The sequence below is a fragment of the Lepidothrix coronata genome, unplaced genomic scaffold (genome assembly GCF_001604755.1).
Source record: "Lepidothrix coronata isolate B3197 unplaced genomic scaffold, Lepidothrix_coronata-1.0 Scaffold75, whole genome shotgun sequence".
Lineage (NCBI taxonomy): Eukaryota > Metazoa > Chordata > Aves > Passeriformes > Pipridae > Lepidothrix > Lepidothrix coronata.
In genome coordinates, this window is record NW_016690255.1 from 7,915,126 (window position 1) to 8,059,304 (window position 144,179).

Genomic DNA, 144,179 nt, shown 5'->3' on the forward strand with positions numbered 1-144,179 from the left:
CAATATGTAAGGTGCACAAAAGCAATTTCAGTATGAATTTAGAATGTTAATCTCCAATAAATTAACAATTATTATTTCTTAATTTATAGAGATATTAACTGACATTAGTAGTACATGCTAGGCTCTTAGGTAAGACACATGATGGAAGTGTTAATTACTTCATAAAAACAGGTAAAGCTTAGTCAGGGGCAGGCAGATGAGGTGCTTCCCTTTGCCCTGCTGAGGATCCTCAAGGGCGGTGTAACATCTTTATTGTAGTGTGATGGCCCCACTTCTTTGTGCCAAACAGAACAAGGACTACTTTCAGTGAAATTGAGATTAATTTTATTTAATGTATTTTACCTCAGGTAGTACCAAGTAGAGGACCAATAAGAATGAGAAATTAAGCCATTCTTTGTCCATAACATTTTAGGAGGAAACAGAGCCTTGTGTATTCCCAACTGCCTATCTTGAGGAGTATCAGCATTCAAATAGTTTAGATTCATGAACCTAATGATTCAACTTTGAAATCAACAATTGTGACTGCAACAGGAAAAGCTCTGGGAAACTTGTCTCTTTTTCTTTCTGCTGTATGTCATGCTTGATCCCATAAAAGGACATAAATGAATTTATACAGTTAGTTGTGCACACAAATATTGTGAGGGCAGAGAAACATCTATCCATCAAGACTTAATCACAACTTTTGCATGTTCTGTCTCTTCCATAAGGGGAATGGTTTGCTTCTGTGTTATTAACCTGACTGAGCTTATGATGAAACCTATGATGGAAGGCCATGTTCTGCTAGGATTCTACTTCGCCTGATGTTAGGAGTCCATTCTCCTAACTGCTACAAAGTCAACGGCATTTGGAAAAAAAAATGTTTGGTTTAAAATCCTGACATTTAAAATCCTGACGTTCTTCAGGTACAAGCTCATTCTTGTACTACTATGTTACTTTTCTGTAAATTGCATGCCACGATGAATTTGCTATGTGAGTGTGAAAACTAAGAGGATGTGTCATTAGGCCTTGTGGAGAGCCTTGTACTGGAGATAACAGAGCCACGGGAACAGCCTAATATCAGCTGTCAGGCCCGAGGGTCATAGTCACATCCTCTTATCATCCACAATTTGCATGTCTTCCTAGCCTTTTCATCTTCTGAAGAGAGAACTGACAACATCTGGCAATTGCTGGGGAACACGGATTTTGTCACATCAGATAAGACGGTTTATCTGTTTGTGACCAGCCAGTCTCTCTGCAGCACATATGTCAGCTCTTGAACTGCATCCCAGACCTCATGCATCAGGGGTTGGAAGGCTCCTATAAGGCCTCTGTGGGATCTGATGAAATTGTGAGATCTTTACTGGCACTGCTGAGCAGTGACTGACTTGCACAAATCATCCCAGTGATTTCAGCTGTTGAATAGCTGCCCACTGTTTTCAGAAAAGGCTTTCCACTTTCACATTTTTTTGCTGGTTGCTGCTTGTTAAATCTTCCAGGTGAGTTTGGTATAGCGGTAGTGTTACAACAGCTCTCCATGGAAGAAGACAGAAAGGAGAAAATGAACAATCCTGAGGTGTATGAGTATTTTTAGATTTTTTGATAAAGGGCTTACAGTGGCGGTTCCTTTTAGTACTGCCAAGTCACTCAAAAGATGGGAATGGTAAACTGAATGAGAGGTTATTTAGTCACAGTCTGCATCTGCAGAAGATGCTTTTAGGATGACTGCTCTTTTCAATGAGTAGGTGTGATGCTAGAGCCTGAAGGTACAGCAAGAATTTAAAACCACAACAATGAGTCCAAGAGGAGAAAAAAATCAAATTGGAAGAATAAGGCAGGAGGTTTCATTTCTGCCATGCCAAGGGCTTTCTTCTACACAGAGTGGGAAGCTAGAATGAGGCAAAGGATTGTCTAGTTTCAGTACCTCTGTGTGGAGTGTCCCTACCTCTAGTTTTTTCCATACTTCTGTTCAGTGAAACAGTTTGATGAATTAATGAGGCAGCATTTACCTTTTGGTCCTCTTTTCATTCTGTCAGCAAAGTAGGAATGAATGTGAGGCCAGCTGAGACAAAAGCTAAGATGAAAGTGAGACCTGGCTAAGAGAAGGATGCAGGGAAGTAAGGACATTTTATCAGCTCTTTTTCATTAAATAAACTTGCTCATTGTCTTTTGCAGTTTAGAAATTTTGCTAAAATGTCTGTCCTTAGTGAATACTTGATGAAATGCAGCCTTAGATGGAGCTGTTCCTGAAGACTGTGAATGTAGTTCTGCAACCTGCTAACCTACCAGAGAGAACTAAAAAAGGAGGAGCTATATGCTTTTATATGGAATTGGAGAGGAGTAACCCAGGAGAACTCTGGCATAACCTATCTTTGCTTGTCACCATCTGATTTCCAGTTGATAGTTTTTAGGTATAATGATCTATTAATTATTTCTCCTTCTAGCTGACCCAGAGAACATTCTCTCCTTCCATAATTCCACCAAAGTACTTGGAGTGCTTCATCATTCTAATGCAAGGCACATATTTCTTTTCAAAGTTTCCTATGTTCTTATCTTCAACTAAATTTGGTACTCACCAGTCATGCCAATTACTTCTGTCATTTCCAAGGAAATTGGTTTAAAGAGCAAAGTAGGTCAATTTGAGAGTAGTTTGCAAAACAGAGTTTTTAACAATAGCTTGAGAATATGATAGTCTCTTAAATTGCACATGTGCCCTTCAGCAAGAAACTAGATTTTTGAAGCACTGAAAGTAGACAAATCTGAAAACTTGAAAGCACCCAAGATGTGTACAGCTACAGTCTGATGTCTTATTATTAACAAATAATTAATCATAGAATCAAATCAAGTAACTTTTTTTGCTAAAGAAATTTTTCTTTTCAGTATATTTATATTGAAGATAAATTATCCATAAATTCTAGCTAGACGAAACAGAAATGGGATCTTTCAAATTAATAACTCTCAAACTGGAAATACATACTATATTTGTTCAGTTCAATTGCTCCTATATTATTGTGGCTATCTCTTCACTACGTAAATACTATGCATCCATGAATCTTGGATTAAACATAGTTTAGAATTCATAATTATAATTAATTTCTGTTAATGGCTACCATTTTAATTCCAGAGAGTAACTAGACACTGTTCAAGTATTTGTGTCAAGACTTACAAGATATCAAGACTCTTGTACAAGAGGAGACACTCAAAAAGTTAAGTAAAAAAAAATTGTATAGCTTTTCCCCTCCCACTTCTTTATCTCGATATACTAAAAAAAAAATATAAATATATATATATTCTGAATTTGAAAAAGATATATTTGAGAATCATAGAATCATTTAGGTAGGAAAAAACCTTCAAGATCATCAACTGTTAACCCAGCACTGCCAAGTCTATGGGACTAAAGCATGTCCCCAAGTGCCACATCTACATGTCTTTTAAATACCTCCAGGATGGTGACTCCACCACTTCCTGGGCAGCCTGTTCCACTGCTTGATAAGTCTTTTGGTGAAGAAATTTTTCTAATGTCCAATATAAACCTCCACTGGAAGAAGAGCCTAAAATAAATGTGAAATTGGATTGGAACTACCCCTAAGAATTTCTCTTGGAAATAAATCTTTACAGGACAGTTAAATCTTCAAAGAAAGTTTGCTTGTCCCTCTGATCCCAACCACTTTTGCCCAAGAGATCATGAGAGTGAATGAAGGTAATCTTAGGCAAAAGTACCCATCAGTTTAGTATAGCTTCTTTCTAAATAGTTAATGGGGAAGGCCAAGCTCTTCTGCAGCCCAGTCCAGAGCATGGTAAACACATCACCTGAAAAGAAAGGAGAAGAAATAGCACAGCTTAGCCTGAGTCATCCAGGCTGCAAACCACATAGGGTAAAAGGGAAAGATCCTCCCTTGTTTCTCACAGGGGAGAAGTGCACTGAGAAATCAGTGATGATTAATAAACATTATTCAGACATGAGGTAGGAAGACAAGCAGCTTTCCAAGTAACTCCCTTTACTGCAGTAGCCAAGTGGAAAGCAAGCCAAGTCCTTTAATTAGGACATGATATCTTTCTTGCTTGTTACCTCATCATCCAGCTGCAACTTATCACAACCTAGTTTATGAGGTCCCAAGGATGGAGAGCATATTTTACAGAAGGCTGATGCAGTACTTACTGCCCCAGAACCTGCTCTATAACTGACATTGAAACACTATTACTGCCACTAAACCCAACAGAATAGTATGGGTTGGGGTCAATATTACCCCCAGGAAAACATGGATACAAAAAGCTAACAAATTAGCCTGGTTATATATGAACTTAATAATAAATCCTAATAAAGACAGGATCAGAAAGAAAATTTCTTTTAATTTGTGTATTAGATGTGAGAATTGTCCTACAATGTATGAAAAAGCCCCCAGGCTCATGCAAGGTCATGCTCACCCACAGAGTTAATGTTTAGAAAAAACTATTCAAACAAAAATAAAAATGACTTCTGGAATAGAAATGTTGTGTACATTGCAGATTGCACTTCCCTAATCTTTGAGACACATTATGTATTATTTATTGTCCATGAATAATTTGCTAGAGCATTCCCTACGCACCTTCTGTTACATAGGCAGCACTGCTGCCACAAACATTTCACCACATAATGTTCACCTCCTGGGATATTTCTAGAAATGAGCAGGTCCCCAATCTGTTAGAGAGCTGGCGATTTTTTTCTTCCTCTTTCAACAAAGTAAAATCGAAGGAACTCAAAATTGTGTTTAATTGAAAATAAATATAACCTGTGCACAAATTTGCTAGTCTTTTGAGGTGATCTCTTCGGTATGTGTGTCAAGTCTACAATTCTTGCCTCATCTTCCCTTCTCCCTGTTCCAGAGATTTTACTTTCAAGCTTGCATGAGAGGACCTTGACATATTGAATCATTTGGGCATTCGTGATCACTCATAAAGACCACCTGTCTTCATTCTGCAGGAAATAAGTAGATCAAGTAAACATTTTTTTAGCTCTTGACAACTCATCAAGGTACCTCTTTCTAGGGCTGAATCCATCCTTCCTCCGTTTCTTTCCTTCTCAAATTTTTCAAGTCAGGGACTTGAAATTCCCAGGGCTTCTGCATCATTCAGTTACCCATGCTTTTCTCAGATGAGTGCTATCTGGGTCACTGGTGTGGTGGCTACAAGCTCTCCTAACCCCATTTTGAACAATTAATAATTTCTTATCCTCCTTGCAGATCCAGGAAATCAGAGCTTTCTAACCTGTATCCAAAACAGAAACAGCTTCATGAACTGTTTCCATGGGTAGAAAATGAATGGCTTACCCATATGAGCATGGATTTTATCACTGCAACTATTACGGAGTGATTTGCACCACACAGGCTTTGAGACATTTTGCAGGATCCGTTTGTTTTTCAATAATGTCAGATATTCAGTGCTGTTTTGACAAACAGCTAATAATGCAGATGGTAAACTGAGATTATTTCCAAAAGACCAATTTGTCCTTTGTGGCTGTCACCAGATCTCAACATCTCTGCAAGTACCATTTAATTTGACTGATTTAACATATTTTAGAGGCTCAACAGTGCCCCAAAACCACTCAGGAAAAAAGTGACCCAATATAGCACCTTTTGGAAACAAAACTCTGCTTAACATACAGGCTAAGGCTTGAAAAAAGCATGCCTGGAAGTACATGAAGTTCTCAGCAACACATACACAAAAAATTTAAGATGACCAGTAAGCACTTACTATATCAGAATCTTCGATAATTGCACCATAGGGAATCAATTGCACCACAGAGAATGCTGCATCTAAATCGTTGTAGTGAATCTTGAGAAGACAATCAGAAGGGAGAGACTTGAAGTGAAAATCAGCCAGTGGCAGGTTTCCCTGTGCAGGTTCCTGGACCTGAAGAGAGCATGGCAGAGGGAGCACAATAAACGTTTTTAGAAGTAGGACTTACAAGCATACTATGTATTTTTTTCTACGTATATACGACATGCTTATCTTTTCTGGAAGTAGAGCATAATTTTATTTAGTTCTAGCTGCCTGTCTGTTGGAAAGACGACCTTAGGAAGGCCCTACTAAACTCCATTAAAAACACCATCTTCTGTTCCAGCTGTAAAGAGGAAGTTATTAAAAAATATTCTGGGGATGACTGTGCATGAAAATCTTGGTGGATTGTGCAGGCATAATAAGTCATTAAAAAAAAAAAAAGTGCTCTGAGTAACTCTGAAATCCTGAACTGCAAGGCAAAGGTCCAGACATTGTTAATTAACAGCTGCATAGCGTTGACATCTGCCTGGTGAGCTGGGCCGTCTTTGCCTCTTATGCTTAAAAAGCCTTGAACTGAGTAACTTGAAATGGATGTAGGCCATATGAATATTGCTATTTCCGCTTCAGCTCTTTGCTTTCAGGTCTTTGGTAAGTTAGGAATTCCCTGTATGGTATGGACACCAATGAAGATGTCTCATGTCGGCACTATTAAGACGTGCTTTTCCTAGAAAATGGTAGAAACAGTGCTAGATTTAAGTTGTCCCAAGGCAAATCATCTCATCTCTACCGGAAGTGTTACTCTTCAATCAGAGTTGTTTGGGGGTTTTGTGGTTTGTTTATTTGTTTATTTTTGAGTGGAGTTTTTTGTTTGTTTTTTGGTTGTTTTTTTTTGCAACTGTTACGAAGATGTAAGTTCCAGGGGTCTACTTTCTTAGGAGGTTACTGAATAAAACATATTAGTCCAACAACTTACCACAAGCTAATATGTGGATCCCATACATTTAAAGCGAGATCAACTATAAACATGTTGTTTTGTCAGAGAAAGAACAAAATTATATTTAAGGTGGATACTGTAACAACATTTATACTTCAACCAAACACAAAAAGAAGTTTGTGATTCCTTATGAGAGTCGGGAGAAGGAACATAAGCTGTGCGGCCTCAGGCCGCTTGGAGTTTCTATGGAAAACACATTATGAGAAGGAGGAAGAGTGCCCTGGTGGAGTTGTGTACTTCATCGTGGGTATCTAAAAATGCAGTACGGGAAAGAACAAACACGAATTTGTTATGCTCTGAAACTCATGAGTTCTGCTAAAGAAAGCAGCAGAAATATAGGCAAGCATTTGCTTCTTGAGATAATGTTCCCAAGAAGCCATCATTTTTAGTGAACCTGGTGTTGTTTTTCTGGGAACTTCCTCAGTGATGTTGTAAACACGAGAAGAAAAATATCAACAAACAGATTGCAGAGTGAGCAATCACACAAGAAGGCAAAATGTCTCTAAGGGATAAAAAAACCTCCTTTATTTGAAAAATATTTTTCCTTCACTTCTGAACCCTTATTGATCTTGGAGGAGAAACACATCCCAAGAGCAGTCATGAAGTCACGCAATACACGAAGTTCAGCATCACAACAGCAAAAATTGCCAAGCTAAAGGTACAACATATTGATACCAGGTGTTCAATCTGAGAAGTAAACTTGGGTGAGAGATTGGTTACAAGTCCCGCAAACAAAAGATTCTCCTCAAAGTATGGACACATCCCTGCACTGAACTCATGCAGAGGGACTTGTGAGGTCTTGTCTTTGTTAATCATACTTAAGGCAGGAGGAGGTAGGGAAATTTCTTGCCCCCACCTATGGCTCTTGCTCATGCTTTACGTAAGCTGTGTCTTAAACCTTGCAGGAAGCCCTCCTTAGGGTCCAGTGAGGGCTATCTTCAGAGAGTACCAGCCCTCTTTGCACTAAGACAGCTTGGAGATGGTAGATGTCATACCCAGTAGTTTGGCATCTAACAGACAAATTTGCTTTTCATTTCCACCAGACCCAATATTATGGATTCAGTGCCTTTGGATTCCATCTTTATAGATTCCTTTTAGAAGTGCTTCAGGAGGGAAAGCTTTGCCATTCTGGGATTTTACACATAGCTGGAAGGTATCTCTACCAGCTGTCACTTGCAAGAATGATTGGGGTCCTTGCTTGTTCACATGAATACCTCTTACCTGGCAGTCCAAACCCCCATTATTCTTTTCTGTCCAGGCTCTATCATCTTTGTCCATGTTCTGGGATGCCCATTCCTCATTTCTGCCTGGGTGTACTGCAGCACTAGGGTGGCTGCCTCAGGAAAACACTGAGTTTCTTTCTCATTCATCTCTCCCCTCATACCACACTTTCTGTGCAAATCAAAACTTCATTTAACAGGACCTGGAGAACAGGTTACAAGTGAAATTGGTGTTAGATGTCATCCAGACCTACTCACAGCAGAAATTCTTCCTGGCTTCTTTGATGTTTCTCACTCGGAGGCCCTAAGGCATCTTTTAGCATTGTATAGTCAAAATGTCAAGGTCATTACAGTTGTTTTCTTGTATTGCTACACAGGCCAGCTGGAGCTACCAAGACATTCCTATTATTTTTTAGATAACCGTTGAACATATATTCTGTACAGCTTTAATTCTCAGTTGGTTTTGCCAGCTTTCTACAGACCACAGAAGATGCTATTAACTAGAGAATGGGTTGTGCTACTTTTCTGTGTTACAAGTTTATTAATGATGACTGAGATGAGGTCTCTTCTGGGGTGGTACTTACCTTTTCCACAATAGTTGAGACAGCACACAAATAGTTTTAGGATCAAAAGAGATAAGCTGAAACTGTTGAGGGACTGGAGCATGACTGTAATTACATAAAGCAGAGCAATCCACATGTAAACAAACATTCAGGCTGTCAAGCCTCTCTTTCTAAAAATTTGGAATAAACTCATTTATTGTCTCGTATATGACTCAAACATTTACAGATTTCATGTTGTATACTAAGGATTTGAAGCAAAGCCTAAAGAAAGCAGCTACACAATAAACAATTCATTTTATAGATGGGGCTGGCACTTACTTTCGTGAGAGCATATGGTGAATATTTAGAAGACAAATCTGTGCAATTCAATTTCACCTCCAATATGCATATTTTCCAGTGACTGGCTTAAGGCCAAACAGGATAATACCCCTTGTGGGATCTCCCACACCACTCTCAATTGATTCAAGACAACAAATTTAGTGCTGGCTGCCAGTCATTTGTAGATTCTATAAGTTGAATGCTTTCCCAGGCATTAACCTATGTGGGACTAAGCACTCTCCTCTCTCCGGTACGCCGGGGAAAGTTCCTAGGATAGCTAGATATATTATTTTTGATATAATGATAATTTATGGGTTTCATATTCTCAGCTTGTGGACCCTCTGCGACATCTTAATATTTAAAAAAATCCCTTCTTTTGCATCAGGAAACTGATAACATATTGACTTTTAGCAAGTGTTAACAAAAATCAAACCATTTTTATTTATAATGGCATTTCCCCCCGTAATTCTGCCTATTTCTCTTGATTTGAATCCACAATGCTGTAACAGGATCAGTATGAGTGGGTGCCCATGAAAACCTTAACTTGGAAAAGCTGATTGCAAAACCAGGATTGATATTTACTGTGGCTTAAGAGGTTTAGAATCGATACTGCTCTTCAAAGCATTTTCTCAATTTTCCTTGATGGCAAGCACAGTTTGAACCATTTTTTTTCCAGTGGAAGTTAAAATTCATCACTCTTTTAACATAAAGAAAAGGAAAATCAGGTGCCTTACAGAACACCTTCCACTCCCAAGGTAGCAAATATTTATTGGGCTCATAGCCCAACCATACAAAAAGTGTTGCTGTCACAGTGTATTCTTGTGTATCCTTTTCATTATTTTTATTGTTAACTTTGGTATAATGTGGCTGAAATAATGCAAGGCTGCTAGGCACGGAGCAGCGTAGGAGACAGAAACAAAAATCTTTACAAGTCAGAAAAGTTAATTCTGACTCTAAAATACCTCTCACCAAAATATAACATTTTAAATATGATGAAAATCAGGAGAAGAATTGTATCTCTGCGTACATTTTGAAATGGAGTGGAAGGAAAGAGGTCCTTAGACAACCTCTGCTCTCTGTAAGACGGCTCCTGCAGATGTGGCTGGCAGTGCTCTGGTCTCTGCACCTTCCTTTCCCCGTGTGCATGGAGCACAGAAGTGGTATGGAATCAAAGAATCTGGGCTGGACTCTGTGTCTGAGTCACTTTGTTGATTCTCAGTGCAACTAGTAGAGTAATTTATGCAAAGAAATTAATCTATAGGCTTTTTACATAGATGTGAATGGCTTCAGAAGTTGCCAGGAGGATCAAACCCTGCGATATATTATTTTGCCAAAATTTTAAAATCAGTAAAAATGTCTGCCCTGAGCCAGGGGCTTAGGCTGGATCTGAAACATTTGTGCTATGGTAAAGAACAAACTACAGCAACAACGGAAACTTGGACTGGAAAAAAGAAACTGTTTGGGCCGAAAGTCGTGGATCTTTTGTCAGAATGCAAGAGATGTCCATGATGGATAGAAGATGGCATCTGGGAGGAAGAATGGGTGCAGGTGAAGGTAACTGCTGAGTTCTTAGCTTCATCAGCTGTCTGCACTGCCTGTGAAAGCAGAGGTAATCCTCCACCACTCTAATACCTGTGAAGCTCATCTTTATCATTAATGTCAGTTAAGCTACAGGCTTCAGATGCACCCACACATAGGACAGTTCGGTTTCTGTTTTATCTGGACACTCAGTCGAGCTTATAAAGTCTTCCTTATTTTCAAATGTAATGCAAAACAGAGTGTGACACCTTTGATGAGTAGTTTGGATGTAAGTCTCAAAGGCATCGTGAAGGGCCATCCTTCAGGACCAAGCAGCTTTGTGTCCTGCCCTTGCACTGCAGCTCGACAGGAGCAGGGAGTGGGTTCTGTTTCTGGGCTCTGGCACAGAGATCAATTTTGCTGCGAGAAGCTGGAGATCTGCCATAAATGCTGCCAGCTGGGGCCCAGCAGGAGCAAGTTTCTTTATACTTTGCAAACTGCCAGGGCCTGATCCCATATTCCCTTCCTTGTTAAATCCCTTGGGTGCTTTATGTACGTGAGGAATGGAGAATCAGGGCCCAAGACCAAGGAAGAAAGGGAAGCCAAATTCTGTGAAGAAATTACAGAATTACCAGTACTTTTAGGGCCCAAGCAGAGTAACTGGCCAAAGTTACTGAATCACATGAGGAGAGAAAAAGACAATCTTATAATACTCCATGTGTGCCTTTGTTTGTATCTATAATTTGAATGTTTAAAGTTTCAGTGAAAAACTGTAAAGAAACAGGAGGGTGACATTTGATAGGACCAAGGAAAAATCAATTATTAATAAACTAAGCAAAATTATAATGATAAACAGTGCTCTAAAACCAGGATCTTTCTGTCCTCTTCAACTTTCAAGGCAGAAAATAGGCTCCTTTTGCTGAGGCTAAAGGTTGCAATGGCATAGTTTTTCAGTCATAAATATATAAGGATTATTTAGAAAGCTTTGTCTTTTAGGTTTAAAGTTGTGCCCTGACTTTGAAATCTGACCTTATCGAGAATCTGTGAAGGAATCATTTGATACTTTGATACTGCTACAGCAAACTTTCCTCATTTCCAAGAACAGCACTGGATTTCCAAGAATGGTTTTGCCACATTATCCCTGGAGGAATCCAGTGCCCAGACAGTCGATGCTGGAGCGGTTTCACAGTGTTCAGCAAACAAGAGGCACTACACAAATCCTCCATTTGTATGCCAGGCTCTAGTGTATTGAGTAAGGATGAGGTTGAGAACAAGAAGGGCACTGAAGGTGTTGAGGTCTCTTTCAGCAGCACAATAAAAGCCTGTCCCAGCTGCTTTGCTATACTGGTTCTCATCACAAAAGAATATACCCAAAGCTTCTGGGCATAGACAGGCAGGCACAGACAGAAACTTGGTGCCATCCACAGAGCTAAATGTGACACTGAACAAAACTGACATTTTATTTTGTTTCTCCTTTTTGTTTTAAACTCAGACCTAGTCCCACCCACAGTGAAGAAAGCATAAGGAAATGGCTTAAGGTGGTACTTGATTTCATTTTCCCAATCTGCAGCACCATATTTGCTGTACAAACAGCTCCACACAATGTCCCCTCTACTTGCCAAGTTGGCCTTTAGAAGTGCTGGGTGGTGGAAGGAGGCCAGCACCACCTTTGAGACTGATGTCATTGCCAGTCTGTGACATGCCTGCAAGCAACATATTTTCATAAGGATCCATGCTCCTCATTCACCACTGAGACCAGTTCTTATTTGTGTTTAAATCCCTATATATGGCAGAGTGCCACTTGCAACTCCCAGGAAATCCTCAAAGATGCCGGCTTGAACTGAAAGGTATTTTCCATGGTAGCAGTTAAGGTACATGAGCATTTCACACTCCCAGTGCTTGGAAATCAGCTAAAATTTGGGTTTTATGATGCTATTGTTTTCTGCTGTCCTTCTTAAAAAAATCAGGAAATATAAATGGAGGCAGATCTGTGAGCACACGTATTCCAGCTGCCCTGCTCATCCCGCTCCACTCTCCCTTGTGTGCTGACTATGCAGTGCAGCAGCCTGGTGGAAAGCAGGTTCTCTCCTCTGGATTCTGGGGAGCTATGAGTGAGGTAGCAGTAGAAAGCCTATGGCCAGGATCCTTGCAGACTGAGCTGCTCTCTTCATGGAAGGTGCCCAGCAACACCCAAAGCTGGTCTCTGGAAAGTTTTGCCTTGACCAGGATAGTGCAGCCCAGAAGAATCCAGTCCAGGTCTACAGTGGCTGGAGGTCATGCCCATGGCTGTAATACCTTGTCTGCTGTCACTAGTGAAGCTTTAGGCAGCATAAGATGTGGCTCAGTAACTTCCGTAAGGAACTTATCAGCCTAAATGTTTGGCAATGCTAAGAAACCAGCTCCATATCACCAGAGGAATGCTCTCCTCCTGCAGGCTCACCTTCTCTAGCCTGATGGTACTTCTTTCTTTCATGGAAAAATGCACAGGATTTGGAAGCTTTTATTAAACCTTGCCATTGATCCACTGTAAGTGCGAATGCAGGCTAGTGTACGCAATGCAGACAAGTAAGGAGCGGGATGTTTTCCAAGCCCTGCTGCACCTCATTACATTAATTATTTAACTTTGAAACACCTCAGTTTCCCAGCTGGCAAAACAGCAACTGTCACAGGAGAGAAAGAAGATTTCCACATTTTCCCAAGAAGCAACTGTCTGCGTAAGCATTATCTGGGCTCATATAGGATTCAAGCAGGGAAACCAGTGTCAAAATTCAGATGGGTACTTAGAAAAGAGGCTGACAGTCAGACGCAGTCTTGCCGGGTCCCTCATCTTGGCCCCCGGAAATTGGATGAGTAGTTGTGGTTTCTTATGTTAGCTGCCACTTATTTTTGCTGTGAAGCTGCCTGACCCCTCCTGCTCAAACTTCCTGAACTCTCTGGATTAGTAACTTTTCCACTGCTGGATTTCCCATGCAGGTTAAAAAAATACAAACTCATCTTCACAGAGAGCACACACGGCTAGAAAAATGGACAAGAGCACTCCTGTCTTCAATCATGTGACACAGTCAACTAAAGGGCATCCAGCCTGCATTATGAAAACAACTAGAAGCTGATCATTTCTTGCATAGCACTGCTACTGCCTTAATGTATTTCCTGAATGGCTATGGATTTTCCCTATTCAAAGATGTGAAGTTCCAAAAAACTCCCTGTAAATATGTTTCTCTCACTGCCAAACCCAGAGAGACAAAGAAATTCCTACCTCCTGCCTCTACTTGCTCAAATTTAATTAGTACCACAATTTCTTCCTGTACTAAGGAAATAGCTTCTTCTGCAGATCACCCCAGCACAACAGACACTAATATAAAAACAAGTTCTGGGTAAAATGCTGTAATATAGAGAAAACTCTTCAAATCTCTCTGAAGAAATCCTAGTATATCATTACTGGTCAAGTTCTTTGGCCCCACATTACCATTATGCAGCAGCTACATCTAAAACTGATGTAAGACTCCAAATTTTCTGTAACCACTCTGTCACTGGTCACCAGGAGTGTCCAGTCATTTGTGCTGCTAAAGACGATGAACCCCTTCCCAACACAGCCATGCTGTATCCAGGAGAAGGATGAGGTGGGTCTGGGCAGCACCTTTTGAGGGCTCATCTAAGCCCTGCCCTCCTCCTTCTTTGCAGAGCAAACCTCAGCACTCCCTGCCCTAGGTATGAGGCACCTTTGCTTTCATTCTGCCCTCTCTGACTGACTCACATGAACATGTGTGTGCTTGTGTAATGAGGTATTTTTTGGTGTTTATACATAATAAGAACAGTCTGCACTGCACACAGGTCTTTCCCGAGAGAGAGGACGAGCATATAAATTATGAGACAGATGTTAGTCATGCTGCTTATTAAACCAAGAGATGGTAGCATTCAAATACTGAAGAGGTAAGTGTGGCAGGATGGAATAGAAGAGGAAAAAATATTTTTAGGTGTCTGTTTCTTCTAACCGCATTTTCAGAGGGGGTGAGCACAAACAGCCTGTTTGATTTCATTTGAGATATAATGTTCCATTTCCATTTCTCATTCGGAAAATACTGGATTAACTGAGGGCAGATCTACCTCAAGTGATGCCTCCCTGTACAATGCAGTTGCCCTTGAACTTCCCAAAACTTCTCAATGAATACTAGTGCCTTTTTAATATTACTTTTATCTTGCTGCTAAAACCAATTGCCAGCAAATCCGTCAATGACCTAAACTCCAGTTAACTTTCTAATCCGGTGTAGGGCAGTGGGAGGACTAATTGCTGTTTCTTACAGCTTTTGAATATAGAGCTGAAGGTATAGGTGCACCAGAGAAGGTTTTAGCAAACATATATTCTGTTAATGTAGTGCCTGGTTGTTTTTAACAGCCATCGTGCTGTAGCTCTTCAAAATTTGTTAGATGTTTTACATTTTTACAATCCAGTGGCACACTATAAACCAGGTCTTTGGTGGGGAAATATTTGCATGCTGTTTGATGTGTGTGCCAGCTCGTGGCCTGCTGCTCCCTAGAGCAAAGGCTCATTTGCATAAAACATGCATCAAAAGGAGGTTTACTTGTGTGGTAGCACACTCAGATGCCTGCTGGATAAAGGAAACGCGCCGTGACGGAGGTTGAAAGCCTATGTGTGCATCTTTTGATAGTGTCTGTGTGCTTCATCTGATGACACCCATACAGAAAAGAAGTCAAAATTTATCAGAGTAAATGATTTAGAGAGAAAAGAGACAACAACAAAACTGGCCATGGCTTATATGCTATTCCCTAGACATTTCTTCAGTCACCATCTTGCCTAGTCCTTCATTAGCACAGGAAAATGTGAGACTTTAATCACAAAGGCTTCTTAAGTATATTAAGGACCAATTTTCACTGTCCATTTAACTTATCTTTAAAGGTCTGTATTGCATTTCTCTTCTTATTCTGAGTTGAGCTTTTACACAAAAATACTGTTTAAAAACAGCAGACAAAATAACTATGCAGTGACTCAGCACCTCTATTTCCAAAGGCCAGCTTTGCTGCAGTCTGAGATTAAAAGCTGTGTGATGCTGATAGGGGATAGAAAACAATATTAAGAGATGTGGAAAAGTCCATCTGGTCTGAAGGACAACTCCATCCTGTTATGGAAAAGGTCATTTTATAGACCAAGGTGTCTTATTAAGGTTCTGGTTTTACCCCTGTATATATACATATGCATAGCTAGATATAAAAAGATAAAATAGTCTTTCTGTTTTAAAGATGGAAAAACAGATATATATATAGAGAGAGATAGACAGACGGATAGATGCTTCTTTATCCATCTTTCTTTAGGAGACAGTTTTCAATATATACATTTAATTTTGTTGTCTTCTGTGACTACATTAGCTGTTTATAAGTGGTTGCGCTTTAGCTGATGTATTTTAGAAAGATTTAATGCCTAATGTGCTGCCTGATGTGTTTTATTTCTATATAGTAGCTATGGAGGTGCTGCCTCTAGGCAGCTGGCAATGAACTTCCTGCATGCAATACACTATTTTCTGTTTAAATGATTGTTTCTAGGCTGTAATTACTATGTCTGCACTGCAGTATGCACCAAGCCTAATCAGTTCATCTGTCAGCATTGTCTGCTATCCTGACAAGAGACTAAAACCTTTGCAGGCCTGACCTAATAGATGTCAAGGTTAAAAATGTCTCACTGCTTCTTCAGGCTGGCCGTTCTCTGCTGTAAGACCGTGGAGACTTCAGAAAAGTGTGTGTGGATTTTTAAACTAGATTTTACTGAGTGACCTGACTTCCGCAGAGAGAAGCTTTTCCACATATCCAAAGCTTTCTGGTATGTAGGTCACAGTAAATTTAGTTAACTTGCTAAGTAGCTCAAATCATAATTTAATTTTGGTGTAGGGTGATGTGTTTTTTTTTTTTTTCCATTCAGGTCAGGAGTGGCCTCAGGTAACAGTGGGCTAGTTCTTTACTCCATTCTCCATCCTGGCTCCATTTGAGTTTCAGAGGTGCTTCTGCCTAACCTGAAGAACCAGCACGAGAGGGATCTTCTGTTCTGGCGTTGGTATGATTTCAGGGTAACTAACTCCAGCGGGAGAAACTAGAAAGCCTTGTAGTGGGACTGGCTAAGTAAACCAGTTCTGGTTTGGAAGCCAGCAGTGGCTAAGCAGTGCTCATGGGACAGGGTCCACAGTGAGTGGAGGTTCCCTCAGTTCTTCAGGAAGGATTAATGTAGATCAGGAGTGCTGCTGGTCACCTAACCCAGACCTACTGGCCAGGAGTACAGGTAGACTCTTCTAAGTGTGGCCATGTTTCTATTGAACTATTTAGCTCTGTGCTAGGAAGATGCAATAATTATTTTCTGAGTAAAAGTAATGCACATACATGAGGAGGTGTTATCCCACAGCAGCTTCTGAATAAATAATTTTGCGTCTGTTCTTAACGTGAAAAAGGTTGTGTAATTCAGGGAATAGCGTCCCACCATGTCTCCTCCACTCTGTGTCACAGTATTCTTCAGTACTCATGGTTTGGCAAGTCAGTATTTCCTGCTGAAGACTCAAAGGCTTGTTGGAAAAATGCAGCACAAAACAGCTCCAACAGCTCGGGCTTTCTCTGTCAGTCAAACATGGATTGATTTTGAGAGACGCTCTCAGAGTTACAGACAGGCAAGATCTGTCATTTCATGTGGCCTCCCATCCAATGGCACAACTCAGGGTTTACTACAACCAAGCCACAGATCCAGGGCTTCTCTCCTTGAAATCAAAATGAGACTTGTTGTTTACCAAACACAGCTCAGAGTGCTGGTTTCCAGGGGCTCTGTCTTTCCTGTCTTCTCATTGCTGTTTTCTTCCCAATTATTTCATGATCCTATCCTTTATTAAAAAAAAATTAAAATTTATTATGTTTTTACTTAATATGGTTACACGTTAGTTCCTACTTGTAAAACATTTAGGATGCCTATACAACACATTTAACTTCCATTTTTATGTGTATGTAGTGAAGTGATGGTGTCACAAGCATCACAGACTGAGGGGAACACAGATAATTTGTGAAGCCAGGGCTTTGATTTTTGTCTGAGATGTGATTTCCATGACAAACCACAGTGACATTTTAGTAAGAAAACACCCTCTCAAAAGTCTTTGGTTTTGTCATGGAAATAGCTGCGACAAAATCACGGCCTTTATTGTTCTTCCTCTCATTCATATATGCAAAGTGGATTTTTTTTTCTGTCCTGCCAATGCAGTGTGCAGAAAATCAAGCAAGGAACAACACATGTTCTCTTTTAGACAACATCAGCAGTCAAGGCCATATTTTAAAGACAAACATGCTAAAGCTGTAGTCAGAGATTTGTGATAAAAGTTCCCAAAATGTCCTAGTTACTTAAATTTCCTCTCTGGGTAGAAAATCAATGAGATTTCTCTTCTTAACTGCTAAGCACTTATTGCAATTCTTAATAGATAAAAGGTATGGACTGCTTCTCTCCTATGTAAAGTGGGAACTTTTTCCAGAAAAGTTTTTCCCCAAATTGTGTCTCACTGCATGTTACTGCAGAGCTTAGTATTTTGGAGCCAAGTTGGTTCCGACCAACTGAGGGAGAAAGAGGTGCCTGCTGAGCAATGTCTATGGGATGAGCCTGTTCATTTGCACTCTCTCCTCTGCAGCCTAATCCAGAGGGATCACAGCGGGGAAGAGAGGCAGGAGGAGGATGGGTAAAGCACCTGGGTCCATGACATTTTTGTGTGTAAACCTGTTATAAAGTCTTACTGTAGGAATTAAAAAATGCAATTAAGGTATATAAAAAACCTCTAAAACCCAAACAGCCCAGGGATTTAAAAGGACAAAACAAAACTTGCTACTGTTGGCATTTAATAGGATTCATATTGCATAGCCTACCAGCACCCTTCCCTTTTAGTACAGTGTCTGCTTACATTGCGCAGCCAGGCTTGTTGCCATCAAAAGACATAAAAATTCAATATCCAAACCACCTTTTTTCTTCTCCTCATTCAGATATCCTGCAGCTGCCAAGTACACTGATTTTTAACTTTTTTTTCTATGACCTTCTCTGCTCAGATCTCAGTCCATCACTCTGAGCAAGACTAACCCAGGCACATGGATGTCCTGTCCCCAACAGGGGAGTGTTTCTGCCACCCATCTTTTGATCTTCTGCAGCTCTAACCTACAACTGATGGCTGCCAAACCAGGGACTTCTGAGAAGCTGCTTTGGGCCTGTGTAGCACCACTCCCACTTTTGCCTTCAAAGAGTTGCTCCATAGGAAGCATCACTTTTTTTCAGGCCAGCTTCAGGATGAGAGGCTGCATTGGCCTTGCTGAAAAGCCCATTGACCCCTCCTTCACTGGCAAGATGCTGCTGAGATCACCAAGTGCTCCCAGGATTTCTCAATTTTTTTTTTTTTTCAGAGAATGCCAAGAGTGGCACCCAAAAATTGTTGGTACACCAAGAAAAAACTCAACAATGAAAGAAGTCCTAAATCTGCCCTGAGAGCAAAAAAAGAAAAAGGTGTTTTTTCAGAAACAAATGCTAGTTTTTTATTCTAGAGACGTGTCTCACCCAAACCTGAGGGCAGAATGTCTTATATCCTGCAAGGTGGATAAGAAGATGATATGAAAGGAAGGGAAGCAGACTTTGCTTAAAGCCATTAAACCTCTCTGCAAAGCAGGCTGGGCTCTGTGGGGACTGAAAACATTACCTGTCATTTGTATGAAAATTATATGTACTCAGCAGCCTAATAATACTCTAGCATGTTGCAATGATTTACATAAAGAGAAGTCAAAACAGGGGAAGAGGGAGTGAGCAAGAAATGGGGCACCTCCAAAGAGAGCGTAGGGGAGCTTGATGGTTCAGGTACTCAGGAAAGGAAGGGACTGGGAGAAGATGCATGTCTTGGGATAGCCTATGTTTACAGAGAATTCCTCTGTGCAGAGAGGAACATGAGGGGAACATATGGGAAAAGGTGGGGAAGGATGGTCCAAGCCTGGTCCTTGTCCAGGCACTGAAACACAACACGGACATAGTGTTGCCATGTTGTCCTGTTTTGGGTATTCCCTTGTGGGCTTGGGTATTCCATTGTGGGCTTAACTCTTGGTGAGTTAAGAGGCTGTATACCATTACCAGTGGTATGTATCCATGTCCCCCTGTTGTGTAAAGGAGAGGACAGCATGTTGGGGTCAGATGACTGTGGAGAGACATGAAGTAAAGTCAGAGAAAGGGCTGAAATGGGAAAAAGAGGTGACTTTTCCTCCTCATAGTGCCCTCATGTGCACAGCAGTGTTGTGGCAAGAGGGGCACCCCAATACCCTGGGATGCTCCCTAAAAGCTATCTGGAGCGGGATGGATGCCACAGGTCACAGTTCTGCTCCTGATCCCCTCTGTGTTGCAGGAGCAGGTAATATCCCAAGGCTGTTGTCTCCAGCACCACAAACCTCCAGGTGAAATCCAGCTATCTATTTCAGTCTTATCAGATGAGGCTGTGACAGATGTATTCACATGCCCTTACACTAACTTGTGTGGTAATCTGTGAGGCTTCCCCTGCCCTGGTTATTCACGAGGCAATAATTCAGATACCCCACAGACACTGAGTGAGCTGCAGATCTTCTAAAAAGGCTTTTCATTTTCTCTCAGAAGCTTTTAAAAGAACCTTAGATAGACCAGAGACTAGTAATTTATTTTATAATTTAGATAAGTAATTACGGAGCACGATGGAATAACGCGAGCGTCGGTAGGATTCTCCCAACCCCAACAGAAGCTATACCAGAAAGGAAAAGCCCTGTTGTTTCCAAGGAGCCAGCGATATTTCTTATGTCACTATATTTACTAATTAGACTAGAAAGGAGATTATGTTTAATTAATGTGATTCTTTTTAAGATCATCCACAGAATTTCTATTTGTGCTTAACCTTCTTCTTGCTATTGCTAGCTCTCTTGCTTTTATTTCAGTGATTCTTGCTGTTTCAGAAGCACTTTACCTGTCAAGTCGCACACAGCTGCTTATCCTCACAGAGCTTCATATTTCAGGATGACCAGCAGCTAATTCTGCAAACTGACGTGTCCTTGACTTGAAAGGCAAATACCATTTCCTGGTATCAAAGCAACAGATTAGTCCCCTGAATTTTCTTCTGCATCATTAAAAAAAAAATTATAGCTGCCACAAGAAAGAGAATATAATTTTTACTTGCCTGTCTTCAATATTTCTCATTCCTTTGCGACTTTAACTTGTTTTATCTAGGAGAAAGAGCTTTTAAGGAAGCAGCAACCTCCTCCTATCCCTGCAAAGCTACTACTGGTAATTTTTGAAAACAAACAAGGATTTTTCAGTTGTGGCCTAGTCTTTCTCAATAACCATTGAGACTCTTGTTTAACCTTCAAAATGCTTCTTGCATGTGCTACTCCTTCCACTCCCAAAATGAGATTAGTGCAACAATTCAGCAAAGTGTTGCAGAAACAAGGTTTTCAGGTGTGCAGGGTGGGCACCATAGACAATTTTAAGCGTTCAGACTTTGGGATTATACTTAACTCTCATGTAAAACGCTATCAGTGAGGCTTTGAGGCAGCTGGGAAAGCAGTTATCACTAATATGACTGTTGCTGGTCAGGACTGGCACTGAACAGCCCTTGTTTTGGCTGAGGCACCAGAGAGCCATTACAGTGCTTTTCAGTCACTGCCTGTCTTGGTAAGTGGTCATTTTTGTAATGATGACCCACAGGTAGACATTTTGACACCAGGTCATAAACCACAGCCCTCACTGATATGGTAGAAATCAGATCTCAATTGGCTGCTATTTGGGAGCTAGGGAGTTTGTTCTTATCCAACAGTGGAATTACACTTCCTAGAAAGCCAGCCTGATGCAGCAGGATGGGAAATGAGGGGCTTATCCCTTGACAGAACTAACCAGGAAGGCTTCTAGGTATCCCAGACGGTGCTCTTCAACCAGTGAGCCTCAGAAAGCTTCAGTAAAGGAAATGGAACAGGAATGAGCCAGCTCAGCGATGGGATAACATGTCAGAGCAGTTCTGGGGCTCCAGAGAAAGCATGTGGCCAAACAGATGGTCCCAAGCAAAATAGCTTGAGAAGTTTCCACCTCTTGGAAGCATAAATTTATGGCTGCATTTGCTTCTCAGTGTTAGCCACTGGTTTTACAGAAGTCCTGGTTTTATTGGTCTCTGTGTGTAATGCAGATGATCCATAAGCTTGGATTAATACTGGACATGCAATATTTTTGGTATTATGTTTAGCCAGCTGGTTTTCACTCCCATAAGCGACTGAAAGCAACAAGCCATACGGCCTCAGAGAAACTCAGGAGATGGGTCCCACTATTTGCGTGAGCAGATATTTTGTGGAGTTCAGTGAGGGAATTTAGAAAACTTCTCATGGTCTTATCCAGTGTTCACAGGTGTATGTAGAGCACAGCGTAATATTTGGCTTTGCCATGACTTATTTCATACAAGGAAGCATTCTGCTTCCCTTACGAGTAAAGGAGGAGTTTGAGGGCTTTTTTTCCTCCCAGTTAAATGAACCTGGGAAGTACCATCATAAAAAAACATCACAAAGCACTCGAGCAGCTTGTAAATACTGAGGGTTTTATTTTCACTTCACATGGTCTCCAGCAGACGCTTAAATAAGACCAGTTACAATTTAGTATGCCCATGGTTTTCCCAAAACAAAGGAAGTTCTCAGTAAACACTGTACATAGCCAGTTGAACTGCTAACAATAATTTAAAAACTCTTTTTGTATAGTCAATGCAAGAATACCAACAATAAAAGTACAGTACAGGTAAATTCACAACAATATTACAGTGAAACAGATTGACTCACATTTATGTGATGGTACAGTAGCAGTATGTACATGCACTAAAGTGCGAGGACCCAGAGGCATGCAAGTCAAGTATTGTAGGTGTATTTTACAGCTAACTCCGTAAGACTTTCTGAGGCATTCTTTTTGTTTTTTTTAACACATTTTTTTGTGTTTACCTGTATTCCGCTCCGTCTCAATTGATCACAAGTCTAGTGAACGAGCTTAATGGCTTTCTTCACTACTTAAAAGGTATCGCTTCAGACACTTGAAGCATCTTAAAGACCCTTACCTTTAAAAACTGATAACACTGACATTAAAATATAATAAAATTAACTTAAGACCCTAGTTTTACACGAAATTAAAAAAACCCCAACCCAAAAAAAAACCCCCAAACCAAAACTGAAAATATAACAGTGCAAATGTAACCAAAAGGCAGTCAGTATTTGGAGAGAGCGCGAGCATGTATTCAAATTCCCTTAAAACTTATTTTACATTTTATTTTAAATCTTACTTTATATCATTTTAACCTTTTTTTTTTGTTTTTGTTAATATACTGTATGTAGAAAAGATGGAGACAAAAATAGTTTTCTCAGCTATGAAAAAATTAAGTTATTACAGGCACATTAACTGTTTCATTCTAGAAACACCTCTGTTTCCCAGGTCGGACATTCAGCAGCTGTTTCTGAGAACATTCTTTGACCTTTCCAAGCGGATCTCCCTCCTTCGTGGCAGAGACGGCTGGCGGGTGACCTGGCGGAGGCGAGTTGCGGCCCCCCGTTCCCATGCGGAGTTAGGCCGGTTCGCCTCCCTGGCTGGGGGTCTCTGCCAGAAGCTCCTTGCTTCCGCACTCCTCTGAGGAAGTCAGGTCTCCGGTGGACTGCGACTGTGAGGCAGTAGGGGAATGTGAAGCCCATCGTGATGGTGGGCGCCGGTTCGCTGGTCTTTCTGGCCGGGAGAAGCAGGGTTGGAGGGACGGGGCTAGTGCAGAACAAGGTAGTTCCTTGGCAGCCAAGAGAGCAAAATAGCGGTTAGTGACTTGCATTAGAGGCTGTCTGGACGCGCAAAGAATTAAGGAACAAAAACTTCAAACTAAAGCTAAGCATCTGTCATGTGGCGGGACAAAAGCAAGCAGCAAACATCTGGCTGTGTGTGGGCTCCAGGAATCTGCATGTGTGTCCGTGATTTATGGAACAGGTAAGGGAAAGAATGAAAGAGGTCTGAGATGAGCTGAAGCAGCTGACAAACTTCCATTTGCTAATTCTCCTTGTGCTAGAAAGAGAAGAGCTGAAAAGTACATTTGCATGATAATTCAGGAAAATCCACTATTCATTCATTTTACTCTAAGTGCTGACCTGGCATAAAAGGGCTGGGTTTGGCATTTGCAAGAGGGGTGAAAATCAATGGCTGACTCCTTTTGTCTGCTTCAGAGTTCAGAGTGACATGCAGGAGACTTCTTAGCAGTGGAATAATGACTATAGGAGTAGTTATGATCTCCAGCTGGGTTAAAGATGAGGCTTACCTACAGATTTTGTCTTCTGGAACATCACTTCTTACTGCCAGCTGCTGAAGCCTGAATTACAGGATTCAGAGGTACTGAGTGTTGAAGAGGACATTCACAGAAATGGAAGAAAATGGAAATTTTATTACTCCACCAACTTTCTAATGTTCAGGCTTGGTTAACTTGCATTTGCGATTAGAAACTATCTACAGTCGTGATTTTTCACCCTAGCACTAAGTTGGTAATGCTTCTAATATTTATGGACTTTGCTCATAGCGCAGCTGGGCTTCCTGTCTCACTCTGAATGCTCCTTACACCAAGGTGAGTGACTGTGGGAGCAAGTCTGTCTCATAGTGCCAAAGCCAAACTTCTGAATTTCACTGCATACTTTGTGATTTATAAAAGCAAATCAGAGGAGTTTGTCAACCTATAGCAATGTGTACACTAAGAAGCAGTCACTGGAAAGGACAGAAGAGTTCAATAAAAAGAAGTCTCAAAGTCAGAATGCAAACTGGCAATAAATGAAGAGAGAGACCAAAAACAATACACTGCAAAGGAAAAGCTCTGGTACAGTAAGGCACAGGGAAACCAAGGCAGCAGTAGAACAATGCAGTGGAGATACAAGGATTCAGCACACTGTTTCACATGGAGAAAGAGAAACACGACTAGGGATGGAGAATATTGGAGTAGGTAACATGATGTGATTGGCAGTGAACAAACAAGGTGATATGCCATTGAACCTCTCCACTGGAGTGGGAAGACCAAACACGAAGACAAAAACATGACAGAAAGATCAATTTTGAAGACACAGAGCTGAGGTATGAGAAATGGAGCTGGTGAGACGTTGTGGGGAAAGAGTGCATTTTCAGACTTGAGGAAGCCTCAGTGAAGGGTCAACCTTGGTGCCTTTGGGGCAATGCGCAGCCAACAGGGAACTGTGCACCAGTGCTTGAGCCAGACCTATGCCCACCTGCTCTCAGCACTCACAGAGAGCGAGGCCAGTGAACCATTGCAGGAGATGGTCAGGGGGCTATGAGTCCTCAGCCTTAACCACTTCCTATCTCTCTGTGTCCTCACCCCCCACTCCATCCCTGTGCCATAAACTTCACGACCCTTGCTAAAACAAGAGTAAGGCTGAAATATAAATCGGTGCTAACAAAAAGATTGACTGTGTGTCCTTACTTCACCTTATCCCACTGCGCCTGGGGCAACATATGGTCTGTGAAAGCTACCAATAGACTCAGATTTGTTAAGAAATCTATCTGCACAGCAACACTCATGGGCAGCAGAACATGGAGAATTGAGGCTATGAGATTTGCCTGGTTTTGTCTTAGCCTCTTTCTAAACAGAGGCTTAAAATGATATCTTTACAGCATTGCTTGCTTCTGGCTGCTTTATCCTAGTTTCAGAGCAGTAAATCAGAGTTAGCATGGCGATAATGAAATTTATTTCCACTGCTGCCTCCCAGTTCAAAAGCCTCTCTCCAGCACACCCACAGATGTTGGTCAGCTTTTACCGAACAGCAGGGTTAAGCTCATCTTATCTGTGATGTACACATGCCCAGCACCACACAAGGCTGTGCTGGTGGTGGCTCCAGGGCCAAAAGTGACTGGGAGCGTAATCTTATAATGTGCTGGCTGCTGAGTCAGTCACCCCCACCTGCTGTGTGGAAATCCAGCCATGACAAGGAAACTGCAGAATGGTTTGTGAAAACCCTTCCTCACCTTCCAAACGTAGCTGCCATAGCTAGAAATGTTTTTAAAAAAATTATCCTGTGGGTAATTTAGTTTGGTTGTTGCTTGGAGGTGTGGGTGGACAGGCAGCACTTCTTAGTCTGAACACTGAAAATGGGAAAGATTATTTCAGCTTCAGTTTCCAGCTATTTCCTAAGCCAAGCTGTCAGCCACCGTGGCTATGCCTATACTAATAAAAAAACCCAAACAACAGTTTTCTCTTTTCTCTGAGGCAGAGTGAATGGTCACAGCTCATGTCTGCACAGCATCATCCCTTCACTGCGGCAACTGCAGCCACTGGCCAAAACAAGGCCTGGAACAGCTTAATGAGCAAAAGTGACTACTAGCCACAGGGTGCTGGAGCACCCTTCCCAGCCCTCTCCACCTGCTGCTGTAGCCAGGGCTGGAAGGGAGGCAGAAGCCCTGTGCAGTGCTGTGTATTTGTCAAAAAAAAAAAAAAAAAAAAAAGTTTGATATAATTCTGAATCCCTTCCCAACACCTTTGCATACCCTTGTATTGGTTTTAAATTTTGCCTGAAGTGTGACCTCTTCATAGCCCATGCTGCTGCAGGACACGGCAGATGAGCTCCTATCCTGAGCGCTTCCTGACTGTGACATACAAAGGACTCCACAGGGATATTGGGTGGGCACTGATACCTCTGGAGCTGTGATCATTTATTTCCCTTTGTTAACCCACATGTTCAAAGATGACCGCTTTTGGAAAGCTCTGGAAACAAGGTAGAAAGGACTTACAGCAGTGAGGCAGGCAGGGTTAGAGTCCCCAGGGGGCAGTTAATAAGACAGTTTGGTTCTGGACAGAACAGACAGAAAAGAAAAAGAAAGCAAGTAGTTGGAAAGAACTGTTTTAATCGATTATTTTTTTTAAGTGAAGATTTCATGTCAGCAAGAAAGAAGTCTCCAGATGTTACTACTCATTCAGATCATGTTACCACTGTTATCACAGGGAAACTAATAATCAAAAATAAAAGATAAGCCACTAGCAGAAAAAGATTCAGAAAGGAAGGAAGCAAACAAACCAATCTTTTACAATCCCAGCACAGTCTCAGAAGAGGAATAGCAATAAACAAAACAAACATTTCTACTCAGCAGAAAGTTATCCTTTGCCAACCTTGATTAAGGTAAGGGAAAACCACATTACTATGAAAGAGGAATAAAGCTGTATTTTTTCCCTTTGTTTAATTTCAAGAGAGAATTTCTGTTTATGAAATCTTTAACAATAGAAAAAGTGTCCAATATTTTGTGTTGCTCATGCTTGTGTTGCTCAGGTTTCATGACAGCCCATTGCCTAACTATTTTCCCTTGTTTCTCTTTAACAGTGATGCTGGATGGAAGACTCAAACTAAAGCAAAAGCCCTTTAATTCTGACAACACCTTCCATAATTTTTCACATTCCTCCTTCCATGCTGAGCAGTTCAGTGGTAAACATGCAGCAACTTGGCAAGCAGAGGATGCAGCACCTGCCCTCTCCTCTGTGGGTTTGTGTGGATGGTCCTTTCACAGTGCTGTCTCCAGAAATGAGTCTGACCCTCAGTCCAGGACTGTTGCTAGTCATGGAAGTAAAATGTTCATACAGCTCTTACGTTGTTACTTAGGCAATGCTAATCTGCATTTTTAATAATATAAATCCTATAATATGCAAGTAAGATAGTGGTTTAGTGAATTAGCAGGATAAGACACTAATAGGCCACACTAGGTGGAATAAATTTACTTGTAGGTAGCTCTGGGCGAGTTAGAAAATACAAAGTTATTGCTACTCTGTATGCATATACACTCACATGCTCACATACTTATGTACGTAAATACATGAATATATATATGAACTAGATTTCATATTTGCAGCAGGAATATAAAAGGATATTATGTAACTAAACAACTCAGAAGCTCAAATTAAAGAAAAGTCACCAAGAGGTGCTGCATGCAAGTTTAAAAGTCATTTAATATACTGTGCCACGACTGCAGAAACCAGAAGGCCAGAAGGTGGTAAGAAGGTCACTTATCTTGGCCAGAAATCAACAGGTGAGGGGGAAACAGAGCAGGGATCTACAGGAAGGTGGCAGCGTCTTGTCAATGCTTCCTCAAGAACAAACCTGCCTCCTTCATGATCATCATTCGCTGAACTGCTTTGTACAAAATGTACCAAATGGAATTTGTACAAAGTGTAATTTATGTGGTAGGTGTAATCCACAAATAATCCAAGGCATCTGCAGAGTAAAAACTTATTTGTGGTTTTGTTTTCAGCAGCAAACCCATGCTCCATTGAGTATATCTTTCACAGCACCTAGGAAAAGCTAAGCTTATCCTGTGAGCACCCACCACCTTCCTTTTCAATGCACAGTCCTGAGAAATGACAGGATCACCCAAAGAACATAACCTGTGCATCTAGACGGCAGTCATAACAGCCAAGTAGGAGCTGCAAGGCAAAACAAGTCTTAGCTCTGAAGATCAGAACTCAAAAAAATCAGCAGAAGATACTGAGAATTCACAAAAAGGAGCAATTTTCTGCCAATTTGATAGTCAATGAGTTTTTGCTAAATAGCATTGACCCAAATCTCTCTGTGCATCAAACTCAGGTACTGACGCTAGTTGCATTTTGCCAACAACAATTTGTAATTATGCAGGATGACATCCGTTGATATATTCGAAATCTGCTGAGACATTTNGAGGGAATCAAGAGTTTCCAGGGATGCCTTGAAGGCAAAGCTGAGTTGAACCTGCTAGAGTTCAACACACTTTCTAAAAAGGACCAGTAATGTATTCTCAATATTTCAAACTAAGGAAAAAATACAGAGATAACTAGAAAAAGTCAAATAAATGAGGCTACTTTCCACTTTTATTCACTCTGACATATGTGCAAAAAGACCAGTTTCACTCACTAATATTTATAATGTGCATGTGGTTTCTTTTTTTTTTTAATATAAAAACTTCCCTACTTATATCTGTTTAAACTGCATGTAGGGAATATACCCTCAGCTTTGGATCCTCTGTTAAGCAAAAAAGATCACACCCTCAGAGCAGTACCTACAAAAGAGGAACTGACTGCATATTGACACTAGCACAAGGCAAACTGCAGACCAAAGGTTCCACCACTGAGGTCCCCACAAATCCTTCAAGCCAAATGTTGAGTTAGGAAACAGGCTTTGAACCTTCCCTTCTGTGGCTATCTGAGACAGGAGGGCTAGGAGTCTGCCCAGTGAAGGCAAGGTGGGATGTCCAGGGTGTACAGGGATCAAGAAGGAGCTGCTGCCCTGCAGCCAGGGCTCACCAAAATCATCAGGATGTCAAAGGGGCAGCACAGGGCAGAGAGGATGACAAGTGCCTGTCCCTGCTCTGGGCAATATAACCAACCAGCAGGGCACATGCCATTTCAGCGCTGCACCAGAAAGGCAACATATAGTGGTAAGAGCTGGGCATAATTCAGCTTTTCCAGGCCTTCTCAGTTACACTCTCAAGGGCATGTGGGTTCACTAGAAACAGGATGTTTATACACTCGTAACTGAAAGCTTTCATCCATCATGACACACTCGTTTTTGTTGATTGCTCTAGCACATAACTGTACCTGAGACTGACCCCTAACATCTGGGTACACTTGCCGAGACAGATGATGACTGTTACACTATTGATGACAAAATATCAATAAGGAGTTCTTAAACACTAGGTAGGTATGTGCTTAGACTAGTTGATTATATGTATATATATTTTTCTTTTTCTTATTTTTGTAAGGCAGCAACAGTTAGTAGCAAATTTCATGCCATTTAATCACATTCACAGACCTGAGCCAAACTTAATCAGATACATTCAGAAAACGTATGCTGAAGGCCCTGAAGCTTTGGTTCAGGGTATCGTAGAGGCTGTTATTCACGCAAACTTGTTAACACCTGTTCTTGTGTAGGAGAAAGAAGCTACCTTTCCATCCAGCATAAAAGAGAAATTTACTCCAACCTGAAGTCCCTAGAGCATCTGTACCATGTGGCGTGTTTTGTGACAAAAAATCCTTACCCCAGCCATTCAGAGAAGAACCATTTTTATCCTAGAAAGATAAAACTCTTCTGATGCTTTCAAGCCACATAAGCTGCCAGGATAGAAACTCAATTCTTTAGTGAGTTCTTCAGTGACTAATCCAATAGTTTCATGACTGGAACTCACTGGTGGTACCATGACAGAACTAAGATATTTATTGTAAATACTCACTAGGACTGCAAGAGATCTCACAATGCATTTGTTCAAAGAAGAGTGCACTTAGCTATAGGAGGAAAAACAAGCAAACTCATTACCTCTATGGACCCTGGATCTACTTTGACAATTTCTCCTGTGCTGTTGTCATTGCTAAGATTTGGTGGGCTGTGTGAAGGTAGCCTTCTGTCTTCCTTTAAGGCATGCTCCAAAAGTTTCTTATTCAAGATCCTGGCAGCATTTTCTGCAAGCGTATACCCTGGAGGAGCAGACAAGTCCTGCCTGATACTTGTCACCTCAGTCCCTTCTTCCTTTTGCATCTCTGTCCCCAACCGGAGAGGACTAGGTGATCTGCCACGGGCATTTGTACATGGCTCCTGCAATGGGCCCAGTTCTGGTCTGGGTTCTGCAGACCTGGACCGGCTGCTGGATCTGGGGCATTTTTGGAAGGTCTCATGAAATATGGGGCTGTGGTCAATAATGTTGAACAAACTGGAGAGTCCATCATTGATAGTGGTGTGGACAGGACTCTCCCGTGTAGTAGTTGATCTTGCCCAGGCGGACTCACTGAATCCTTTCTGAGGTGTGCCAGGTGTAGTCCGGTTATTTGGCTGGTCTGATTTAGGAAGGATTTTCCTTTGCAGCTTTGGAGAGCCATATTTGGGGGAACAGCACGTGCGTTCAAACTTAGCCTGGACCTTTTCAATGACGGGGGTCACTTGCCTGCTTCTTAGGCTCCTGGATGGTGAAGAAACAGGTGTGGACCCCCCCTTTGGTGTCAGACACTTGTGTGGGCTGCTGGTGATATTGCGCAGGGTTTCTGTTTGCAAGCCAACGCTGATGGTCTGGGTGGTCTGTGTCCCTGTCGTTCTCATACCATTGGTTTGACACGCAGTGTCCTTAAATTGAGGCTCTGTGGAGTTGGAGCGTATTGCGTTTCGGACAGAGAAAGCAACCTCCTTCATATCATCACTCATGTTTTTTGACATTTCCAAGCTATGCAAGGGTGAGGCAAAGCCCACAGTAGTGCAAATAGGACGTTCAATGGGATGAAGGCCATTCTCCAGAAAATCTTTATGATGTTTGGCCAGGTCACAAGACCATCTTCCAAACATATCTGAGGAAGCACCTTTTGTCTCAGTGACGTTCCCCATAGCTTTGGTCACAGAAAACAGGAAGTCTGGCTCAACCTGGTTTTTCCCTTCGCTGCCAGCTATCACTGAGTTATCAAACCTACGGACAACCGGTGGGCTGTGAAACACCCGAACTCCCATTTTTTCGGTTACTCCATGATTCCTAGTTGGCTGCTTTTGGCAGTGCTCTGGGCTGGTCATGGTGTTAGTTGTCATAGTGACACTGGTGGTGAGGTACCATGATGATGCCTGGAATGGATCTGAAGCAGGATCATTCCCAGCTTTCCCAATTTCTGTCCTTTCTGCCCAGCCTTCTGTAGGCTTCTCAGTGGCCCCACCATGGTTCCTAGTGCTATTGTAATCCCAGTTTTTGTTGAACTCCTCGATGTATTTCAGATCATCGGGAGACAGGGGAGGGGTTATATCATCTTTGCTGCTGGATGAAGGCAGGTTTTTTTCTGGTAGAAATGGAGAAATATCCATCAGGCGCTGAAATTCTGACATGGAAGAAACGGACATCGCCCTGGAGAGGGGAACACAAGAGAGTCACTCATAGGCTTGGAAATTGTCACAGACTGACTTATTTTCACCAGCAAATTAACTCTGGAAACCCAACTTGCACTGTCTGCTCACGTATAAAACCAGTTCAATCATAGAATCATAGACTAACCTGACTTGGAAGGGACCCACAAGGAACATCAAAGTCCAACTCCTGTCCTTGCACAGGATAACCTCAAAAATCATACCATGCATATAAGAACATTGACCAAACGCTTCTTGAAATCTAGAAGGCTTGGTACTATGACCACTTCCCTGGGGAGCCAGCTCCAGTGCCCAATCACCCCCCAGGTGAAAAAGCTTTTCCTAATTTTCCTTCCTTTGCCCTTTCTTTTATTAAAGTCCCCTTTTATTATCTTTAAAATAGCTGTGAATGCAAACATTGCTGATGTGTCAGTAAAGGTACCAAATGGTTTGTTAATGGTTCTTAATTTACTGCTTTCTCATGGATTACTGCTTGGCAAATGTCTGAAATATGGAACAGTAGGATGCATTTAAGAATTATACCATTCATAGAAAATGAGTGTTAGTGACAATGCAAGGCAGACTTTTCAAACAAGTGTGGAGTATTTCTGACTTGCTGGGAAATCAGTAAATCCACTCCCACTCCTGAGACTGCCCAGGCTGCACAGCTGGTGCGTAGTGATGTGGGACCTCCAGCTGAGATGCTGTTACATTGAACTGGCTTGGTGAGTTGAGCTCATGCTGAAATTCAACCCAAGGGAATCTCCAAGTGATAATGCTGAATTCTTGGCTTTCCCGCATTTCACTCACTCATACAAATCACAGGCATTCAGCTGAGTTGCCCTACTGCTTTGTTTAAAAAAAAAAAATCACACAAAAAACCCCCTATCTGAACAGGACTACATAAAAATGCAAGTAAGTGTAGTTATCAGAATCATCTCAGTGAGGTAACTCAAGCTATGTGAGAGCTCAGCAAGTAGTAGTTTTCATGTATTAGTGATCTGGAGGACAGAGTAAAGTCACACTGTGAGTTTTTAATCAAGAGCTCCAGCTGCAGTTGGGGTGTTTCTGTTAGGCAGTCAGGTGAATACAGTTTTTAAGTGGATCTCCAAGTCAGAACCTCTGGTTTGCATCAGTGGCAATCTCAGAGAGCATGGGTTGGGTTTCAGTATCTACAGTTTTGCACTACTCACTAAGGTAGGTGTAGCCTTCCCTGTAAGCTGCAGCTTCATGTACTTTCCTACAGTGTGATCTTTGTGCACTACAGCTAAATATGGCCCAAGTTATTCAGAGTAGAACAGAAGCATATTGAGATAAATTAATCCCTGGGTAAATCCATTAATCTGGATAGCAGGCCACTTAGGAGGCGGCACAGCTATGCCTCAGGTCTGCGGTTTGGGTGCAGAGAGCTATAGTTCTGGCACCCGAATATTTGCTGGGTTTTTCCCTGCAAGTTTTACTCACCTTTGAAGATTTCCTTTGTGTGTTTCTTCCTCCTGATTAAAACCAGAAACAAAATAGAATAAGTTATTTCTGAACCATTAACTTATTCGCTTCCCATTAGTTGCACCAGGTATGTTTGTCTCTAAAAAGTATCTGATTTTCCCTCTCGTAAATAATCTTAAATTGCCAGTGAAAATATTCTTCACTTTATACATAGGCAGTAGAACGGGTAATCCCATTGGGATAACACATTGCACAGGTAAAGCCCGTGTGGCAAATCTACAACAGCCTCGAACTTTTATATGCCCATGCAATCATAAATGCAGGTAGCCTCCAAATGGCTTTTTTCCACGATGTAGTGTTTTGGACCATATATTTGTGAGTGAAAGTGTTCTGTGGAGGTAATCTATATTATATCAGAGACCTAGCTGTGCTGCAGTAAGAGATAAACCGAGGTGCTTTGACATAATATTTCATTTTATGTTTCTCTAGGAATCAACAAGTGGCACCAGTCGATACTCATTAAACTCTTCAAATCAAATGCTTAGGAAGACTGTTGCTTCTTTCACAGGGGGAATACCTGCAGCTTGCTAATGGCATTAAGATGTTTTTATGGCAGTTATTTCCCTGTGACAATTCCCATAATGAGTTGAGGTTTTAAATAGATGCTTCTGAAGCAACTGCTTTGCAGTGATTTTAACTGTTTGCTTATATTTCTAATAAACTATAGGGATTAAAAAGTACGATCAGGATAAAAAGAGTATTAATACCTCTTACTTTTATTTGATCTCATGAAAGCAAGAATATTACCAGCACAGAAGTGCATTTCAAATTGGGACTATTCAGAAACAGCACTGCTTAACTCAGCAAATACCTTCTGGTATTTATCCAGAGTCAGGAAAAAAAATAGTAGTAAACTGATCCTCCTCGCATTCACTGTGGTATAAGTCTGGAATAACACTGGTGTCTTCAGTGGAATTACTGCAGAGTAAATCTGATCTAAGTGAATGCATGATCAGGGTGAAGGCTGGATTGACTTCTGCAGTTAGTACCAAAGAGAAAATATAGTGGAGAGGTAGAGTCAGCAGGCTGCAGTTGTCTCTGTGCATCCTCAGTTAAGCTATTCATTAAACTCCAATCAGTCTCACTTGAACAAACGCTCTGAGGGAAAATTACTTTGCCCAGGTTCCCCTAAAACATGCTTTGAAGGAAAGAAGTTATGCAAATATCACTAAAGACCAAATTTTGCTGCCCACATTTTTGTTAATGACAGTAATGTCTGAAAAACAGAAAAGGGAAGAGAGAGCTCCCTTGTCTAAATATCAGACTTAATCTGAAAGAGAGGAAACAGCAATGAAAATTAAACACAAAACTTAGTTCCCTGACACTAGTATTGACATTCTTCACTGAGCACTTGGACATGCATGAAATAAAAACTAAGAAATAAATATGGGATTCCACACTGCCAGCCATACATTTATGGCACTGAGGGAAGAAAATTTGGAATACACAGGTACCTACAGCTACTTAAAATGTAAGAAGGGCAGTCACATTTCTTGCCTCTCTTAGTATTTTTTGCTTTGCTTCCTCTCAAAAAACCTGATTTTGCAATCCTTTAGCTTTGTACAGCATATGGGAATGGGAAACCTGGGTTTCATTCAGCAGCAATATAAACAGAGGACCTGGAAGTGGTGAAAATAAGCCTCCTGTGGTGCAGATTTTTGCAGGACACAGACTACATTCCCTATGTACCAATGGCATCTTTTAGTGCTGTGTTATACATGTTTATAGCTTTCTGGTATGATTTCAGGGTAGATATTCTTCTGATGAATAACTTTATTTTTTTAACATCTCATCTCACTTACTTATGCTAATCTGGTTAAAAGGCAACCACAGAAGAACAACCATAAAGTGCCTCTCTACGGCACTTACTGCTTTACTAACAAAATAAAAGCCTGTGTTTCTTTATAAATACATACCTACTTACAACTGGAAGTGATTTAATGTTGTGTCAAATATAGTTATCATACATAATATGATGATGAAGTAATCTGGGGACATTTAGGCTGGCTCCCACTTTCTTAGGTGATTGACATTGGTGTAATGGGCTCATAACAAGGAATGAAAACTTGTTCCCACTAAATCCACTACTGGGTAACTGTAAGCAGTGCCTGTGACACAATATCTCATTTCCTACAGCAGGGATGCTGTACCAATTTTGACACGAGAGATAACACGCCAGCATGATAAAATGTAGATGAGCACATACTTCCATTAATCCAGTCAAGAATTTCTCCCGCTCCAGCTGCCGAGGCCGATGCTCATCAGATTCGTCGGGGGAATCAAGAGACAGAGATTCCAGAAAGAGGTTTTCTGTGCCACTGCACCGATCGCTCTCCTTCAGCTTCGACAGCGACCGATCGTCAAACTGAATGGTGTCTGAATCAGAGTAGGATCTGGATCCCATTGGACGAGGCACGTGAAGGTTCCCCTGGGTCGTAAACAGACGACGGCTACTCTCGTTCTGCTCACACAGCAAACCACCTCCTCTTCGTGGGCTCGCTTCTTTCTGAAGCTGGAGACAAGGCAAGTTAAAAGGAGCAGCAATTACTTCTGTAGTGTATGGCGTTTGGCAGAACTCATCCTTCCGCAGGAACAAGGCACCCACACCCTGGGGAGGCACCTGGAGATTGCTGCCTGGTTCCAGGAGTGCACCCCTGAGGGACACAGGCCTTGCTTTACTGGTCCTTCCACAAAGGGAGATGTCTCTAAAACTTTGATGCTATTACTCATGGGATTTTGAGTGACTAGATGTGTGTATGTATAGTTTTGGTTGTTTACATGTATATGTATACATATATACACACTGTATATATACACAAAATAATGCATCTGTCTGTAATTTGATTTTAAAGGAAACAAATCAACACAGACTGTTATTTAAAAGCAATCCTGATAGCAATACAAGTAGAGGCTCAAGGAAGGGTGAGTGATTTGAGTCTCATCAAAACAAACACTTTTTTTTTCCTGGTCAGCAGTACAAAGGTTGGGCTTTGTACTGCTCTTGGGAAACATCATTCGTTTCCACAGGTGGATATTATGCTTAACAAAAACCAAAAATTTTGTTTTATAAATGGTCTAGCCTTAATGCATGGCTAGAGAGTTGACTATTTGTACAGAACAGCATCGTCAAAGGGATTAATTGTGCATGGAAAACATCTTCGAAGAAAATGTGTATTTGTAGAAGGACCATCAAGGCTATTAACTCTACGCTTTGCAAAAGCTCGGTGAAGAGAGGATGATCCATCAGTGAAACTCCCAATGTTAAAATTAGATTATCAACTTCTGATTTTTCTAAACTAGATGTTCAATTTTGCCTTTAATTGTAAATACAACAGGATGGCTAAAATAAGTGATATTTTCAATCATGATGAATGACAACAGGAATCTGATAAGAACTCTGATGTTTTGCTAGAGCAGCATGCTAAGATTAGTGACAATAACCTAAAAATACAAGTCATTCTCTAGAACTCTGGAGATTGATAACCTACAAAACATATTAATCTTGTTACACAGGTTTGGAAAAATAAACAGACATTATGCTGCCTAATTTACATCAAACCATTTGAGGTCCCAAACAATTAAATTTGCACTTGAGCTAAAAACAGTGAGATTTTTTTATTGATTCAGGTCTACAAAAACACAAATGCATCTTCAGTGTTTTGCTCATGATATACAAAATCTGAAACAGTTTTATTAAAAGGAACTAAATTAGGGTGTCCTATAAAGGCAGGGTCGGGAAGGTATATCTCAAGAGATCCTCGAGTCCATTCTCCAGTATATGGGCAAGATCCAAAACAAGGAGAAATGGTAATTACATGCTTTCTCTATAGATAACTCCTATTGCGAGCCCTTCAGATTTTCAGAGATCCTGTAAGAATAATGATCTAGAAACCTTTGTGAGAAAACAGTACGGATGCTGGCTCACTCTCTGAATAATAGACAGCTGACAGAAGAATTAAAGAGAGAAATACTGCCCTAACTTTTCAAGAGAGACTAATGATTTTGAGTCCCCATGTGTTTATACATTTAAACACACTTTTCATGCAGGTAATCTTGTGGGTTTAAGTATTTGTCAATGTGCTCTGTGTGCAATTAACTTTAGGAGCACAGGGGAGAGATATTCTCTAAGGGAAAACAAAGTGACAGAGTACTTAAAAGGAAAAAACAACAACTCTGAGCTCTGAAAAAAGTAGGTCATCATGGTTTTTATATGTGAGCAGTATTCCCATAACAATTCAGAGTAAAGCATTTTATACATTGGAGTGAGCTTTCCCCTTATCATACATGTATTATTCAGGAGCTGTGTGAAAGCGGACAGGCATAGAGCATTAGTATGACATTTGACAAGCACACTTCTGCTATCTCTTAGACTCTGTTTTTCAAACATACACACTGGGGTAGTCTCCTCATCCTCTACATATTGCCATACATGGAATACACACAGAAAACCCCTGGGGAGAAGGACTTCAAAGATATACTAATTGTTTCCATATAAAGCAGGGCATGACTGCAATCTGAGAGGATATTCAACTAAACGCCTGCAAATATTTGGAAGCTTCCTGTCACAGAGGGAAATGTTTGATTATAAGCAAAGATGCAGTTATGAAGTTTTGTAGGCAGGTAGCCAAGATTTCAAATGTTATTTCTGATCATATAGTCCTCTGAAATTAGCTTGATATAATATTTTTTATTTCCCTTATTCATTGCTAATTCTGTGTACAACTCAGTTGCACAATAAATATATAGTTAAAGCCTAGGGGTTTCAGAATAGTAACAAAGAAATCAGTTCCAGAACTAGTTAAGAGCTATTTTGTAGGCTATCCCAAGATGACACTGAGAGGTTATGTCAGGTTTTAAGAGAATTAAAGGCTAGGTAACATTAACGGGGATTTCTCTGTGAGTCTTTAACCAGGTTAAGTCCCTCAAACTACTGAGGATGCATCAAAGAGATAATATTGAAAAAATACAATTTATAAGGATGGGAACATAAACCAAAGAGGTACCAGTGACTGTCCAATGAAAAGTTTCTGTCTACATCCCTAGTATATTGGAAAATTTTCTGAGGGTTACTTAATTCCCATTGTGCAAGAAGAATCTATAGCCATAGCTCAAAACCAAGGTTTAGTCTTGCACATATAATATCTGTGGCTTGTTTTCTTTAACTTCTTTTTGCAGCCCCAACACGGGAACATAAGACACAGACAAAGAACCCTTTTCAAAAACTGATTATGAAGCTACACAGGGCTTTCATCAATTTAACCTGTGAAGCTACTCTCAAGTGTAGTGCTTCCCTCAAGTGTAATGCTCCCCAGACCGCGTGCAGGCATCTGGTGCGGTTCCATTTCTGATGTCCTACGGACAGGAAGTATTCAGTTAATTGAGGACCCACAATTTCAGTTGTTTTTATTACTTTTCCTGGAATGCGTGACTCAGAGATGAACAATGTTCAGTCAAAAACTGTGTATTAACTCTCCCTCATTAAACTCTTTATTTTTTGTGTGGCTTTCAGACAGGTAATAAATTAAGTATAATTTGTCTCTACTACTAAGTAGACGAAAGTATGGATAAGCATGAAAAACAAGGGGATAGGTATGCACTTCTCAGATCTGCAAATGACAGCAGAGTGTGCACAAAATTCATGTGACCGATACTCTTCTGAATATTTAGTATTGATAACTGTGCTATCAGTTAGGGCTCTTCATGTTAATTCCTGTGTTCTTTTGCTAGAGAAAAAAAATTCTGTTGAGACTGAATAGTTGCAGCAGCTGCATCTTTGGTGGCTAATTCACAGATGAACAGGCTCTTTGGCAGGAAGCTGTATACCAAATCTTGAACAACCCTGCATGTAGGCTGAGTGTTTTAGCACAAAGAGATGCGCAAAAGCTTTCAAACAGAATGTGACCATGACTGTTCAGGTTAATTGAAATGAGGCAGGAAATGGCCTTTAACCTGGAGTTGATTTCTCATAAGTGGTCTTTTATAGGGATTATGAGCATTTTCCTTTTACTCCCTTGTGTATGTAAATAGATTTGTAGCATGAGAAACACTGATGTAGCCAAGGAACTCTAACTGTTCCTGTGCTGCTTTTTAATGCAGCCTCTTGACCTTGGCCAGAGTGCAATAATGGTGCAATGTCTCATGCTTTCAAACAGCCACTGCTCACCAAAGTTGACTCCTTACCTGCTCTATCCGCCTGAGCAGCTCCTTCTTTTGACGCTCCCATTCTCGCCGGTCTCTATCAAGCCTGTCCAAGAGCTCCACCTTTTCCCGATTCCAGTTCTTCTCACTGTGCTGGATTTGCCAGCGAAGGTCCATCACCACACTGTGACTGTCAGCCAAAAGCTTCTTGTGCTCCTCTCTTTCCCTTTTAAAAGCTCCCTTTGGATCAGAAGCGAGGCCTTTTTCTCCAGAGGTGTTCTCGCTCTTCCCTTCCAGCTGGCATTAAAGTCAAATGTTAGTAGGATGTTAAATTTTCTGATGGTAAAAGCCTGTGTCTGACAATGGATTTGAGTTAAAGACCTAACTCCACAAAGGAAATGGCAGAATTATGTCAATTCTTGGATCTTATGATCTCAGTAAATGATCAGATATGTTCAATGTGAGAAAAGTTTTAAAACCAAGACAGTGAAAACTACAGGGAATAATTTCCCAAGCTCTAAGAGTTCATGTTATTGAGGCATCATTTGTGGTCTTTCTGATGGGAATAGGGGTACCACTGAAGAGACTTTTCCCAGAACAACCCTCAGCAATGGTCTTATTGTACAGCTCCTCCCACCTTCCAACAAAAGAGGGTGTTAGCAGCAGAAGGAGATGTATGAAGATCATCCCCCCATCTCTGCAGGTTATGGTGCCTGAACTGATTTCAAGGGCCACCTGATGCCACCTTTCCCTCCCTTCTTCAACTTCATGCTCAAGGGTCAGTTCAATCAAAACAGAAGAGCTGGCCAAAGGTAATAGATCCATAGGAAAACATAGGCTCGATCGGGTGTCAGAAGGTCTCTAGTCCAACCCTCTGCTTCCAGCAGGGTAAGTTCTGAGGTCAGACCAGGTTGTACAGGACTTTATTCAGTTGGATCCTGACAAACCTCCAAGGACAGAGATTGTACAACCTCTCAGGTCAACCTGGGCCAGTGCTGGACTGTTGTTTGGGGGGAAAAAGTGCTCAATGGTTTTGTGTAAGTTCAAGTAAGTGAAGAATTTATCTCTGGAGCCAGACCTCTTGTTGACAACTCAGTAGATATGTGAGTGACTCAGAATGGGATGCATCTCCATCCCCTGGCTCTGCAAGTGAACTGGAGTGAAAAGAAGCGAAAATTCATTTCCTCCTCTGGAGTTAAAGTTGTCCTCAAAAAGGTGAGGCAGTAGGTTTGCTGGGAAACATATTCCTTTAGCAAGAGAGAAGGACAACACCTTCACCTTGCCCTATGTGAAAATTAAGCTCAAACTTTCTGAGCAAAGGGAAGTTCAGATTGGATTCAGGAGTGGTACTTACTAGTCTCTGGAACAGCCTCCCCAAATAAATGACCAAGAGGTCATTGCTTGAGTCATTTAAAATTGTATTGAGCTCCAGAGAACATACTGTTATAGCCACTTGCAGTGATAGGGAAATCTTAAAACAGCTGCATCCTCTACCATTAATATCCAAAGCCCAGTTGTTTTCAAATAACCGACCAAAAAAAAAAATCAGTTCTAAAGGAGCAGCACCCTATTTTAACAAAATCAACATGACACTACTTTTCTCACACTTTCCTATTTCTTCAGTGCAAATCTGTGGCACCCACAGCGGTGTGTGACAGCTGTCCTGCACACAACTTCTTGGCTTGATGGCAGACCGGAGGTGCTATGGGGCAAAAACACAGAACATTCCAGGAGAGGCAGCTCTGTGCTGAAGATCCATGATGGGAGACACCATCCTGGGAATTGTAGCTCCTCAGGAAGCTAGAAAGCTTTGCTGCCTTTCTACACACTGCTCACATGTTAGTTCAGCAATATGTAAAAATATCACTGCTAGTTTCCAAACTCACCGCTATCTTGAGGTAATGGCCTCTTGCCCCTTGCTACATCTTTCCTCTGCCTATTCACAAGTTCTCAACTCCATTTTATGGGGCTGCAGGAGCCAAAGTTGGCACTGGAGCCAGGGTCAGCAACGTTGCCACCCACCCTTTTGTGTGCTTGTTTTAATTTTACTGTTCTGTGTGGCTCACCCCCTGTTGCTCTTGCAAGTGCCTGCTGGGTTTACTAAGTAACTGTGACAGTAAATAATCATGAATTTCAGGAGTGTCACTGCAGAGCTGAGATCAGCCAAAATAATAAGGGACTAATGAAGTAAACTCTCTACTAGAGTTTTCTTACACCTAAGCCTGACAGAGGGCTGTTTAGGACTTGTTCTTTGTGCTACATGTAAGTCTTCTTTCAAGGACCTTTAATGCCCTTGCAGACTTCTCATCTTGCAATAGGAGCTCTTAAGGGAGGTTGCTGGAGTGTCTGGGGTAAATCCAAGTAGCCTGGAGTGCAGACTCAACCTTACCACTCTGCTACCCCCTGGAGAATGCTGACACGTGCAGTAGTAGCTCTGGCTAGCGTGCTAAGTAGTGAAGACACACCAATGCCTGCGATAAATTCTTTAGCTGGTATGAAACATGAAAATGCTAAAAGCAACCTATAAGGCAAACAAATGCTCAGTTGCAATAAATACAGTGTGTATGATTATTCTATAAAGCAAATTCCTTCCATTTTTTTGAATCTCAAAAAAATAGCAAAATGTTTGACCTCAACAAGACTCATTCTCTCTCTCCCCTTATATCACTGAGCTCTTCACTACCACTGGGCAAATTCTTAGCCTTTCAGTCAGCAAACAAAACCAGTGGTGGTGCTGCAAAAGGCAGGAAAACTGAGAGATGCAGTGGGAAGCAAGAACAGAATAGTGATATCCGAAGAATGTATGGCTGCCCTTCAAGGGCCATGCCCAAGCTGCCAAAATACGCTAAGTCATCCTGTGCTGGACCACAGGCTCACCCACACCAGAGTGCTGGACTGTGCCCCATTTAAGAAGTCTGTAAGTATAAAGATGATTTCAAAACCAAGGCAAGTATACAGTGATACACCTTCAGAGTAATTTCCTGGTGTTCAGTGATTTGGGACCTAAAACCCTTTCCGGTCAGAGGTGGTGTCCTTATACTCAGGAGACAGTTCCTGGTGTCTATGAAAAGAAGAACCACGCTTCTGGCAAGTAGAGAGTGCTTCTGCCTGTTTTGACAAAACAGTTCAAATCATGGAGGAAAGGTCATTTGATGGTTCCTTAGCATGAAAGTTTAGATGTGACTTTCTTAAACCTGATAATGGTGACCAGATGCCTCTCCATGTGTACCCCAGACATCCTGAAGCTGGACAAGTCTCCAAACTTTTCTCAGCTTCCAATTCCCAGGATATGGGGATTTTTCACTTGTCCAGCTGGAGGCTGAGGATTACTGTGATTCTTTATTGCCTCAGCATTATCACAATTCCATATTTTGGGAGAAATCTAATTATTTCTTATCTTAAAAACAATGTCTATGGATCCTTCTGCCAAATAAGATGTATATACATTTCTGACAGACAAGATTTTATTTTTAATGATCTTTGCAGTGCTAAAACACCAAAGCAGCAGGCAACAGTACACTGTCACCTCTGATATGCAGTGCTTTTATATCAAAAGAGTTTTCTTTCCTTTTTTTCCCTTTTTTTCCTATACAGAGAGAGTTGAGGCATCAAAATGCAAAACAATAGCCAGTGACTATTAACAAGGAGTTGACTCTCTTGAAGAAAAGGCTCTTATTAATTGACCTACTGCTTCATATAAGAGGTGGAAAGCAGCAGCAGTGAAGACAACAGTGGAGACTAGACACACCTTGATCCTCTGTAGGCTTGTCAGGATGTTGGCAGCTCTACGCGAAACCTGTGGCAGGAGGTGGGTTCATCACCACCAATCAACACAACAAAATGGCATCATGAGAAGTCCTCCTACACACACAAACCTGACAGACTTGACTATTATTTGGTTAAAGGTGTGCTATCTTTTTGCTACTGCATTAGAGACCTGCTTTTACTGTGAAATAGAAATTGTGGGGAATTGGCTAAGGAAGACAGTTTCAGGTCTGAAATATTGACCAGTTTCATTCTTTTCATTTGCTTGGAAAAATGTAAAGAGCAACACCCATAGCTCAGTAATTACCATATGTTATATATTATTACTAGTGGAGCAGCAGAGGTAGCAAAGAGCCTGGTAAAATCCCCAGAAAGAAGGGTTCAAATCTTCCTTCTCCCTGAACTGTCCTGGTGCCAAACACCAGCCAAAGCAGCAGCCTGGAAATTTATTGCCCATACAAAGGCAAAGCACACTAGCTCTAAATCAGCAGTTCATGGTCAGACTTTCCCTAAGTTTTGTTCTTTGTTGCCATCTCGAGCTTAAGGTAAATCTATCATCAAGATATTTTGAAAGGAGTGAAAATGGGAACTGATTTTGTTTCCTTTCTCAAGTGATGCGTTGTTTGGAAATGTGTGTGCATTGAGAAGCAGCAGAACTGAGCATCTGAATCTGTTGAGAGGAGACTGCTAAAAATGAAAGCTTCTTCCTTCATTCCGGGAAAGCAGCCCACAGTACCTGAGCAGGAAAAGCAGCACTCACATCTCAATCCTGTGCGTCATAGTGAACCTCTAACGTTCAGTAAATCCTTCTAAATGTACCACCCTCCCAACAGTGAATATTTTTATTATATTTTTCCTTCTGCTGAGAAGCTCTACAATTTTTCTCAAGATCTGAATGTACTAATTCTCCCACCCCTCCACTCTTCAATGTGGAAAATAAGAGCTTTTATGTCATCAGCTTTGGAAATTAATTCTTGTGGGTTTTTTGCTGATTTGCTTTCATGCTGCTTCAGAAACAGTACATCTTCTGTGAACTGCTGTACGTGACATTGAAGCACCTGGTACCAGGTTTTATAGAAACACTTCTAACAGTATCCCAATGGCAAGTAGCTAGAGTTCTCTCTTTAGTGGGGTACCATCCATCTCTAACCAGGAGCTTTGAATAGCTAGTTTAATATTAATATATCGATCTATCACTTCAATATTATTAAATCACTCTGTTCTTTCCTATGCGTTACATATCACAGCTGTTATGTGCCAAGGCACAGTGACAAGCTAATTGTTAGCATGCCAACATCAAGACATTTTTCTCTTCAATAGATACAGGCCTCTCTGCATGTCTCATTACCACAGCTGATACATTACCAGCCAACTCTTCTGAGAAAATACAGCAAGAGATTCAGTTCCTTTGTCCTCAGTGACATTACACAGTACCTACTACATGGGCACTTGTACTGGGACAACTGGAAATCCAAGAGGCAACTCAAGAGGCAAAGGTTTGCTCAGGATTTGGGAGCAGGGAGCTTTCAGGCACCAGGTAAAATGCAAAAATATAGTCTCTTTCCTTTCTGTCACAGATTTCCTTATTCATTAGGCACTTCAGGCATTCTTTACAGGTGTGGGGCATAGGGGGTGTTACCTGTTCGAGGCGACACTTCAGTTCGGTCATTTCCACCTCCCAGGCTGCCTTGTGCAGGGCATACTGCTGCTGGAGCCCCTGGCGCTCGCGCTCCTCATCCCGCAACTCCGAGCGGAAGTCATCCAGCAAACCTTTCAGAGCATTCAGGAGCTTCCGATTTTCGCTTGCCTGCCACAACAAAGCAAACAAAATGCTGTCATTGCATGGCTTTAATCTCTAGTTTCATTTTTAGGAGGAAAAATGAGTGTGTGTCCACTGCATAGAAGAGAAAGTGCCTGGGCTAATTTTGCATGAGAAAACTAAGAATAGCAATGTCTTCTCTGTCTACAAGCAGCTCAGGGAAGTGGTTGAGTCACCATCCCTGGAGGTGTTTAAAAGATGTGTGGCTGTGACACTCTGGGACATGGTTTGGTGAGCAGTGTTGGGTTTAGGGTTGGACTCCATGATCTTAAGAGTCTTTTCCAACCTAAATGATTCTATGATTCTGCGATTCTGTGATTCTAGTTCTTGTTAGTCCTAGTCCTGATGCTTCATGAAAGTCAAAGATACTTAAGTCACCCTGAAAAAAGCACTAAGCATCTTTCTAGACCGAGGACATCTGTAATAATTTCTTTTTTAATACTGTAAATGCAAGCTAGAGTGTCATTCTTGAGGGTTTTTGGATAGCTAAATGTCCCATACATGCGGTCATTGCTCAGTATCAAATCCCAAATATTTGTAAACCACATATAAAGAAAAGGCATTAATTTTCAGTGCTTTTGCATTATAAGATAAAATCTTTTGGGAAATGAAGTGAGGTTTTGAGTATCTCTGCTAAGGTGTTTCATTAGTCTGTACTTCATACTTCTGCTCCACCCCAGGCAGTTGCACCCAGGTTAGCTTTGCAGCAGCACCCTTCTTGGTACCAAAGGCACAAATGCCAGGCAGGTCACTTTTCCTCTTGTAGATGGGATCAAAGAACAAACCCCTATCCATGTCTTGTTGAGAGTTTCATGGTCATACTGAAAATGTTGTCTGTGCTCTTGTGCTAGCCAGAAGCCAAGAATGGAGTTAAATTAGAAGTCTAGCCCAGAGGTGGCATCATGTATACTTATTCAAATCTCTAATTTCTTTTCTTAGTTTTGGCATCTACTTTCTGCACATTCTCTGAAGACTTGCAAAACCTGCCATTTTTATGTTAAACATCAAAAAATGTTTTCTGCATCTTCATTCTAGACAAGTAAAAGAAAAGGTTTCCCATCATTTTTTGCAGTCATTGAATCAGGAAACAGAAACATATAACATGATTTATTTATCCAAAATTTAAATCAAATCTTCCCAAAGAGCCTCTCAAAGACTAGAGGAGTAGCCAGAGATTGTATTTGACAAGTTATTCTGAATAGAAAATACTTTTAAGAAAATTATATTTGATTAGCAGACACAGCATGAGCAGAAAAGTGGGAAAGCTTACTCAATAAATTCAGCATTTAATCACCTGATTCTCACAAATGTGTTAACTTCCCTGGGAAGGCCTAACTCAAATTAGCTGTCTTGATTCTTGGATGATAGTCTAATTGATTTTATTTTTTATTTGTTTTCCCAAGTAAGGGCTTCCTGCAATTCCTCTTATCTGGTGTTTCACAAAGTAACTACACAGGGAACTTCTTGGAAGACAAGTCAAGTAAGCAGATGTATGCAAAGATCTAATAATTTTCTTGTGCTTTTTCCAATGACAATAATTACAAAATTTTATGTAGGCAACTAAGATGATTTCATATGTTCATCAGATTTTTGGCATCACTGAGCCCACCTCACCCACTTTTTGTAATTACTAATCATACATACCACGGTGCCTTTTTTCTCTAAAAAATAAAAAAATGTGGTCTACTTTTTCCAAGCTATTTGATACATCAGCAAAAATATGCTAGATGGAGGGAAATAACTGCAGGTGCTCACTGACTGACGTGTAATCTGTTTGGGCTAATGAAATGTGATGGCGTACAACATAGGGTTTTGTAAGAAACGCACCCACAGAAGCAGAATTAATTCCATTAACATTTAATGCCAATTAGCAGCTTCCTACTATACAGCAGCAGTATCCATCATGCATATAAGATCACCTACTATTCAATATGCAATGAGATTTTATGTTTCCATCATGAATTTTCATTCTAATACCTAATTAAAGCTAAATTCTCCAAACATCTCAAGCCCCTTGTGTAATAATCAGAATAAGAACTCCTTTGAAGATTTACCCTTAGTGTCACAACAGGAGCTGCTGGGTATTGAACACATCAAAATCTGGTCTCATCCTCTTTGAAAACCCCGACCCCAAATATCTGTGAAGTACTTTCATTCAAGAGCCATGTTCTCGGTTTTCTGGTGTGCTGCATAAACCTTTCTCTGGCAAAACAGTCTAAAGGCTCTACGAGGGAAATGAGGCAGAAGAAAAATAAAACCAAATGACACTAAAGCAAGCTACATCTCTCATTCCTTTGCACACATTTGATAATTTTAGAGTCCTATAAAATTTGTTTTGCAAAGAAAGGAGTTCTGGGCTAGTACATAAAGGAACCAAATGAGCCTCATTGCAGGTTTGTAGCCTACTGGGATGAGGGCATGTCTTATTTCTAGAGGCATTACATCAATGTCACTGTTATGAGACAAGTACACCAGGTGCTCCCAGGCTTGCTGGGATTTTAAGCACCTTGCCAATATAAATCCAATTTTGGTTACATNACAACTTTGTATTTACAGTCTGAAGTCGGAGAGGCCTGTGAGATTATTTTTTTCTGTTTTACCAAACTGGAGGGGTTTTGGAGAATAGACAAAGTACTTTTAAGAGAATATGCTCTGAAATACAAGATTAACATCTAGACATGCTTTAGATTTCTGTTGGTAAAATGGCCAAACAGCTTCTGCATAAGAATAAGTCCTGTAAATACACAACAAATATTGTTATAATCTTTCCCTTCCTTTCAGGCATGTTGTACAGCAGAAGAAATTTGGCATGTCTGTGCTTCCCTGGACAGTCTCCCATGCAAGGAGATGGCTCTTTAGTACCTTAATAGTTTCCAAAATTTAAAGCTTGGAGAAATATGACTGATTCACAACTGATCTAAGACAAGAGAATTACAAAAGCTTCTCAAAGGTTTCAAGTCTTGTTGTATCCACAGCTCTGCAGCTGACAACAAGCCAAAACTTTGTGTAATAAATCGCAATTAAATTCCAGGACTTTGGAGCATTTACTAAGTTGAGTTAATCACAGAAATGGGAGTCTCCAGCTCTAGAAAAGTTTTGGACCAGAGTAATTGCTTGCAGCTTGGTTATGCTTTTAATCACAATTGTTTTTTCTCTGAGAATTTCACTTGAGTATTTCACTTAAGAATTTAGCCACAGTATTACAAGCAGTTTAATAGAGCAGTCAATTAAAAACACAAGGTCAGGAGCCTAAACAGCAAATGATAACTGTGTATTTTCTCTGTCCAATCACAAATCTGGGCAAAAGGGAAGCTGGATCTTGGTGCAACTCATTGTAGTATATTTAGGGTTTAATGACTATTCCTTTGGGCTTTTCTCTTAGCTAAGCTTTGAAAACAAACATTGTATGATCACAAAGAGGTCTAATTGGGGGTTTTCTTGACAGTCCTCCCAGCAACAACACTACTGTATTGGTTTTTAATGCTTTTTCCACTGGACAACAGATGTGTAAACTCTTTTATTCTTACTGCCCTGATCTTACACCATGCAACAGGCATTTCATCCTTTCTACTCAACTGAACCAAAGCTCGTTCTTTTTCCACAGGCTGTTCTCCCTGATCTCTTACTGTACACATAGGAGTACTGACTTAACAGCAAGCCCTTCTCTGCTGTGCCACCAGCCCAACTTACCTGTTTATCTCCTGCCCATGACCAGACTTCCAGCTTGGCTCTTAACCTTACTAGTTCCTTGCCTGACCCTTTCTGCCATGTGCTCCAGCTACCAGCCAAGGGACAACGTCATGCAGAGAAAGATGAATTGACCCCTCTCAGAGACCCCATCTACTCTGCCTCTCATCAGCTAATCTTTTTTCTCACCTTTCCACTTTGCCATGACTTCATCCCTCCACACACTGGCCACATAAAAATCCCAGACAAGTCAGATGTGTAATTTCCATCCAGTTGAGTATTTCAAATCATAATAATATAAAATTAAAGGTTGCTTGTTGAAATTAAGGCCTCTAGGCTTATAATTTTTCTCATAACAATTCCACTTTCCAGTCAGTGTAAGAAAGTCAGCAGCAAGAGTGCTGGCTGAAAATACAAAGCATTAAATATTAAAAGTAAATGTTAAAAATAAATGTGGGTAACCTCAAGTTACCATAAGCCCTTTCTTTTTTCTGACCTAGTTATCCCAGCCACTCCTAGACTATCTCAAAATTTCATTCGTGGTGTGAAACAAGTGCTGATGTATTTCATCTTGGCGCTTATAAGACAGAACCAGTAACTTTGGGTTCTCCTGGGCAGGTGCAAACCTTGGAGACTTTCAGCTGCACCACTCACTCCAAATTCCCAGTATAAGTGGTTTTTTCCAGCTGTGGGCTTAAGGAACCTGCAGAAGATCCCCAAAACTCTGGGTGTTTTTCAGCACATTAGTGCTTGTTAGAAGATGTACTTGCGTGAGCAGGCAAAACAAAAAATAGTGCTTAAAATGAGAAATATTCAGCAAACTCACTCATTCTTGCAGTGTTGAAATAACACTTTTTCCTGGTTGGAAAGCAAGACACGTATTTTACCTTCACAAGTTCATTTGTATATCATGCACTATTCACTATGATGAGGTGTACTAAGATGTGGTCTGTTCCTATGGATCATTTCTTTAAGCAAGATTAGCTGGAACTGCTACAATGTATATCAAAATGAATTATAAGCAATCTATTGCCCATTTCTGCTACCTTAATTGAGATTAATGCCTAAGCACTGATTAATTCAAAGAGGACATAATTTATCTGAATATTCTTGGTCATTTTAAGAGATCTATATGGAAAGTAAGTACATGACAGAGTTTGTAAAGAGATAGCATTTTGGTTTATACTTATTTTACTAATTCTAGATTAAATCAGTCTACAGATGGAATGCAAATAAATGATACGTTTCAAGAGCATCTCTTCTATGGCCTTCTACAGCCTTTACAGAAGAAGAGCTTCCTGAGAGGAAGACAGTGATGGGGTCTGTGTGACCAGCAAGATAGAACCTTTCCAAACACCAAACTGATCAAATGAATACTAACTTGGTAGCACACTTCACAGATAATAATAGCTAGAAAATGGAGTTGTCAGTTAGCACAATGAAAAAGGAAAGCAAAAATGTATATATATTTAAAATAGAATATGAAGCAGTATAAAGACCACAGGTCTCTACCGTTTTTATTCAAACAAAATTGTAACTGAAGCTACATCTTAAACTATAGAGGTGGGTTGCAAAACAGCCTGTGCATCTCCCAGCCTAACCTTATTATAGGATAGAGACTGTTGCCTGTTACAACATACAGAAAATAAACAAATAGATTGTACATAATCATGAGAGTCTGCGGAATTCAAGGTTAAGCACTGAAATGCAAAGACACACACAGTCCCCAGGTCCTGCAGCAACTCCAGCAAAGTACTGGGGTCATGGAGAGTACATATTTGGCTGAGACCTGTCACTGTGGATCAGGCTCCCAAGCCAATGGCCCAAATAGAGATGGGACACAAGGCATAAAGATTCAAGACTTTTTTTCATTGAATTTGTGTTTTACATAGAATTCTCACTCCATTCTATTTATTGTTGCAAATAATTCCATGTAACAGAATGATTTCATATGAACAGTTTCCATTTCAAAAATATAAGAGGTCTTTCTCTGAATATTTGCTATTACTATTGGTAGGACTGCTAGTATATTAAATACACAAAGGGAAAAGCTAGGATATATGGCAGTGCTCTGACACACAGTCAGGGCACAGGAGATGCCAGGGAAAAGTTAACGTGATTTTCTTTCAAGCTTTTAAAACCAAGCCCAGTGAGAGGAAGCACTGGGAAACATTAAATGCATGTGCTAGTTTCTTAAATTATTTAAAGGAAATAAAACACATCTTCTTGCTAAAAGCTTGACAGTAGAATACAATAGATATGTTCAGACAAGATGAGCATGTAAATTCTGCAAACCATCACATACTGATAGATGTTTCTGGGCAAACAGCCACAAGAGGAAATAGGATTTTTCACTGATAGCATCTGCCAACAGAACAGTAACCACGTGGCTTTTGATTAAATTTAAATATCAATATAATGGATGAAATCCACTGTAATTGCTGTGTAGCTAGAAGTATTTTTACAAGTATGATTTTAGGTGGTTTAACACAGGAGCACAGAAAAATGATCTCCCTTGGAAAATCTACAATATCCATTCCCAGGGCAAGATATATAAATGGTGTATTACCTGCTTCTGCTGCTGCAGTAATTCTGCAGTCTGCAGCTGTGGTCCACGATCAGTGCTCTCCATGGTGGGACGCTGGGAGAAATCTGTCAGTGGAAACACAACATCTTCTTCCTCCTCCTCTCGCTCTGCATCATTCACCTTCTGCTCAGACTGAATGCCAAAGTCTGGAAGGGCCTCAGGGTGCTCAATCTAAAATGCAAGAGAGGGGACACGTGAACATTCTTTTGCCATTTACCTTTGGGGACATAAATCTACTGAAGGACTAAGGGAAGGGACTCTCTTCCCGTGCATCTCCATGGTGGGATATATTGACTTCAACTCTATAAGCTACAGAATTAATCTTTGGGTGATATGATCAAAGAAATGATGTTTGGGTGATATATGACATGTTGCATATGTGAACACAACGCTATGCAGGCCTGCTAAATAGGAGATCTATGCAGCTGAGAAGATGGGTCTTATGTAGCATGATGGATATAATCCATCACACATTAATGAAAAGCTATACAAGACGTTGGTGTATTTTCTGATGAAGATATGGAGATCAGGGGGTATCCAAATCTATCACTTTATTTTCTGTAGTAGTGTTAGCAAAACACAACTCCAATAATGACTAGAGTTGGACTGATTATAAATTTACCAGTCAAAAAATCCAAACAGCCAAAAAAGGAAAGCTCTTTTTGTATTAGAAGATGAGCTAGTTTACATAGAAACAAATTAGTACTGCAGAAGTAAAGTAGAAGCAAATTATTTCTAAATAGCTACTCATCTCTTGTTTCTGACTCATATTAACAGCAGACAAATGCAAAGATGTTCATCTACCCTTACCTAAGAATACAAAATATTGAGTATTCAACTTAAGCATACTCCTACCAGACCTGAAAGGTTACTTGTACTGCCAAATGCAGCAAACACTGAAAACCAGTAGATACAAAAGGATCAGAGATACTGAGTAAAACTACTTAGTTGCTTAGCAAATGGTTTCAGAATTGTATGAACCTGCAAAACAGATCTATTGTTCTCAAGAATTTGTATAAAATGTCAGAATGGGCAAACACTTCTAACATACTTTTTTTTCTTTGGGTAAGATTTCCAAATCAAATGGTAATTCTGGGTGTGCAACTTAACACATTTGAGCAGCACCTTTCTTCACAGTGCAGGTTGGTGGGCAATCACACCCCTGCTAAGGTATGTCAGCCTGGGGATTCCAGGTTGTTAAGTACTTCTGAAATTCCTGATCTTGATTTAGTCTCTACTTGGAAAATTATCATGATGGCGACTGGTGTACTGCTGCTGACAGTGATAGACGTGTATGAAGAAGAGGAACAAATAAGAATGATTCATTCTAAGTTCCCACAAGAAGCTGCATAATTCTCCTGCCAACATGAAAACAGAGCTTCCCTCCATCTGTATTGCTGAATGCTTTGTAAGGAACACACTGTGCACATGATGAGAGAAACAACAGCACTCAACCCATCTAAACAGATTTGACTCCCTCAGCTTGCTAACATGTTTTTTTCTTTCAAAAAATTATTCAGGAGTCATATCTTTGAGATCCAATTGAATTTTCATTTACTATGAGAGAGTTTCAGGGTCACATGTTTGTACTAGTTAAGGGTTTCAATTTAAAGATGGGTGATCTGTAACATCTCATGCAGGATACACTTTAGCACAAGCCAGCTTAAGAAAAGCTTTGTGTTTAACTTGAATCCCCTTTCAATCTATGTGCAATTATGAAGTTGCTGATGCCACTTCGTATTTAAAGTCTACACTTAAAGAAGGGTCATCCCAGTACTCCACTGGTTGTAACTCATTTGGGTTATTCAGGTGGGACAGTTACCTCCAATGTGTCCTCCCCTTCCTCCTCCATCCGCTTGCCTCGCCGCCAGTGTTTCAGCAGCCACTTCAGTTTGACATACAAGAGAAAGGTGTCCTGCTTGAAATGCCTGAGTTCTTGCTGCAGTAGACTTTTCTCCTGACTCCAGGTCTTCTCTTCCAGTTTGTTCTGCAAAGTTAAGCTCTGCACTTCCAAGTCTTTCCTCTGCAGGGTCTGCATGTGCTCCTCCTCCAGCTTTAATGGAATGACAGACACCACGTCAATGGGGTGGTGTCCCAGGGCAGTCTCCAGGACTTGTACTTCATTGGGTGAGACTGAAATCTCGAATTTTTATCAGTAGTGAGTAGCTATTGAGTTTGGCTCAATAAGTTCCTCAGCAGTTAGGACTGCTGAGGAAATTAGAGGATAACAGATGATAAAACTTTGCTTAGACAACTGTATGCAAATAACCTGCTGTGGAATTGGATATTTACTTTAAAGATGCACAATATCTCTGATGCTGGTTAAAAAGTTTTTACCACTCGTATTTTCCTCCCTCTCTTGACTGTATCTCTGTAGTAGGTTCCCAGCATAGCCACCACCCCACATTGCTGCACGTACCACACCTACTAAATGCATTTGCAGACATTCATTGGAGGTGGGACCACAGTTGCCCTTCAGACAACCTGAAATATTAGTTTGCCTCTTCCCTCTCAGCCACAGACTGGTCCTCTCCTCTGTGGCTACATGTCCCTCTCCTTCTAGAAGAGCAAAACTTCTGAAGGAATCATATCCAGTATCTCTCATACAACTATTGGCTCCTAACTCCTCACAATTCATGCTTGAAGGCATCTGAATGATACTATAGTAAACAGTTTCTCATTCTGATATTACTGTATCTTGGACACACACAGAACTGAAGAGACAGGAATAGGTTGCAGCTCAGCATTCAACATGTCTCAGTTTCAGTACTAGAAACACCAAGAAAAGCTCTTTAGAGGACACATATAACTACACCTGTTCCAATGCAAGGTCACCTGAAACATTATTCTTTAAACGTGACTTCTCCGTCAATATTTCAAAATCAAACCATGGCATGACCTGCACCCAACAACACTTGTACAAGTTAGTTGTACAACATCTCATGTTCTGCATGGATGAGATAGTGTTTCCACTTCAATCAAGCTGTGGTTCACATTAATAAAGAAAAGGCAGATGGAAAATGAGTACAGAGTCACTGCTTACAGATGCCAGTTTCCACTATTTTCCATGCTGTACAACAACAGACTCTCCCTTTCCTGACCAGCTCCATAGATGAAATCTATGAAAGCCACAGTACACTAATGACCACAACAATTCAAACCATTGGAACACAGCCTTGCAACAAACAACGTTCGCATAGTAACAAAGAATACTTCAGGAACAAGGACTCCCTAGCAATAAATACTGCTAGGAAATACATGTTTGATTTCCATAGCAATATTCAGATGCTTCTGACACAGGCTACTAGTCCATACTAGATGGTTTACTGTGGACTTGCCTGCCATCTAAATGATGTGCTCCGGCATAATGCAAATTTTTAGCATCTACGCTACTATGTCTTAAAAAGTTCCTGATTAAATTAAAATTATTTACAGTAGTTGCTGACTTAACCGTGTTTTAAATGAAGCTTAAAAGTAGCCTGGAACAAGATTAGCTATAATGGCCCGAAAAACATACATGCAACTCCTAATAACACTTGGAGACTGTACACTGCTAGCACACATTAATTTGATGTCATTAAACATTCCTAAAAATGAAATAGTAAAAAAGGAGCTGATTTTAAATTTAATTTTTACAGGAAGAAACAAATAGATTTGATGCTGATGCATGTTCTTCCTCCAAATGAAGTTATGGTTAAACACAGCAAAGATCTGATTCATTTCCACCAGAAATCCTGGTAGGTGATAAAAAACAAACACTATCAACCGGATGGGCATAGTCTGGAAAAAAAATGAAGAATCCAGAGGACATTTTTATTCTTCTGTTTCTACTGGCTGTCAACATAAACAGCTAGCTTTGATTTTGCTGCATTTTTCATTGTTTTTTACAAGCTGTTAGGATCTAAGTCCCTGTGGTCACAAATTCTTGCAAAGACTCTAGTGGAGGCAAATTCATAGAGTATTATGCTTTTTCAAAGGATATCAATTGCAAAAAAAAAAAAAAAAAAGAACTTTAGGAGGCAGGCATAGCTTCCAAAAAGCTTTCATGGCCAAGGCAACTAGGAAGAAAATCAATTAACTGGTTGCCTTCAAACTGGTTGCTCCAGTGGACATCAACTGGAAATTAAAGCTAGTTATGAAAAAACAGAGAGATACCACTTGGGCCTAAAGAGATTAGTTGGCACAAGGAAGAATGTTTTACACTATGCAACAATTTTGCTGAGTTTAGTCTATGAAGTAAATTTAAAAAGAAAACTTCAGTTAAGAGCCAAACAGCCTGCAAAAGTTAGCAACAGATTTTTTTCACTCTAGGAGCTAGAGACCACAAAACGATTGACTAATCTGTTCCAGCCTTCAAAAGAGCAGGGGGAGCCCATGTAAAAAATATGATTTATTCACCAGATATTAACAAGAAGGTTGGAAGAATGGGGTACAAGAAATACAAAAAAGTCCTGATCTGTATCTCAGTTACGTGTGTGTAATGACTCCCCTGACTTTGGAGAAGTGTTCGATCTTCTTTGGGCTAGGAGGAGTCAGAATAGGGCATAGTGCCAAACTGCACACCTAGAGATCAAAAGCACCCTTCTCCCCAGCTCACGGAGAGCTGAAGGGGCTGATATAATTCTTCATGCGGTATTTCATGTCTCTACCACGACTTCCTCCACAGAGGGAAGAAAGCAGAGAAGCCAGATTCACAGTGGCAAAATAGGCTTGAGTTTGCATTTCCTCAAATTCCAGATTCTTCATTTACTGAGATGAGGTCAAACAGGCACAGCCATCAGGACACACATTCCCAAGTCCTGACAAACAAGGTCCACGTCACGCGCCATGGTCATGCGTCTCTCCCAGCAGGTGGGTTTTGTATTTACCTGGATGATCCTTTCAGTAAACTTTTCTTGCTCCTCTCGGTGAAGTCTTGTCTCCTGCTCAAGCTGAGCCTGAAGCTCCTGTATCGATACATTCTGTACAGGTAAAACAGGGGAATCCCTGAGCTGATCAGCAGGACAAAGGAATAGGTTTACCAGAAAATGTGTCTCCGTGGTTTAAGAAAAAGGAAAAAAGAAAAGAACTGCAGGACAGACATCTGCACAACTCACGGTTATCAACAGTTAAAACCAAAGCACAGTGTGCAAATAAATAGCAATGCCCTAAATATGCGTGGGAATTTCCTGTGTGGCTTCTTCTGAAAGCTAAGCTGGGATGCTGGTGTTACATATTGGATATTCCCTTCAGGCCTCTGCTCTGGGTTTACACTTGAATAGCTGAGAGAGTGCACTATCAATGACGTTTGCCAGATGAACTCCTATTTACAGGATTACCTATATTTGGTGGTGCATTTCTTTATGATAATTAAAAGCTGTAAAATTTTAACACCTCTGCAAAAGATTAATCTAATGCACATAATTGAATCGAATTATTCATTTGCAACACTTCTGATTGGGCAGTTTGTGGGATAGCATTTATTAAACCAACTAAGCATAGAAGGTCCCTTTCTTCAGATATAAGACAGCTCTCTGCACAAGTTGACTTCATTCTGTGATTTCTGCTCAAAATAATTATTATGAAAATCTCACTGTGATAAGCTCTGTGAGTCTGAGGTCTGGTCAAGTATCCCCACTTTCAGGTCCAATACTGTTTTAATCTTAATACTTTCTATGTTATGTTCTCATTAAGTTTGACATCCCATCCGCTCTACTCCTGAAAGTTACTTAACTCAAAAATAAAGACCAAGAAGGCAGAGTCAAACGTCATTATTTATACTAGGTTAGTTAACCCCATGGCACTTTTATTTCTGATCAGAACTTTCTATGCCCTTCACTTTGTGTCTCTGACATTGGAGCTAAAACTGATTTATCTATATGAAAGTGGTGCTTAGCTAGATGCCATCTTCTTCATGTGTGTGACCACAGAAAACACTACAGCACCAAATACCTAATTCCTAGAGTAAAGGCATATTTAAAGAGGGGATTGCTTCAGGCGTCAAAGTGTAATCCCAAATTCAGCTGGACGATGTCCAACGCACTTCAACCTCAGCAGCTGCAAGGACATAATAAGGTCGTGAGACTGCTCTCAGTTGTGTTGCCATTTCCCCTCCAGCATCAGCCCTGGCACCCATCTTCTCCCCAGGCACTCCTTCCACTTTCCAATAGCAAAGCCAGCAGCTGCTGCTGTTCAGGCCACAGCAGCTCTTGTTGGGACTCTTTTGGTTATTCAAAATATATTTATCACTGGAACAGACACTCCTCTCTTCTCCTCTAGGGAAAAAGGAAATAGGGCAAATGGAAGGATCTCACTAACCACCTTCAGGGTCGTACTTTGCTGAAAACCAAAAGTGGACCTACATACGCTTTTTGGGCACTATCAGTTCCTTCTTTACTTGAGTTACTTATTGACTTGTGCACATCTGTTTTGTACCTGAAGAAAAGACACTTCTAGCCCTCTGAAAGGTACACATAAAGTGACCAAGAGAACATTATCAGCCTTATGAATTTCATCTTACACCATAATGTGTCTGCAGACATTTTGTATTACATCAGGTCAAAATTTGGTCTCACAATTAATTTGAAAAAAAATAATTGTGATGGGATTTGAAAGTTTTGCACAATCATTTGTAAATCATCAGTTTAATTCTCTCATCCAACAAAGGAAAAATTACTTTAATTAAAAATTTCTACAATTTTTTTATTCTGATCAGGCTTCTTTAGGAATATGGCAAATAAGAACTGATGTACCAGTTAGTTCAGGTGTAATTTGAAAAAAAAGACTATTCCTTCTTTTCATTAATTCAAAATCAGCCAAAATCATGAAAAGAGGATCTGGTGAAAACAGATACAATATGGAAACATTTTTCTGTTTGCAATAATCACTGATCTTAATATGCTTCTCCTTACAGTCATACAATTACAGATTTAGATAATTAGAAATGTTGTTGGTCTTGGGATTCCTGAAGCTGGAAGCTGAATCAGAGCAGCAAAAGTTACCCAGAAGGTTAGATTTAAATTTTTCACTATTTGCTTCACGCTTGTGTTTTCCAGTGAAGAATGATTTGCTAAAATGTAATTTGTTCTGCTTCAAATTAGTATAAATTTGAGTCACATAGTTATGTATATACTGCCAACACTTTATGTCGGCAAAATTAGGGCAAGATTCAGGAAACTTGGGAGCTAGGATTATGTGACAACTGTTGGAATTACAAGATTAAATTTACCATAAAGAGATCGACTATTACATGCACACTAAGTGCAAATAATTTCACAACTGCTTTGCCTCTTTAAGGACAATACATTTTTGTACGTGCTACAGCAAACGGTGAAAAGTCATTATGAACGCAGAGCTGCACACTTCGTTCCTTCTAGGGCAACCTGAGGACTCTTCATAGTCTATAATTATATATAATGTCATTTCTACCGGAAGCATTGGGATTTGCACTGCTCATATGAGAGATAAGGTTACTTAAGTGCCTAATACATTGCTGCTAAACATCTGGATTGTGAATGAAGAATATATAGAAATGTATCATATGATATTTGTGTATGCAGTACAAAGTGTACCTGATGCTGCACTGATGGATGTTTGTATGTTTGTACGTGGAAATCATCCCCTATCATACAATCTGTAGGGTAGCACAACTGTGGTTTTGTTTTATTTTGGAAAGTAACACTGCTACAAAATGGACACAAAAGTTGATAACCCGTTAACTTCCATTCTTTGTTTCCTTTGTTCTAATTTAGGAATGTACTACACGATGAACGGAAAACACCCCGAATGCCACGGCCACCACACGAAGTACTGACATCACAGACACAAACTCACTACAACGAGACATACAAACACAGTATAATGTGAACTACAAGCTACTCTACCACAGGACCACAGAGACAGTTGCACTTCATCCAGAGCTCAACACCAACTAACATTTTCCCATGTATCTCAGTTATGGCATTACCAGATACACTTCCACTCCTGGCCTCTTGGACAGGCACCACCAAATCCTTCTGCTCAGTACTTTTATCTCAGTTGTTATCACTCCAGAACAAGCTGGAGTGTCAAAGTCTTTACCTCACGAGGATATGCAGAGAAAAACCATCCACACTTGGGGAACTTCACCACTGCTCTCTCACTGCACTGACCCCTTTCTGCCCCTCTCAGAATGCCGACAGCTTTTCAGATTACTTACCAGCTCACACAATCCCATATTTCTGCCATGACTTGTTTTTACATGATTCCCATCCACCAGGTATGACTGGGTTTTACTTGACTGTTTTCTCTATTGTACCATAGCTAATTACAATCTCAATTTGCCTGCAAACTTAATCAATTTATACGCAACAACTGTGAACATCAAATTTCATGGAATCTTTCTTTTTAATATTTCTCTTTTGTTGTTTTGGTATTTTTTTTCAGGAGTGATCAAACAAAATAGGCCAGAGGAGGAAGGGTAAAATGATAGTCTCCAGCATTTGTGTGCAATTCCAAGGAAGTAAAAAGATTAATATTTTATGTTGCTCCTCTAATGCTATGTTATAATGCTTTGATATTTGGACCCTACATTTGACCACACAGTTTAGAAACTGATACTTTTTCTGATAATTGCACGCACCAACCAATCAGGTCAGAAAAAAACTTTCAGAGCCCTTTGTAATACTTTTTACATGCAATATACATCTAACTGAATTCTCAGAGGCTGCTTCTGAAGATGTACTCTCCTCCTCGACCCTGGAAAATAGATGACACATATTCCATTTGCTAGTGTACAATAGGCAGCTGTGCGGTTATTTCTCTGTTGCTTATATGGAAAGTCTCTGAGATTGGGAAAACACAGAACACTTTGCTCCAAGTCTTTAAAAATCCATCTCATTGTATGGATAGTATACAAAGTCTCACTGAGTTCAGTTAGGACTCAAATATCCAGATTTACATCATAAAGGGTCTTCTAAGCCATTATATTGTCAACCTTTACAGAATCTTACATAGCAAGAAAGAATACAATACATCAAAGTAAGTTATTCTTGCTGCTCCTAATCTTGGTGGGAACAGCATCAGTTTGTCTTCCTTCTTCCCACAATTTTGCGCTGTGAGAATAGTGGATATAAGACACACTACTTTCTATGTAGTCCTCACTGGTTGTTGTTGGATTGTTGGGGGTTTTTTCCCAGAAGAAAGAAAAGTCACAATATGTAAAACATTCACTGTTTCCTTTCTGGGAAAACAAAATCTTCAACCAGAGAAATGGATGTGCAAATTTTCTGCACGTGGCTAGAAGCTGCTGCAAAAGCCACCCAGCTGAAAAGCATGAAATTATGAAAATCGAACAGAAGCACCAGTTAAAAAATAGAACATTCAAAATGTGGATCAAAATTCTCCAACTATGTCCAAAATGGATCCATACAGAAGTTTTGATTCAAAGCAGGTGGTAAAGTGAGTTGGGTTGGTGCACACAACTCAGGTATTAACTTAGAGTAATGGAGATGTTTTACATTTCTTATTGGCATAATAAGAAAGGAAAATTGATAAATAGGTAAAAAATGGCCTAGAAAAAACTATTCTTCAGTGTGAGCTATTCCTATTTTATTACTAGACCTTATGGAAAACTTGTTTTTTAAGATGTGCTCTCACTTTCTCTAGCTTATCTACTTTTAATTTCGTTCTCTTCTGGTGACATGTCATTCCTTTTAAGTAAATTCACTTCGGTGGGTTTTTTGCCATAACCTGGGAGTGTCAAAGATTTTGTGGCATTTTTCTACAGAAAAATAAATGTGTAAGTCTTTAAAAGCCAGGTATGAAAATAATACAAATCCGAAATGCAAAGATGAGTGCTTTTGCCTTTGGTGCTACACACTTACTAACACGAAGGCAGAATTGATATCTTTTGAAGGAATGGAGCTAGGAGATACAGCTCCAATTTAGAGCATCAGGGACCAAATACTGTAACAAACCATATTTGGTCATTTGAAAGAGTGAAGTTTTTCTTCTTCAGAATGTCTTTTTGTTTGTGAATAAATAGGAGCAGACTACTTAAGGAAGCTGCTTTTCGTTTATGGATATTCCTTGGTAAAATTCACCAGAATTGGATATTCCATTGGTAAAATTCACCAGAATTATCTACCATTTTCCCCAGTGGTTTCATAGTGTGTTTGCTCCATGAAACATTACCTTTTTTTAGTTCTTCTGTTTGCTTTAGTCAAGGCAATTCTTATTAGTTCACCTGCTTTTTCTTTGGATGGTAAAGAATTATTTCCCCTTCCCACCATAATGCAGCTCTGCTAAAATCATGAATAATGGATTGAATATCCACCCCAATGGGCTTGAGCCTCCCACAACAGCAGCTGAATGGCTTGTTTCAGCAAGAAAACAAAGCCCTGCTCTTAAGGCAATTTCAAGATATAATTTCCCTTGGTCAGGGACTCTAACCAATCTCCTTAACATGCAAATACATTCTAATAATGCTGTTGCATTAACAACTGCAGTGCAAAGCCCAGACAAAGGCAGATGTTTACAGTTAGGCTACAGGGTAGTTTCAAGCACGTCTGTCTGCATTTATTGTATTTAATCAAACAATTAGGCTCCCACAATGCTCATTTTTAAAAATAGAAGAAATGGCTAAATGGAAACTGCCCAGCATTGCTTGTGAAAAGTTTAGTTTAAAATTTGAACTTCGAAAAAACTAAATTTAAGAAAATGGGTTTGCTTGAATAAAGAGAAAACACTTGCCTCAGTGAAACGAAATGTGTTGTTTTCATGCTGAAAGTCCATACACATTTAGAAGATCATCAATCAGTGTTATCCATTGGCCAGTGTATATATTTTCACTTCATAAGTTAAAGCAGATAAAGACTCATGCGTAACCATACCTGCTGTGGGCATATATAAGGTTTGAGTCTCCATTTGAAATTTCTGTGGTAATTAAAAAAAACCCTTTGGTATTTGAATAGTATTTTATTCCTGCTCATTCATCTGGCACAAAAAATTAGTAGCTTTTGCTAGTGCAGTGTATTAAAAAAAATTTAAAAAATTACATTAAATCATGAAATTAAATTGAATAATGAAATTAAAAATGATACATTATAAAATTGTTTTGAGAATTTTTCTGCTTCACTTGGGTTTGACTACTACGGATTTTAAGATTTCAACAGGCTGACTATCCACTGAAAAGTTTCAGCATAAAGCACTGTAATATTCTTTGTTGCTCAAGTAATAGTGACTGAAAAACACCTTAGTCCTCAACATTGTCTCAAGTTAGGCCATTTCAGGCCTAGCCTTACCCATATTTTGAGCACATCTGGTCTTAAACTGACTATTCTCTACCTTTGATTATAATTACTGACTTGTTCCTTGTCAGGCTATGGTGTAAAAACGGTCCATCCTCTATTCAAGCACAGTTTGCTGTACATAGTTTGCACATCATCCCATCCTGGGAGAGGAAAAAAAAGATGTGCCGAAGTTAGCCAAATCCCTAATCTTAATAGAGGGCTTACATATATAGGCTTTAATGTAATAAGGCTGTTCTAGGATAAGGGGGAGCCAATAAATGACAGACTTTAAACAGAAATACTGTAAACATTTGCTGGGGTCAGAAAATCTGCCATAACTGTCCACCAATATCGATTTCTTATTGCAAAAGGATCCATGCTGAATCTACCCATTTCACCACTGAGGAAGAATGACTTTACCTTTCACTGAGAGACTGGGTTTATCAAATATCCTTCCTGAGGTCATTATTACCGTGAAAAGTGAAAATTTAGAAGAGAAGCTGCTGAACAAATTCATGATACTAATACTACCAAAACTCTGGGCTGTCAGGATACTTTAGACCAAACCAAACAAAACCAGCAAAGAATTACCTGTGTTAAGATGAAGGGTCACTCTCCATTTGATATTCAATACAGCATTGTTCTGCTTGGCTACCAGCTGCCCTGGTAGCTACCCCTTCTAGTTCTTGCTTTTGCTTACTCACATAACCCAGCTATCCCAGGCAGCAGTCCCCTTTTCCCAGACTCATTTAGGAGTTTCAGATATATTAAGTCTTCTGCACATGTCTCTAGAATTAAAAATATATTAAAACTCATCCTTCAGTAGAAGCTACTCTAACCATCACAGTTTCAAGGTGGTTTTGGCTTCCCAGTGGCCAGCAGAAAAGTTTTTCAATGCTCAAAGCCTGGCTTTACGGAGATAGATTAGAACTTGTTTTCTTCATGACCAATTGCAGTGTCTGGACAACCTATGTTCATGAGAAAGCAGCTAAGGAGATGTTTACTGAGGCACACATGGCCTCTGCATGATGAAGATTCAAATAAAAACTGACAGATGTTTTTGACAAATGGAAAAGAACTCAACAACCCAAACAATGGAGAATATGCTTTAAATAAGCTTTTTTGGAAGCTGTAGGGTGCTGTGTTCCCTGTTGAGAATCACCATGCACACCAGCATCAAACCCTCTCTTGTGCAGACTACTGCCAGGCAAAATGCAAAGTAGTCTCTATCTGTAGACTTTCCAGATTTAAAATATTCACCAAGGTGAAACCTGGAAGCATGATCTAACATCAGGGATTACAACTTCTGGAGATCTTTCATTTCTATACTCAATTGGAGCTGGTCCTTGAGCTGTACTTTTACCCTTAGCAAAGCTACTGGGAACAGGGTGATGAATTCAAAGTCAGGACCAATTTGCTTCTCTGCAACTGCAAGGGGCAAACAAGATCAACCACAAATTTCACAACAGGGGTGCTGAGTTTGGTCCAATTTACTCCCCCAACCCCTGGCTTCTGTTACTCATCTCCTGGCTAAGGCAGCAGGAGGCAGTGAGTAAGAAGGGCTGCTTTGCTGACCTCTAGACTGAAACAGCCCTTGTCTCCTGGCCTGTAGAGTTTAATGTCTCCATCAGCTCTGCGGTGTGGGTCGGTGGTGGCTCGCTGGTGGTGAATCTCTTGCTCCTCTCCACGATCTTGTTTGAGCTGCCACTCCATCTGATCCCTCAGTTTGGACTGTTAGGTGCATGGGCGGTTTATAACAAAAAAACAAAAGGACAGGAGGGAATAAAGAAAACAAAAATGGGTAAGGTAGACGACTGGAAAACTACAAGACAAAGAAAAGCGTGAACAGAAAAAACAACTTAAATACAGTGGCATAAGAAAGTGAAGAGAACAAAACCAAAATGAGGATGAGCAAAATGATGGGCTGAAACATCTGAAAAGCAAAAAAGAGAAAGAGAGGAAAAAAGAATGCAAACACTGGTTATGAGGCGCATGCAATGAGGATGCATGAGTCAAACCAACAGCAAGCATACAAGTCATGAAGGATATGGGACACAAGGCTCTTCCTTCCTTACTTGTGCTGTGCAGAAAAGCCATATCCAGTGTGGCAGTTGTGGCAGTTTAGACATGCGCCCATGGGCAACGCTTTAGGCAAGGCAGTCCTTCGCTGGCTACAGAGCTTCTCACCCGCTGCTCGGTTAGGGGAGTGAGCTGTAAGCAGGCTTTTTAAAACACATCACTTAGAAAACTGCATTTGGATGGGTTCTTTCGGCAAGGCTTTTGAGAACATGCCTGAACCTTTTACAAGAAAGCATAATAAAGACCTCCTCACATTTCTTAGCAAGGCTTCTAATTTACATTCTTCAGAATTTTTTTTTTTAATTAATCTCCTCTTTCATGGGGGCAACACTGTTGTTACAGACAAAAACAAGACATCTCTCTAACACCAGTGGATTAGCTTTTTTGCCATGAGGAACCGCCTCTGAATCAAAGGAGTTGTGCAAATAAATAAAAGAAAAAAAAACCTATAAAGTGTTTGTTTAACATTACACACTTCAATACATTGCGGATCTGAAATCATAACAAAGCAGCTGTGAGGAAAATTAGCTCTGAGGTAGCAATGCCAGAAAGAAAGAGAACGATAAAACGAAAGAAGGCAAATAAGAGGCTGACCTACCTGGAAGTCAGTGATTAATTCCTTCCCCAGGTTACCAATGGGAGAGTCTCGGGACATGGATGTCATTGTAGATAGAAAACTGGAAGACTCTGTGAGATGGGGAAGAGGGGAGAGGTCCTCCATCTGCTCCTTAAGGCCCTCTCCAATGTGATCAACCTTCTCCAGGAAGGTCTGCAGCTCCTTCCGGAAAGCTTTCATCCTGGTGTTGACGGTGTCTAGAAGCTCTGGCTCATGCTTATCTTCTCCCCTTTCCTCACCACTTCTGAAATCCTGCTCGGTGGATGGGCTGCTGGTTATGTGCACTTTTGCATCATAAATCAAGCTGTCTGTGTCAGTGATAAGGCGGTCCACCGTTCTTTCAAGCCGCTCAGCCTCACGTTTGATGTTAATTAAAGACTCGGTGTCCTCTTTCACTCTCATGAGCTCAGTGGAGCACAGGTCACTGATTTCTGATGGCTTCCCACTCCCAAAACCTGATGTCTTCTCATAAACTTCTTCAGAGTCACTCTCACCCCCAATGGGCCCCTCTCTCTTTGGCTGCGGTGGACGACCATCTTCGCTGTCACTCTCTTTTTTCCCAGCATCGCTGTCAGCATCACTATCCCTGGGGCTGGAAGTGCGCAGGCCCAGGTGAGAGGCAAGATCATAGCGCTGGACATTGGACATCAGGACCCTGTTCTCATACTGGAGCTTCATCACTTTCCCACTCAGCTCATTGATTTGTGACCTGGCTGACTTCAGCTCCTCTTGCAAGGTCCCACCGCACTTGGATGTTGCGTCATCCAACCAGCCTGGCTCCTGGCCTGGCTCAAACTTGAATTTATTCAGCTCATTCGTTAGCTGCTTGTTGTGATCCTCGATTTCGGAGATCGACCGCCTCAGCAGCTCTGCTTCCTCTTCCACAAACTGCAGGTGCCTGCGCAGCTCCGTGGCAGACTCCACGGAGTCGCCGTAGGGCGAGGTAGGAATGCTTGAAATGTGGTCCCTGCTGAGACACTCTTTTTCATATTGGCACCTCATATCCTCCATCTCAGCTTTAATCCCCCTGTTCTCCACCTCCAGTTCCACTATTTTTCTGCCCAGTATGTTGGCTTCCTCCTCCACCAGCTTCAGACGAAGTTTCAGCTCAGCCTCCCTGGTGCTGGGTGGGCCCCCTGCCTCCCCGGTAGGCAGGGGACTGTCCACATCTCCATAGATGGACTTGTACTTCTGGAGCTCCTGCTCCAGTTCGTCCTTCTCCCTCCCCAGTCTAGCCATCTTCTTACGCATCAGTGCAGCCTCCTCTTTGGCAAACTGGAGCTGGCACTTCAAATCAGCACTGTCCTCCTGCCAAGAATAATCACCCCCCACCCCAAGATTATATTATAATAGAAGCAAAATCAGCAGCTTATTTTCCATAATCTCCACCTCTCCATCCTCTGCACTGTATCTGTTACGTATGCAAACAATACACAGACAGAGCTGAGCACACCACACAGTGGACACATTTCATGGCTTCGTCTTGGTTAAATTGGCAAAGCAACTTGACCAGAGTTAAAGAGGGGGAAAAAAAAAGTGTGCCTGTGCAGGTGTTCAGTGATGCAAGAGTGCCAGTGCAATGTTTTTTCTCAAATACTGATCACATTTTGTGGAAAATAATGACTCAAATGAAAAGGTTCCATGATTTGTTGGCACTTCTTGTTACATCTATGCTTCATGGCACACTCATTCCCCTTTAGCATCATGAAACAAAGACTACACAGATGAATTTGCTCATCATAATCCAAAATTTTGGATTCCTTCAGACAGAAAGCACAAAAAAAGGGTGTGCTAAACTGCATGGCTGCCTTGTAAAGTGAAGACTTTAATTACTATGATCTCATAATGCTGTGAAATAGATGGAGTTCCTAACTAATTTTCCAAATAGGAAGCAACTGTTGTCTCTGCTGCTGTTATTATTAGGATGGAGAAGATTGTGATCTCTGTTTCTGGTATGGACAACTGTTCACAAGGGAGATCGGTGAAAACATGTGAGAAAGGAAAGATAAATTCATTAAACTGTGTTTACATCCAAATACATCCCATGTGAAACCTGCATTTTTCAGGAAGTACCAGGGTATAAAAAGGTTTTGTTTTATTTTGTGTGTGCTGGGCATTTTAAAGCACTGCATCTCAACTCAAATGAAAACTCTGGTGTGTATTGTGCTGAAATAAGAGACAAGGTTAAGTAATTTCTAAGCCGATGAACAATTTCTTTGCATGAATCACTTTCATGAATTGTCATGGAGATACAGGCACTTGGCCTCGAAAGAGACACATTTATCAGCATTAGCAGTATAATGGAAGGCAGGCCTTGAAAGATGATCTCTTGAGACGGCAGATTTTATCATTGTTGGTAGGCCATGTGGACATACGTGCAATTTTCTATGGAAACTTCATTTCAATCCCTGGAGCACTGTTATCTTTCACAAGCACCATTTTGTTATAATTCCTATTAATGGAAACCAAATCCAGAAGAAAACATCACTGACTTTAATTGTTCACCCAGATCAGGCTAATGAAAAAAACTAAAGATTACAAAACTAATTACGGCTCAGCAATCTGAAGAAATTATTTAATTTCGATAGCACACATCCTAGCACATTGGTGACAGTGTTTTCTATGTTACCTAGATCAATTTCATCCCTTTCTATTTAGATATATACCAATTATGTCTTAATTTCAGCTATTAATAACTAATAAGAAAAGTAATTGGTTGTATACTTCTGAACTCAGTCAGCTTTCTTATTGATGCTGCTTGCTGCAGGTTGGGACTTAAAAAAACCTGAATAGTAAAAAAGTAACTTACATGTTAATAACATATTAGAGGTAAAAAATAATCAAAGTTTCTGTTAACACTTGGTTTTCAGTGATAACCAAGAATCAAACATAACTGCAATCAGCTTAAGGGTTGACTAACTAAAATTCTGGTTATCATGTTTCTGGCACCAGAAATAAGAGTTTTTTATGAATTCAATCAAGGTGTATATGATCGGTTAGAAGCAGAGCCTCTAAAAGATGGGCTTTCTATCTTCTCTATTGTCTCCTTGCATACACATTCCTCTTTTTCACACATATATTTGCAAATTGCTTTTCTCTTTATAACTCAAAAGTGCAAATTAAGTATCAGATTAAAACCTGGCAAAATTCCATGCAGCCTCCGCTGGAGTAACTCTGAATTTTGGTTGCTCTGGCTGAATAAGGCTGTATGATTAAAGCACCATCTTTGGTCAGGGCTGTACAACACATTACCTCTGTCTCCTCTACCATGGAGAATTAGTTTTTCCACACAGCTGTAGGTTTTGCTTTTAGGGAAATACAAAGATCACAAGGAAAGTTACAGCCAGACCAGTGCTGCACATCAGAGCTCACAGATGGGGTGATTACTCCTGGTTATTTATTTATGCTTATAGCTAATTGGACATTTTTCTTATTCTGTCTTTGTAATCCAGCATTCTTTCCCCCCCGCTTCTGCTTCTTGTCTGCCTTTGGGTTCAATGCCCAGCCTTGAGTGGCACTATCTGGTGCCTTGCACCTCCCCAGCTGCAGGCAGCTGAAGCAATGTCTGAGGGAAAGGCAGCCTGCTCGCACCCCTCTGCCCTGCCCGGGAACACCAGGGGCCAGCTCCTACCCAGGGGTCAGAGGGAGCTCCAGCCAGACACCCACTGCCTTTCAAACAGTATAAATAACAGTCACTGTGTCACACTTGTGACAACACACTCAGCATTTTGAAGCTTTTGAAGAAAAGGAAAAGGCTTCAATGAGTTTAGGGTCAGGGCCCCAATGTTTTTGCTCAGCATCACTGCATGACTCAATGCATTTGTGGAGTTAGCATGTTATTATAGCAGGACAAAGCTACTGTTAACTTCTTTAACGGCATTACTTTATTGCAAGGTTTTGTCTTAGCAAATTCTTTTTCTTGGGGGGGGGGGGAATAAAAGGATCAAATTTGTAAGTTTTGTTTTTTGCAAGTGCTGAAAGAAACAAGTTTTTTCTTTAAGCAAATACAAGCCTCACACAAAACAACAGAGCTGATGGATGTTAATCTTGCCTACTAAATATGGATCCCATCTGGAAAGGTGAGAAAGCTCTAGATCTTCCCCGCTTCCCTCCCAGGGAACATGACTATTGAAAATCCCATTCCCCGGACAGTTTTTTTCCAAAGGAAAAGAATGGTTAGGAGAGATTTATCAGCCAGATCTAAGCATGCCAGAAGGGTAGGACTCCAACCTTCATGCATCTGTCCCTCAGAAACTTTGTGTACAGAAATATCAGTGATTTCTTGATCAGTTGAAACCAAGTAGAAACAGTGAGAGGGTGAGACACCCACACAGACAAGCAGAGTTTTGACATATAAGGCAAACTAAGGAGAGGCCAAATCACCAAAATTAAGAACAGTTCATGACACAAGTTCATAATAGTTCATAAGATAAGTTATATCATGGATGAAAATAAAGGGAAAAACATTAAAAAAAAAAATAGCCTTTCCATCTTTTTGGAGAAACTAGAGGCTTAAATCCCAGAGGCTGAATCTGGACTGTGGCCTCCTGACTGTATTAAACATCCAGTATGCGGATGCTTTCCTAAAAGGTGTACATAGGACAAATCATATAAAAAGAAAAGAAGGAACAGTAGTGTAAAAACGTTCCATCAGTCATGGTGCTCATCATGACTTTAAGAGATCATTAAGGATAAATGGGAGTTAATGATTACTGATAGTGATTATTTGCATGCAAATGCACCATGGCTCTGCATGGTCCTTCAGAAGAATGTTAATGGGGAAAAAAACCAGAAAGAAAAAAACAAGATCCCTCCCTACAGAGTCTGCAGGCTAATTTAGACAAATGCAGAATGTGGAGATAAAGAAATGAAACGTACAGGAAATAAATTAACTTCATTATGCAATGTAAATGATGGCATGAGAATGAAGAGCTGATCAAAAATTCCTCTATATGATATTTCTTTTCTGCCAAGAAGACACAAAGCTAAAAAGAGGCCAACACCATCTCCTCTACCACCACCACCAGCTCAAGGGAACTGCCAGGCAGAAGATGGGAAAGCAGTTTTGGGGTTGCAAATCTGACGACAGGGCAGTATGACCAGCACCCAAGCATCTGGCTGAGTGCCAGCACTCCTACCTTGCGCTGGAGAACCACTTTTCTTTGTGTTTTGCCTGGTGCCTGGTATTTTCCAAGAGGCTCCGTTTTGCAATTCTGCTGAATAAAAACTTTTTTCTTCAATACTGCTAGAGGTGAGTAAGTGCTACCATGAATTCTGTTTTTACATGACTTCAAGACAATCAGTCTCGTGTATTATTTACTTGATGTGCCCTGCAGTGCGTGCAATGTTCCAGCTAATTTTCATGATGAGTTCTCAGTAAGTAAAAACACCAGTCTTGCCATATTCTATACATATCTGTAAGCATGTGGATGCACAGAATCTAAGTTTGTGGTTGCTTCTCACTCACAAAACATATAATGGGTATTTGAAATAACTCTGTGTATTTAGGATGGTTGTCCCTCAAGAGCAGCATTTTGATCCTACTGGGCTATACCTGTACCAACCCTTTTGGGCCATCCCACAGCACCCAGCGGTTGTTTGGCCAGGTTGGGCACTTGCTGTGGTGCACTCTGATCTCCACCAGAATACATCTCTGAATGGATACCTGGGTTTGAAGAAGGTTCTAGGTAACACCCTAGAGTTGGGAGATAGCTAGGACATGCACCTGTAGGCTGGGCCATGTCAGTATATGATTGTTTCTCAGTCTTTCCTACCCTAAAGAATTGGGTAGGGCCAATTCTGAACTGAGTGGCCACCTTGCAGAGTGCTGATGCAACTGTTTTCATTTCCAAGCCCAAATCCTTTCCTTGCATGAGTTACTATGCGTGTGTGTACAGCATAAAAGTTTTTCTCCCCGTGTGGCTTCTGGGACCGCTTCCCCACATTGCAAGTGGTGCTGAGCTCATCCTTGGTTACTCAGTTAATTTTGTGAAGTCCTTTTTAAGGCTTCCCAAGGCAAACTACAACTACTCTTAATGCCTGGACTTGGGCAGAGGAAACAAGCACAAGAATCCATTCCCTTTGCACAGCAATGTATTTCCAGGAATGAGGAAAGACAGTGCTGCCCACAAACCCCAGTGGGCACAAATGTGCCTTCACATAACTTCATCTGTAATCTGTATGTGTGCAGACACGTGTATATATTTCATCCATGTATTTTACAGACTTGAAGAAAAAATAAACTCTCTGACCTGACTGACAACTTAAATAATTCCCCATAGCAGGCACTGCAGGAAGAAAGCCCAGTGCCCCATTTTAAGGTCTGATTAAGCCATGTTTGTATCACCTTGGCGGGGACACTCAGTCTGCCATGTCCCAGGAAAGCAGGCTGAAGCCTCTCGGCCACCACAATCCCCTGCTCTGCTCACTCAGCTTCCTGTCCTACGCCTTCAAGTTCAATGTATTGTAGTTACTAATTATGGTTATTATTATAAATCAATGGATTTTAAGGCTAGACAACCCATTGGTCTTGGCTGCATACGCTAATCCTGCCAAGGGGGCAGCAGGGGAAGTGCATCCTTTCTCTAATGAAGGCACGATGTCACTCTTGGCTCCTTTCCCAGAGAGGTGAAATACTATCCCCATCTCTCTGGCTATAAACAGTAACTGTACGGGTGCTGGGAAAAGCTTTAACTCCTATGGTCAGCATAAAAAGCAGAGGAAACCGGGCAGACCGCTTTCCTGAGAAGGATCAACCTACGTGATTCCAATAAAACCAGTGTCCAAAGGGAGACTGAGTGGGTAGCTTAGGCTCTGTGTTGTACCTCAGATCAGGGAGCACAAGTTCATGTTCTGCTCCCCTGACACCAGAGAGATCAGACTCTGGGCTGCGACATGAGAGCTTGTGCGGTGTCGTTGCAGTGTGCGAACTGCATTCCCTGCCAAGACACTCATTAGCACAAAATCTTTGGCACTGTGTATAAATTTAGTTAGTCCCTAAGCTGTGATCCAATTACTTTGTGAGGAAAGGTGATTTTCTCTTCTTGTAGAAAACCTGCAGCCTGAATCTATGGATACAAGAACAATGAGCCCAAGAAACTGCACAGTTTAGAGACCACGCTTGTGTCCTAAATTGCTTCTACGTTATCTCTGGGAGGTCTCAGTAGATTAAGGCCTAATTGCACTCTAGTTAATATGCCTGATGGCTCTGTCAAAACTCATAAAAAGAAATTTTGAGTTTTAGCATGTGATTTTGCTCAAAGGTGCATGTTCATGAAAACCATACCTGGGTAAATGTCTTTTTTTCTTTGTGAATTTCTCTGCTGCCTCTTCTCTTCAGGGAACTCTGCAACAGAAGTAATGCTGAGTTATTGACAAGCTAAACACAAAGCCTGCAAGTTTGGCAGGGCTCACCACTATACAATTAATTTAGGAGAAAGAAATAATATTCTCCTGAGCAGCTGGGGATTTCATTTTTCATAGTAATTGTTTAAAAAAACAAGATGATCAGGTCCTTGTCAGTAAATTTTTCAATGTACAAAATTTCCCACCAAAACAAGGAATAAAATTAGTTAAAACTTCACAGAGCGAGGACACTCCCTACCTCTCGCTTTTCTTCTATGGACCACCTCAGTTTTTTGGCAAAACTTCCTTTTTGCATGGGGCAATGATTCATGTTTGATTAATCTGGGGCAGAAGTCCAAGAATCTTACTCACAGTGGATGTGAAACACATTGTGGAAACCTCAGAGAAAAGCAACCCCCTCCCAAAAAATAGGCAAGGACATTCATGTTTAAGCTATGTGGTGTAACATAATTGGCTAATCTGTGCTAGCAAATATACTGAGGAGCCCAGATAAAGACCAGGTAACTCTCTGGGTATTTCTGAATTTACTTTATAAATCAGATTTGATTGGCTTTGCAAATCTTTATATCCCTTTGTAAGCAAGTTTTTTAAGACATGGAAATGATGTCATCACCACTGCTTCGTTTTCAGAAACTTCTCAGCACCCAAATGGAAAAGCATGGTTTTCCTGAGAAGTGGGAGGTGGAGCACCATCAGGACATTGCCAGTGTTTGCACTGACTTGTGTTTCAGGACCCATGTTCAAACCAGTGTGAGGTGGGTCTGTTTAGAAAAGGCATAAATTTGGCACTTTCCAGGTTGAGGCATCAGAAGGGATCAACAGGTATTTGGTAAAAATTTAGCCCAGTGGGCTATATCCCAGTCTCTGTTATCCACACTAACCCAATAGTGCAAAACATGAGCCCAGTGAATAGGAAGGGAAAGGAGGGAGACGCATCCTGTTAATTAGCTAAGCCCAGTCTCATCATCAAATGACAGAAAACACGATGTGAGCTCGGGGACCAGCACACCCCCCCATGCAAATCCTAACCAAAAGCTTTTCCTGGCTTTGTGGTTTCTGACTGTTAAGATATGCAGCTACTGCGCATTATAATTATTGCGCACAAAGACAAATCTCTCCTTCTGCTCTTTGTTATACATAGTTAAGTTTTTTAAAATCCATTCATACACAGCACCATATGCCCAAGACATACTACAGTTTATTTTTGCTCATCTGCTCTCTGCTTTAATCCAGTGATTTCCTATAACTAATGAAGCTGAGTAAGAGAAATGTCTTATTCTGGATACTGAAACAGTTTAATAAAAAAAGACTTTGAACACTAAAATCATCATATGAGAACCTGTTACACAAGCTTAGCCAGGATAAACAGTTACTGTTTTCTCTTTTTTTTTTCTTGATTTTTCTTTTTTTTTTAACGTGGTGTTACTCTGAAAGCAGATGTGTAACTGAAAGCAATTACTAGTCAGCAGCATCATGCCCTGGCATGCAAGATGCATGGCTATGGCTGAAGAGATATGGGGCATAGCCCTGGTCCTCACACTCACTTCTTTTTCATGTGACTTCAAACAAGAGCAGCTTGAGAGAAATGAGGTTGTTTGGATACTGCATTTAATTTGTAAGATAACTCCATGTACAGTTGTAGCAAACAGCTACTAATCCTGCTAGAAGTGAAAAACCTTGTGCGAAATGCTAAAAACCTCTCCCTGTTAGGTATAGGCAAAAGACTACACTTAGACACATCCAGCTGTAGAAGCTAGGGGATATAAAGACATGGGCTATGGTATGCAAGAGAAAGTAATAAAGCCTTTACTGTGTTATACAGGATAAATAAGGGGAAGGGAATTAAAATTTAGGTAGATGACATGGTTGAGAAATAGGTAGGTAGTGATCTGGCTTTGGAAACTGTAAGCTCTACTCCTCACTGAAATAATGAATTTCACAGATCCAGACTAACAAGTCCGTAACATAGTGCACTAGATAAGGCCTTGCTTTAAGCATTTTCACACTGTCCCATTCGGATTTCCGTAAGAACAACCTTGTGATCAGTGCTCAAGTGGGAGACTGGTTTGTATTTCCACAAGGCAGAGACTCAACCTTAGGCTGAGTCTGTTCTCAGTGTAAGAAAAAGAATGCTATAAGAAAAAGAATGGACTATTTACCTCTGGGAGTTACAGTGGATTACAGGGAGAAACTTCCCTCCCATGTGTCAGTGGAGGGCTAGAAACACAAGCATGGCAACAAGGGACTCCTTGGCCCAAACCCCCTAACCCAACACGAAAGCAAGGCAAGATCTCCATTTCACCACTGTGGGACCAGGCTGCATATGTGTATGCAACAGCAACCAATACAGCTGCTATTTTAGCTGGACTAAGGGCAGAGGTTGCTGCTGCAAAAAGAAGTAGGTGGAACACACTTCAAGCCTAAATTATTTAAAATGCAAAATGGTCCAATAAATGATCATTTCTCTTTGATGTACAGGAGATTGGCATCAGAAGCTGATATGAATTAATGCTAGAAGGAACATTTCTACACTACTTTTTATACTCAAGAGACCAACCGGGGTTTGCCATCTACCAAAAAGTGTTTCAGTGACGGTTAAGCAAGATTTTTTTAGTCCTTTGGTTAAAACAGTTTCTTAGGGAAGCGGTCATTTACCAGACATTTTCTACCTCTACCTCTTGGCTACCAAGGAGAGCTAATATCTGAGGGCCCAGTGTTTTAAAAGTTAAACTTCCCAAAAGATTATTGGATGTAGCAACTACAGTATTAACAACAGGAAAACCGCAATTATTTTCACTTTCCCTAGGAGCCTAGCATGGACAGGAAGAGGTGTTTTGTGACTTTTCGTGAATTCCATTTTTAACTGGTCAAAGAAGAGTCCTGTAAACTGAGCAGTGAAAGCAAGACTACCCACTCCAGCAAGCAGAAGTCAACGCACTGGAATTAGAGGTTGAGCAAAACATGGAAATAAAGTTTGAGTTAAGAGCAATCCTACATGTAAACACATGATAGGCCCCAAGTTTTCATGCTGAAGCAAGCGCTGAGTAGGATGAGAACTGAGCTGTGAACATGTGTCACTAGAGAAGGACTTTGAAAATGAGGGAACTAAGAGGCCCTAAGAGCTGCCGACCTGTCACTTTATTCACTGCTGCTGAGAGGAGCAAGTAATTTTGGGCACAGTCTGGCACCTGCAGGCAAGCGTGGGCTTGCTGTCAGATGCGCATCAAAGTGAATCTGCAAAATCAAGTAGTCAGTCACTGAAGTGACAACGTCTGCAACTTAAAAACAGAGAGGCTGGCTTGGAAAGTCCAGCCCTGAAGGCAATTTCTATCACTGTGACGTGTGAGGAATTATGCACAAGCATCACTGGGGCTTATGAGCTGTATAAATAATGTTCCGTGCCAATGATGGCTTGCTACCGATTGCTTTGAAATGGATAATAGCAATTTTCATTTGCATTCATTAGAAAATACGGCCTGTGAGGGATCTGACATATTTAAAAAAAAAATATGCACAAGTGACCAAATCCAGCAGCAGGTAAAGCAGACTGCTTGCAGATTACCAATAACTGCAAGGTTAACGTCTTCAGAACTGCCCATTGGCTTTTCATAATAAGAGCCAAATTCTTGCTAGCTGTTGAGCCCTCTCATGTTCAAGAATGAACAAAACATCCAGAGAGACATAATCTCTGTCCCACAGAATGTGACTCATTGGGAGATCTTGCCAATGGACCAATTCTTTCATAGTGGTTACTCTCCAAGAAACACCAGTGATTTAAATGAAGGTAATTCTGCTTGGCATCTATGTGAATCGGAAGAAAACCAGATCCTCTTGTTAACAGATGGTTAGAAGGTGGATTTATCCCCAAGTGATGTAAACCAGTGTTTGTTAACTGCACCACTAATCACTGCTCAGGAACGCTTCACTGCAAGCATTTTCCAGGCACTGTGCAGGACTGCCTAAGAAGATTATAGCAGGGGATGCAAAAAGCTAGGAATCTCTGTGTTCCTTCTCCAATAAACTCCCTCCACACAAATGCAGCCCTGCTGGTCACCACAGGCAGTTTCCCTCTCAATTTCTTGCAGCTTTGGACTTGCCAGACCCTAATATTGAGGGGGTGCATGATTCCCCTTCATCTTACTGCTTCAGACTATCCTTGCTTGTCCAGTCCAGTGGACAAAGAAAAAACACTTTGTGCACAGCTCTGGCACTCTTAAATCACTGATGAATAAACCCTTCTAAGAAAAGAACCCTGAAAGAACTTGACCAGCACCTGTTTTTTTTAGGAGGGGCAGATTTCAGCTATCACACTGCAGCTGTTTGGTACCGTTACCTGCCCACTTGGTGAAAAGGAAGCATTTCCCATTTCTGTAGCAACATCCCTTTTTTAGGTAGGACAGGGTGGCTTCCCATTCTTTCTTAAGGCCTGAAGTGCTTCTAAATCCCAGGTATTCAAACGAAGTTTTGCTTTGCTGCCATCCCATGCATCTCTATTACAATGGCTGTGCAGTGAAAGTACGGTGCCAGCTTTTTTTTTGTGAGCTCTTGTATGTATCTATGGGATGGTTAATGGAACTGGAAAATACAATGACATTCTAATTGCTTTTCAATTGCTGTAGGCCGTTGAAAAAGATATCTCACCAAGCCCTGATAAAGCTGGGCTTGACGCAAGTGATCTATATCTCCATTCATTCCCACGTATGTTTCATTTACCTGAAACCCCTAAATACTGTGATATTCATCATTCACATGACCTAGCAAAGCAAGCTATGTTTGAAATATCATAAGCATTACAGTTCAGGATAAAAGCTATCCCTTGAGTAAAAAAGCAGCAAAGCACACTAGCTTTCAGCACCAGCTTAAATTTCCCTAACACTGCATTACTCTATTGTGCTAAGCTTATGAATAGGGGCTTTGGAGGAGCCTCTTTCTTTTGCCTCTAACTACGAATACACCGCACTGTTTGTCTCCCGTGGCTTCCTGATGCCCTTTGCATGTGGACTGATATCACTGTCGTGATATTAGCTGGCTTGTTGTTTACAAATAATGTGGTGTGACAGGTCTGCGACCGTGCTGCAGGGAGGGAAACAGCAGGGTTGCACCTGCTGTCTGAAGCCCTGGAAGGTTAGACAGCAGCTCTCAGGAGGATAGGAGACAGCTGGGCTGGCTCTGTGTTCAGCTCACTGCACACCATTTCACTCAATATTTGGTCAGTGGAGTCTGACATGGTGACCTAAACCAATATAATAATTCTTATTAATATAATAATTACTTAGTAATAATTGGGAAAGGATATAGCCCAGTGATGTAATAATTGTTATCAATATAATAAATTAAATACTGCAACAGAGAGCTGAAATCGTAACCACTAATACGTGTATCACTGTTTTATAGAATTCTGCCCACTTTTCTTAATGACTTCTTAAGTTCATTAAAATATATTTTAAAAGTCCCTGCCCCATTTTATTAAGACATAAAATACCCAAATTACATCACATTTGTCACAAAACATAAAGAAAATGATAATACCCTGAGATTAGACTTTCCTTTTTTTGGGGGGGTCCTATTTCAGGTGAAGAAAACCAGAAAAAAACAAGGTAGATCATTGCAGACGACATTGCTTCTTCCCCTCCTGCTACACTAGTGCTGAGACGCTGATGTGCCAGGAGCAAACACATCCCTCCAAGCTCATCACTTGTCCATTTGTGCAGGTATTAAATGTGAGTTTCACACACTGCTCCCGTTCCTTAACCCCACACCACAGACACATGTGCTAACCCTCTGCCCAGGCACCACCTTGCTTCCAGCCACTGCCACCACATTCCTCACAATCCTGCCAGGGAGGAGAAGTAGCCACGCTGAACACAGCAAGGGAGTGCTGCCAGGCCTCTGCTGCTCCATCTCCCACCCTATTACGCCCGTAATGCCCATGGTAACTGTGGCTGGGACCAGCCGACCCCTCCTCCCTACCAGTGCAGGAGGCAGGAGCAGGACCCCAAATTCCCCTACATCAGCTAGCCACAGTCATCAAGCACCAGCCCCCTCCTGCTCCCTGCAAATGGGCTGGGAGCCATGTCAGCCTCCATCCCTTTGGGAAAGAGCCTGTTGAAGAGCAGGGCTTAATCCGAGTGGTATGTGCTGCGCTGACACCACCAGAGCCCTCTAATTACCTCGTTAGTGTCATATCTTAGCAGACAGCCTGTGAAAAATGTACTGTGTACACACAGAAGCAGACCTGCCCTGAAACAGTTTGCCAACCGGAATAGTCCTCATCCTGGGCCACAAAACCTTATGGAATGATACATGCCTGGTGCTCATACCCCAGGCAACACTTCAGCACACCGAGAGAGAAACAGTGTTCTTCTCCGAGAGGGCAAGCGTCCAGCACTGCAGCCAGCAGTGCTGGCTGAGGCTCTCTTTGCCACCTCTCTGGGCAAAACATGGGTTGCAAAGCTCCCTGAGAAGACGAAACAACTCGTACAACCTTTTTAAATCTGTATTTTTTCTATTGTTATGACTCTTACTGCAGCACCCTGGGCAAACCAGACAATTGCTAGAAAAAGCAGCCCTCAACATACCTGTCCTGCCATCCACCATCTACCTTGCACTGCTTGGTATCATCTGCATCACCAATGCTAAAACTGGCTTAAAATAGAGGTCAACTGCCCTTCCCTTCTCTTCTCCATGAAAATACTCTCTAAAACCCAGCCTTTTCTGAGAGACTGCAGCAAACACACTGCTGTCATGTCATAGGCCTCTCAGCTGGGGAGCAGCTAGCTAAGGTTAGCTTTATGGAATGGAATTGCAGGCCAGGCAGTGCTCAGAGAGGGGACTGGGAGTTTGCATTCCCAAAGGAAGACAATATGAGAGTATTTATTGCTGATCACTGCACACCCAGCCCGGCATTTCCTGTAGCACAGTCTATTACAGGCATAAATACTGTTTTTCTTCCAGAAGAAGACTGAGAAGGGAGTATATGCACAGGGAATAGACACCTGCTGTCCAATTGCAGAGGCAGAGTCTGCCACCAAGACCTTTTAGAAAGCAATACTACATAGCTGGCAGTCCCATTATCAGGATAACCTTCAGATCACTGGAGGAACAAACTGGAGAGTTTGACAGTGATGGGACAAAGCAGAATTAGACATGATTTCGACAGTGCTGGTAAAGGCGAAGAAGGGAGCTGAGCAAAGTTCCAAGCCCATATTAGGTCAGGAGGTTACTGTAACCGTTTACAGAACTGGGAGAGGGAGAAAACACAGCTCTGCAATCTCTGCAGTGTTTCATGTATAGATGTAAAGGGGCAATCTCACAGTATCTGGAAAGAAGAATATTTTTTGAAGTCGTTCTGCAGAGAAGGATATTCAGAGAACTGCAACATCTGTGCTTTCCACACTAATAGATCAACAGCCACAGGATTGTTCCTCATATTGGGGATGGAAAGAAAAATTTTCCTTGAGCAGACAACTACAAGTACAAGCATATTCAATCTCCTCTGGATTAGAGCAACTTGCTGTTTCTATAAAGTATTAAATGAAATTCTAAAGAAGCAGAGAGATTAAAGGCCAACTGCAATGATCCCCAATGAACATGTCCCAGATAGTCCATAATCCTCGGTTGCCTATCTATTATTTCACAATTTTAAGGATGCTGCACTCTGAAAAAGTGGTTTATAAAAATAGAGCAAGAAGACAGCAAATTCACAGTTTGGTAGCTGGTGACATGTTTGAACCTCAGATAGCTTCTACATGTGACACACTTTCCTATACATCATTCAATGCACACAACTATTTACTGTCAAGCAATGGGTCACTCTCAAGACATCCATATTCAGCAGGCCATAGGAGTCACAGTTCAAGCACAAATGAAGTTAGTTCTGCTACAAGGCCATCAATTATAGAAATGAAATTCAAGCCAGAGTGTAGCAACTGTAATTAAGAAACAGTGAAGCCAGGGCAGGCACAGGTGATGAGAAGGGGATAGAACTCCTGCAAATATGCCAGTGCAATGTCCACCCACTCTGCAAATACATTCTGTGAAGCAAGAATTCTCCTCATGGAAGAAAAGTGCTCAGCTACCTATGAGCCAAACTGCAGCTGGAAATGACCAGAAGGCAAAGAAACCCTTAGGAGAGAATACGATTTCAAAATCTGCATTTCCTTAGCAAAGGAACCAGTCTACAAAGACATTTCAGCATCAACCCTATAAATATCAAATGAAAAACTCTACATGATGTATCAAAGATGTGCTTAGAAAGCAGTATGAAAAGCCCAAGTGGTAACACAGTGCTTTAAACATTAAAACATTAAAAATGCACAGAAAAACTAAAAAGGTTCCACAGATGCTAACAGCAAAATATTCCAGTGCGAGGCATGTTTCTGAGGAGACCCCAGTCTGAGCAGATATTTGGGATATCCTTAACTATTTTGCCTGCTCCTGGGTCTGGACTGTGATTGTCTAGGAATCCCTTCTGATTGTTTGTGGCGAGCTGAGGTGACTCTGTAAGTGTGCAGCAGCTGCACTCTCTCACGCTACTGCTGCTTTGAAGCCTGAAATGAGCTGCCTCAGCTCCTTGCTGGGATTCGTGGTCACTGTCTCTGGATACAGAGGAATGCTCTGACTTGGAGGGCAAAAGCACAAAAGGGAAGACACTATGTGCATTACTGGATTTTATGCGGGGAAGGGAGACCCGGGAAAGGGTCTCAAAGGCCTCAAAAGTCTCCGACCTCTGAGAGCAGCTCCTAGAGAGATGGGTGAAAGCATGGGGTGAGAAAATGCCTCTCGGTCTGCTCTACAGCTCCCGGGAAGGACAGACAGCTGTTCCACCCCTTGACCAAGGAGCTGACTGCCCCAAGCTTCCCCATTGCACTGCCTCACTGCTTCAGAGAGCTGGTTTCTGAGGAGGCAAAGATGCTCAGCACTTGCCCAAAGGAGGATTTTGTGGTTTCTACTTTGTTGTACTCATCTTTCTCTAGATGCATCCTGTTTGGGGCCTAACTCCTATACTTTGCTTTGATATAGATTTGTTATGAAGCACAATGTTTGTCTGTTTATTTTTTCAATATAGAAGGGAAAAAAGGATGAGCCATTTATATTCCCTTAAATCAGAAAAAGGATTAGTTTCCACACTTATTCGGGAACTTATCCCACTGTTCTCTCTGCCTCTCTTGCTAATATCAAAACAAGCACGAGAAGCCTAAAATAGTAACATGGATGCACTAAAGAAAAACCCAAACAAAACAATAATCATTATGCCAAATAACATACTCCATTGGCATATCCTTGTGTTGAGAGAGCTGCAGTCAAACAACTAGGACTGGTTTCAGGAGCTGCTTGTGCGTAAGAAGCCTTGTACCCTCCAGAAAGTGAAGGACCTACCAGAGCAGTGCAGGAAGGTCACCACAGCCATGACCAACACTGAGTCAAGGCAGCAAGCAGAAAGGGACCCTGTCTGCACTGTGTTAGGGGGCTTGGGAAACTTCTACCATTCCTCTCCTTTTGAGGGAATGAATCTGTAAACCTAGTCACATTGTACACAGTATTTTTATTATGATGATTATTAAGATAACAAAAAAGACTGACAGCTATTGGGTTTGATGGCTTTCTCTCAAAGGCTATAAAATTATATAGCCTTTATAATGTAATATAGCCTTTATAATATAATGTAGCCTTTATAAAATAACCTTTGTTATTTTATATACCTGGTGTAAAATGTGTATTTCGCCGAGAATATATACAGTTCATTGATGAAGAGTTAAAATCTCATTCCAGATATCTGAATTGTGTTGCTGAACATCCAATCCCAAATATAGAATAAAATATGAGCAGCACTGTCAACTTTCCAAGTTCCTGAAAGATAATGCCAGTCAGTGTGTCCTCAACTATGCACCAAAACACACGGGAAGAGATTATGGATCCCTTTGCAGAACTTGTTGTTGCTGCCCTAGGTAAAGAGCTTTCTGAAGATGATTTGAGAATCAGCTTCTGAAAAGTCATTTTTAGACAGAAACTCCAAAGTCCCTCTAATCTCTATGTATTTCTCATGCTGAAGTACATCAGAGCAGGAACATACTCTTGTGCTTTGTATTTGATTTGCCTACTCCTAAGAACTTCTTCATATGTGGAAAGCTTTGCAAAGCATTTAGAAAGAGCAAAGCAGCAATGGCTTGCTTCTGCCAGGAGCAGGACTGCAGGCTGAGAAAATAATCAGGGGAAGTACCCTTTTATTATACTTCTTGACCAAAATGTAAAGCAGACACTTATTTTTTTAACTATAAATCAGCATATGAAGTAAAGAGATTTAACCATATACAAATAGCTAAATACCAGATAGCAGAGTAGAATATATTTCCGTGCCAAAATCATACCAATGTCCACATTTTTAATGCTTTTTAAAAAGCATTAACTTTAGTGCTTGGACTAAGGCATCAGGCAGTGTAAGACTCTCACTGCCTCCACTGAAATGGGAGTTTTTAGGAGAGTGGACATCATTAATCCACAATTACTGTTCTGCTGTGATTAACAGTAAAGCAGCTGGGATGCCTGATGACAGGATGTGATCAGGTCACATCCTGAAGCCATACCGAGTCTCACAGGGAACATCTTTTTCTCCCCATTTTTTCTTGCTTTTTTTTCCCCTTTGTTTTCCCCCTTTCCCCCTCCCCCTCCTTTCCCAATTTTTTTCTTTTTCCCTTTTAGTTTCCACTCTTTTTTTCTTTCTCCCCACCCCCCCAAGCCTGACAGAGATTAAGAAGCATTTGGGTGATACTCTCATGCACATGGTGTGACTATTGGGGATGGTCCTGTGCAGGCTAAGGTTGGACTCAACGATCCTTGTGGGTCCCTTCCAACTCAGAATATTTTGCAATTCTATGAATACAAATTTAGGATTATTCTGCAAAGCCTGAAGAAAAAGCAAGTGGAGATTTGGCAAGGAACTTTATAAACTTTCACCTCTTTTCCCTGACTAGCAAAGCAAAACAAAAGGGGAAAGAAAAAGGAAAAAAACTCAAGCCAGCAACCTAAATATTCTTTCTCTACCACTGGTCAATGCAGGGATTCAAAAAGAGCTGTTACTCTCCCAGGAATAACAAAATGGAAATGTCTGGGCTACATCAGTGGAAGAGCTTTTGAATTGAAACATGGCAACAAATAGCAGAATAGGCTTTATCCCAGCCTGGGTGCAGAAGATTAATGACTACTGAGGGCCCACCCTATCTCAAAGAGTGCTGCAGTGTCAGTGCTTAAAGTAAGGGTACAGATAGCTGCCTTAAGGATTTCCACAGCAAAAGAAACACACAATTTGAATTTCTGGTGGCCCTAAAGCAGACATCCTGAGGTCGCTGCCTGGGTATGTGCTCTGCTCACTGACCAAAAAATAAAGGGAGTAAAACTGCTTGTGGATGGATCTTCCAATGAGCCTGCTCATTAGCAGTGTAGATTTCATGTGATCATAGTTTTTATGGAGGATCTCGATAAAATATGCATTTCTATTCTGCTCTTAGAAATCTCAGTGTGATGATTTTCTGCTTTGTTAAGAAATCTGAAGTCCTCAGATCTCTTTGCTAGCTGTTTTCTAAGATCCTGGCAGTCTTGACACTTAAAACATTGGGACAGGGAGAGCAAATAAAACCACAGGCAATTACCAGCTCATCTCAAGCAAGCATCACTTTCAAAACTACTTTCCCTTCCTTCACTACCCTACCTTGTCAGGCTCTCAGGAGCCCTAAAAGGAGCTCTTAGGTAAACAGAAATGGAGAAGCACCCACTTTTTCTCTCAGTAATTCTATAAGGCATGGAAAAGCCCAGCTCTCCCTCTCCAGACTTTGATTCTCTCCCACTTTTTGCAGTGTTTTGCCTCTAAATGCAAAGCAGGAGGTGCAGTCATCTTGTTCTTATAACCAAAGGAGCTTTGAATGGGTATATTGAGACTTTTTCAGAGCCCATCGTGGTTACCACACAGTGTAGGATGAGGGCATCAGACTTCACTTACTGGGATGAGCTAGTGAGGGGTGAAAGCCCTCAGAGACCCACAGCATTGCTTTGAAAAAAATAAAAAAAATAGAAAAAGGTAGGAAATAAACCAGGATAAAGTTTGCAATGTATGTAAATAGTCTGAAAAATATTGACTGTTCAACACTTGCACATCTGCAAATTCACTAAAGAGACATGAAGTTATAAAAAAAAAAAAGGATCTAAGTGAAGCTTAGAAAACTTCACCCCACATGCTCATTGCTCTCTCACACAGACGTGCACACATACATGAACACACACCTTTTAGTGGTGCTTCACCACCATTTCAGCATCATTGCAGCCAGGCACACAGCGCTTTTCCTCTCCCTCTCCCTTACACACACATGCCTTCATGCTACTTGGCTTACTGATGTCAATGCAGGAAAAGCTTTTCCTGGTCACTCCAAATGCCTTGAATGACACCCCATTTCCTAATCTGTCTTAATTGTTTTCTCCTTATTTTGTGTATAACTGAAGTATGAATTTCTAAGGTGTTTTCATTTACATGGGAAAACTGGAGAAAGCAGTTTGTGCCCCAGAAGGAGACAAAGAAACTTGAAGCAAAAGCAGATCTAGAATTAAGCAAAATAAAACTCTAACTGAGATTATTACTGTTAATGACTCGGAACTGAAACTTATTTGGATGAATCCCCTTCAAATTTTGCATATTCATTTCCCTAACTGTCAACATAAAAATGGCAGGTTTAAGTCAAATAGTCTATTCTTATAGCAAAAACAAAAATGAAAGCTTGTTGTAACCTTAAATTCTAAGGTTGTAACCTTAACTATCTTCTTAGAAGGCCTGCAGTTACCTGAAATCTCCTTTCGCTTTTCAGATAACAAAACTACTCACACTTTAGGAATAGCAGATGATTGATTCTGACTGGTGCTTAAGGAAAATACTTCTGTTTTTTTAACCTCATTTACTGCCACTCGACTCTGTACAACATTATGCACACTCAGTATCACTTGTTGCTATGATTCCACCAGTGCCTTGCAGACACTGCAAGATGAACTAAGTAGGCTCTACCTTCCTTCCAAATTATTCAGCAGGGATTCTCTTTAAAAATAAAACTTTTGGAACACCATTCAGCTACTACTGAGACATAAAATTAAAAGATTTCTACCCCAAAAAATAAGAGAAAAATAGTATCTAAATAAAACTCAAAAACTCCAAACCACCACAACCAAAATTCAATAACCATTTTTATTTCTGCAAAGCAAAGTAAATCTGTAGTGTTCACAGCTATTCATGCTCCAAAGTTGTGCTGCACATATTGATGTGAGTGGATCATTATTCATCGTGCAAGGCATCCCACTGCCCTCACTTCAGTAGGAACTGCAGAATCACAGTCCTATTATGGGCAGACCCAATATTTATGCACACTTGTCAGATTTCACACAGCTCCTGAATGACATGCTCTCCTCTGGCCCTGCTTTTCTTCTCTTTAGGCGCTTCTTTCTTTCCTCTGCCCTCTAACTTCTATGTGGCTTTTCATAAAAAGTGTGAATTTAACCAGCAAGCCTCTCCACAAACTCACTTGTAAGACTGTTCAGTTCTCACAAGGAATGCTGGATGTATTCATCAAGACTTTAAACTGAAATATTCGGTCACACAATAAACCTGTGAGGGAAGGATGCTCGCTAACCAACACTATAGAGCTAAGATCAGAGTAAGAGCTGAGGGAATGGAAGAGACTTTTAAAACTTTGCAATTTCTGTCTGCAAATAGTCTGCTGAAAATACTCCAGGCTACCAGCTGATTGTAGTGCCACTAAGTATTTTAAAAAGCAGCATTGACAAGCTTTCCTCTGAACTGCTCCTCCAGCTGCTCTTCCTCCTAATTTTTTCTGTAAATATATTCCCTATAGGTGCCAGGGGACTCTGATTTTCCTAAGAATAATAAGGCTTTAATACCAAAAGCATTGCAGATTAGCAGCAATGGCAGGTGTCCCTGCATGCTGCGTGGAGGGAGCAATGTCCCCACCACTGCTGTTGCATTAACACATTCCCAGCACCAAACAGCACTTCTGGATATATTTCACAGCAAGAAACTACACAGGGCCTAATGCAGGAATAATCTTCAGAAGCAGTATTTTCCTTTTGGCTGGATTTTAACAAAGAATGCAAATGCATATAGGTTTTTGTAGTCTGAATGTTTCTATTCAAACCTTTTGACTCAAAAGCCTTTTTTTGTCAAATACTGATCATGAAAACAGAACCTAAAACCCAACCAGTCCTTTTCAGAATCAATATTCTGGGTACAACAGTGCAGTAATATTTCCTAAGGGGTTACAGTTTTTAACATCATTGCTAGCTCTTACATTTTTCCTTGGCTATTTCAGTCTTTTTAAAATGAAAAGAGAATAACCTTAATGCAGAAAACTGCAGTTTTGAGGGGTTTCTTAGGATACTAGCTTGGTAGCATACAGTCAGATGCCTGCTCCCAGATTAGAGATGGGGTGGTAATTTCAGCTCTTCTGGTGATTTTTTAATTTTACCATTTTGTTTCCTTATGTTGTCACTGTTGATTTCCTATCTGTCAGTGTGTCACCACAGAGAGATTAACTGAAGTTTCAGACTCCATTGAAGTCTCTTTGTCCTCTCCCACATGACACATTAGCTACGCACTGACATACTCCAAACAAAAAAGGATAACTGGCAACTAAGTGCCCCATAGCCCACACTGCTGATGCAAATTTCTCAAAATCATAAGTTTTAAACTCATTATGCTTGGATGTTTGTGCAAATGTGCCTGGATCTTTGCGCTCCGTTGTCAAAAGCTGCTAAATGAAGAAAAGTGATATTGATTTTTCTCTCTTTTCCCACAGTTCAATATTTATGATGCAAACAACACCTAAACTATGTAGACTTCCTCATAGAGCCTTGAAGGGGCTGCACAGTCAGCAGAATCCCAAAGTTCAACTGCAGAGGTCAGGCAGACAGACACATAGAGAAAGGAAGAAAAATGTCATGGGACTACACCCACTTTGGAGAGGAACAAGCAGATTATTCTGCAAGAGAGGTCAAAATTTTGATTTTTCTACAGCTCCCCAAAGCAGCAGATGCAAGCACGGATATGGTAAATAAGAATGCTGAGTTCTAGTTTAACACCAATTTCTGTATTGCTTAACTTCTAGACTGCAGTTTGTTCATGTATGAGCCTCCCAGGATTGTTGCAAGGATTAGATCTTGCAAGGATTAATCTTTAAATCTGGTTTTTGAAAAGGTCTGCATATTAAATGCAGAATAAGAGCTACAGTTAAGGTCACTTGATTACTCAACAGGCAATGGAAATTAAAAGATGAGCCGTCACGTCATTATCTTATATTGTGTTTAGAAAAATTTTGTCTTTATTATCCTGGGACAAAATCTGTGTATAATTTGACAGGAATTAAAAAGCACACAGGTATTGGAAATAGATATACCTTAGACAATTTAACAGTTACACAAATGGCAGTCCTAATTTATTCCTCGATTCCATTTGATGTTCCACCACACTGCAAGCACGTATGTCATTTCATGTTATGGCAGCTGTCCTGGAAATGTGCCAAATTCAGCCTTGGTGTTAACAGGTGCAACCTGGCATAAGCCAGGTACGGTACATGTAGCTGCTGCCAACAGAGATGAAGTTTGTTCAAAGCTCTGTTAAACTGGGAATGTGCCAGGTTTACACCTTTATTATCAGTGTGTCCAGTTCTGCTCCTCTATCTAATTTGTTGCTGCTGTCTTCTTGAATGTAAAGCATTAAATCAGAGAGAAGAGAAAAAGTAAAAAAAAAGCAGTATAGATAAGAAGTTCATCACAAAACACAACAGACAGCTTTGTAACTCTGAGGAGCTACTTCTCAGCTGTGGTGTGCAGAGCTGTTCACCTCTCCTTGTTTTAAGCACTGACAAAAGACAAGGACCTTCAAAAAGAGTGTGTTGAGTTCAGTAAAAGAAGCTGCCACTGGTATGAAGGCTCAAGCAGAGAAACAGGCATGCTACAGGGGGACAGCAGTGTGTTCTTACTGGGAACCCTGTGCATCCCTGTTGACCTCCACTTCTGGACATGAGACCATAAAGGCTGCTTTTGGTGGAGGATTTTACAGATCACTTCCATTAGTTACTAGCAGTGGCTTCCCCAATAACTTGTAGAGTCTAAATTCCAGTGGGACAGGCTGCAAATGTTAGGACACCCCTCCCCCCCAAAAAAAAAGGTTCTTTCCTTCATCTGGAAACGGGTACACAGTGAAGGTCTAGCCCAGGAAATAAAAGTTGTGTGGTTTGGAAACCCACAGTAGGGAAGACTCCACGAAGAGTTGTAAGGCCAACATAGTGATAAAAGCAAGAGCAACTGGGGAATTGTGTAAGTGAAGAGAGTGGCATGACAGCAGTGAGAACTATTTGGCAGTAAGACAATAAACACTTAAACCAGACTTATATTTGGAAGTAACACGACAACCAACAGTGGAATCGTGCTGCATCAGGGGAAGTTCATATTGGACCTTAGGAAAAGGTTCTTCACTGAGATGGAGGTTAGCCACTGGAACAGACTTCCCAGGGAAGTAATCATGGTACCAAGCCTGTCAGAGTTCAAGGAGCATCTGGATGACACTCTCAGTCATATGGTTTAGATTTAGGTAGTTCTGTTAGGACCTGGGAGTTGGACTTGATGATCCTTATGGGTCCTTTACAACTCAAGATATCCTGATTTAACAACTAACAAGGCTAAAGTTTGCCCCAGCTGCTGTTGATCCAGTCCATAACTAAATTCACTGTTCCATGTCCTACCAGTTCTTCCAAGCCACTTCTGGAAAAGCAAGAGACTGTGTTAGTCAATCACATCATTTGGTAGGGAAATGCACAATCCTGGGGCTCTCTGTCTGTAATCTCCACATCACAAGAACAGCAAAACACTCTTCCATCTTATCTGCAGACCAAAGTCTGACATTAGTCCCATGCTGGCCTGAGCCCTCAAAGCTCTCCCTGGATTCCCAGGGGTTTTCTGCCTGAGAGATGATTGATTAATCCCCAACCATCTAACAGAAGGTCACCAGCGCACTCCATGCTCTCCTGAATACTGTGCAATCACAGGATTCAATTTAAAGTTTCTAAGGACAAGCAATTGGCTCCTCAGACACTGATCTATGAAACAGTAGGGTGCTCAGCTACAGAATAAAGGAAAGCAGGAGAGGGCATTTCAGGAGCCTATTGCTAATGAGCAAACCATCTGTCTGTCTTCTTTGTGAAAATTAGCTATTTATTCTGACATTTCCTTTTTCCCAAAGAGTTTTTCTACTGATGACCTTATTATTTTAAAATAATGTAATCTAATTTTAATGCTAGTACTGTCAGAATTTTTTTAAAAAGCAATAATGATAACTATAGTTATCTTAGTAAACAGAAAAATAAAAATGTACCATGCCCAGAGAGAAAAGGTGCAACTTATCCAAGCTGTGAAGTCCCACCACAACCAAGCCCCACCGGTGATAATTATACTCATTATTGAAAAAAAAAACACATGGCTAGCTGTGAAATGAATGACCAATACTGAATTCTTCATATGGGATCATTCTTCCATTCTTCCATAACAAATGAAAAAGATGCTAAACACAAATTACAAAAAAAAAAAGGTCTCACTGTTGGTAAAAGCTTAACACAAATGCATAAACTGGGATGGTCTGCCTTACCAAATTTATGTCTCTCAAAGGAATGCATCCCTTTCAGGACAGCAGACTGTCCTTGAATGCCTCTAAATGTGAACACCATTTAGCAGAAATGTAAGAAGAGGATATAGAGACTAATTGAGCTGTCCATCCATCTTCCTGTATCATGTCTCTACTGCAGACATCACCAGCTGCTTCCCAGAAGAGGGTAAAAAGCCTGATGATAAGTTAATAGGGATAGTCTTCCCAGCTAGGAAGTCTCCTCCTTACTCTTACCAGCTGTAGACTAATTTCAAATATGAAATTTTGTGGTCCTTTCAGGACTTTCCTTCAGATTTTTTTTTCTGCCTTTTCAAGCAGTGTCATTACAATCTTAAATCTGAGCAGCTAGGTAATACCAAGGCACTTTTAACAAAAAAGAATATACTATAATATAAAACCCCCGAGTATACAAAATTTTAAAATGACATCTGATTATACATGATTGGATATTTTTGTATCCGCACTCCTTTTGATTGTTGTCTCAAATCAGCAAGCTCAGACCAACTCAGACCTCACAGGTGAAGTCACAGGGAAGGCTGTTTCTTTGGATGGGCAGGTAGAACTTGATAGTATCTCTCCAACCACGTTTTGATATGAATTTTAATCTCAGCTGAGCCTGTTTTCTTTATGCCAGGTAGTAAATGGAGAAAGCTGCATTTGGACTCACATTTGGACTCATATGTTGACTTTGGTGAGACAAGCATTTACCCCAAATGAGCACTTTGCTAAGGAGCTTTGTCAGCAGCGGCATTTTCTGATATTTAAACTGAAGTTCAGTTTGCCAGGCTTAGGGAGTGAGAGACTTATTGAAAAAGGACTGACACATCCTGCTGCCATGAAGGTCTTGAAAGAACATACTTCTCGTAACTACATGTGGCTACTCTTTCTTTATCCTGATGCCATTCCCATCAGCCTTTCAGCTATCTGTGACATATAATGAAAAGAGGCATAACAAGCCTTGAGCTAATACTAACCCAACATCTTTGGGATGTAAACCAGCCCTCGGAGATCAACAGCAACACTAAATAATACCAAAATGTACAAATCAAGGTGGTAAAAGAGCTACATTTCTTTTAATATTTTATGTTTAATAAGTGCAGTCCCACATAGCAGGATCAGACCTTTGAATTAAGAGGGAGCAGCTGGTCATCTCTGGTTTGTACAGTGTGCTACCTATGCTAAAGCACTGCATAAAGTTAACAGTAGGTAAAATTTTTCTTTAATCAAGCAACAGATGATATACAGACTGCAAACGCTGAGGGCGACCAAACTGGCACAAACTTCTCTTCTGATGGTAAAGCTTGAGTGATTCTTGTTAAGCATTTTAAGTATGTCCACTGGTCTCTAAAGGCACTGTGGACAATAGCTCCAAGCAAGGCTGCTTCACTGAAAGGAGACTACAAACCCTCTGTTGTTAGCATTCATCTGTTTCTCATTATTCCAACAGAATACAAAGTCTGAACAGATCTGGAAAATTGTCCTTCCTACACAGACATTTTTTCCTCCTTATTGTCTCTCCAAGTACTGAAAATGCAGCTGAAGGCGTGAACAGCTGCGATACTGGAAGCTTCAAACATGCTACTTATGCAGTAGCGGTGCTGGAATGGCCAGAGCATGATGCTACGCTTTTATCAAAAGGATGATTTTTGGGAGTGAACTGATAAAGCAGATTTTCCTGCTCTTCTAAGAAAAGTAAGCGCTCCAGGGCCATGTGTTCGTCAAACAGGACATATATTTCTGGTTTTACAATCTAGTAGAGGACGATAAAGGCCTAAAACCTCCACAGTAACTCAGAGTAGGTGTCAACAGCTCTATACTAAGACTTTCCTTCTGAGAACATTAAAAGTGTGATAATTTGTTTGTTTGTTTTTTTCTTCATTGAATGATGAACCTACTACTTGGGTGTAATTGATGACAATGTGACACGGTGGGAGGACTCTAGGCAGCCTAGTTACCTACTGGTATCCACTACCAGATGGCTGATTTTATTTGGTCCAAGACTGACTGACCCAGGAATACCGAGGCTATTGTTATAAAAAAGCTACACTTCAAAAAATGAGAAAAAATTAAAGAACAAAAAATAAGGGTGTTCTGACTAAAGGCTTTATCAAAATGAGCTTAAGGACCTGAAAAGGATCAAAGCAATACTGGGGGGAGGAACCCAAGCAACCTAATCACTGAAATCAGAGCATGACAAAGGAGCTATTGTCCCTGGAGGGAAACCCAGGAAGAGCTGAGGGGAAGAAACTTTCCTTCTGGACTTCCATGGGAAAGATGGAGGTTACTATCTAAAGGGGTATAGGGCTTGTTATGGGATGCAGGGGGAAGCAAATAGTATAAAACCTATCCAATCGGCAGTTTGACACTTTTTGAAGATGAAATGCCATATTTTCTAGATCCACTTTCTTAAAGTGGACAAAAAAATAATTTTAGGGAGAAAGATGGTGCAACTTGGCAGTCCTTACACTTATTTTCTTTTTCTACTTGTAATTTCTTATATATATCTCCATGCATGTGTCCACAAGGTCATAAAGTACACAATGGCTGTATGTTCTACACACCATATATCTGCATATTTTATTTATAAGGCTGAATAAGACAGCATAGATGCTTTTACTTATTGATTACAGTCTTTACTAGTCGTGTTTAATTTCACTTAAGCATCTCTTTTTGACATTAATGGGCTACAGTCAGGTTAACCTATTCTGTGCTCACACTGAGCACAGAATGAATTCCAAGAATGAAAATTCACTCAGAGAAAAAGGACTGAGGTCACTATTGCATAAAATGAATGGGAATCATATACCTGTTTCCAAAACTGGAAATCCCATTCTGAAGTTCCTGATGTTCTAAGCAGGAATCCAACACAGTCTCCTAAGGTTACTTGAAGTCATGAATGTCAGCTTACAGAGGGACTGTGAATCAAGAATTGTTCCAATGGGTTAAGAAAATACACAACTTCGAAAGACTAACTGAATCCCTCTTCATGTAATTCACCACTATAGTCAGAACATGAGGAATCACAAGGACATTCTGGCCTGAAATTAAGCTTTCAATACAGAGTACCAAGTGTGAATGGAGATATAACTAAAGGAATTTTCTCTACCTCTGTGTACAGTGACTACATAATGGTGACTTATCTCTGACTGCTCCTCAGAGGCAGCTCTGCTACCAAAAGGTGCCCCAAGACTGGCCATTAGCAGCACATACACCCCTCGACATCACCATGGCAGGAGTACACTTTAGCAGCCGTATGCAGAATCACAGTTAAAACTTCAATCCACCCACATTTTTAAACACTGTATCCACATAAAAAGTACAAAACATCAAGAATGAAGAGAAGCAAACTTAAAATAACAGAGTTGCCATACCAAGGTATGAGCACACCTTGGTAAACCCCTGTCTCAGGTAGCTGGGAGAATTCAGGAGGCAAGTGACAGTTGGGAGCATATAGTGGGTCATTCCATCCAAGTGAGTGTGGTGTCTCATGGCACATAAGGAAGGGCAGCACCATGACATTCATGCCATGTTATTCAGCTGGCTGAAGCAAAATGCTCCTTCTGCTTTCACAAGTGCTGTAGGTGCTACTAACTTGGATTTGCTTGTTTTTGCTCTTTTGGGACAAGGACATCCTTGAATTAGCCATATATTTGGGAAACAGCAGAACAAGTTATTTGAACCACAGCTGCTGATCTTAGTTCATTTGTTATATGCACAGCTTTCTGGAAAATGGCTGCAACAACCTCTACCAGAATGTAAAAAGCAACTGAATAAAGGACAAAAGCCAGGGAGTTTTTTTAGATCTCATTACCACTGTGCCAGTGGTCAGCAAACTTCTTGGTTTACAGAGGTTCTTTATCATCACCAAATTAAGAAAGAGAGTTTTTAGGGAGAACAGTGCTGCAGCCATGTTACAGGAGAAAACTGGAAGCGAAGAGATTAAAACATTGCTTGCCTTCTCACAGTTGGCAACATGTTCCCCTGACTCACGCATATGTAGGAGACCTGCCCACGGTCTAAATCTATGCAGGAGCTTTGAGTAAGACCTTATTACAATCTCTTTCAGTGCATGCCCATAAACAAGGTTGTCTTCCCAGCATAAATCTTCTACATTATATTTATGCTTCACTGCATGTCTCAGGAAAACATTAGAGGGTTTATCATTGCTAAAATTTCAGATATACTACAGCAAATGGTTCAGAAAATTATTCATTAGCTGTTAAAACTGTTAATGTAAAACTCATTTTTAAACTGTAGAGTCTTTTTGACAGAGAAGCTGTCTTCTGCCTTTTCTGTGAAGTATTTGGGATATTTTGGGGTCACATAAAATTATAGTAATACGCTTACAAGCAAGGTGATGAAACCTAACATTTTATAATGGTGTCTCTTATAGAAAAAGTGTTCCAGAAAAATTTGGACATACCTGTCTCTAACTGAAGGTTTTATTTATAATAAAAAAATATTCCTAGTTCGACAGATCTTGATTTCACCCCTTTCTATTTTTAAACAGGTTTTTACTTTAAATCAGACTTTCAGAGGAACAAATGGCTTCAAGTTGAAATCTTTAGTCTTTGCTTTCAACCCTCCCTTATGAAAAAGAATACCATGGAAATAATGCAAATATTGGCCTCCTTGCCATAGGTCAGAACCAGAAAAATGTGAAAGCCTTAACTTTTTATATAATACTCCTTCTGTCTGCTACATACATTAACATTTACGATGGAAAATGTTGAAGACCTCCCACCTCCAGTTGTTCAAGAATTTCTTGTTTAGCATCCACTGCAGACGATAACAGAATTGCTGGAATACATATCTCTGCATCCTCAGATGAATACTCTGTCTGTTTGCAAAGGTCTATTGGATGGGCATGCCAGAAAGTGAAGTTTGTTAACAGCTCCAGACAGTTCTCACTGGAGTTTCTGTGTACATCTAATACATATCTCAGTATTCACCTAGAGAAGACCATATGCAATTTCTCTACACAGAGCTGGAATCTGTGCGGTCGATCAAAAGATCCTTGGTGTTGATATCAGTAATTCCCTGCTATTCTATATCCTTGAATATTGGCTCCAAGGAATAGCCTTCAAGAAAGTTCAAATCTTTAGTTTTTCTGCCTTTCTCAACTTTTTGGTAAAGAACTCCCCATATCACCCTTTTCATCTACCAATTGAATTCCCACTGAACAGAAAGAACATGAGTCAGAAGTACACATATGAAGCATACCAAAATCCTGAAGAACAATGGAATTGCATCTCACCACTAACCTGACAAACAAGGTTCTTTGAAAATCAGTGATCAAACCCCCTTGTCTGACTTTATTCAACCATATTCATGCAATAGGAAGTACACACTTCCTTCTTGGGCAGACTTTGACTTCCAGATCATTCATGCCATCACCTACCCTATGAAATGTTCAAGGACCCACAAAGATGGCCTGTGAAAAGGGGACCACTAGATTTTATATAACTCCTGTCCAAAGGATATGAAAACTTGGAGGACATTTTTTAACATGTTACAGTGAACAAAGAAAAGAACTACACGTATCTCTGCATGGAGCTTGATCCCTCACTATATTTATTTTCTCCAATCCCAGCACAAAAAGTGATGCCAAACAGTCTGTGCTGAGCTCTGCCACACCATATCCCTCCCTACATGTCCTGGAGAAGGAGGTGGGCCTAAGTCTGGCATTGAACAGCAGCTCTTCCCTTGCACAAACCAAAGAGCCCAAATCCCCTCAGTGATGCTGCAGCCCACTAGTGACTGCAGGTGATGCAGCTATTCCTCTCACATACCTACCCACACAAATCCTGTTTGCTTCAACTTTGCTGGGAAGGTACAGAGCAGCACTAAATCCTATTTTACTACAGTCAGGATAAGGCTCATACATCCATGATGTAGAGTAAACCTTGCTAAAAAGGCTTATTAAAACCATGCACCATCTAAAAACTGGACTCTCAGATTTCCTAGAAACTCTGTAACATTTTCCTTCCTTCATTTGCCATTGGGAAAAAAACATTAAAAGTAAAGACCTTTCAGTTGAATTACTGACTAGATGTTCATCTAGCAGTTTCCATTAAAAAAACTTCCATAAGTAAGCAGCAAGATGATATATCCCACTGTAATTTATTTTGCCAGAGAAAATTCACACAAACCACTGCATTATTAGGATGGACTATTTTTAATTAAAGTTCCTGAGGAAAAGATAAACATCAACTAGGAAAAGCCAGCCATGCCTGGAAGCTATATTGAGAATAAGAAAATAAAATGCCAAAACACATTACAGAAATGGACATTTGACATTTGAATGAGGATTTCTAACAGCTCAGATGAAGGAAGAACATGAAGCTGGAGTTTCAGTCTAGGGTTGATTCAGATGCAATCCCTTCTGTTAGGGATTTATGGCTGTGAAGCTTCTCAATATCAATGAGTATGTTTTTAGCAAGGTTATGCATATCAGACTGAGAGACACCTGCATGTTCCCTTTGGGAAGCAAGTTGGGGATGATCATTGACAGTGTCTGACAGAAGAAGCTTCTGCAGGAAATCCCTTCAAGCTAATGGGACCCCACGTAAATCTCCAAATTTGATGCGTACTTAAACCCTGAATCCAGTGTTGCCTTCATTCCTAAAACTTGTGGTAATATTTGCACTTGTATGACAGGTCTGGTTACTCACTTCATACAGATGCATGCCTAGTCTCCTTTGAGTCTCCCTAAATCCTTGCCCTTCAGTGACAATCATGTAGCAGCAAGATTCACAGACTGGTGACTTGTTTATGCTGTCTACCCAACAAGTTTTTCTGTAATAGCTTCTGCCTCTGGCAACCCTCTGTGCCAGTATAAAAGTCACTTTGTCTTAGACTAGGGGAGGAAAGTCAGCAGCAGAAACAATTTTTCTACAGTAAACACCGAGAAGAAATGATGAGGGTTTAAAGATTGCTGTTAAAAGCTGTGATTTGGAGGGCAGCCAATGAAAGGATACTCAGTTCAGGCAGAAGCTCTTTAGGCACACACATGTACTACAATCCTAATCTGAGAAACAAAATAAATATCAAGCTGCTTTCAAACATATGCCTGAACAAACTACTCTAGTTCCAGTTAAAGAATAAGAATTCGTTGCATAGTGGTTGGGCCTTGAAGACCACTGGCTATCCTTCCTCAAGAGATCAGGAATAAACAAACAAACAAAAAGTAGTGTATGTTTTAAATAATCCTGTGCCTTGCTTTCTCCCATCAATAAACCTGTAGTAAATCACATAGAGAATTCCACGATGTAATTTATTAACTTTTGTGAAATACAATAAGGGTCTTTGACTGAAAACATTTTGATAGTCCTAAACACATTAATAAATGTCAGCAAACACTCTGAAGCATCTTCTTTCATTTTTGTGAGTATGAAAGAGCTACTTGTACTTTAAGCAGTTATATTGGCTAAAAATTTGTGTAAGACTACTCAGAATTCTTACATACACAACAGCACTGCACATTCATGAATTCTTTTCTCAAGGACTGTTTTCTTTCCTGCATCTGTAATACTAACCAATGGTACTTCAAATTTATTTTTAGCATGCAGTTTCTTCTTTCTTAATTTATCTTTTCTCACTACTGGAACTCGGTGGAGACAGTCCTTAAGCTCGACAGCATTAGCAGTGAATCTACCTTGAGCCTGAAACGAGTCTCAAGCTGATATTAGACAGGGCTTCCTGGATGTGGCTCAGCAGTTTACATGTGGCTATTCCTTGCCACACCCAAATATGAAAACAAGGCATCAGTATCTGCTTACACCATTGCAAGAAATGCTATAAACATCATGAGATCATCACAGGAAATTCACATAGTAAAAATGTAAGGGAATTAATAATACAAACAGAGGAATGTTTCCAGGCAAATAAATTCCATAAAAAAAGAGAGGGGCAGTGTCTTCCAACCTCTGTTGCATTAAAGAAGAAATGCCAATTACAAATTAAAACCAGAGTGCTTGTATTTCATTAAGATGAGGAAGGAAATTTTGTCTGCCTTCTGATAGCTGTTTGTGCCAGCCAAAAATGAATTTATGGTGTAATTGAAATTACATTCCTCTTCTGCTACTCACTTGCTTCTACTGAGCATCATTATGCTGACACAACTTATCATGTTTTATATCTGAAAGAGCTGTTCTGTTTCCACAATCCCACCCTTTGTAACATTACTTTCTAAAAATCTGGGCATTAAAATCTCCTTTCCTCTCCTGGTTCCCTTTCATGAAAACTTTGCTGACAATTGTGAGACAAAATACAGAGGATGCACACAACCTCAAAACACTATTAAATCTTCTGACAATTAAGACATACTTTCACTGTCACAGGTAAATTTTCATTTTGAGCTCTTGGGTCCAGTGTCTCTCATCTAGCAAATGCTCCAAAGAAGAGTAGAAGAGGGACAGTAACATGCAGCTGATATATCTGTAAGTAGGGAAGCACCATGCATCTGCCCCAGGCACCAGCCACACGGAGGATCAGGCAACTGCAAGAGGAATATTTGTACATGTAGTTCCCCCTGATACTCAGGAAAGAAAGGAAATGAGACATCTCTTCCATTCCTCCTGGCAAACGAAAGAATTATCTGCTACCGAAGGCAGAAGGTGGTGGATTGGCCGGTGCCCTCAGATGTGTAATTGTAAGGTGCTACCTCCACTGATTACAGCAGAGAACAGTCAATCTGTGCCAAGGAATACAGTCTGTTCAGCAGAACCTTTTCTTACTCTTGTTTACGAACAAGCCTTACTCCATGCTGAGATTTCAGGACTGGTAATCGAAAAGTACACTAAAAAGATTTATTTACCTTCAAGGTCTGCTTGATCAAACAGGAAGCCCCAGACGCTGCTTTAAGTACCATTTTCAAGAACAGAAATCCCCTTTAAAAATTCGAATGCTCAACCTCATCTAGTCCAGATTTTAGTTTGTTACCTGTTGTCACAATGCTGAGCTGACAGTCTGGAGTTGACAAAATGGTACAACATATGGGGAAAAGGGACTGTGTGGTTGCTGGATGCCACACTGTATGGGCAGGAGTAGGCACAAGACTCTAATCGGAGGGTTTTAAAGCCAGCTCTTGGGACTATCCACAGTTACAAGATACAAGACCTTGATATTTTATCTGGCTACAACCAAAATACTTTATTAAACCTCATGCACTTGTTTGGTGTTGAATATCAAACCAAAATAGCAAGTGCTTTGATGCATACATCTTAGTCTGAAGGATTCATTAGGTCTTTAAGAATAATAAACAATTTGAGACAGAAAAAAATCTCTTAGTTCAGCAGTCTGCTTCTGGAGATTGTCACTGTTACATGTGAAGGCTTGGTTTGCCTTCACCACAGAGCCATCTTCTCTTTAAAAACTGCAGACAGACAACAATCAGACCTTTGACTCCTCCAAGGATCCAATTCCCCTACCTCCAATCCCTTGTAAATATATAAGTGTTGTCATCAGTTTCTTCCATATTTCATAATTCCCATGAACTGAATGCTAAACTCCTCTAAAGCTTAACATGGACATATTTTTCCCTACTTGGGCAGTAATGTGATATTTTACTTTGCATTTCTTCTTCATCTCACTCCCCAAGGCTGCTTTTGTAACACACACTCAGTCATTAAAAAAAAAATAAAAATTTGCAATTAAAGAAAGAAAATAAAGTAAAAAGCCAAAGAGCTAATACCCCACGAGCTTAAAAAAAAAAAAAAAGAACCGTAGGTAACTACGATCATTCTGTGACATCTGCTCACTTCTCGTCAAATTCTCCATCTCCTATCAAACTATCAAAGAGGAAAAGATAGCTTGTCACTGCCATGCATGTTATACAGGCAGAGTCTGACTGCCTGGCTATGATAGCTAGGAGTGCTGTCAAAAAAAACACAACTAAATGCACAGTCACTAATGATTTCATTACGGTAAATCTTTCATTTGAAAATAATAGTCGGTACTTTAATGGAGAAAATGGAAACTTAATAAATCCTTAATGATTCCTAGTCTTTTTTATGCTAGCAGTTTTACATGGCAAAAACAATTCTTGGAAATGTCAACCTGCCAATCTGGTTTAAGATTTTAAACCTTTATGAAGAAATTCATAGGGAGACTAGTAATATTTCTGTTAATGGCTTTGTTTGAAATGTCTTGATTATGGATAATCAGCTATGAGTAGTTGCAACACAAGAAGCCCCTGAATAAAAAATTAAAGCTAAATCAGCAGTATCTCCAGGCTTCCTATTCCTCATTCCTCATCACAAAGCTCCAAGTGGTTACTGCCACATCCTCCTCACCCAGCAGTTCTCCTTCTGAGACAGGAGTAAAATGAGCCTTTGGTGGTGGGCGATTTATCTGAACTATTTCCTCTCACGACTGTCCAAGAGGAAATCTCATATTCTCCCCCTTCTCCTCTCTGAGCTGCCAAGTAAAACTCAACTCCAGGACCTCAAAGCAAGAGCTAGAGCAGCCAAGGGAGGAGCCAAATCAGTTGCAGACCAGGAAAGGGATGAAAAGATGGCTTCAATTTTAAAGACCAGATTGTAATATAACAAGAACGACAATCTTTGCATCCTAATTAGTGCTCCTGTTCCCTTCAATTATGTCAGCTGATGACCTGGAGTAAAGGTGCCAGGATCCAAACAACATTCACATTTAAAACCAGTTAACAGACTGTCAGGTTCAGTTGTGAAAATGCCTTTATTAGTAACTGGTCTCAGTGAATCCTAGAACACACTTTCAGTTTTTATACACTGATAATTACATGCTGGTTGGTTTAGGAAACTGAAGATAATGTGCAGAAAAGCTTTCTTTTTCCCTCTCTCTTGATTTGTGTTCACTATGAAAAATCATGTAGTAACGTTGCAAAGGTCTTTCTGTAAATACCAGACTCTTTGAAGAGGTATTGTAGTTCTTGTGCAGCATGATATTGTGGATACCTGTGGGGTATTCTATCCATAGTCTTTCTCTTGCTGTTACTTCTAAGGAAAGCATCCGTGAATACATGAAGCGTGTGTGAAATGTCGATGCAAGCATTGCTTGTCCTCCAAAGGCTCCCTCTTCCTTCCCTTCGACTAAGAAAATTACTGCCAAATTTTCTCCTGATCGTCTTGTAGCAAGGAAACAACAATACAAAAGTTCTCTACAGTGTTTATTCACACCCACTCAGAAAGACAGCAGTTCTTGTGATGTACCTCTTTCTTCCAGAAGCCCAATAACACAAAACTATGTTCAATGACAGGCAGCTGCAGGAGTGGCGATGGTTTGTCTTCCTGTGAAGAACCACAGGAGCGCTTTCCATTTTTTACATTTTACCCCCAAAGAATACACAATTTGGTACCTATGTTTATTCTTGCAACAGCTGTGGCCAAGAGAAGAAAGAGATATCTCTTAATTTGTGTTACTTGAATTACAGTCTCCTCTATGGCTGTGTGAACTGGTGGACTATCCACTCAAACAAAACAGAACAGGCACAAAACTTTACCCGAGAGAAATCAACACTGTACAATCAAAACCACCCTGACTTTATATTCACTGACATATTGTTTTCCATTTTGTTTGGTTTTTGCACCTATTGCAGTCAAGACCAGAATGGAAGTAACCAATTTTCCCATCAAGGGAATGTTCTTGCAGTATTTTCAAGGAAATTGAGAGCAGGTGGAACCATAAATAGAAGAAAATACTTCCTGTTTGAAGATTTTTGCGCTTGCCTGAAGCCCTGGCCTAAGGGAGCAAAAAATTCTGGCAGCAGCTGTAAAATAACTTTCCAAATGGTGAAGCTCAGCTCCCTGTGCCAAGGTGTGTCTGAAGTCCTGCCCATCCCAGCTGCCCCTAATCTCAAGGGCTGGTTTGCATATACTAGAGAATTGTGTGTTCAATTTAGCATGCACATCTGCAATATGCAGAGGAAAAGCCTAAGGTGAAGAAGGAAAGGCACGAGCAGAAAATGTGAGAATCCCACCAAAGAGGGACCTGTAGAAGGGGAGGGAGGAAAGCTGATCTCTTTAGCCGTCTGAGGAGATGCAGGACACCAAAAGGGAGGACTGGGGTGTGCTGGGCTTTTCAAAGATACATTCTAACTCAGCTTTTTTTTTTTTCTTTTTTTAAAGGAAACTAAAACCTTAATGTCTTTTTCCTTTCCCTTCTGAAGGTATTCCAGAAACTATAGTCACATACCCTGACAGCTGACCAGAACAGTGGAGAACATGAGAGCTGTCCTTATACAACTATTATACATAGTTTACAACATAGCTTACAACAGTGAGCTCCTTCCCACAAGGGATTTCCACCATTTCACATCCTTATAAGTAATGTAGAATCTGCATTTCAGTTTGTCCCCAAACTGTTGTGGGAACCTTTCCCTATAATTGCCCACAGTTTATGATACCTGTGGCAACAAGCACTACATCTTCTGGTTTGGGAATAATCAACAAATTAACAAAGTCATCATAAGCATGGCAATGAAAAAGCAGAAGTATTCCTTTGGAAAGGAGGGCCCTAGGAACTGTCAACCTGTCAGCCTCACCTCTGTGCCCAGGAAGATCATGGAACAGATCCTCCTAGAAGCTGTGCTAAGTCACACGACGTACAGGAAGGTAATTTGAGACAGCCAGCACGGCTTCACCAAGGGTGAGTCCTGCCTCATCAACCTGGTGGCTGGATGAAGTGACTACATCAGAACACAAAGGAAGAACTTCTTATGTTTTCTATCTGCACTTCTCTCAGGACTTGACATGGTCCTCCACAACATCCTTCTCTCTGAATTGGAGAGATATTTATTTGATGGGTGGACTGTTTGGTGGATGAGGAATTGGTTGGATGGTCACATCCAAAGGGTAGCGGTCAATGGCTCAATGCCCAAATGGACATCAGTGACAAGTGAGATCGCTCAGGGGTCTGCACTGGGACCAGTACTGTTTAATGTCTTTATCAATGACATAGGTGGAGGGATTGAGTGCACCCTCAGAAAGTTTGCAGACAACAGGAGGCTGAGCAGCGCAGTTGACATACCTGAAGGATGGGATGCTATCCAGAGGGACCTGGACAAGCTTGAGAAGTGGGCCCATGTGAACATCTCAAGGTTCCACATGACCAAGTGCAAGATGCTGCACCTGGGTCGGGGCAACCCCTGGTATCAACACAGGCTGGGGGATGAACAGATCGAGAGCAGCCCTGCCGAGAAGGACTTGGGGGTGCTGGTGGATGAGAGGCTGGACATGAGTTGGCAATGTGCACTTGTGGTCCAGAAAGACAACCATATTCCAAAAAAAACATGACCAACAGGCTGAGGGAAGTGATTCTGCCTCTCTACTCCAGTCTGGTGAGACCCCACTCTGTGATCCTCAGCACAGAAAAGACATGGATCAGTTAGAGAGAGTCCAGAGGAGAGCTCCGAAGATGATCAGAGGGCCGGAGACCCTATCCTATAAAGACAGGCTGAGAAAGTTGGAGTTGTTCATCCTGGAGAAGAAAAGACTCTGGGGAGACCTTATGGCAGTCTTTCAAAATTAAAGAGGTCTTAGAAGAACAACAGGGACACACTTTTTAGTAAGGTCTGTTGCAATAGGACAAGGTATAAAGGTTTTAATCTAATAGAGGGTAGACTTAGATTGGACATAAGGAAGAATTTTTTTATGATGAGGGTGGTAAAACACTGGAACAGCTTTCCCAGAGAGGTGGTAGATGTCCCATCGCTGGAAACATTCAGGGTCAGACTGGGGCTCTGAACAACCTGATCCAGTTGAAGATGTCCCTGTTCATTGCAAGTGGGTTGGACTAGGTGACCTTTAAAGGTCCCTCACAACTCAAGCTATTCTATGATTCTAGGAAGGACCAGACTCTTGAAAACTGAAAGGAGAAATGAACAAAAAAAATTCCTCAACTACTTTTTATAGAAAAATATATTCTATGTGATTAAAAACATTAAAGACAAAAGCAACTTAAAGGTTTTCAGATTTGCATTTGCCTTAGAACTGTTTTATCTTATAATTTAATTACTTTATTCCCTCCTTCATCCCTTCGAAGTCTGCTGGTTTTGATACCACTGAACTCAGGGATGGGAATTTGTCCTGAACTCTGCATACAGCAAGAATGAGGAGAGCTGCCTTCACCAATCTCTGCACAAGACCCACTTTCTCTCTGTACAGCTGACTGTAGAGAGCACGCTATAGAGATTGGACTGTAACTATTTTGGAGTGATCCCTGAGAAAGAGGCCTTAAATAGACTAATACGTACATCTGGCAGTCTCAGATGGATCGTTGTACTTCTTCTGCCCACGTAGACATCATGTTGATGTCTCTAAATATCAGCACCATTTACCCTCCCCAGCTCTGGCTACTATAACTGGAGCAAGACCTAAAATTTTCATACTCAGATAAGAAAGAATATCTTGTAATGTTTATATTAATTTGTGCTTGAGCTTCCATCTGACAAAATATACAGTAAAAAGAAAAATAAACACAGAAATCAGAAATAATGTACCCATTGGGGCAGATTGTGTCATTTTTCTAGAATGAATGAACCACCATTATGGGTACTAAAAGGAACTTCAGGCTTTCTCACATCAAGGTACATCAAACCTAAACCTAAATCAAGCAAAGGCTTTGCCATGCTTCCTCCCACAGAACATATACTGTCTCCTTCCCAGGCATTTTTCAGCAGGCTGAGTGTAGGAATGGGGTGGAAAAGCATTCTGACCTTGCAGTGAGCTCCCCGCTGATATAACTGCTGAGAATACCAATGGGAGTGTTGGGATCACTCCTATGGGGATGAGAAAGGGGCTGAAGTACTGCACATGCCACTGGTTTGGCATGGATTGGGTTTTTGAAAAGAGCAGGATGGGTGAAAGTATCTTCATCTGTGGCACAAGGAAGCAGCAGGGAGCAGCAAAATGTGCTGATTTGCTTGAAGACTAACAACTGCTTAATTCCACCTCTTTGCCACTTAAACCCTTTTCCTGACCTGCTTGCACCAACTGACTCAATTTTTCCCTTCCAGGGGAACAGAGAACTTCTTGACAGATCCAGGCAACGTGTGGCGCACTGCCAAGTTGGGCTGTCTTTCAGCCAGTAAGGCTTTGGACAGTGGAGCCAGGCTTACCTGCACAGTGCCAGGCGTAGGGAAGGGGGAAAGTCCAGTGCCACAGCATGTGGCAAAGCAAAACTTGCCAAGAGGGTCAGATCTTTCCCCCTCATTCATCCTCTGACAGTTTGAGTAGTGCGATGTTAATAATTCATAAGTTATCTGTGCAATAAGTTACATTCTCCTTTTAAAAATAGAGCTAGAGAAGCAAGTGTAAATAATTAATTTCAGAAGAGATATAATCAATTAACCCTTTCAAAGAAGGACAAAAATCTATAGCTCTGGATTTTTTTCACCTTCCTAAGCATTTCTGGACAGCGCCGTCCCCATGGCTGCCAATGCGCCAGTGCAACACATATTCCTACGTGCAGCGTCATCATAACAAAAACCACAGGCAATCTGGAGAATTTGTTAAGAAACTATGCATCTCACAAAGCTCCTCTTCTCACCCTGACAGACTGTCTCTTCCTCTTTTCCGTCCCGCTACCCAGAGCTCCAGATGCTGGGATGAAATTACCGGCGATGTGAGACGAAAACAGTTGGTGCCTGCTCACCGTGAGCCAGCCAAAGGGTGGCAGTGAAGCTGTGCCTCCCAGCAGTGGTGGCACTGGGTTTGATGGTGATGTCAGCTTGCACTGAGCACCAAACAAAGGGAGCTTTTTTACAGGTTTATATACCCTTTCTCCTTCAGCTGGAGCTCCCTCATATGCTCAAGGCTATATTCACTTAGGATCTGTGCTGGCTCCTCTGAGCCCTGGATGGAAAGCAGGAAGGGCAGGGATGAGATATCTCCAAAACTGCAGTGCCCTGGTACCCACCTCCACCCCAAACACTGCATACAGCATGATGCTTCCCCCATGAATTGTTACCAGATGGTGGCTGATCTGAATTTCACCAGAGTGGAATGATACGGGATATTCCTAATCAGCTTCAATGTACATTTAGCTGTGGATATTCCAGCTTTAAATCACAGCTTCTGTTCACAGAACAGCAGTATGCGGCAAAAGTTTGCTTGTCCTGAAACAGTCTTGCCCACACCTTGGCAAGAAAAGCAAAGAGTACTGTCTTCACCTGGGACTTATGCCCCAGCTGAAACATGATTTAGAATATGGAGAGCATACAATTATTTTTTTGCCCCAGAACAACTCTTGAAGGATTTGCTACCAATATTTTGCAAGGGTTTGCTGAAGAAAACCTTTAATTATGTTACGGATAAATTAAGGGATGGAGTGAAAAATAAATTAATATTTTTCAAATGAAAATGTCACAGAGGCTACAGTTTGTTTGCACTGTCACTGCTGAAAGCCCATGTGACAGACAGCAGGATTATTTTTGGTAACTGGGTGGAGGATGGGGAGACTGATACACAGTTGGAGCTTTGTGGAGGTTATCTCCACACCAGTCTCTGCTATTGAAAAAGTAGCAATCTTTTAGCTACCAAAAGACTTCTGCTATGTAGTAAGAAAAATGCATGATCAATGGAGCATAAAGGAATTTCAGTTACCAGAAAAAGAAGGTATCCTTATAACTAACCAGTACCTGGACGATCATGCAGCTATGGTAGGTCATTTTTCCTGCTGTAGCTGCCATCACTTAAACATAATTCTCCATATGCTAAAGCTAGGTGTGGTCTTTAAAAATATTTGGGAGTAATGAACGGGGTGAGTTAGCTGAAGCCTGTGTCTGGGATGAGGTGATCTGCTCAGGCAGAGTAACAGAAGAACAGAGGGTTTTGAATGTGACAAAATTCTGGACGTGATCAGCAGAATCACTATTACTTTATCTCAAAATCACTCACTTCAAAAATTATAATTGGATTTGGAAGTAGTGTTAGTAGATTGCTGGCAAGTGTGGAAAAATAGCAAATACCTAGAAAATAAAAGACTAGCCAAAGCTTGGTGGCAATTTATTTGGTAAATCATGAATTCAGAGGCAGATACTGTTTGAGGAGGGGCATTTATAAGCGTAAGAGACCTTTATAAGCATAACAAATTTTCAAAACATTTTGAAAATTTCAGGTGTTATTTTGTCCAAAGATATTTTTATATTTCTAAAAAACAAAGTGGGCAGTGTATTAGAAGATGTATAATATAATTACTTTGAAAAAGAAAAAAATCATGTTACTGAGTTTGCTTCCTAATTATTACATTTTTCTAGTCCAGCCAGATCCATTCCCATGTGTTCACTTCACCCTGTTTGTTGGTACCAATAAGGGACAGGCCATTTCACTATCTGTACAGCTCCTGAAATGCCATAACAAGTATAAATCATTCACTGTGGTTTAGGTACCAATTCATTATTTATCACAGTAAAAAAAAGATACTGGAGACAAAATGGTGCTGCGGTAAAACTTTCATGCAGTTAATGGGGTAAGTTATGATTATTGCACAAGACTTCATTACTTATAACTGTCACAAGCACTAAGTTCTAAGAAGGGTTATTGAGTCAACATGGTGTTCTTGCTTAGTCTTTTTAATGTTACTTGAATCTTGCCCTGTTTTTCATAAACTTTCCATCATGTAAACTCATTGGTAGCTAAAAAAAGTCATACATCACAAAAATCAAAGATTTCTCACAGTATAGCCCTACTTCAGTGAGTAAACTTCATTTGACAAATGACTGAAAAACATTATGGGATACATTAATAAACATGTATGAAGTCCTAGCTAATGAAAATATGGGTAATGTTTTATACAAACAAGTGTGTTTTCACTAAAAATAATTTCTTCACCATTTGTGTATCACTTCACACCATATCTGTATATTTATATAAGAGAAAAAAGAGAAAATGTGATTTCAGATTGGAATAATCACACTTTACACTCATGTGGCATATATTATGCCCTACTTATAAGGTTCATAGCAATGAAAATCAGACTGTCACACTCAGCTCCAAGGAGTAGCCTCCAGATTTCATTTTGCTATATTATGTTTATAGAGCTGATTTCTTCCCTCGGCAAAATGCTCTCCACCTCTAGTGATGTTAAACAGAGTAGTGCACATGCACTGAGAAGCAAAATTTGTCTCTAAATAATATGCTTGAAAGACATTTCATCTTCTATAACTCTATCAGTTTTATAAGCTTCTGAATGCACCTTTTCACTCTGTTAAAACGAACAGATATTTTAACAAAAAATTTTCTTTGACTGTTAAAAGCAGCAGTTCTTGAACTGTGCCTTGAAAATCAAATGCTGCACGGGAGGAGGAGAGAGTAAGCTTGGGCATCACAGCATCCCCATTAGCAAGTAAGCCTTGGATGAAAGAGCCTTTAGGGATGCCACTGCCCTAAAAAGCCCACAGGTAACCTGGGAAAGCCCATTTATAGTTATGCACTGGTTTTCATCTCAGTCTGTGTCCTGGAGACATGTGTTGGACACATTACTAATGGACAGTGGATTTGTACTTCTCTCCTCTCATGCAGAAATGAACGGGAACAGTATTACTTGACTTCCCATTTTGTGTCTATCCTTCTTTGTAAAAACACCAGTGAATGTGAGCTGCAGCCATCATTCTCCATCAACTAGAAGTGATTTCCTGAGTGAACATGCCCAGAGAACAGCACTTGTGTCTCTAGTGGTCCCAACAATCCGGAGGCCTCAAAGCACAAATGATGTCAACTGAAGTTAGGAGCCGACCAAGAAAATCTCAGTGTCACATGGGAGGTGGCTGCTACGCCAGAGGTCCTTGCAAGACAGAAAACAACACCTCCAGTTGCTCCCCCTCCAGTCCTTTTGCTTTCAGTGGCAATAAGAGAGGCTGTCACCTGCTCGGTACAGCAAACACGCAAGAAATAAATGCCCCTTTTTTCCCAGTTACACAGTTCTCACTCTTTTCTTGCTAAACCATTTCACAGTACTTACATCAAATCTTTCAGCAGCTGCTACTCCTGACCTTATTCCTCCCCTCTCTTTGTCTGGTCTGGCAGGGCTACACTTCCCCAGCAGTGTCAGTACTGCCACAGCTCTGCCTCTTCTCTCTACCCTGGCTAATGCCAAACCCAGACAAAGGACATGAGAAAACACACAATTAGCAGCTGCAAATAAGCAGCTGACTCATTCTCCCCATGGGGAACAGGAGCAGGTCCTGCTGCTGTCTCATGTGCCATCTCAGTGCATTTTCTACAATAAGTAGCAAAAATGGTCTGTTCTTCCCAAGGTACAGAGTTTTTAGAGAAAGGATTACTCTGAGAGATATTGCTTACAGGGCAGTTAATGACCATTGTACATAAGGGCACTCAACACTTGCCAAGCATGACTTCATAGCTGTTTACACTTACACTAAAAATAGATCATCTATTTGGGAAATATCTTTCCAGAGAAAATATAAGGAAGAAGTTCCCTAAAGATGCCCTGGTGGCTCCAAGGAAATGATGTTTTGGATGAGTTAGATGTTGAGTGGAGATGTTCAGTTCTCAAAAAAAATCCACTTGCTACTGTCAAGCCTTTGAGAAAACTTCCGGTTTGTAGATGCTCAGAAGAGAGTTGCTAAGGATTTTGCATTGGTGCAAAGGAAAAGAAATTTTGGAAAAAAGTGTTCTGAATGCTTGCTAGTTGGTTGACAGAGAGAAATTCTTAACATACACCAGTATTTCTCAGGAGATGCATTAGGATATTAGGAAGGGGGAAATGACAGTTGCAGAGATGTTGCTGAGGTAATTTGTTAGTGATGGAGTAATTTTTTTTTCTCTCCTGGCAGCCTATTGACTCAAATGGCAATGTTAATAACCCAGACAAAAAGAGAAAAAAAGCAAGCAAGCCTTGGCAGGGATATGTGTACTTATTGAATCTGTGAGGGCACACTGCCTTTGCTTCTAAAGTTGTAAGGAAGAAGCAGCTTTCGTAAGTCACAGAAAATCCTAGCGAATTCCTAGAAGGGATCATTCTCAGAGACATTCCAGGATATGCTACAAAGAAGTGTTCACAGCAGTAGGAAAACTCTGGAGCTCTGATGGAGAATGCTGCAAAAAAAGTATCAGACGGCAGCCCCAAACCAGTCGAAAAGTTCATAGGGAAAAAAAAAAGAAAAAGAAAGGGAAGATATGAAAAAGGAAAAGTGAAAAAGTAGGTGAATGTAATCATGAAAAAATTCAATGAACCACAGTGCTGCAGCAGTTTGACTGAAACAGAAAAACCTAGAACAGTCAGTAAAGTTAAAAAATATTCAGTGAGAAAACATTATTACCCAGTGAAAGAAGCAGCTTCAAAAGAATCAGTGGAAGTATTTCAGGAAAGAGTAGCAGATGATGAACCTACACCGTGATAAACAAATAATATCTTAAAAAAACCCATATGAAGTATTATAGAAAAGAAAGCACCATATAATCTTTTGGCTAACAGGACTGAAAAAAAAGGAAGTAGAGTGGCATGAGTAAGCAAAGTGAATGCCAGGATACTGATGAAGACGTTCAGAGAAGAATGATGTCTAACTGGAAGACATCAGAATTGGATAAAATCCACAAGCATTCATTAAACATCCTTAGCAATTCATATCTTAGCTCAAAACACAGGAAATGCAGCAAAAGGCTGAAGGAATAGAGCACTCTTACAAAAAAAAAAAAAAGGAAAAAAACAAAGGGAAACAGGTGGCATTACCCTAAAAAACCTGTAAGTGACTCACTGATTATGTGACAGCTCCTTAAAGAAACATTCAGTGAAAATCAGAATATTTTGATGATGGGGAGTATTTGCAGATACCAGAACAAAACAAGAGTCTAGATGTGGTTTTGATAGATTTTGATAAACTTCTGCAAGTATGTCATGAAATGGGAATCCAGAAGCATCTGGGACTGGGGAGGGAAGTGCTTTAGCAGCAGGAGAGAGAGGGGAGGGGAGACTGTGAAGGATTATTTGCAAAGGTAAGACCCACTGAGAAATATTATTTAGTGACAAAGAGGAAAGTCTATCTTATACCTATTTATTACAACAGCTTGAAATTACATGGTCAGTAGGAGGCAAAAAATAATTTCCCAGTTAAACCTGTAAGGCTTCTTTCTTAAGGAAATAAGAATTTTATTTAGATAGAATGAGTCTGTATGCATTTTACACCAAAGAAATCCTGTTAAAAGTATCACAGGAGATGAAAACAGGTACTGGGATAAAAAACATGCAACAGCACTAAACATGATAAACGTTTGAAATTCTTCAAGAGATTATGGTAAAAACTAAAGGTGGTTTTAAAAAAGAGTGGTTTTCAGAGATGTGTACAATTACTAAAGACATTTCAGCATGCAAAACACGTTAAAGGTAATTAACATACATGCCATCTACTGCAGTGAGAAACTGAACCTGAGGGAATTGTACAGCAGACCAAAGCAGAAACCAGCACTGAATTAAGTAATAAACATGAACATGGATGTGAGAAAACCTTTTTGTTGATCAGAGGATGATAAAGGAAAAGGGCTGAGAATAGTCAAGGATATTACAGGAAATGAGCATATGTTTGCAGTAAGCTATATCAGAGAGTGAATACTGTCTAACTGGGCCTCAGGCAGTGCTCTAGGACTGGTTAGGAAAAATGCTCCTTCTAACTGTCAGCTTTTAGATAGACAAGATGCATAGTCAGCGTGGATTGGGAAGAATCTACATGGCCTTTGGGTCACTTTTCTCCTGATATATAAAGCACTAGCTTTCCCTCTGGCATGTCTGTAATACGCTCCTTTAGAGCTTTGTACATATTAAATGTTTCTAAGAAGGTATTGCTTCTGGTAGTTATTTGAACGCATCTTGAGTCAAGACTAGTTTCTTTTTTTTTAGCAATGTCGACAACATTGCCAACACATACTTATCTGACACACACATTGCTGTGTTTCTTCAGCTTTTGGCTCATCTGTCCCAGTATGACCTGTCAAGGACTCAAACCTCCATCTTCTCACCTACTGTGACCTTGTGAAATTCCGACTGCCGGAGAAACCACAACTCATGGCATGAGAAACCAAATTATCTCTACTGCTACTACTACTACATCTTATGATCCATTTTATGCCCTGCTGTATCTCCAGCTCAGAAGAATGCATCCCATCATTCTACCTGCTATCTTTCCCTTTCCCTAGCTCCCCTCCAGCTGTTGCCTCTTAGGGTGCAAAGCCCACTTCGAAAGTAAGGGTGCATTCGCTTTGCTTCTCAGTGCAGCAGAGAAGCAGCAGAGTCAATGGAGCTTTCCAGCGTGGCTAGACTGTAGCCATCTAAGCAGCAAGGCAAATTCAGCCTGGTTAGAGCTACCTTGAGACTTCAGCACTGATGGACCTCTTTTTTTCCCCACTGGTCACCCACAGTTTAATTTCTCAAACTGCTTAATCTCAAAGATGACCAAGCAGTACTAAGTGGACCTGCATGTTAATCAACAACAAGCAATATGTTCAGGACTGTCAGTGAGATGGTATTTTTGTACGGAGTATAGATTGCAGACCCTGTAACATAGTATTGTCCATTAAGCACAGCATTCACAAATAATATTGAGAAAGAAGAATAGCTAAAACATCATGCAGACTTTATCCTTTGTGTCAGGCTCATAAGTAATCTAAGCAACCCTGATATTTACACCAGTTGATGATCTGTTCTGTTAGGTACAAAATGCTCCTAAATTCTTGCACTGGACCACTGATAACTCAAACGCAAGAGAAATTAAATAGGTGTTGTCCTTATAAAACTGAGCCAGGCTTTGTGCCAGTTGACTCGCAAGCAATGTTTGAAAGATTAAAATAACACATAATTGCACCAGCCCTCTAAATCTGACCGGGGCTCAGAGGATAAATGCCTTACCTCATTATGTTTAAATGCTCTATCTCAATCTGGTTTAAAACAGAGCAGAGGCTGTGAGATGTCAATCTGCTGTACTGTTAAGAGAACAGAAATACTGCTACACATTGGGATGTGGGCTCCAGTAAAGAGCCATGCTTAGTATTTGGCTTTCCTTTACTGTCCCCTGCTCCTCAGCTCACTTGATTCCAAGGATCATCACTTCACCCAGTATGACTATGTGTCAGCTCCAGTTGAAAGGATCCCTTTTCTCAAGAGGCAGCATTTCTGTGCCTGAAGTGCAATGTTATTTATACATAACAGACCACATTCCTGCTGCCTAGCTCATGCTGGTGGCTCCCACTGTCACCACTGAAGAGTACCAGCCAAAACGGCGGCTTGCCTATCTGAACCATCCTCTCAGAGACAAGTCATGCACACCTCATTTGACTTTCAAGTAGGTGGAAGTCCTAGTCTGTGCAAAGGAGAGCCAGAGCTAGCTGGAGTCAAATCAAAGGGTTTTGCTCTAGTAGGAAGAGAGGTTTTAAGAAGGCAATTTAAAATGGGACAGAAGCCCTGTGAGAAGGCACAGACAAAAGCCACATCATCCACATCTCTATTGCTTGTAAACTATCACTGCATTTGAGACATGCAACAAAAGAGACCTTGTGAGCAATTGTACAAGCAATATTGGAAAGTATTTCATGTCAGATCTAGTCTAAGAAACCTGTGCATCAAATTTCCCATCTAACCCACCAACATTGCTCTGCATGCCTTTCCTGACAATTGCTTACCTCTTTTAACTTGTCCAGCTCATTTTGCAGCGTCTGCTTGGATACTTCCACCTCAATGATTTGCTGCCGAAGGACTTCATTTTCATCTTCTGCTTTCACACGCTTCTCCTCCACACTCTCCAGCTCGTGGTGCAGTCTGACAGAAACATCTTTGGCTACCTGATCAGAAGAGCACAAATGCATGAAGATCATCCATGGGGAGCAACAGCTACAGTATGTCTCTTACAGCAAAAGCATATTACAGCCCTAGAAAGCCAAGAGATTTTTAATTCAATTATGACACTGTTGATGAAAGCCTCTGAGTCTTCCAAGTTCCAAAATGAATATTCATTTCTAATAAAGAAATCCAGAATGAAAATACGTTTGATTACCCATCTCCACATTATGCTAAGACAATGTCAGAACACTGGGAGGAAACAAGCAGATACCAAACCTGCCCATCAAAGTTCCAGCATATCACGTAGATAAAGCAAAAGATAGGAATTGTGCTGCAAAGCTGACAGGTCATCGATCAAAGCAACATCCATGCAACAGTCATCCACCCAAATTTGTTGCTCTAACAGCAATCACAACTAGGCAAGAGTGATATGAAAGCACAGAAATATATGATAGCTTAGGTTTTCTGAGTCCAGCCTAACAAGGATAGACATATACTCCAAAAACTTTTGGAAAGGTGATACATCATGCAAAACGATGAATTATGGAATTACAACATATATACAATTATATAAGGTTATAATTTGTTTTTTTATCATAAAAGACAAAATTAGGTCTCATATTTTAAAAGGTTTGATGACTTGATGTGTTACTTTCATTTCCACTGCTGACAACAAATTGTTCCAATTTCTGAAGATTTTATGTTTTGCATTTTTAAGTACAAAATGCTTAATAATTCCAGTGGCAAGCAGTCCCTCTCTACAGAACGTATTTTAAAAGCAGCTACAAGATAGCAATATTAAGAAAGATGAAACTAGACAAACATGATGACTATACCTAATTTGGTCTTGAAGGAAACACTTCTGAAAAATATAAAAGCTGTTTATGAATATTATTTTTACAGGGATTTGTGCTTTTATGGAAAGAGCATTTTGATTCTCTCTCTGTCTTACTAAAATATTATAAGTCTGTTAATGTTACAAGTAACTCATAAGACACTAAGAAATGCAGCTTTGACTAATTTTTTTTTAAGTTACTTGGCATAAGTAAGAAGTGAAAAGGAAGGAAACAGCATGGATTGGAAAAAGGGATCAGGTTTTGTTTATACAGTATTGAAAAGCTAAGGTTTTCAGTAAAAAAAAGATCCTTTAAATTTTTCAAAGGCTTAAATGTAACTTGACTTTCTTTTATTTTGAATCTAAACACATGTTTTTCTACTCAGTGACACATCTTTTTATGATGATAAGTTTAATATTTGTTCTCCACCACAGCAGAAGGAAATTGGTCCTGGCACTTGGAGAAGTACTGCTTGTTTCATGTGTCACCCTCACTTCCATTGCAAAGAGCCACATCACAGTCTGCTCTCTTTTGCTGTGTATATGAATCGCTCAACCCACCTTTAAATCTTGTTCCAGGCTCCTAATGAGCTCTCCATCCACATGGCCTGTTTGTGCAACTTTCAAGCTTTTCTGTTCTGCTTTCCTGAGACGATATTGCAGAATGCGGCAATTCTTGTTTGCCCGGTCCAGCTCTCGCCGGAGCTCCTGCAGCTGGTAAACATCTTCCTCTAAATAGCTGTCACGCATTTCTTCCATTTCAGCCCGAAGTTCATCCAGCTCATCCTGTGAGAAGTCAAAACAGTGCTCCATCATACCTCTAAATCTCACCCATGGGAGCAAAATAGGAAACATGCTCGCTAGGATACCATACTAATGGAGGGATACAGATTGCAACATGCAGCTCCAGAAGCCACAGGAACAGAAGTTTTAACCCAACATTGACTAATTAAGCTGAACTAAATCAATGAATACTTGTCATATCTCTTACAATTGCTTTAATAATAAAAAGCAGACCTTATCTGTCTCCTGATACAGGTAACACCTTCATTTTACCCTCTCCACTTAAAATTAAAAGTACATAATACTTTAACACTATTTGAACTGTTTCCTTGCTTTATTGAGACTACAGTAAACCTACTTAACCAAGTACCTCAGCATTTCTGTGAGATGTGCCTTTTTAACAACCAGCATTTCTCAAAAATGAAATTGTCCCTTGAAAAATTTAATAAATCTTTATACTATGTACTGAACTGCTCCATATGAAAATGCTGTCCCACCTGAGCCTAGCACTATGCACAGGCTTCATGACACAGGCTGTGTGCAGGAGAAACTGGGTTTTTGTTGTGTGCACACACATTTCAATAACAGGACCACGGGGACAAAACAAAATCTGTGCCCATGGGAATAACTTGGTCATTCTTTTCTGGGCATCATGAACTGCCCCAATTCCACATTATACCATGAGTGGCACATGCACGCTAAAGTCAGATTTAAAGATTTGCGGCTGAACAGGATAAGCTCCATCATTCCCATTTGTTTAATCTGTGCGTGACTGAAGCTCCAGAGCTTGAACTGCTATAAAGTCTTCCAAGCACAGGGGTACAAGGTATTAAACTACTGCATGAGAGAAAAAATATGACTCTACAATCTTTGAACAAAGTCGGAGGGAAAAATCAAGAAAAAGAGTCGGGACAAGAATATTTGAAATGAACTATTAATTTTTTTATTTGATGACTTGTATTTATATTGATTTCTTTAAAATTTCATTTGCTATAAAGACCAAACTTTCTGTGGAAAAAACAGGTTAAATAAAATTCCAGGAGAACTTGCACTGGGGTTAGCTGCATTGTCACCTCACTTCAGATATGTAAATGACACTCAAAATACCGAGGTTGTCTGGAGAGCATTTCACACTTGAAATACCAAAGGTGGAAAGAGAATATTTCATACTTGTCTCAGGTGGAGAGGGCACTGCTATGAAGTTAGTACCCTTGAAAAAACCCCTCTCCTCCTGACTGAACCATCCCTGGCCAGTCCCTCCATGAACAAATCTGCTACACTCTCCTGGCAGTTCTCTCAACCATTCCCCCTTACCATGCCCTAACTAGACTGATGTATTAATCTTGCTTCACCGGAGCTTTGGTAACAAATGCAGGGCAGATATTGTCTCTCAGAAGTCCTGACCAAAGAAAGATAGGTAGAACTTCTTTAGCCTTGTTAGCATAGTTAAGTTAGAATTACAGAACCATTCTTACCAAAATCCCATGCATATATAAAACCTCCAGTATTTATACAGCTTTGGTTTAATTTCAGTAAGTTGAGACAGCATAAGCCAAATTTTGGGTACGCACAAGGACAGTTATTTCCAAAATTACAACTCTGGGTTCACCAGCGAGGCTTTACTCCACCAGTACAGCCCACCTGGGACTCTACACAGTTCTGCCTAGATGCTCTGAAAGGACAGAGAGGTTTTCTCACAGGCCCACTATATCACTGTACATTCTCAATATATTCAGATTTCTGCTGCAGGGGCATCCTGTCCCACAGTCTCCCTGGGTCAGGTGCAGGAGCAGGATATTTGTGTGGATGGATAAGCTGAAGGGTTCTGGATCATGCTCACACCATACACTGTCTGAGAAGGAATAGTGTAAACATAGTCACCACGGTTACCCTTGCAGCCATGACATCCTTAGAAGTTTCAAATATATTAATTAAGCACAAACAGCAGACAGCAAGGAAGCAAATGAGCTCTGCAGACCCAACCCAGCAGGATTCTTTCAAAGCAATTTAAGGTCAAGGCCCTATCTACTCCTCCTCAGGACACAGCCAAATACTCTGGCCAGTTTACAGACAACAGACTGGTGAAGTTTTGATAAATGATGCATATTTTAAAAAAGAAATATGTAGCAATGCATACTTGAGTGAACTGGGGACAAGATCTACTTTTCTTTTCTATGAACACACATCACTATGCTTCACATATATAGATACTTTCAAGAGTTAAAGTTTACCCAGTGAAGACAGAGACACAGAAGAAAACGTCGAGGTTTTAGAAACTGATTAGAGAGTAGCAGTGGCTTTTGAACATAAGAAAAGGAGAACACTTTTGCATTGCCAGTTTATAAAGTAGGTATTTTGGCTAAGGTACTCATATCAGTACAGCCCTCTGGGATGAACAGGATCAGAGTTATTTCTTAGGGATGTCTGCAGACTCAGGCGTTGAATTTACCTCCACTAGATTTGGGCTCAATTAACTTTTTAATATCATCTTCAGAATGCTAATGTTAGATTAGTAATTTGGTTGTAAATTAAAATTCTGGAACACAAATCCATAATAAAGAAAAACAACTGTCATCACCAAATTAATGGGATCTGGTTTACAATCTGATGCTTATGTTTAAGAACTAAGCAATGGCTTTCATGTATAAAGTGGCCTGCAATTATAATGTTATTGCTTATCTCAAACTTCCTTCTTATCTTTATCAGGTTTTGTAATTAGTAAATCTGGTTGGTTTTTAGAGACGAATAATAAACAATATTTGATTTCAAAGCATTTATTGCAACCAAATTTGGAAAGTATAACTAACATAATTTTAAACAACCCAATCCCTGAAACAATCATCCCATTGAAACTGAATATTCCCAGATTCCCTCTGTGGGCATAAGAGTTCTCCCAGCCTTAAAAGTCACTATGTCTGTTGGTTGGAGACTTGAATCCAGTGTCTTTCCTCCCACCAAAGAAGTTCCCCAAAGAGTTGTGAGCATTGGCATGAGCAATGTTTCAGGAGATAGGACAGTCTTTAACCTCCTGGAAAATCAAAGTTTTCTCAATCTCCCTTATCAGCACAACTCTGATAAGTTACTAATTTTTTATTTTTTTTTTTTTTTTTGCTATGCTTGCCTCTGGTTTTGGTTATAAATACCAGTTTGTTTTCTCTAGTGTAATTTTGCAGATAGACTAAAATTTATGATACAATGAAGGAACTGTACTTTAAAACCTCACACAGTTCTCCTCTCAGATATTTTTTGACCAAATCGAACTTCTTTTCCACACTTAATTTTTTTCTGCTCTGAAACCTTTCACATAGAACTCAGACTGTGTCCCAGCCCCTTGTATTTAGACATACAGCACCCTTTGAGGAGCTTTAAAACAAGGCACCATACACACAAACACAAGGGCACAAACAATTTTGACTGAATAAGGAGCAGAAACCTCACTGTACAGGCTGCATGCAGCGTCAGCCCATTTTCTGCTATGTTACTGCAGTGCTTGGGGCTTGAACGTATATAGTCTGTCCAGCCCAGTGAGAAAAACACCCAGATTAAATCAAACAGATTAAATCTTTTTGAGTAGCAGCATGAAGTCCTATTTTTATATCTTTATATATATATATATATACACATATATATATATATATATATAGGAACATGTCACCTCTGGAAAATCTGGCTCAGATTTTGTACATCAATCAGCACACAATTATGGCTACTGGAATAACCTTTTACTCAGTTTAACATTTAGTTACAATGAAGACATAATCTTGTTTTCAATACAGGCCACAAAAGCAGTGAAAAGGGTTCGTAACAGCTTATTCTCCTTGGAAAAAACTTGTGATTCTGCCTTAGACACCGAAACCTTATGTTACCATCTCTGGAGTCAGAACTGTTACAATTGGACCTGGAAAGCCAGAACAGTTTAAGCTCCTCTTCTACAGCGATCCATGCACAGAAAATGAAGGAACCTAAATTAAAGACCCGTGGAGGGGAAAATTATAACTGAAACTATGATGGTCCTAGTTACTAAACTGGCAGATCTGCTACTTTGAAGGAAAACATGTCAATCATTTGCGAAATCAAAGGTAAATGCAGCAAAGCCAAAACCTTAAAAACACCAAATGTAATAGTTTGCAAAAGAGGATGCTCTGGCTGCAAGGCAGATGGAAATACCAGATAACCCAAATCCTTGACTTCATTAAAATGTATTGTTCTTATTACTATTATTATCATGAGTGAGAATTAAAGCTCTCTCTCAGGAAGCATTGAGCTTCATATTGTGGATTTTAATATTGTAAAACTGAAGAAAGAGATCAGAACAGGCACTTAAAAGTAATTACAACAAACAGGTAAGAAAGCAGCCATCCCTCTTTGTTCATCTAAAAATGGAGAGCCTGCTCCCTTTCTTAAACAGGGAGGACCTGCTCCAGCACCCCAAAGTGGCAATTGAAATTGGAAGGTTAAGTGCTGGCACCAGAAGCTTCACTCTGCTGTAGATTCCTGTAAGGGCTGAGAGCCTCCTCTTCATCCCTTTTAATTTAGTGGTAATTATGCGATTACTTTCAATAAGAACAGCACCAGGCAGAGAGTCCTGGAAGAAAGAATAGATTTTTTTCTAAAAAATAAACTGCTTTTCTTTCCTTATGTCACCCTGATCATCAGAAAAAAACAAAAGGAAGTGTGGGAAAGAATATAATTTTCTAACTGGCAGCTCTTCTCAAATTTGCAATAGAAACCCAAGTTGTACCAGCTCCTGAGTCTAACTGCTTATGATTTCAGGTGCTTGGCCCAAATGACTTCCTAATCACCAGCTATTTGGAGTGTGATAGGAATAACCCACCTGAGATTCATGGCCCTGAACACAGGGGCATGCTTAAGCAGTTGATTTTTGCAAGATTCCTCCAGACTTCGTTGCAAAAGCAACAAAATTAGGATTCCCTATTTCCTTGTCAGTCTACCAAGCCTAGGGTCACCTACCAAGGTGAACTGACTGAAAGAGGAAAGCCTGTGTGCAGTTTCCATCACTGTGTAGCCCAAATACATACTGATGTGTCATTTCTCATCTGAACTGTGCAAATTGAAGACTTGCCTGTCAGAAGAGAAGCCATTATCTCATTAATACCTTTACTGATGACATGCTTGTTTATTATTGATTTAATTTATAATGAAGTATAATTATAGATAAATTATAGGAATATGCCTTGTTTATGATTCTTGGGAAGGAAAAAAAAAAGAGAGAGAGAGAGAAAGAAAAAGAGGCAGGCCACGTAGCTATTACTCTAAGTAACCCATTGTCATCTGAGTCATTCCCACTGAAATGACCAGGAATACTTGCACAACTAATGGGCTGTGTCTACCGGCCAGTCTGGTTATGATCCAGGTTTGAAAGTAAATTTTCCAATCATCTCCACCAACTGCACTCTCATTCTGCCCGCAGAGCATGCAAGAAACAGATTCCTTCCAAAATGAAATAAAGACAGACATACACTCCAAGGGTGCACCAAATTTGCTCCATTATTTGAGTCCTCTGGACAACTGTGAAATATATGCACAATGGCGATGTTTTGTTCAAGTAGTTAGACTAAATGCACTCCAAAGTAAGTCCCCTAAACTGCATATAAAGGCAGAGGTAGGGGCATCAGCACCAGTTGCATTTAGGTCAGCCTGCTGATCTACCCTCACTGAGCTGAATTACTCACTAAAATAGAAAAAGCTCTTAGCTCAAGAGCATGAATAGAAACTAAATAGTGGAACCTAACAATTAGTTGAAAAAAAATTAAATTATTATTAGGGAGAAAAGATGTGCAAAAAAATAGCATAAAAAATACACATGGATACTGGATTCATTACTATGTGTTTACAGTTATGCATATTAGCAAAGTATTTAGGCTCCAGTGAATTAGAACACATCAGTGTCCAGAAGTTTTATAGTAACTCAGAAATATCTGCAAACTAGGAAGATGAAAACACACAAAATCAATAAACTGTATAGTATTCAAGAAAATGCAAATGAAGGATGAAATTCAATTGTCTATGTAATGAATGTCTTTATTAATTTAGCCAAAAGTCATATGTATAGATTACGTCAGGACTATTTTCTAAATAGAATATTATTTAATATACATTTAATGAAATGAGGGGAGAGTGAAGAAGGGAGGAAGCGTGGAAATTATTTGGGTAGCTGCTGTTGCACTGGTGAATCCAGAGCTTCTAGAAAGTCCTTGATAAATCCAAGATTCATGAACTGTGATTTTACATAATCTCTGGTTTTGTATTTTAAATATCTCAAACTGTCTGTACGTAGGAGATGCTGCTGCTAAGGAATAAACACATCCCCCATATCACTTTACAGCAGAACTGCAGTAGGAATGAATATGCTCTAAAAGGCTTTGATTGGGAAGAAAGCAACAACCATAATTTTTGCCTCTTGCAAAATATGTTAATGAACATGAAGTCCCTGGGCCCCTGATGTTATTATATAGCTCTCAAATCAAGCTGCTTTACAAGTCACGCACCAATCTGACGTTGTTTGAAGCTTGTGCACAAAACAAGATGAGAATTAAAAAATTGTAGCACCGTGAGCACCTGTTGACTTCAGGGCTGGTTTAAGTCTGTGGGATCTGAGAGTGAGAGGAGCATCTGGCAGCTTTTCTGCTTCATTCAAGCATCAGCTACAGTATTGTTTCAACACACTTCCTCGGCTGGGGCTGATGAAGCCGTTTGAGCACTCATCTGGCTGGTGCAACACTGACAGCATCTATAGGGGCCACCAAGGCAAACTATTGCCTGGTGCATCACACAGCTAATCCCCTCCAGGCAGAGTAGGGGCTGACAGGGACACAGCTGGGGCTAACAATGCACATGGCCTCGCTGTTCTTCCCCAAAGTGACATCTCCCTCCGACAGCTGACCATCCCTCTGGCCGAGCCCAGCCATGCAGCTTTTGTGCCCCAGGCAGGATTATCACCTTCTCTTTGAGACTGCCAGTCACCAGGTGGGAAAGGCAGCATGTCAAGTGGAGATGGGAGATAAAAGCTTTATTTTTCTAGCCCTGGTAATCGTCACCAAACACAAAAAAATTGGTCCCATCACTTTGCATCACTTTTGCTCTGCAAAACCCTTTGACATCCATAAGTCCCTGCAGGTTAATAAGAGAAATCATGGGATTACTTATGAGTTCAGCTCAAGCCTACGCTCAAAGAGTTACAGTTTCAAGAGAGTCAAGAAATACAATGTAACCTCATAAGACACACGTTGTGATTTTAAACAAACATGAATGTCGTTGAGTGTATCAGAGTGGAAAAAGGGGTCTGAGGTGGTCCCTTATTCAACTTATATCCAGAATATGTCAAAGATACAAATGAATACAGAAAGAAGAAAGACAAAACAGGATAAAAAGACTGTTATCTAAAAAATCCAAGATAGTTGAGAATGGATTTTTGTGGCATGCATTTTGTGGCAGCATTTCTGGCATATTGAACTTACTCCAACACAAGAACAAAGAGAAAGCCAGGTAAAGCAAAGCATGGCAAGCACCAGTTTCATTGTAAGGGCTGTAGGGAGTGTCATGCCTCACGTAGGAGGCTGCTGTAAAGAGAAAAGGGGCGTGTGTTGTGACTAAAACACCAGTTTCTGCTGGCATGTTTATTTAATTAAAACAGCCTAAATTAAAGTTTGGCTGAGACAAAGCAAAAACATGTTTAATTGCTAAAATTTGGGCCCTCTTCCTCAAGATCCCTCATCCTTTAGAGGGCTCTATACCACAAAGACCTTCTTTTCAAGTTTTCCAAGGATTTGCATACTGCATGACACTTCTCCATGTGCTGGACACTTCAAAGTAATCTTGAAAAGCAATCACTTGTGTGGGCAGTATTTTGCTCCTAAGAGGACTGACTAGCAATAACTAAAACTTTACCTACCACACTAGCAGTTATCAATGACCTCCTGGCTCTACAGAGTGAGGCACCACAACAAAATTTCTCTCTTCAACATCAGCAGATAAGTGATACCTTTTAAATGCTGCTATAGTATTATAGTCTTCCCCCATAGGTAGCAGAAATAAAGTTACACAAAAAATACTTGAAACTGAAATCACTGATGAAATTTCAAAGAGGCAGTAGAAGAGAGACTTCTCAATGTAAATACTTCTCCTCAGTCACTTTACCTACAAGTTTAGCTTTACAGCTAGTTAGCTATTGCTGGAAAAAAAGTGTCATCTAGAATAATGACAGTCCTGGAAATACATAAAATGGAAAATAGATATCAGGTTGAAATCTGGCTCGTGGTATATGAAGTCCGAGAGGTTTGCAGCAACAAGAGTTTGCTCTGCAAAGGCTTCCGTGGAGCATCCTGGGAGACTTTCTAGGACTTAGCGAGTAGAAATAAAAACAAATGATTGTGTTCGCTTTGGTTTTTTTTTCATTCTGGGAACCCTTTATTCTCCAGTAATCTTTAGCAGTAGGTTTATGTGTGTGTGTATATATATAATTTTTTCTACAACCTGTGTTACATATAAAAGATATAGGAAAGACCTTATCATGTGAAAATTAAATTTCTCTGGAACAGACTTTATTCTGTGCACTTACTACTGCACTCTAGCTGCAGGGAGGGATAAGGAGGAGTGAAAGCTACAAAATTTGGCATATGGCCATGCTCAGAAAATTAACAGTTTCTTATGGGATTTATCTAATCATTTGTCTATTTACATAGACAGCATCCCGGTTATCCCTTAGCCCCCTCTGGAGAAACTGCAGCTCACTCCAATGTGAAAAACACACGGAACAAACTCACAAGTAAACAACTCAGGCAGTGCTGTGGTTTTAATTTGCAAAAGTTTTTTATAGGTTTTCCTAGGAAAGGAAAATGAGGTTTGAGAATTCTCCTGATAATTTTTACACCTCTCCAACCATTTTGAGAGAAGCAAAACTACTAAGACCTCCTGCACCCAAGGGGCCAAGGAGAGCAGACAGTGTACTCATTTCCCTCAGAAGAGGCAATAGTCTGAGCTCATAGCTTTCCAGGTACTGCCCACTGGAAGAAAGCAGTCTGTATTATCCTACTGGTCTCAGAAAAAATTGTAGCCTGAAAAAGCCATAGCCCAAATCAAAAAAGGGTTGGGACACAGTTGCTATAGATGGTGAAGATATCAAGGTGAAAGACCTGAAGACACTGTTGCACAGAGTGAAAAACTTGGAATGACACAGAATAAAGTTCTTTACCTAGGATTTGCCAATGTCAACCAGGTCTCATGATCACAGAGTCCCCCAGGTGGGACACTTTAACAGTGCTCAGTCCTAGAGAATTCAGAAAGACTCTTTTTTCAGTTTCCTGTAGTTAAAAATCACTTTCAGTATAAAGCAAGAAGGCTTAACACATACTTTGTAATGTGTTAAAGTTTAAGTATTACACTTTTGCAAATCCCATAATTCAAAGAGATGTTTCCGGACTCCATGACTTCTAATGGCAGTGCAATTCCAGTTTCATTACATCTCCTCTTACTTCTGGGCTGTCAAGCAAAACAGAAGCTTATGATAAAGGTTCTCTGTGCTGCTCATCTTTTTATAGACTATTACATTTCCCTACCACACTCCACAGTTTCTCATCCAATGATTGCTATAAAAGCTTTGCTAAGAGCCAATAATTTTTATTGGTCTAGTTCTCTACTATCCTTTTCTAGATGACCAGCAGTGCCCACAGTATTTCAGGTACACTCACTGACCCGTGTAACAGCTACAGATCTATAAAACACTATCAGATTTTCTTCATTATTCTCTCTTCAGTTCCCACTGAAATCTAACATAATTTTTGCCTGCAGGTTCTCATTGCTCCTTTTTTCGTGATGCTCATGAGTTAATGCAACACACTTAAACAGAAAAATGCATACTCAGTCCTTCTTCCCTCCAAGTGCATCAGATTTTGAACATCAAGATTTATTTCCCATTCTCTGTCTTCATTTTTTCATTCCACAGAAGTTAAGTTTATGATTAAGTTCTGTCTGGTCTTTGCTGAGCTTGACTTAAGCTAGAAAAACTTAATGTCATCTGAAGATTTTGCTGTATCATTGCTCGTTCCTTTTTCCAGTTCACTAAGCAGCACCAGACCCAGCAAAAAACCTTGCAGCACCCCTGCTGTTACCCTTTTGCTATGCTGAACATCATTTCTTGTCCCTTAGCCAAAACCCCTTAACAAGCCTAGTTTGCATCTTTACCACTCTTCTCTCACAAGGTTATACACCAAACTCCAGTCCTTCAAGTAAAACTCATGTGGATTTTCACGGTTATTTTGCTTGACAACAGGGTGTTTCCAAAATCAGGGAACAAAGATTGTTCTCACCAGAGGCAGTCAAATGGTACAGTGGCTGTGGTTACGTGATTATCTCAGTTTATCTTATTTATAGATCTTTATGGATGTAGCTTCTTTGCTGTGCCAAAAGATCAGATTATAAATACAGTCCCACTAAAGGTTCCCACAGGTCAATCCAGCTCAGAGCATGCCTGAATTGAACTTTTCTGTTTCTCCAAGCATGGATGTATACAGATGTATTTTTCTACCTGTACGAGGATGCAGTGACACTTTTTTATTGCTGCTCTTGTAATTCTATTAGTACTTCACGGTGAATGGGTTCACTTTCCAGTGATAAAGTAACACAATAAACAAAGCGCACAATGCTGTCATCCTTTCCACATCAAGTGAGGGAACCGGTTGTTTTGGTTTTTCTTAAAGGGTCATACTGAGGAAAACAGTTCCTGGAAAGCAAAGTCCTGCTAACCAGTAGAGTGTTTGCAGTGCTTTAGAAACAGTCAGGGTTTGCTGAGCTACCACCACGTTAACCAAACGTAACATTACCATGGTACATGTTGCACCGGACTGACGTTCATCCAGTCCCCACAAATCGGGCTATGCAGGGAGCCGCGATCATACGTTTAAGTCTCTTATTTGCCCCTAAGCCGTGCCGCTGTCCCGCTTCGCGGGGGGAGGGGGAGGTGAGGAGCCCAGCTGGCTCTCCCTGCCCCTGTCTCTCTCCCGCGGGTGAAATTAGGCATTTGGCCTGGCGGGGGCGGGGGGTCCCACAGAAGGTGACTCCAGGAAGCGTTAATCCACCTGCTACCCCCAGCGCGGTCCTTGCATTACCGGGCAGGAGGGGGTCGCGCCTCTACCGCCCCCTTCCCTTCCCCACCGCGGGTCCGCGGGCGATGCTCACCTTGAGGTACTCGTTCTCCGAGCGCAGCTCCTCCACCTCCCGCTGCAGCTCCTCCGGGCCCGCCGGCGGCGGTTCCGCGCGGCTGGGGGTTCGCCCCCCGCCCAGGGCCGCAGGCAGCGCATCTCCACGGGAGCCAGGGGCCGGCGGAGCTCCGCGCCCGGGGCCGGGGCCAGCGCGGGGCGGCTCGGCGGCGGGATGCGCGGCGGGATGCGCGGCGGGCGGCTCCCGCTCGCGGTCGCTGGAGCCGGTGCCGGACTCGGCGTCGCTGCTGGCGGCCGGGGCCAGGCGCTGCTCGTCGGAGAGGGGCTCGGAGGGGCAGTCGGAGAGGTCGGAGCTGCTGTCCGTGTGGCCGACGCGGGCCAGCGCCGCTGCCACCGCATGGCCGCTGCCCGACGCGGCGCCCCGCTTCGCCTTCCTGCCCTTGCCGGGCGGCGGGGCCGCCTCGCCGCCGGGCTGCCGCCCCGCGCCTCGGCCGCCGGGGCCCGGCTCCGGACCGCGGGCCGCCCGCTTGGCGCAGGGGGCGGCCTTGGCGCCCGCCCTGCCGACGGCGGTGCCGGCGGCGGCCGCCTTGCTCCCCGGGGCGGCGGGGCGGCGGGAGAGGCGGCCCGGCGCTGCCAGCAGCCCCGCGGCCGGGGGGTGGGCGCCCGGGTGCGGCGAAGGGGGCGCCCGGGCCGGGAGGCCGGGGGACTTGGGGGGCGCGGGCGGCGGCTTGGCGGCGGCGCGGGCGTGCAGGTCCTTGAGGAAGGGTCTGGCGGGCGACGGGGCGCGGTGCGGCCGCTTCTTCTCGGCGTGCGGGTGGTGGTGGCCGGGAGAAGGCGGCGGTGGCCGCAGCGCGTCGCCGGGCCCTGGTCCGGGGCCATTCAGCGCCTCCATGTCGCGGGCCGGGGGCGGCGGGGCGGCAGCGACGGCCGCGGGGGCGCCCGGCGGCGGCAGGAGCGGCGGTCCCTGCGGGGCACAGCGGCAGGACGGGCAGCCTCCTCCAGCCTCCCCGCTCGCTCTCTCATCACTTCTGTTTCTCCCAGCCACAGCCCTCACACTTTTCTTTCTCGATCTCCCTCTTCCTGCCCCCCCACCCCCACCACCTCCTCCTCCTCCTTCTTCTCCTCCTCCTTTTCGCCGCTCGCTCCCGAGCACTGATTTGTTTCAATAAATCGAGCCCCAATCCCCCGGTGGCAGCCGTCTCCTCCTCCCTCTCCTTCCCCTCCCGCTTCCCTCTCTGCCCGGCTCAGCTTGATGCTGCTCAAGTTGTGATGCAGCCCAAAAAATAGATCCTTTTCCCTTCGATCCGAGGCAAAGGCGTGTTTTCCCGGCTGCCTCCGCCTCCACTTGCAAGCCCCCCGCTCAGCCCACCGGCGCCGCTAACCCCATCGCTGCCCCCAGCCCTGGCTCCAGCTCCAGCCACCGCCTCCGCCCGGCTCCTGAAATAGCCCCGCGGCTGCCGGGGCCGCTCCGGCGCGGCTCTGCCCGCCTGTGCGCAGGATCCGCCCCCTCTGTCAGCCAGCCAGGCTGCTCTCCTCCCGCCCGGCAAACTACTTTCCTCGCACGCTTTATTATAGGGGCGCCTCTGCCCGACGTTTCCTATCAGAGAGCCTCATTTGGGGAGAAATTTTAATTTCCCAGCCATGAACTGTATAGTGTTGCCCGTTTATTATTTCTTTTCCCCGAGCTAAGACTTCATGAAAACGCTCTCTCCAGGGACTGGCAGCAACAAAACAACACCCACTGCATTATCTCTCTACTCAAGGCAGACACAGGTTCACCGAGAGGCAGAGCTGTGTATCCGACGGAATCAGCAAGTTCCTGGCTGTGGCTAAACTACAAGAGGCGTGGACCTGTCCTTTTGGAGCAGGGGGACATGAAATTACAGCCCTTACATTTGCAAAGCACCTGGAGAGTAAATGAAAGGGAGGAGAGGCTCAGGCGTGGGAAAGAGGCACAGCCTAATGGGGAGAGCAGAGCAGCTCTAGTCGGGATGTTTCCGATTCCTCCGCTCGGGCACAGCGGGACCTTGGAGAAGCCGCGGTGGCTGCCTTATCTGTCAGACGAAGGCGGTGAATGCGTGCTTAGCTCCTGAAGTCCTTGGGAGGCTCAGATCACCCACGTCTGAATGGTAGAGACTGCACCGTGCCCTGGGGAGGACAGTCCCGGGGATTTTGGGAGGGCAGCAACCTGAAGCGCTCTGTCCCCCGCTCCGCTCAGCTAGGATCAAGGCATTTCGCCGAAAGGCAAAAGCCCCAGGAACTTCTGGAGCCTGAGGGCACCGCGCACCACGGGGCGGGTGGCCAGGGCGAGACCACGCGGCTGGCGCTGGCAGTGCCAGTCCGGGGCCGGTGCCAGGCCACGTTGCCCGGGGAAGGGACGGGACCGCTCGGATATCCCTGGCCTCCTTCTCCCAGTAAACGATTCCTACTGAATAGGCAGCACCGGCGCTGCCGCATGAGTATGCAACAGGTAGTCCTTACTTTGTAAAGGCTGCAGAGGTGAAAAAAATAACATTCAAATCAGAGCTGTATTTACAGGTCTCCAGGAAGTGGGAGCAGCTCGACGGCACCGCCCCGGGCAGCCGGCGTGTGCAGCGCCAGTCGGGAGAGCGCCCTGATGAGCGGCCTGCCGGGGGGGCGGGAGTCCAGGGCGGCTCCAGCCCCCGGGAGAAAGCTGGGGCTTAGGGCGGCAGCAGAGAGGGGTGGGGACAGAGTCCCTCCCTGTCTCCGGCGGAGGGACAGATCTCCTCGGCAGGGCGGTGTGGTCCTTCCGCGAGTGGGCAGGCGATGAAAGCCCTGCTCCGGGGCAGCCAGCGGGCGACGTGATGCTGTTGTTGGGTGGGTTTTTTTTTAATCTATTGACAAATTCAGCTTCTGTTAGTGCTCACATTTTCCACCCGTTGGCACTGCTGCCGGACAGTTCGGTTCCCGCATCCAGATGTGCCTTCCAGGTCACACGGCAAAGTACCTTTTGTGGTAAAGATTGCACTTGCTGCCGCCGATAGGTACATCTACTAGAGCTACCGGGAGGACTTAGTTGGGCCAAGCCCTTTAAAAATTATAGAACATACTCTGAGGAGAGGAAAACACAACAAACCCGCTGACAGATGTAAGCCCCCTCATTCTCTCTCCGTGGGCAGCATTAGTAATTTACTTGATTGGGTGAGATAACCAGAAGCAATGTGAAGTGGCTGAGTTGATTTAGAAGAATGGCTTATGAAATATATTCTACTGTTACATTTTAATGATATAGCATTTGTGTCAGGCCATCACACATTATCAGTGTTTCCTACCAAGCTGTGGTGCTCCTAGTCGGTTTGCTCTGGGTTTGTTTGGTTTGGTTTGCTCTGGGTTTGTTTGTTTTGGTTTTGTTTGTTTGTTTGTTGTTGTTTGGTGTTTTTTTTTTTTAGTTTTGTTTTTTTGGTTTTGTTTTTTAGTGGGGTTTTTTTTTGTTTGTTTTTTTTTTGTTTGTTTGTTTGTTTTTTTTTTTGGCAATACACTGCTGGTCAGTTCAAGTAATTCTCCTTCACAAGTACTGTATTTCAGAGTGAGAAATAGTAATTATTATGGAAACACTATTATGGATGTTGTCCTACATGAGAGATGTCAGAAAGGTTGTTTTGTGCTACTAAACCCACATTCTCACTTGGTTTTGGCTATAAATTCCAAGAATATATGGGAATTCCAGCTTCACCTACTAGATTTTCAATGTGTTTATGTCTGTGATGAAAGGGGAACCGCTCTGTGATAATTTATGAGTACCCTGTTTTGACTTTGCCCCATGAACAGAACGGTTCAATTCAAAAGGAAAATGAAAGGAAAAGTATGGCTCAAGATAAGCCACTTTTCTACAAACAATAGCTGAGGGACAGTGCCAGGCTTCTTTGCACTGGAGGGAAAAAGAATTAGGAAAGTGAAAAAAGGAGCACATTCACAAAAGGCTGGGAATTGTCTGGGAGAATTAATCTGAGACACTTGAGTGCCTGATGGAGCCCAGTTTCCTGTGGTTGCCTTGTAAATTTTACTTTACAAATACATGAATGAATATATTTTTAAAAAATCTTATCTTTTTTCCCCACTAAATACTTTGTTTCAACTGCTAAATGCTTTATGTTTAAGATGTCTTGTTATATCACTGTGCATCACTGACCAAAGCCTCCTACAGGCAACGAGGACTAAAACTCATCCTGTCTTCTGAGGAGGTGCCCTTGATAAATAGAGACTCAGAATAATTAAAGGCCCATGACATGGCAGGGTGACCTCAGATCAGAAAGGAGACTGGAGAGTAGATACCTCTCTAAACATGTACCTTTGTGTTCTGTTCATCTTCCTCTCGTTGAAACATACAGTAATGTTTGCTGTCCCAGGCAGCTCCAGTTCAACTATGCATCTTAATAAAGTGATTTATTTACATTAATGCTCAAACAAAATTGGGCTGTGGCACTGAAAACATGCTGCAGCAGAACACGTTAGATGGAGGCAAATGTGCAGTCACACCAAGATCCCTTTACATTGTGTTGGCAGTACAAAGCATCTAATAACAAAGAAATGCAGCCCCTGTAACCCTCCCTGGGCACGTGCATGGCTGGGTGCAGATGGCAGATTTGTGTGGTATGAGGCCAGCTGTAGTATTTTGGCTGTGTTCCTCTGTCCTCTGCTGTCTGAGCAATGCCATTTGGAGATCCTTACAAGAACGGTGTAAATAGGCATGGTGTGAATGAGAATAAGGCCCTCATATGAAAGCTAAGTACATACCACAGAAATCTCCATTGGGTTAGGCAAATGCCCACTAAGGATTACTGTTATCATATTACTTATTTATTTATATCAAACCATTTTTTCCTTTACTTAAAACTTGCTAATGATTCTCATAGGAACATGCAGTCACAGACTATCATGACCACCCTAATTCTCCTCTCTCTTTCTTTTTATTTGCTTGTAATATCCAATTGTTTTCTCTTATCGTAAGTTAGTCATACACTCCCTCGTGGTGGAACAGTTTCTTATATGCTTGTGTAGCTCTTAACATAATAGGACGTCTGGGTGTTGGTTGAATAATACAAATAATCAGACATAACACTTTTATGACACATTTATTTTGGCAATGCTGATATCCTTTGTCTGATTAATGCTGACATTTGATAACTGAGTTGTATTTGCACAAATAATTATGAAAAGTAAATGCTAAGCCCGACTACTTAGATTAGCTATCGTACATCTTACAAAGCATAAGACACCATTTTTGGCAGTGCAGGACTGTTTAAATTCTTTTCTAGGGCTGAGGCACGAGAGAGTTTACAATTGCTTAGAGAAGATGTGAAGAGGCTCAATCTAAATGCAAATCTCTGCCTCAGCCAGCCCAGTTTACAGTAGCCTAAGCTGTTATTTTCTCCTATTTCAAATCCCTATTTGAGATTTTCTTCAATGACACCATAAAAGCAACCAACTTATAATGGCCAGGCTCGGAGTTATAAGGGAGCACTGATGTTTACAGAGCTAAATCAAAATAGTAAATGAAGACACAAATGCACCCATGCAAGCCATATGTATGGATAAACCAGCATCAATCGGGTTGAGTCTATCATTATTGCCCCTTTATATGTTGCAGATCATAAGCTGTAATTTCTTTGTGGCCACATTGTGCTCTGTGATTATACCATCCCAGAGGAATCCTAATCAGGGTCAGCAGGTGTTACAGTGACACGTTAACAACAGCAACGAGGCATAGCTTCGACAGAAAAAATGTGTGACATCTTCAAGCTCACAAATCCCTTTTTTTTTTTTGTTGCAATCTCTCTGTCAACTGCTATCTCTCCCTGGGGAATTCAAAGCCCCAAAGACCTTTTTTAAAGCTTTATTCCTGGTCCTAGGAGTTATATCTAGATTGTCACTGCTTGCTCCTTATTTGTACAAAACCTGATTATTAAAGGTCTCAGTTCTTTACTGGAGCTTCTGTCCTACAGTAACAATATTACTAATTGCCATATTTCAATCAGGGAATGGAAATAATTACGTGACTAGGTCATATAAGGGACTTTAGCAGTAGAAGAAGAGTATCGGCAGACTTAAGGCACATTCATCCAAAACTGTCATCCCCCAAATCCCATCACGCAAACCCACAGACTCCTAACTCTATTGATAATCTTAATTTTGGCCATAAAGCTTCCTGGATGAGCAGAGCTTTTTCCTTGTATGTGTCCACACCTGCTCACTCAGAGCCAGCAATGGAGCCCCTAGGTATCATGTAGTCACCACTAAGGCTTTCTACAGGGATTTCTGGTAGGGATTGGAGTCCACAAAAAACAAAGCTCTGATGAGAGAACAGCAGCACCTCACCTCTTGCAGAGGGCACAGTAGCCATGTGTCAGGGCAGTAAGTGAGAAGTCTGACTTTGAAGCCTTCCTCAGACTGCAGGAATTAAAGACCAAACTCCCAAATACCAAGGGGCTGTTGGGGCTCGCTGACCGCTATCAGTAATTCCTGCTGGTGCTAAGACTTTGTGTCTGCGTGGGATCAGGCTCAGGCTGGGAAGCAAACATGGCTCTTGCACCCTTGCTGGGGGGAGAGCTTGGGTCTCTCTGCGCAGGCAGGAGGTGGTTCCCATAGGTGAGGCCATCCTTCCCTTCCCCAGCACAGAGCTACCCCCTCTCCCAATTCCTCCAGCCCTGCCCAGGCTGAAATCTACAACCCCATTACAGGTGGGTGTTCCTAAGTGTGCACAATTCCTCTTTCAACGTTCAAGGAAATGTCAAACAGCCAGAATGCAAAGTCCTATATGCTCAGCACCACAAGGCAGGGTTTTTTCAGTCTAGTGTTTGCTTGTGAATCACAAAAGTTAATGCTGAACACTGACTTGGTCTGTTACACACTGTCCCATCTTTGCATAGGACAGCAAACTGTCATGTTCAATGGGAAAAAAAACCCTCAAAAATTAATATATCATGCTATCATACTAAGGGGCACCTGTGAACCTCAAACACTCAGGAGCACATGCCATGCTATTAGAGTTACTGCCTATTTTAGAACTAAACAAAGCAAATGTGGTTTCCAATATTAATAAATTTGTACTTCTCCTTCTCACAAACCACCTACCATGTAAATAAACAGCCACATGCACACTTTAAAATTTATCATCTGCTCCACACTGTAGGCACAAGTACTTAGGATCTGCTAGCAGAGAACTGTGTGTCACTCATTTTCCAGGGATCATTTATTGCCTTTCCACAAGTCTCTCTTTTAAAGTAGAATTGATACAGTTTCTTTTGTCCCTGGTTAACTCCTAAATGCAACAGGTGGAGTTCAATCCAAGTGTTTTTCTGGGGGGAAGGGGGAGCTGGTAACTATGCTCAGTCCAGACTTTGAAAGTCATAAAACATTTCACTGTTTTGAACCCCTGGATGCCTGATGACATGCAAAAGGAAGAGACTAAATAAGTCAAGAATCATAGAATATTGGAAAAGACCTCCGAGATAATCAAATCGAACCCTTGATCCAACACCACCGTGGTTACTAGACCATGGCACTAAATGCCACATCCAGTCTCATCTTAAAAACCTCCAGGGATGGTGAATCCACCACCTCCCTGGGCAGCCCATTCCAATGTCTGATTACTCACTCTGTAAAAAATTTCTTCCTAGGCACTTGGCCTTGTTGAACCTCATCCTGTTGGAATCAGACCATCTCTCCAGCTTGTCCAGGTCCCTCTGAAGAGCCTTCCTGCCTTCCAGAAGATCAACACTCCCCCCCAACTTGGTGTCATCTGCAAATTTGCTAATGGGACACTCAATCCCCTCATCCAGACTATCAATAAAGATATTAAACAGAACTGTACCCAACACTAATCCCTGGGGGACACCACTAGTGACTGGCCACCAACTGGATGCAGCACCGTTCACCACCACTCTCTGGGCCCGGCCCTTCAGCCAGTTCCTGACCCAGCACAGAGTGCCCCCATCCAAGCCGTGGGCTGCCAGCTTTCCCAGGAGTATGCTGTGGGAGATGGTGTCAAAGGCTTTGCTGAAGTCCAGATAGACCACATCCACAGCCTTCCCCTCATCCACCAGGCGGGTCACTTGGTCATAAAAGGAGATCAGGTTGGTCAGACAGGACCTGCCCTTCCTAAACCCGTGCTGGCTGGGTCTGATCCCTTGTCCATCCTGTAGGTGTCATGTGATTGCACTTAGGATGATCTGCTCCATAACCTTGCCAGGCACTGAGGTCAGGCTGATGGGCCTGTAGTTTCCCAGGTCCTCCTTGCAGCCCTTTTTGTGGATGGGTGTGACATTTGCCAACTTCCAATCATCTGGAACCTCCCCTGTAAGCCAGGACTGTTGGTAGATGATGGAGAGGGGCTTGGCGAGCTCTTCTGCCAGCTCCCTCACCACCCTAGGATGGATCCCATCTGGTCCCATAGACTTGTGGGGATCCAAGTGGCTCAGCAGGTCGCAAACTGTTTCCTCCTGGATTACAGGGGGGCTATTCGGCTTCCTGTCTCTGTCTACAGCTCCGGAAGCCAGTTGTCCTGAGGACAGTGTGTCTTACTGTTGGAAACTGAGGTAAAGAAGGTGTTAAATACCTCAGCCTTTTCCTCATCTTTGAGAACTGTGTTCCCACCCACGCCCAATAAACAATGGAGGTTTTCCTTGTCCCTCCTTTTGCTACTGATGTATCTGTAGAAAGACTTTTTGTTATACTTAACAGAAGTGACTAGATTGAGTTCAAATTGTGCCTTTGTCTCTCTAGTTTTCTTTCTACATGACCTAACTATGTTCTTAAACTCTTCATGAGTAGCCAGCCCTTTTTTCCATAGTCAGTAAATTCTCTTTTTTCCCCTAATTTCCTTCAAAATCTCCCTGTTCAGCCAGGCTGGCTGTCTTCCCCACCGGCTTGCTTTTCGGCACACTGGGACAGCCTGCTCCTGTGCATTCAAGACTTGCTTCTCGATGCATGTACATCCCTCCTGGACCCCTTTGTTTTCAAGGGCTGTTTCCCAAGGTACCCTCTGAACCAGTCTTCTGGTAGAGAAGGCCAAAATTTGCCCTGTGGAAGTCCAGGGTTGAAGTTTTATTGCTGGCCTTCTTTGCGTCCCTGAGTGTGAGAATCATTGAGAATCAAAGGCTGGCTCTAATCACAGGCACCAAGACAGGAACAGCTCATTTTGGGTCTTTCTTCATAGGCAGTGGGGAGCTGGCACAGAAAGATAGCATTAATTTATCAGGTATTCAATGAAGAAAAAGAAAGATGGGTCGTATAATTGTTATTTACTGAAGACAGATGCTTTTCACAGTTCCTGATTATTGAAATTGATATGCATTACTGGATATATTGTCTGTAAAATATAGTTTGATAAAATATCAACACCAGAAATACTTCACGGAATTATGAAACATCTTAAAAGCTGAAAAGACAGACTAATAAAATGACTGTTTGTTGGCAGTGTGATTAGTTTGGATATTCTGCAAGGGAAGTGTCACCTTACACTGAGCAAAACATCAGTTGGAATATTATAAATTATCTATTTCTAATAGTACAGTTGGCTGAAGAAAGCTGCAGAAAATATCATATTCTGCACACACACATAGCTCTGATAACTAACCAATATCCCAATATAGCAAACATTCAGTAGGATTAACTTCCTAGATATATCTGTGCCAAATTTAGCAATTAGAGTCAGTATTTTTCCACAGTGTTCCATTCCCACTGTATTATTTCCTCCTACCCTTAGCACCTCTTCAACTATTTCTTTTCTGACCGTGACTAAGCAGGCTGTTCCCAGCAGAAACTAAATCCCAAATTTTTTTCATTCCCACTTCAATTCCTTCTAAGATGCCATGAGCAGACATGCCGTATTCTTTATTTTATCTCTTTATAGTCATTTCAATTAATCTACCTCCAATTGATCCTAAACCTTTAGGACCTCTGACTTAAGTGCCAGTTCCCTTCAAAGCTGTTTTTGATTTAAGTCTGGTTTTTGAGACAGCTGCTCCCTAGTTTTCTTCTTGCCTCTGAAAAATCTCGAACAATTGCTTCTTACAAATACTCTGACTGTGATGGTTTAGGAGTTGCTTTGTCCTCAATGCATCTGCTGTTCTATTAGGGCTCAGGAAAGCTGATTATTGAAGTCTGCTTCACAATTCCTATGTTTCCACATGGAATTTCCTCTCCAACTCTCCCATCTGAATTTGGGGGCACATCATTGCATCCCCATATGACAATCAAGCTCTTGATTATGCAGCACCTTCGAGGCAAGCGCATAGTTACTTCCTGCAGTTTAGACTCATCCAAGAAGGCTCCACAAAAAGTTGAAAAATCAATGATTTTTAAGGAACATGCAAACTCTCACTCATCAGTGCTTAAGTACCAAAAAATAAAGGCCCAGAAGAAGAAGAATCAATGAGCAGGAATGACTTATCCTGACATAAAGACATGTATAAGCAAGTAAGATTGATTTTCATACATCAGAGGGATGTTTGGAAAACAGACCACTGATTGTAGGGAAAGACCTACAATCTCAGCACAACCTAAGTCATCAAAAACACTACTAGTGGTATGTTCGGGGTTCTATGCTCTTTCAGTAAATAAGGCATCAACTTTAATTTTTGAATTTAAATAAATATGCTAGCACTTCCTATTCAGAAGTTGAAGAGAAAGCTTTGCTTACTTTCTTATCTTGTAGTGTATTACAGTTTGTTTCTCATCAGAAGCAGAACGGATAGTGTTGTTGCCCTGCACCTGTAATAAGAGATTCAACAATAAAGATTTTCACTAAAACAGGGAATTAGTATTCACTGAAAAATATTTTCGGATCAGCGGACACCTGTAGCATACGCAAGAAGTGTCCTTAGCACTGAATTAGTAGAATTTCAAAAAAGGCTCAAAAATTTGACATCTATTGTATCTTTACAACACTTGGGCACTTTTCTTTTTTGAAGCTAGATTGAAGTAGTTCTTTATATTCATTACATTTATTACCAGAAATGCTGGTGTTTTAGAAAGAATAAGATACCATATGATAACTAATTGATTTAGTGCATTTCAGGTTGCAGAGTCGAGCTCAGAATTGTGTTGAAGTGTCTTGCCAAGGCAGGCAAAATAAGGAGGAAGAAAAGTTTTCTAGTGATCTTAACTTGTAAGAGAGCTTGGAGTCTGTTCTCCAGCTTCTGAAGGATGAAATACCTCTTTGTCAATTTCTTGCCTGGCAGTGGAATTAAAGCTCTAATAGTCTTTATTTAAAATTGTGAGAGGACAGCACAGTGCTAGCATTGACTAGGCTTGTGATGTTAAATGTATATGCCTTACCTGTGCAATAATTAGTCCAATATTCACACAAAGATCTTTTTACATTAAAGACAAGATAAACCAAACCCTCAGTTTATTGTATATGTATCTTGATCTGGGAGTGATTACAACTTCACACTGCTGTCTTTCTTACACTGGCACTGCGACTTCCTAAATTAGTTTATCCTAATCCTTGGTAAGAACAGGCACTTTTGCAGGGATGCCATGGAGTAGGTGTTCCAGGAGTGTTATTGTTGCGGCAGGAGTACAAACCAGCCCCCTTCACAGCAGGATGCAGGCAATGTCCTTCACATTTGCTGGCAGAGGTTCTCACCCTGACCATAGCCCCTCAGCCCTGAGCTGGGAGAAGACAGAGCTGGGGTTCAGTTTTCCACCCTTTCTCCTATCTGAGCTGCCATGGGCTTGGCTGCCTTGCAAGGGTTTTTGTCCTCCATCCCCAAGAAGGGACTGGTGAGCTGGGTGGTTTGCTTATCTCTATCTAGCTGGGCCATATGAATGGTCTGGGAGAGCAGGCTGGAGTGTGAGCTGGAGTCCTGCATGTGCTGGCTCTGCTGCTTATTTCCCTGCAGAAGGTTAAATCCATTAACTATGGTGGCACAGCTTGTGACTGCTTGGGAAAAAAAGAGTAGGAAGATTTCCACTTCCAAGAGGGGGTGTCAGCACACAAGTGAAATCACAAACCAGCTACCACTCTGAGTACAGAAGATGATTCAGCATTGGATGTAGCATAGACATTAATTTGAAATAATAAAATGAAGCCATTGAGACTTCCATAGAACAACTAACTTCCTTCCAAATACCAAGAGCTTATGAAATGCACAATAAACAATTTATTTCAAATTTTCTGAAGAGTTTTGATAAAATCTGACTTTGGAGGTTCTCGACAATTCATCTTGTCATGAGCCAAAAATTTATGGCAAGGTGGCAAGTATATAGGGATAACTGGCAAAAATGGAAAACTGTTAATTGTTGAACTTGTCAAGGAATATCACAATACAATTGGCAATTTCAACCTGTTTACTTGCAATTTAGAAGATAAAGTGAACATCCTCATTCACCAAAGCTGCTCACAGTAAAATACCATTCTGGTGGCTCAAAACTATGACAGACTCTAGGAAAACCTTAACGAAATTATGTAATAGACAACCTTGTGGTAAATTAAATTTAGACCCATGCAACACTGGGGACTAGAGATGAGCAAATAATTATTTCAAAAATGTATTCAGCATATTTGAGTTTTGCATATGCTTGCAAAATGATGAAGAGACACACCCTTTCCAAGTGGATGAAGAATAGCCAGGTGATGGAGGGCAGGGAGGAGGAAGGGGCTGGCAGAGGCTCCGTGAGACACTGTGGCTGTGTACAACACCTGCTGGAAGTGCCACTAACAAATCCACCCCACATATCACAGACCTCTGTCATACTAGCATGTCCCTCTGCTTTCTGTGTTCAGTGGTGCAGAAGCCATTCACCCCTCTAAGGGTGAGCAGCTTTGCTCTGAGGAGTGCTAGCATAATGTGGCAATTCATGAGAAACACGGCAGTGCAGTTCCGTTTCAACAACAGTGAGTTTACATTTATGCCACCTCTCATTTTTAATTCATGGATACATTAATTTTGTATCATTTGCATCATAACTAGAGCCTTTGCTGCAAAGGGAGGAACACTAAGGATCCATTATTTTTATTTTTCCCCCCCCGTATTCTGCTTTGCTGTTAGTCACCTTCTCTACATGAATCAATGTTATTTTTCCCAAGAAACAGGCATGTGGGATTTATTCAGGCATAGCACTGATATTAAAATTGGGACACTTCCCTTTAGCAATAAAGGGAACAGTGAACAATAGTATAAAGCACTACAGGATGACAGACATCACTTATCACCAGACTCATACTTTTTGCTGTCCGTTAAGAGCAATGGATTCAGATGTGGCAGTGTCTTTGCATGCCACCCAACAGGTTGCCTCCTCATTTCTTTTGGACTTTTGTACTAAAAATCTTGGTTGCCACATTTCAGAGATGTTTATCTATTTTTGTAACACTCCTGTTCTCCGCTGAAGACCAAGAAAGGTCCAAGTATCAAATTGGTACTTGTTGCTAATTATTTTTAAGTTTATCACAGTTTGTAAGCTCTCTTTAGTTCCTTTAATTTTGGACTCTGTACACCATCCTTTTTCCATTCAAGACAAGAGTTCGCTATCTCAGGAGGCAAAGCCATGTACTATTTTAACAGACTCCACAAAAGATGAAAAAGTTATTAATGAATCCTGTGGTCTAGATGAACAGCTATTGTGCTCATGTGACTGCATGAAATACAAAAAGAGGATAAAAAGGCAGGTTCATTTTCAGCATTTAGATTCTCTTTTACGATGCTTTCCCTTAAGCATGTCCCTGCATTTGTTTCCCTCTACCCTTCCCTCCTCTCCTCTTCCCTCCCCTCCCCTCCCCTCCTCTCCAACTCCTGCTCATTTTAAGTATTAAAATCTCCTTTGTCCTTTGGGCCACATTAGCCCTCTCTTCAAATCCTTCTTGCCTGCAGCATAATTTTTAAGGTCTTATCCTCCCAGCTTTGTGGAGCTACCCATGCTTCCTGCTTCTTTCCAAGCATAAAATATAATCAGGGTAAGAAAGATGCTGTAGGCCCACAGAGTTTGAAACCATTTTATTTAAGTCTGGCAGTAGGTCAAGGCAGAGATGCAGATGCAAAGCTGCATTTTGGTATATATTTTATGCCTGATCTGTAGTAGAGGTGAGCTGGGTAAACTACCTATTGAAACCTCATGTGACGGAAAATCTCGTTGCAGGGAAATATACCATCAAAAAGAGAACAGGGAAGGAGGGGGGAAAAGGTAACAGGTGCTCAGTGAACTCATTACCTCACTGTGGGACGAAACAAGGTGACCAGGAAAACCTAATCATGGGTATTTGGCAGTGTTTTCCTACCTTACCTCCTTAAGAGCAAGTAACACCCATTCACATTCACAGCCCTTCAAATCAAGTTACTTTTCATGATGGATACAAAAATATGGCTTCAATCTCTTTTTTATTTTTTTTTTTTTTTCAAAAATGGCACATTAATGGTGTTTGCCCTTGAAGAATTTTCAAGAATATGTACTGACTAGTTTGATGCAAAATTAGGAATAGACTAGGAATTCCCTCATTTCATATAATATTTGTACCATCACAACAGTCCTGCAACCTCAGGGATCAGCCCCAAAGTTAGAGGTCAGATTCTCAGTCTTTGTCTCAAAGGCTTGGTAATGTTCCTCTGAACAGAGGAAAACATAAACTATTGGGGAAAATTCATAGGAAAATATAAGCTGTAAACTCAGTATTCCCAGATGATATGCTTTACTTTTTGTTCTTTGGTATCTTGGTGAATTTGCCCATAAATATGTGTTGCTACTGCATGTTTTATCTGATATGGGATATTAAATAATGCTAATATTTTTGCTGGGTATCATTTGTCTCAATTAGTATGCATATTTGAAATTTTACATTGTATTAAATGAAGAATATAATGCAATAAAAACTATCAAATGTAAGGTTAAGAATTGAAATCTATATTGTTAACTGAAGGCTACCCCACACTATAGAGCAAAGTGTTTTAAAGAATACTACACAATACATTATGGATCTAAGCTTTTCAAAGAGGATATGCAGGATTAGGGCTACATTTAAATCCAAACACGATAAAAGGAAAAAAATAAATAGGCAAACCAGGACCACTTTACAGTGATGTTACGCAAGAACTTACATAGGAAAATAATTCAACCCCTGGTTCTATCCTGTAATGGTATCAGGAGCTAAAAAGGTATTTAAAAACATAATTCTTTTTTTTTTTTAATTTGTCCTCATCTGATCTGATACCATAAATATCAAAATACTTTAATCCAAACTGTATGGCTATTGCTATCACAGTGCAGAGCTCATTTTGTTTGTAAGCCTCAGTACTGCATTTTCTGTTTCAGCACATTTCAGCTTCTCTTCAGTACCAGCTCAGCTCTGACATTTTGGGAGTTTGTGACTACTGAAATGCTGAGCTTCGTGACGCTTTTCAAATAACTGCAGCATTATCTATACTACATTCTATTTTCAAGTTTGTGACAGATATTCTCAGTACTGACTCAGTCTTGAAGTCCCTTGCATTTTCAGGGAAAACTGCTAAGATTACGCTATCCTTTGGGACTATGCATACTGCCTACATAATATATATCTATTTTGTAAGCAGCTTATGGTAGGATCCATGTATTACATAAAGTTGAGTGTATAACCAATGCCCTTATTTAGTAATAACCCATGTTCTCACTCCTTCTGATTCCAGTGCCTGGTGGCAGACTGCGATTTGTTTGTGAGCAGATGAGTGGTAGCACAATAACATCTACTAAAATACACTTGTTATTCCTGCCTTTCCCATTCAAAGATGAAGGCAGCAAGCAGCCAGCGGCATAAGCTCTTTGGTAATCAAAATGCATAAGAGGCTTCTAGATCCTACCCGTGTCATTCCATCTTCTACCTCCCCAGGAAGAAATGCTGTAATGGAGACGGCAGCATTATCCTCAGGAGGGTACCACTGCTCCCTTCCTTCCCTCTCTCCCTCTCTCTCACCCCAGTACTCCCAGAGAAATATGTTGCCTTTGGAAACTCACATGCCAGAATATTATTCAAAGATTCATGGTTCCTGATTCTCGCTACAGTTCGCTCTTGCTGCTTTGTTTATTTGGCAGAGTGAGGGAGGGAGGAGGGAACTGGATTAGCCTCAAAACCCCACAACAAAAGGCAGAAAAGCGCTGCCTTAGGCATTTAATAATCTGCCTTTCTAGAGAATTACTGAATATGCCGGAATTATCTCCTGAAAATCTGGTGTATTTTAAAATAGTTATTCATAGCACTTAAGAAGCACTTCATATCAGAATAGATTTGAAATCAACAGGAGTTTTGTTCTTATCTGGCAACCACTGTTACATACCATAAGAGAAGAACAAAATGTTCTGGGTTTATCCACTTTACCTTTAGAAGCATAAACATTACACTGATAAAAATAATCAGAACCACTGGGATGGGAGCACTTGGGAAAATAAAGGGAAACAATTCAAGTTTTTGGTCAAGTGAGTAATTACCTTCCCATTTGTTTACAGATGACAGGGGACTGCACTATTTCCCTGAACATAACGTGGAGAGAGGACTGGAGTCTTGGTTTTGTTGTTTGTTTGTTTGTGTTTTTTTTTTTAAGAAAGGAAGAAAACTAGCTACTCTTTGCTCATGGCATTGGACAGATACCATGCAGTGGCTCAAAACGCTAATTTGTTTAATTGCATTAGTCCACTCCCCTCCTGTTAGGGGAATTCAAGCTTCAATGGCAAATTCAATGTCCTAATGAGATTATGGTGATGTTCTCAACATGAGGCTGTGGGGTGGCTGTAAGATGGGCAAAGGAGCTACGCGTTTCCTTGGTGACTGGCTGAGTGGTTAACCCAGGTAAGACAGGTTAGAGGGAAGAATCAGTCTGACTGACAGCACTTCATCCTTTAAACTTCAGTTCATGGCTGAGCAAAGCAGAAATAGTGCCAAGCAATGACCATGGGGAAATTACCCTTGTTTTCATCTCTGTCTCTTCCAGCTGATGTCAGTAGAAGGAGACAAGACAAAGGACCTCAAGCTGTGGTTAAGATCATTAAAACAGAAGAATATAAAGCCATGAACATGCCTGTACCATCTATTAAATATTAATTTCAGTTGTTATGCTGTTTGATACTATCGTTATTATTATACCTTTAATCCATTTTATATAGTTTTATTCCTTTTTTAAGCTCCTTCGTAATGAAGGTGCCTTTTAGTCAGCTCCACCAGCTAATCAGATTGCTTTCCCTTCATTACTCACTTTGAGCTTTTAAAGCCTGAAGCCTAAGCTAACTGGAATATATGCTCACGATTTAAGTAATGTGGAAGAGCTGAAACTATGCCAGAAACAAAGCACATAGCTACGTTTTTATTGCTGTCATATTGAGAGCAGGTGAGATGCTTTTGAATTAGGGGACTATTTAATCAAAAATGTGCCCAGTTACTGTACAGGAGTATAACAGATGTGTTTATCACTCACAAATTTCAGTGGAAATGACTAACAGCCTTTTTTGCCGTTTGTCCAATAAATTGTGTTAAGACAAATGCAGGGCAACATTAAAGAGATTGTGTCTGTCAGCAGAGACAGATAAGAATTTTGGGGGGGGTATATTATTTTTTCCCAAGGCAAAGATATTTCTGAGTCAGAGGACAATGCTGCCCACAGGCAATTAAGGAGTCTATAACCCACACACACAGATCCCCCAAGCCTGGTTTAGTTCACAGCGGTGCAAATCTAGAGAATTTCCACTGCAGTCAGTTAAGTTAAGCTGTGGTCAAAAACACTCATAAAGGCAAAATTGTTCCCTCTTTCACAAGACTGTGTATGTGAGGAAAGATTGGAGGTACAGACCTGTGGGTTAACCTGAGTGAAGGGCTTCAAAGACTACATGAATCCAAAAGTGATAGGAAACTTACTCTGACCACTGAGCACCAGTGGCGGGTGATTTGCCACTCCAGTATGT

The 144,179-nt window shown here is 41.2% G+C and overlaps 1 protein-coding gene and 1 long non-coding RNA gene across 3 annotated transcripts in view; both read right to left on the reverse strand.

Moving 5' to 3' along the window:
- Nucleotides 1-21,920: 21,920 nt before the first annotated feature.
- Nucleotides 21,921-72,007, reverse strand: MTCL1 (microtubule crosslinking factor 1). 2 transcript variants are annotated; one of them, XM_017819513.1, is made up of 12 exons: nt 71,961-72,007; nt 64,658-65,983; nt 63,556-63,711; nt 55,600-55,692; nt 52,554-52,784; nt 50,714-50,902; nt 44,278-44,445; nt 38,916-39,170; nt 34,942-35,247; nt 32,694-32,725; nt 29,676-31,230; nt 21,921-23,152 (listed from the first exon to the last, which is right to left on the reverse strand). In XM_017819513.1, exons 2-12 carry the CDS (start codon nt 65,924-65,926, stop codon nt 22,943-22,945), a joined length of 4,464 nt encoding a protein of 1,487 aa, XP_017675002.1. In that variant the 5' UTR covers nt 65,927-65,983; nt 71,961-72,007; the 3' UTR covers nt 21,921-22,942. The 2 variants fall into 2 exon arrangements, with proteins under 2 accessions (XP_017675002.1, XP_017675003.1); XM_017819514.1 differs by lacking the exon at nt 71,961-72,007 and adding an exon at nt 69,814-69,888.
- Nucleotides 72,008-140,610: 68,603 nt separating this feature from the next.
- Nucleotides 140,611-144,179, reverse strand: part of LOC108499590 — a 5,564-nt gene continuing 1,995 nt past the window's right edge. The window contains exon 2 of the long non-coding RNA XR_001875589.1: nt 140,611-144,179. This exon is cut by the window's right edge and continues 38 nt beyond it. This is a non-coding gene — a long non-coding RNA (uncharacterized LOC108499590).

Coding starts and splice junctions, on each gene's coding strand:
- MTCL1 (XM_017819513.1), bottom strand. CDS start 65,926: ATGCGTAAGAAGATGGCTAGACTGGGGAGGGAGAAGGACGAACTGGAG. Junction 55,693..63,555: donor AGGGCTGTTTCAGTCTAGAG/GTCAGCAAAGCA, acceptor TTACCTGTACAG/AATGTATCGATACAGGAGCT. Junction 23,153..29,675: donor TAGATCCAGGGTCCATAGAG/GTAATGAGTTTG, acceptor TTGGCTGCCAAG/GAACTACCTTGTTCTGCACT.